The 144,179-nt window shown below is 38.4% G+C and overlaps 4 protein-coding genes across 7 annotated transcripts; 3 read left to right on the forward strand and 1 right to left on the reverse strand.

Annotated features, from left to right (window-relative positions):
* Positions 1–33,379: 33,379 nt before the first annotated feature.
* eef1aknmt.S (methyltransferase like 13 S homeolog) lies at positions 33,380–46,182 on the reverse strand. The gene is given in 8 exon segments (NM_001091249.1): positions 33,380–33,679; positions 35,472–35,603; positions 36,228–36,440; positions 37,198–37,356; positions 39,007–39,202; positions 40,093–40,292; positions 43,307–44,060; positions 45,989–46,182. Coding segments are annotated over 8 exon segments (2,082 nt in total). The 5' UTR covers positions 46,142–46,182; the 3' UTR covers positions 33,380–33,404.
* A 309-nt stretch (positions 46,183–46,491) lies between these two features.
* itpa.S (inosine triphosphatase S homeolog) lies at positions 46,492–57,929 on the forward strand. 2 transcript variants are annotated; one of them, NM_001096470.1, is given in 9 exon segments: positions 46,492–46,578; positions 52,403–52,460; positions 52,573–52,637; positions 53,950–54,023; positions 54,399–54,430; positions 56,039–56,154; positions 56,613–56,689; positions 56,798–56,917; positions 57,754–57,929. In NM_001096470.1, coding segments are annotated over 8 exon segments (588 nt in total). In that variant the 5' UTR covers positions 46,492–46,515; the 3' UTR covers positions 56,901–56,917; positions 57,754–57,929.
* Positions 57,930–71,768: 13,839 nt separating this feature from the next.
* On the forward strand, positions 71,769–90,860 carry LOC108715675 (vesicle-associated membrane protein 4). 3 transcript variants are annotated; one of them, XM_041561535.1, is made up of 8 exons: positions 71,769–71,835; positions 77,316–77,466; positions 78,173–78,219; positions 82,932–82,982; positions 86,771–86,871; positions 87,012–87,091; positions 87,227–87,278; positions 88,627–90,860. In XM_041561535.1, the coding sequence occupies exons 2-8, from the start codon at positions 77,401–77,403 to the stop codon at positions 88,653–88,655; spliced, it is 426 nt and encodes a 141-aa protein (XP_041417469.1). In that variant the 5' UTR covers positions 71,769–71,835; positions 77,316–77,400; the 3' UTR covers positions 88,656–90,860. The 3 variants fall into 3 exon arrangements, with proteins under 3 accessions (XP_041417469.1, XP_018116542.1, XP_018116541.1); XM_018261053.2 differs by lacking the exon at positions 71,769–71,835 and adding an exon at positions 74,015–74,170; XM_018261052.2 differs by lacking the exon at positions 71,769–71,835 and adding an exon at positions 75,661–75,797.
* Positions 90,861–111,650: 20,790 nt separating this feature from the next.
* On the forward strand, positions 111,651–121,110 carry myoc.S (myocilin, trabecular meshwork inducible glucocorticoid response S homeolog). The gene is made up of 3 exons (XM_018261054.2): positions 111,651–112,521; positions 117,410–117,538; positions 118,312–121,110. The coding sequence occupies exons 1-3, from the start codon at positions 111,792–111,794 to the stop codon at positions 119,097–119,099; spliced, it is 1,647 nt and encodes a 548-aa protein (XP_018116543.1). The 5' UTR covers positions 111,651–111,791; the 3' UTR covers positions 119,100–121,110.
* The last annotated feature ends 23,069 nt before the right edge of the window (positions 121,111–144,179 follow it).

A 144,179-nucleotide genomic window follows, 5' to 3' on the forward strand; every position in this document is an offset into this window, starting at 1 on the left:
CAGTGATCTATTTATTAATTTAACCAAGACTACCGCACTAATGGGATACAGAGGATCATAACACCTACTTTTTTTGGGTGAATCTGTTAATTCACTCTTTGTAACGCAACGTCTGGAACCTCTTTAGCTTCTCCTCACCACCTTCTAAGACATTGTAGCTCTACTTCTGCTCCATATGATTATTGGCAATTGGGCCACCAGGGTCTGCAAAGGGCCACCAAAACTAACCAAATGATTTTGAGCTGATCACTGTACCAAAACATTAGGGTCCGAAGGGATAAAAGATGTAGCAAAATGTATTTATTCTGAATACTAGAAACCTGAATGGGTACATAGGCTGCTGTAGCATGACCCATGGGATATCCAACTGGAAGCCTGCAGATCATATTAGATTTATATTATTATAAGGATCATATATATATATATATATATATATATATATATATATATATATATATATATATATATATATATATATATATATATATATATATATTTATATATATATATATATATATATATATATATATCCCAGCCTGTCCAAAGGATACATAGACTTTATTGGTTACAATGACTTCATTCCATAAAATGCCCTTTGCATTTTATCATATCAGATAAAGGTGCTGGAAAAACTAGTCAAGTAAAAGCAAGGGTTTGTAACAATGTAAAAAGGCCACTTTCCAATCACAATTAAATCATAAAAAGGATAGGGAATCAACAAAATACACTTTCATCCAATAATCTCTATTCAAATGTCAGATATGAATAGTTTCCATGTGTATTTTACTTGGCCAGGAGATGGGGCCTGGAATATTTATAGTGCATGCCAATTTGGCACATAGCAATGAAACTTCTATTCTTTCCCCTTCTTACTGGTAAGCAATAGCTCAGCTTAATAATACAGCTCTCATTACATGGCCACTGATGTAAATCAAAACACCTATCAACAGCCATAGGTATTTATAATAGGTCGCAATGAACTAAGGCCCACTGGCAAATCTCAGATAAAGCTAGCAGTTGCAGAGTTTAACCAGGTGCCAGGTTGAACAGGTTCCTACAGAAGCAATATACCTCGAGGCTATACTGGATAATATATATAGTGAAGTTTAATGCTTTAAAACAATATATACATATTGATCTAAGTTAAATAATAACATAATAAGAACAGATCAACTGGATATGTTGGGCACAAAAAAATCAAATATCTAATCTTTTTAGGGGCTGACAATCATAATGAGTAGTTTCATTTCTGTATAAACTCCTGGGGCCTGAAGGCATTCTGAGGGAAGTTTTAGACCACGATGCATTAGTAGTAAGATATGATGACACATATTTGAAAGTTAAATACAAAATCTATAACTATATCTGTTGCCCTGTCCTGATGTATGTTTACGAGTGCTCTGTGAACTTTTGGTAGAGTTCATTTCTGTCTAGCGAAACTTTGTTAGTACTCTTACGCTTAGGTCAATTTGAATAGGACGGGTACATATATGTCGTATAAATCTCTTTATAAGAGATATTGGTGCAAATGCTTGAAGTGGCCACTTATTATTAGAACTGTCCAAGGAAGCAAAATAAAGACAAAAGAGATCTTCTAATGCAGTAGACATGAGCCCACCCTAAAACCAATGTGACATGCCCCTCAAATTGGTTGAAACAAATTGTTAACACAAAAATCTTTTATAGTTAGGATTTTTGAAAAATGAAAAAACGTCAGCACATCACTGACATAAGATTGAGGAGGATGTAGCTTCATCTTATCAATTCACCAGGTATAAGGTGGCGAAGGAAACTCTGGCAAAAGAGGTAACGTTCTGTAAAATTCGCACTTCAGTGAATTTGCGGCATAACGTTCATTCGCCTGAGCAAAAATTCGCCAGGCGATAGAGCATGAAACTGCACTAGTGACAATCTCTTTCACTAGCGAATTGTCCTCTACCCCTGTTAGTAATTTGGCAATGTTCCTGCGGATGGGATTTCTGGTGAATTTTTGCTAGCGACGGTCACTTCGCCCTTTAGTAAATCTGCCCCTACATGTTTTTATATCATCTGCTAATTCTTGCATTACTGGTATGTATTTTGGCTCTGGAATAGGTTTTTTTCAAGAGTCTGGCTCTGAAGCAAAACTGCTTCTTAGCACAGAAAAGAACAACAACTTTATTGTTGCTTATCTGAAATGACTGTGTCTGGATATGGAGAAGTGCAGTACAACTGCTAATTTGTCAGTCATGAATTCTAGGAAATGTATGTGGGATTGTTCTGTATTTTAGACTAGGACCCTTTAACTGTTCTGGTGTAGTAAAAATCTGTAAATCAGTAAAAAAAAACAGACTAATATATTGGTTGGAACTACAGGGTGTTCATTTATGAGGGAGGGGACAGGGAACTGACCCAGCTTCTATTTAAGAGATTTCCCCATTTAATAAGATGCAGTCTAGGCTTTTGCACAAGAGTGGTGTGATACAGATTGAGTTACAGATTTACTGTGAACAGTCAATAGGTTGTGATGTATTGTATAGAATTGTTTGTCTACCATTTCATTAATATGCACTTTTTGAGTGACATAAATAGCATGAAAACTGTCATTGTCCTTCCACTCACTGCTGCTTATGTTTTGTGAGTGGAGATCTCAAAAGTGCATCATGGGATGCGTAGTTTATTCATACATTCCAACGTTTAATCTAGAATCCCAGAGTGTTGTGTTTTCAGAGACGAAATGGCCACATCAAGAGCTGACAGAATGGCAGGGACTTCTAACAGCAGGTTTCGAAATGAGCAGATGGGTACAATTACTGTATGTGCTGCACTTGATTCCTGCATAGTATTTTATGTCATATATATTTGTTTACAATTATAATGCAAAAGGGATTGCTTCTTTGAACTTTCTAAAGGAGTTTAAAGTGCAAAAATCTGCACAGTTTGTTGTTTTTTTAGGCAACATATTTTCCAGGAATTCCAGTTCATGGCTATAAGAACAAAAACACGGGGAACCTTGTAATGTCAGGTCTAAAGGGCAGGACTTCATTTAACAAGAGATTGCTGTACCACGTGCCTTATGTCCAAAATAGGTGCAACCAACAGGTTTGCAATGGCAGTAGTATACTAATACTATTGACATGTGTATCTGATTCTAAATAGCTAAACTCTGCACTGATGTTTGCACCTTGTGGTCGAAAATCAGCCCTTACAGCCCATTTTTTTACTATTTTGTCTTAATGAAAGTACAAGAACAAATGCAGCACCTACAGGCTCCCTCGCAAATAGACAAAAAAAAAAAAGATAAATAACCTCAGAATTAAGGCCTACCTCTGCATAGACTTAGAAGTGCATACTTCACCAGAATGTCTGTCAATCTCTCTTGCCATACAAAATAGTCGTCAGTAATACTGCATGCTACATTTGTAAGCGACAAAAAAGAAATATACAAAAGAGAGCATACAAAAAGCACTAATGGGTAATGTAATAAAAACAATAAAGTCTACCCAGATTTAGTACCCATAACCAATAAGATACTTGCTGTCAAATCCTTTAACTGTAAATGCTCTCTGCCAATTGTTGCTTTGGGATGCAAGACCAGTAGAAAATGTTGAACCTTTTATTATTTACCCTCTAAGTGGGCTGGCACAAAAAGAGGTGCTTAGAGAGGTAAGTCAGTTTAGCCTGAAAGTATTGCCAGAAAACACTAAATGACAAGGATAAATGGCCAAGAATGTGTGCTTTGCACTTGGTGTGTGAGGCAGAACTATTTCACTGAATGTGACTCATTATGACCTTTGGAGTTAAAATATTGTTTTGAGGAAATCCTGCTATTGGAGTGTATATTTTCCTTTTTAAAATAGCATTGCTGTTTCAGCACAAGTGCACATTATGGTAATTTATTAAGGACTAGGAACAAGCGAAGGAGTGGAAAGGGCAACATGGCATCCCTAAGGGCACAATGTGCCTAGTCCTTGCACTGTGTGATCTGTGCCCTGCACCTTGGATAAGGTAGAAATTCTGGTTGAAGATGCAGAGTGCTGTACTAACATGTACATTGGATCCCTGTACTTAACACCCCTAACGTGATGCTTCTGGCTTGCTCAGTCTGGGTGACGTGTACCTTAGAGGCGTACCAGAGTATAAGATTCCTGCCCCTTCTGTATGCAGAGACGGTAAGCACAAGCAACGCCACATATATAAAGATGCTAAAGTCTTTACTCTCTTTTCAGGGAGCACAAAGAGTTGCACCCATGGTGCTAGAAGGAAATTGTGTGGGGCAAAGTGTAAAAACATTGTGCTTTGAAATTGTTTTTTGTTCTTTGCACCTTACCCGCAGTTTGTATATGGGGCAGCAGGTCTATAATGTATATACTCATTCTATGTTTCCAAATCTGCTATGGAAACTTGTTGTAGGAAATAAATACAGTATATCTGATTTGCTGTCTGCATAGAGTCACACCTAAATAGTCTGGTGCAATACATAATTTAGTACCATTTCTCACAATGGAGGTTGTAATAAAATCTAAATTAATGAACTTACCGTAAAGGAAAAATGCCTAAAATGTGCTGCCAAATAATTTTATTTTCAGCATGTTAAAAAAAGTACACAAAACATTTGAATGCTATAATGTGTTTATCTTGCTTCTTTTGGGCTAAAGACATGATTATGGCACTCGAATCATCGAACTTTAAGCGCTGAAGACTGAAGCAAACGTATGAAGCGTCTTTGGGGTCCTCATTTAGAGGAAAATATTTGGCAATCAGCTAGCATAAATAGCTAGAGGCTTCTACAAGGGAGGAGGGAAAGCGGGTAGGAAATCCACATGTGGAACTAATCACTCACGTGGAGGCCATGACAAAGGCCATTTCTCCAGACTTATCATGGGGTCTTCAATTTCAGGAAGTGGAGGTAATTACAGTTCGGGTCTAGCAGAGCAGCCTACACATTGCTGGCACTTGGATGACTAAAGGGAAAGGATGATGTGAAAAAGAGATAAAACTGACAAAGCATTTAACACTTTTGTTGCAGGATCTTTTTTAGAGCTAACAAACCATTAGTCCCACTTAGGGATGTAGCGAACTGTTCGCCGGCGAACTTGTTCGCGCGAACTTCGACCGTTCGCATCCGCCGAATGTTCGCGAACGTCGCGCGACGTTCGCATTTTGCATTCGCGTTCGATTCGAATACAAATCGTTCGACCATTCGACCATTCGAATTCCTTCGACCGCTAAAAATCGAACGATTTCCATTCGTTCGAACGATTGTAAGCATTCGATCGAATGAAAAGCATTTGATCGAATGCTTCGATCGTTGGATTCGAATGAAAATCGTTCGATCGAACGATTAAAATCCTTCGATCATTCGAATCGAACTATTAAAATCCTTCGATCGTTCGAATCGAACGATTTTAGCGGGTGTTCGAAGTTCGCGAACTGTTCGCGAACGTTCGCATTTTTTGCCGGTGTTCGCGAACACCAAATTGGCAGTTCGCTACATCCCTACTGCACAGACCTGTATACAAAATCTGCAAGCGAATCATTCAGGCTGCATTTCCTGATACTTTGAAACAATGTGAAACGGAGATAGTCTTCACTTTCATTTGGTGCAGCTTGACTGTAACTTTGCTTTATTTATTTTTTAACACAGCTTTTCCATTCTGGGGCCCACTTCCTGCCTAGCTTAAGCAAAAAAAAAAAAGCCTGGCTCGAAGATGAAATGACTGCTTAACATTACACTAAAACATCTGGTACCATTTTATACACAGACCTATGTCTTTAGCACAAGCAACTCTAGCTGTCTCTCCTCTAGCACAGTGCATACCCAAACCTCCCAAGGGTGACATCATCCCATATATGGACTCTCAGGCCCAGCCCTCCCCCTTTTCCTGGTCCTAAATTCATTGCCAGATCCCCAGTCTGTTGCAAATGTGCCACGTCAAGACTGGGAATCAGAACATATTCTGCGGCTATGTGTTTCAGCTCTGGTAGAATTTGAGGGGCTTAAGAAATGCACAACCCCCCCCCCCAAAAAAAGACGGACTGTTGTTTCTTTTTTCCTCGCCTTTGAAAAAAAGGGGGAAATTTTACCAATGAAGATTGGGGCAAAAAAGGATTTTAACAAAATGAGTGGAAAAAACCCAACAATGTTTCGGAAAGAACCTGCTCCGTCGCCCCAGTGTTCAGACTACCTGTTCAGGACAATGCTGTTGTACAGTAGTCTGCACATTGGTTAGACTGGGCATGGGACAGCAACGACATGGATTAAAGGGGGGCTGAGGCTGCTGCTGCCTTGGAGGGGTCTTAGTATTTTTTCCTTTTTGATGTTTTGATATGAAGTGTTTCTTTTTACAGGTTTTATTCACTAGGAAAATAGAAAATGATAAGAATGGACAGACTGGACAGAAGAATTTTGCAGAGGACCAAGGGAAGGCATTCTGGTAAGGCCTAACTTTGGGAGAAAACCTGGCCTTAAAACTATTCCATATAGAGCATGCTCATTCATTCTGCAGCTTAACTATCATACCCTACATCTTTAACTGTATCCAAGTCCTAATAAAATATATTGTTAACCTAGTGAAAACTATTTATTGGCATATGCAGTATTAAAGTTTAATGATTAGGAAATAAGTGTAAATGATCTGGGCCTTTTTTTTTCACTTTTTTCCACTTAGTTTTTTTAGGAAATGGTTATCTTTTTGATGATATCTAAAATAATTGCAGTAATATTTTAATGGACGTATATTGGGTGTATCCTTTATAATTGAATTTTGTGCATATCATGAGAAACTCATGACAAAGTTTTTAATTTTAATATTGTGTGATATTCAAATTTATCCTCTGTTCATTTATCCCATTTACCAAAAGTGAGATACAGTTGTGCAGTTAATGTTCTCATGCAGAGTGACATTTTTTCAAAGAAAACTCTTAACGAGATTATTTGGGATTATAGTGAAACGTTCAGAGCTGCCATGTGAACGAATGAAAATGGTTAAAACTAATAACACCATGTGTGTCTGATTATTCTATGTTCCAGCCGGGGAGACTGCCATTTTGAAATTGTTTGCTCTCTGGCATTTTTTTCCGTAACAAAATGTTAAATGTATTTATTGCAGCAACCACAACCTATTTCTTGGAAAATTCAAATTACGTTTTTTTGCATTATATTTTATATGTCCTTGCTATATGTTTATTAAAAATATATGTGGAAACCAAAATTATAAAAAGTAATTAATGTTAAATGTGTTTAAAAACACAGGTTAGGTCATTATTAGCTATCTGTATGTGTCTATCAGATAATGTTACACAACTAATAGTTTGCTGCCAGGCCTCTCGGCACAATCGAGGTTAATAGAGCTGACCAATATGGTTTATTTAAATTTATTGCAATTTTTTTTAACCTAAGTAAAATGTAGTCATTTATACTGGCGTGAGTGGATAGACTGGACAAAATATAGAAGTATCTTACTGTTTTGAATAAGAACATTTCTGGTTCTCAGAATTACACTTGAATAGATGGCTGCTCTTATTAATCAAATTCTCTATTAATGATTAAAAATATTGCAAATAACTATCCCTTTAACATGGAAAATGCACTGTGTATATGGGGAACAGCTATATTCAAAGCACATATCCTTTAGTGATTATCACGAACGCTATAAATTCATAAAATTATATGTATTTCCTTTGATTCATTTTTATTTGCTAGAAAATGAATATTTTACTAATAAAACAATATACAAATATTCATTTTTCAAATGAATTTCAAATTTCAAAATGAATTTCAAATGAATTATCAACAAATAACTGTGGTTGTTATACAGAGAAGTCCTTTTGTGGCTTTCTAACTTTTTTCCCTATTTTTTTACATGTTTATTATCATATTATATGTTTCCATGCTGTGAACCATATAACATTAATCCCAGTGAATATCTGCAGAATAGCTGTAAAAAAAAAAAGAACGTCAAGATGAACAAAGATTTTAAATATGTATATTATTTTAAAACAAGCACCTACAAGTCATTAGTCAGAGATTTAAGAGAAATGTGTTCATATCTATTAAATCGAGCAAAAAAAGGCTATTTTTGTTAGGGTGCAATTAATTTAATACATGCATCAGCTTCTGTAACCTATATAGAATAGGACAAAAGAGTGCAGTCTCATCTTTAGAAAAAATACATTCTGTGATGTATTGAAAGACAGAAGATAGATGTGAAAGACATACACAATCACTTTTCATTTGATCAAATATTTAAAAATATTTATTTTAAACTAATGTTAAATTTCTGTAGAATGGCTTTTGAGGCATATACCCTATCCTTCTCCTTACATAAATAGTATAAAGGATAGAACAATAAACAGCTATTCTTTCTTTCAGGAAAGCACAATAATACACAACTATTTTAATGTATTTATTCCAGAAAAAAATGCTACATTTTCCTGATAAATTGCAGGAATCATGAGTATATTAATGCAGTCCTCCATCACCAAAAACTTCTCTGAGCATCAGGTGTGGATGTAGATTGTACCTATATAATTCCCTTAAAATGTTACAATAGTAATACAATGAATTGGAGTGTTGTGCTTGCATTGTAACCGATAACAGAAGAGTTAAACATTTGAGGAATAGCATAGGCTGTCAGCAGCCACGATGCCTCTTCTGTGTAGCTCAAGTTTTGCATTTATAAACCAAAGTCTAATCTTTGCCCTAACAACTGTAACGGGAAATCAGCCTTCAGGAGAAAGAAGACTTCCATATGTCTCCCTCCTGTTTCCCATCTGTTAAAAGGGTTAGAACACTTCCTGTCTGAGGCTGGCCATTATAAACATGTTTATATAAATAAAAGAGAATTTCAGGTAACTCTGCTGATATATGCCATCAGACCACACACACACAGGGTACCACTCCAGACACATTCATTAGTTTAAAAAGCTACTAAATCAGATATAGGGAGCAAGAAGGTAACAGTTCATAGGAAGTTACTGGAGAGAACAATGAAGTCTCTAAAATGTAATTATAATCCTAAACCACTACATTGTTGCAAGCTTTTAAATAAATGCAATCCATAAAAATGTATGAACCTGCTAAAGTTTAGTCGTTGTGATCTCAAAACAGTTTTTACATTTCCAGAAAAAAGCAATGAAATCAATCCACAAAATAACATCCTGCGACTGTCCAGACGATGTTAGACTGCAACTCCCAATAATCCCTGCCAACTTTTGGCTCATCAGTGGGAGGCTAAGAGTTAAAATTTAACATCTCGAATGCCAATGGTTACCAGCCTCTAAGAAATATAGTCAAGAATAATTGGTTTATTAAGTGTTAATTGTAGTCTGAGAACAGGCACAGGCAACCACCAGTTACTGGTCAGATCATCCGCATCACTTGCTCCTATCTGCCATCATAGTCTTTAGCTTTCTGTTTAACTGGAAAATCTGGTTATAAATAATTAGTAGAGAACCTTTGTATAGGGCAGTGGGTTAGAGTTTACAGTTTTCTACAATATTTTCTACATTCCTACATTTTCTACAAAACAACACTCTAAAATAATTTTTAACATTATTGCAAATGGGTTTTGTAAGGTTCCTCTTTCTTTTTAGAAAATGTTCAAATTTCAAACCAAAAGTATTTCGATTTTTTTCATTCAATATCAATATTATGTGTTCATATTTTACGTCCCTTTTAGGAAAACTGGTGTGGGGGGGTACATAGTGAAGTAGAAGCTGTAGGAAGCATTTTTGTTTTAAAAGAGTGGTCTGGTAATATTATAATACAGGTATGGGACCCATTATCCAGAAAGCTCAGGATTACAGAAAGCCTGTCTCCCATAGAATCCTTTTTATCCAAATAATCCAAATATTTAAAACTGATTTCCCTTTTCTCTCTAATAAAAAAACAGTAGCTTGTACATGATCCAAACTTAAATAAAATTTGGCTGGAAGCAAAACCAGCCAAATGGGTTTATCAATGTTTACATGATTTTCTGGTAGACTTAAGGTATGAAGATCCAAATTATGGAAAGATCCATTATCCAGAAAGCCCCAGGTCCCAAGCATTCTGGATAACAGGTCCCATACCTGTACTAGATATGTATAATACTGTGATGTTGCTATTTTATCCAACTACTTATTTCATTTTTAAGATGACCACAAAATAAAGCTCATAGTTTGCAGCTGTCTGCATAAAAATACCCATTTTTGGAAGATACCAGTTTACTTGGGAAATGGGAGAATGGCAAAAATGGATCAATGCAAGTCCTAATTTTCAGTTACTTACAGTTAAATACCTGAAAATTATACAGAGAAAATGTATGCAGTTTATTTTAAATAAGATATTTAGATATTAATTCCTTAATTTATGAATTTTACTTTTTATAATGTAAAAATGCAAACATGACAGGCTTGGTTAACCAATAGAACCAGCTTAAAACCAAGAAAGCAAAATCTAAAATATAGTCATCCTTATATGTAACACTCTGAAATGTTTATATGAGGAATATACAGAAAGAAAGTATTGTAAATGCTGTTTTCCTTAGCAGCTGAAACATTTAGCTTCTAGAGAATATTTATTAATTCATTTTGTTGTCCTAGGTCAGAGAAAATCTATTGCAAAACAGTTTGAAACCTATTTGTAACCCTTAAACTACAAGGGCTGAGTTATGAATTTATAGTACAGGTATGGGATCTGTTATCCAGAAACCCATTATCCAGAAAGCTCTGAATTACGGGATTGCCATCTCGGTCAAATAATTCAAATTTTTATTAATTAATGAATTTTTCTCTGTAGTAATACAACAGTACCTTGTACTTGATCCCAACTAAAATATAATTAATCCTTATTAGATGCACAACAATCCTATTGGGTTTAATTCATGTTTAAATGATTTTTCAGTAGCCTTAAGGTATGGCGATCCAAATTACAGAAACATCCCTTATGTGGAAAACCCCAGGTGCTGAGCATTCTGGATAACAGTTCCCATACTGTATAGAACCATTATATATATATTTATATATATATATATATAATCTGAAAGTGATAGGTATTTTTTATATAAATACAATATATATATATACTATATATATATATATATATATATATATATATATATATATATATATATATATTGTATTATTATTATATCACTTTCACATTGTAATGAAACATTCACTTTCGGATTGCAGTATAATAAGCACACAAAACAATGAGGATGAGTAGAAGAATAATGAAGTGTAGATTAGGTTTTTATGTACTATACAAGTTAATGTTGGTACACATAAATTCAGTCCTAATACAGCTTTTATGAATGTAAAACAGAGTTAAACATGTTGAATAAAAAATTATGCTTGTAACACATTTCTTTTAAATGCAACATGTGTAAAAGAAATTTTTTGTTGTTCCAATTGGAATGGATAATAACACAGGTATGGGATCCATAATCCAGAAACCAGTTACCAAGAAAGCTCTGAATTATGGGAAGGCCATCATCTATGGACTCCCTTTTAATCAAATAATTCAGATTTTTAATTTTTTTTCCTCTGTATTATTAAAACAGTACCTTGTATTTGATCCCAACTATAATTAACCCTTATTGGTGTAAAAAAAAATATTGGGTTTATTTCATGACATGATTTATTAGGAGATGTAAAGTATGGAAATTACAGAAAGGCCCCCTATCCAGAAAACCCCAGGTTTGGAGCATTCTAGATAACAGTTTTTATACATGTATTGATTAAAAAAACTTCATAAGGGATGTCCAACCTGCAATCTTCTAGCTGTTGTTGAACAACCCACAGCCTCAGTGCAAGAACGCTGGAAGTTCACCAATAGCTGGAAGTGCACAGATCCCATAACCCTGGTCGAAATCATTTGAGGTTGAAGCTAACCCTAGAAAATTCCAAAAACAAGGAAACTCTAGGAAGAAAATGACTACTGCTTCCTTCTGGCTGAGTTCAAGTTTACTTGTTTGTTTTAAGGGGCATTCATTCATATTTCCTATGCAAACTTAAATAGCTCTCTTGTAAGAATGCAATATTTGACTAATTAAAACATTTTCTTAAACCATTGTGGTTCTTTGTCCATTTGCACAACTAAACCAATATGTAATACAAATTTGAAGATGACTATTTACAGAAAAGCATTGTATGTGTCTTTACCTACTTAATGAAATGTAGATCTGTTGCTATGGGACTTTAATGAAGAATGGTTAACATATTTTATTTCCATATACAGGTATTGGACCTGTTATCCAGAATGCTCGGGCCCTGGGGCTTTCCGGATAATGTATCTTTCCGTAATTTGGATCTTTATAACTTAAGTCTACTAGAAAATCATGTAAACATTAATTAAACCCAATTGGCTGGTTTTGCTTCCAATAAAGATTAATTATATCTTAGTTTGGATCAAGTACAAGGTACTGTTTTATTATTACAGAGAAAAAGCAAAGTTGGATTATTTGATTATAATGGAGTCTTTGGGAGACTGCCTTTCCGTAATTCGGAGCTTTCTGAATAACGGGTTTCCGGATAACGGATCCCATACCTGTATTTTACAAGAATATGCAGTTTGCATATATGCAAGTACTCAAAATGGGATAGTATAGACTAGCAATCAAAAAAAAAATATGAAAAAAAAGATTTGATGATGATGATGTAATGTTGACTCTCTGTATTTTTTATGCAACCAATAGTTAATAAAGTACAATGTTTGGGTAAACGGTTCTGTAATGAATTTTATATGTATGTTTCCCTCCTTTGTATCTCACTGTTCTACCTATCCCAAAAAGGAATCATTCTGCAAAATGTGATGCAGATTCCTAGCTAACACCCTGTGCCGATGGATCCGTGGGATTGGCTGGAAGCAGTTGTCATGTGTCTGCCTGTCTACACTTGCTGTGCAGAACATCCTCTCACCTGTACAGCAGGCACAGACAGGCAGTCACATGACAACCCAGCCTGAATGACAACCAGCCAATGAAGGTGCAGCCCTGGAAACTATAGCAACCACATCATGAGTAGCAGTACAACTGCATCAGCTGCTTCTACTGCAAACAAGAGGTGGTTTCATTCTGTTCGTATAGTGTGTGTGCATTTTTATTAGCTGGAAATCATTTCACATATATCAAATTAAACTGAAATCCATAGGCCAAAAACAATGAACCCACATCCACAATAAAAAAACATTTTTGTATATTGTTGCTCTGATTTCTAAGATATTGCTATGCTGGAACTAATTCACACTGTGAAGGGTTAAGTTATACACTATAACAGACACATCCCTTGGGCCTTTCGCCTGATTCAGGTAAGACAAGATGGAGTTCTATCAATAACAGATAAACATGTATCCTCCGCACCCATTCACCAGCTAAATTGAGTGGGGATGCTGTTGTTTTGCAATAGGCTTAGGTTGTAAAGGCTGCCTTGTATTTAGAGGTTCCTAGGAGAATTTTAAGAGTCAAAATGCCCTGAAGCCATACAGATTATGTTAGCTCTTAATGCAATAGGCACTGACTTCAAGTACTATTTTGCTTATGAAGAGAAAACCCATTCTTTCCATAGGTTTCCATAGTACCCATTGCTTGCTATAGGTACTATATATAATCAACAAAACCTTTCAAACCCTTGCAAAAGAGGCTAAGAAGAATAAAAATGTGGTTGACGAACTCAATTAAAAAAAACACAAAAGGGTTCTATATCAAACCTAATAATCATTACAACAGAATAACAGTGTGTTTTCCTAATCTCTACACTCTACATCTAGAAACAAAAACATGTAGTATATAGCAAAAAGCAACTAATTTTCAACATCTGCCGGGATGTACTCCAGCAGTGTGACGGTTAACATATGAAAGCAATCCGAGAGCGGCAGAGGCCTCCCTAATTGGGCTCATTCCAGTGGTGAGGGTTATGAGTGACAGTTAAAGGATAACAGAGCCTTTCTTTTCATGGCTTGTTGGAGGCCCTGTGTTTGCAGAAAGGGTAACAACGCTATATACCAGATGGTCTCATTTTCAAATTCCAAATGAAAAATGCACAACATCTTGAAAATGTATTCCAGATAAATGCAGACATTTTATTAAAATAAAGTGAAGTGTGTTGAAAGTAGAGAAATAACCTTCTTGGGAAAAGTGTACATGAAACACACACACATTCATATTTATTATCTGTTTTTACATAGTGTTAATGTACGACACTCAGCCCTGTAACACAGGGGTAGAACATGGTGCAAGAAAGCCGTAGAGACTAGTACAAGTCTAGTAAACTTTCTTTTGGAATAGTTAATAAAATTGTGTAAGATATGTTTTATACAATGCCACATTTCAATACAGGTTTACTTTAGTTAAGCCAATATCATCCAATACATTTTAATGGACTTTGCAAAGTTCATTTAATTGTAAGATTAAATTCCAATGTAACGATAACAAACACATTCCTAAGGAAATCAGACATTTATATGAAATATATTAAAATAGGAAGCTGGGCATTAGTAGTAACACAAGTTATACTGAATATATTATATGTTACACTTTTTTTGGTTTAAAATACACCAAGAACACTAGGGACATCCTATTCTCAGATGGAGCCTGGGAGCAGAAATCTGGCTGCCCAATCTGTTTTGTTTTTATATATTTCATCATATTCGTTTTAATTAAATTTCATTAAAAAATTCTGTGAACTTAAAGCATATGAAAACCTTTAAAAAAAAAAGTAAAATTACTTCTGGTATTCTTATAAGCACCATTCACATTCATTCATTTTTTTAGTTTCAAAGCTGTTAAGGTATTCATAAACTGCCAATATAATAAATTTTGTAACAACAGCTCCATATGCTGATCAGTTCTTCCACTATCAACTAACATGTGCTGGTGTAAATACCCTATAGCCCTACACCACACAGAGATATGGATTTAATATGACCATCATATGGTAAACAAAGATTGGTTTTAAGTGGTTGCGATAATAAGGATAAGGGCATTATCTAGCAAGCCTCAGTCTAAAGAAGAGTCAACGCAATTTACACATTACATTCTGGGGCAGATTTATCAAGGGTAGAATGAATTCGAAGTGAATATTCAAAGTTAAAAACTTCGAATTTCAAAAATTTTTTGGTTACTTCGACCATTGAATATGCCAAAGTTCGACTTTGATTCGAAGTGAAAATACTTTGACTAATCGACCATTCGATAATCTAAGGACTGTCTCTTTAAAAAAACTTTGACTTCGACACTTCGCCACCTCCTGCCGAATAGCTATGTTAGGCTATGGGGACCTCCTAGAACATATAGCCAACATTTGGCTAAGTTTATAGAGGTCGAAGTATAATCGTATGATCGTACGATTAAATCGTTCGTTTCAAAGTACGATCGTAGGATGTGAAAAATCCTTCGAATTCTACTTTGAATAACGGAGTATGCAATTCGATGGTCGAATTTCGAGGTTTTTTCCACTTCGAAATTCGATAAATCTGCCCCTCTATGTTTGCCAAAGACCAATTCTGAAGTAGGAGACAAGTCCTAATTATTATTAACAATTATAAGTAATATTGCATTTTCCACCTAGTTCAGAAAACATGAGAACCTGTTCAAGAGGATGAACTCATACATAGCATGAAAGAGAAATTTTATCAGACATATAGAATAAGCAACACTACTGCAAAATAAGCATTTTGTATTGTATACAAACTTTTCTGGCAGTGAATCCCCCTACCCTGTTTGATTTCTGACAAGACATCAGGTCATGATCTTGTGAGTTTTTTGGAGACTATATGATGCCAAGTCTCTAGCCTACAGTGACAGATTGAAGGCACATGGATTTGTTGCAATGAAGCCTCACTTTACTCACCTCACTTTTTCCTTATCTTTCATTTCCCTATCTGGTTGTGATTTTTATTACTGATTTGACTACTAATCATCAAATTTGTGACTGATTATGCTTAAATTCATGAAAACAATGTAATAGCAGCATGTGATTTGAGGCCAGTTGCTAAAAATTCCTGATGTTCTCTTTGGGTCTGGGTCTATCAGTTTGCCCTATATATACCCTCCAACATGGACATTTAAAGAAACAGTAACACCAAAAAATGAAAGTGTTTTAAAAAATGAAAATATCATGTAGTGTTGGCCTGCACTGGTAAAACTGTTGTGTTTGTTTCAGAAACACTACTATAGTTCATATAAACAAGCTGCTGAGTAGTAATGGTGGAAATTGAAAAAAGGCTATAAGGCACAGTTTATATAGTGGATAACAGATACACCATTATGTTCTACAGAGATTATCTGCTGTGTAACCTGAGCCCTTTCTCCTTTGGATGGCTGCCCCCATTGCTACACAGCAGCTTATTTATATAAACAATAGAAGTGTTTCTGAAGCAAACACAGTAGTTTTACAAGTGCAGGGCAACACTGCATTATATTTGTATTACTTTAATACACTTTCATTTTTTGATGTTACTGGTCCTTTAAGCATCTATACTACACAGCTGCTGCACCTGTATTGCGCCTGTTTTTTTTTAACTACAACTAAACTCACAAACTCTAAAACCACAATTGTCATTGAATTTATCAAAAGATACAAAAACAAAAAAATTGCGCTTTAAAATACAAATACCTCGAAAACCTCTAAAAATTCAAGTTTTTGTACAATTCCTAGAGAAAAAAAATCTCAAAACTTTAAGACTTTGATTTTATTAAAAGCAGCATCAGGTCAGCACAGCTCCCGTTTCCTTCTATAGCACCTCAACAACTCGTTGATCTTATTCCGATCGTAGTACGATCGAACAATTTTAACGTATGATCGTACGATTTTCCTTCGAAACCCAAAAACTTAGAAATATGCTCTGGCAAGTCCCCATAGGCTAACACAGCACTTCGGCAGGTTTAAGTTGGCGAAGTATTGATATTTTTTAAAGAGACAGTACTTTGATTAACTAGGATCAGAACCTTGTCTCAATTATGTTTACTGTTTAGGGGTGATAAAGAGTGATTAGTGAAATTACCCTACCAACGTCTTTTGGATACAGCCAAAGCACTTTGCTGCATGTACAGATCATTAAAGGAAAACTATACCCCATAATTAAAAGTTAAGAAACGGATAGTTTATATAATATTAAGTGGAATATTAAAGAATTTTACCAAACTGGAATATATATTTAAGCAAATATTGCCTTTTTATATCTTATTCCTTGAGCCCCCTCTTTATGATATTCTCTGTGCTGCCTCACAGATCATCTGACCAGAAATACTGCAGCTCTAACTGTAATGGTGGCCATAGACGTAACAATTACGATCTTTCTTGGAAAAAATCTTTCCAAGAAAGATCGTTCGTTTCAATACACACGTGTAGAGCTGAATCGTCAGATATACAGGTAGATTACAGGTAAAAACAATAGAATTCTACCTGTACCTGACGATTCAGCACTAACAATGGGCGATGTTTGGGTGCCTTCAAAGGCACCCGATCAAAATTTTCCGTCCAGCCCGATTGACGAGCCGACCGATATCCAAGTCTTCTGCCGATATCGGTCGGATCTTTTTCCACCATACACACACCGAATATCGGACGAAAATTCATTTTGTACGATATTATCTGTGCGTCTATGGCCACCTTAACAGGGGGCTCATTTTGCCTAGAAGATGTATTAGAGCTCACTCTATTAAAAACACCAGAAATCCTGTCTCTCTACATCCAGGATTTGTGCAAAAGGCAGTTCTTTTGTTAGATTTTGTTTGTACTGGAATCAGTTATTTGAGTGAGCTCTAATTAGCCTGCTAGGAAAGGAAGCCTCTCCCTATAAGGCAGTGATCCCCAACCAGTAGCTCGTGAGCAACATGTTGCTCTCCAACCCCTTGGATGTTGCTCCCAGTGGCCTCAAAGCAGGAGCTTATTTTTGAATTCCAGGCTGGGGGGCAAGTTTTGGTTGTATAAAAACCAGGTGCACTGCCACACAGAGCCTCAATGTAGGTTGACAATTCACATAGAGGCTAAAAATGGCCAATCACAGCCCTTATTTGGCACCCAAGAACATTTTTCATGCTTGTGTTGCTCTCCAACTCCTTTTACTTCTGAATGTTGCTCATGGGTTCAAAAGGTTGGGGATCCCTGCTATAAGGTATATTGGACCTAACTGTCAATGAATATCTGATACCCAACTGCTGCATTAAGACAGAATGATGAGAAACAGATGATAAACTTGATCATTTCAGAAACGATGCAGAATATTTAATTGATTGTATTTAGAAAGTTTCCTATTTCATACATCACACAGCCTAAAAAACACAGTAGTAATAGTACATATAAACATATATTTATGGCATTAATTATATACTGCACATTTCTAAAGGTTTTATATACTTCAAAAGTTTTAAATGCAACCATAGCTACTCCATATTTCTCTATGTATACCAGCATGTACACTCCATGTACACAAACCTCTATAAAACAGGACTTTTGCCCACCAATTACATTTATCTTCCTTTCCAGGTACAAGGTTTTTTTTCTACAAAAAAATTTGTGGTTTTCCCCTTTAAAAGTCTGACCAGAAAAAAAATCCTTATTGTACATGATCTTCACATAAATGACTTTCAGATTTCCACATTACCCCTGCAACTGACTGCATAATTACTGTATTTGTTGCAAAGCCCTAATGTATAAGCTTAAAATAGCAATGCATATGCCCCATGGCAATACCCATGGCTTTAGACAGGAATATATAAACCATGCACTTGTTTAAATACACAAGTTATTGCTTATCCCTCTACAGTTCTGGAAGCCCCTGGCATGAAATGTCACTAAGCAGGAAGAAGGGAAACACATGCAACAGTAGCCAGAACAAACGATAATATTACAACTGTCAGCTGGGACCTATGACAGGATGAGTGAAGAATGACACTGTTCCTTCCTGAATGGTTCCAGAGCTGAACTAAACTGGCATAATCCCTACTTGGAAACATTTCATATGTGAATAAAGCTGCACACAAGTCAAAACATAGTTTATCTAAAACCAATAAATTTATCTATATGTTATTGGACTGTGTAAAGAAACAAATACATCCAGAGCAAACCAACACAGACTCCACTCAGATAGTCCCCTGTTCTGAAATGAACTCCAGACTCCACTATCCATTTACAATGTTCTTAAAGTAGATAACTAGGAGCATGGTCTGTGTACTCCAAACATGTCCAGATTAACTCAAAACTGGACTTGGAAGTGAATGGCAGGGCAATCAGCCAGTCACTGATTACCATGTCATAACCCCACCCCCAATGGCATAGACCCAGTCTGAAATGTCACCCGCTCCACCCCCTGCCTGTACTACCCCCACTGCAAAAGGTGGCAACCCAAGTTAGCAACCATAATGGCACTCAATTTGTGTCATTGCATGTGTGAATGGTGTCATTAATGGGGCACCAATGGTCGTACTGCTGGAAATGGTATTACAATCTGATTCATTAAATGCAAGTCAGTTGCATATAGGGAGGCAATGGGAGCCCTGGAAGAAACTGTTCCTCAGAGTTGGTGTTAAATCCAGTGCTGCCTTATACTTTGCGCCTTATTCATAAAAGCAGAAGCATTTTTGATGAAATGTATGTATGTATTGTTTTATTTGCATAGTGCTCCTTGAGAGCACTGTATAGCAGAACAATAAATTAGTAGAAGAAACAGGGGGGTCATTGCAATAATAAGTAGAAAAATACATGGAGCTTACAGTCTAAATGGGAGGGTAATAGACAGATACAAATCAGAGGGATATTACTAGATATTAAGTGCTGTAGGTTACAGTGGGTGGTTGGCTGCCATATAAGTGCCAGTTCCCAGTTCAGGTGTTATGCAAGTGCTCCAAGAGGTAGTCTTTGAGTTTAGTTCTGAAGACACTGAAGGATGATTTTCTCAGTAGAAATTCTGGAATGACGTTCCAAATATAAGGAGCAAGACAGAAGGGTTTGGTACCGGAAACAGCATCAGCAGTGGGGGTGGAACCAAGTGGTTACTCTGAGAGGAGCAAAAGATTAGGCCAGGAACATATAGAGGCATAAGAGATGAGACTTAGATAGATACGAAGGAATGAAGGGCTTTTAAGGCTATGAGGAGGAGTTTGTAAGTTATTCTTTGTTTTATGGGAAGCCATGATAAGGACTTTAGCAGAGGAGGGGCCTGTACCCTTTTGGATGAGAGGAGGAGAATTCTGGCATCAGTGTTTAATTAATACATTGTAGAGGGGAGAGATAGGAGTTAGGGAGGCCAGTTAGTAGATGGTTACAGTAATCTAGTCGGGATAGGATTAGAGCATGCATGAGCAGGGCCGCCATCAGGGGGGGACAGGGGGGACAAGTGTCCCGGGCATGAAGGGGGGCCCGGAAGTGCTGCAGTTTTGAAAAGAGCCAGGCCCCCCTTGAGAGCACCAAAGCCTGCAGCCATCCCGAACAGCCGAAATGCGCAAGTGCCGAGAACAGCCAAAGAACCCGAAGCCACGAAAACAGCCGAAGCCGAACTCCTGAAGCGGCAAAAAGACCCAAAGTCATGAAAACAGCCGAAATTGAAGTCCTTAAGCGGCAAAAAGACCCGAAGTCACGAAAACAGCCGAAATTGAAGTCCTGAAGTGTGTGAAAAGACCCAAAGTCATGAAAGGAGGCAAAGTCCTGAAGCCACGAGTTCAATTCTATTGAACACCAATGTGCGTTGTTTTTTTTTTAATCCCCTGGCCACCAATGTATTATTTTAATATTCTATAGGCCCCTGACACCAATGTTTTTTTAAAAAAAAAAATTTTTGGGGCCCCAATTATTTTTTTAACTTGTATGGGGGGCTGTGCCACCATTGTTGTTTTTTTTTTTAAAAAAAAAATTTGGGGGGCCCTGATTTTTTTAACTGGTAAGGGGGGCCCTGGTGCCAATGTTTTTTATAAAAAATATTTTTTGGGGCCCCAAATTTTTTTAACTTGTAAGGGGGGCCCTGGCGCCAATGTTTTTTTTAAAAAAAAACTTTGGGGCCCCAATTTTTTTTAACTTGTATGGGAGGCCCTGGCCCAATGTTTTTTCTTTTAACTTATAAGAGGGCCCTGACCATCGATAGCTTTTTATAACTTGTGTATAGGGAGTGTTACGTTTTTAGCGTTGATGTCTGTGTGGTCTTTGGGTGGGATGGAGTGGGGTGTGGGTGGGATCTGTGGTGGGGCTTGGGCGCTAGTATGGGCGGGGCCCAGGGGGGAAAATTTTGTTGTACGGGGCCCCATGATTTCTAATGGCGGCCCTGTGCATGAGCATCTTGGCTGTAGCAGGTGAAAGAAAGGGATAGATGTTGGCAATATTGCATAGGAAAAATTACAAGTTTTGACAGTGGTGTTAATATGGTCAGAGAGGAGTCAATAAGAGAGGAGTCAATAATTACCCCCAGACAGTGTGCTGAGTTGACAGGGTTAATGGGCGTGCCTTCAACAGAGATAGTAAATGGGGGAGTAGGACCAGACGGGTGGAAAGATGATTATTTCAGTTTTTGTTAGGTTGAGTTTGAGGTGGCGTTGGTTCATCCAGTTGGAGATTGCTAGGAGGCTAATGTGCAAGTAATAGAGAGCATATACAAACACAAAATGCCATTGTGATAATATATATCATCTTCTATTGAAAAAGGATGCATTGATGTATATATACTATATTATGTACATTATCACAAATAATTACAATTCTTATTATGCTCCATATTATCATATGAACATATCTATCTTTTGTTATGTAATAACACTGGGCACAGTATTCTATCTCCCATGAACACCTACCAGTCAGAGTTTGACTACCTTATTCTAATGTCTCTAGATAAGTTAAAGGGTGCTCAGAGATAATATATAGAAAATATGTATTTTAATCAATATAACAGAAAACTGGCATTAAGTATAATCATCAAAAACTTAGTGTACTATACAACGGCCAAACACAAACACCAACTATCTATCACCTATGGGTGTATGTAATAATATTTGATAAAGGGCAAATATTCATAATGGTAGAAATTAAGGCTACTACCTGAACAAATTTTCCAAATTTAATAAAGCCTTTGCAAACTGGGAAAATGTTTAGTAACTACTTCTGACAGTAGAAGAAAGATTGTGAATTTTATAGTTTGCATTATAGCTCAGTGTAAGTGTTACAAAAAAGTCCCACGTTCAAGGATGCCTTAAAAGCGTGTAATGCAGTCTAATGAAAAATATTACATTGCGGAATTTTAATTTTTATTCTTATTTACAATGACAAGGGTTTCTAAGATATTTACATTGTACATGTAAATAATAGATAAGAAATGATAATGTTTCAAAAATGGTCAGAAAACTGATAAAAGTAGGAAGAAAAGCAATTTGTGGAACAAAATATCAGCATTATTCCATCTGTGGATTATTAGGTAAAAAATAGGTTTTGTTGATTGCAATTCAGTGAGACAAATCATGTGTTTACCAAGTCTGAAGTCAAGAATCTGAGAAAATTAATTTTTATTTCAGCAAAAGGTGTGATCTCTGTTTGGTGTGAATATCAGCAACATTATATACACAGGATAAATGTATCTATACACAATAGCTATATGGGTTCATTAAATCTAAACATGCTGTTTTTAACCAAGGAATATTATTATGTACTGTTTTTAAACCTTCATATTCACAGATCTATCCTTTATTCGCTAATTCTGTAAAAGGTTTTGCAGAAGGATCACTTAATATATCTAAAAAAAAGTGTATTCTCTGTGTATTTCTCTTTGTTATGTGCTGATTCCGGCATATTACTTTATGTGTAGTGTGTAGTATTTGTACATAAATGTCCAAATTACACTGATCGGATTAATAAGGTCAAGATATTAATAATTAATAAGATATTAATAAGGTCAAAATACACAATACTCATTAATTAAGTGGGAGCCTAACAAATTTTAGGACAGTCTCCACCCCTGATTCACCTTTCTGTTCATTTTGCATTTTAATGTTTAAATTATGTTTAATGCCCTCAGTCATTGGTAGCATAATGTTTTTTTTTAAAGCTATTCTCAAAGTTAGACACTCCTTTCCCTTTCAACTAACTGGAATCACTCAGCACCTACAGTTTAACACAACTCTCAGCTAAGGACTCCAATAAACATTCAGCATCAACAGGGCCCTAGTAGTGTTTCAAACACCCTTTGCCCTTAAGGCACTAGGATCCTTGCTTATACACAATGTTATTGTAGTTTTCAGCTGGCAGACATGGTTGTCAGATGTTTTGTGTTATGCTCCCAGTGCAACAGAATTTAAAATAATTAGGAAGCATGGGTCCAGTTAAGTGTTTAATTTTTGGGGCAGGGCATTTTGTGAGTGACCGGCTTCATATGGCTGACACTGAAGTCAAGAGGGAGAGATTATAAGTGTTTTGCCACATGCCTGCAAAGCTGTTTAACACTGGGATTACAAAATGCCCAGAAACTCACATTGTGTCATTGTCATTAAAAACACTAGCTCAAAGGAGGAAGAAAAGCTGTAAAGTTGGGGACAGCATAGTACAAAGATAGAATTGCAAAAGAAGATCATACTAAAGAAAGGAAGTACATAGTAGAGAAAATGAAGATTTGTATGGGGGGAAGAAGATAAGAGGGAAATAAGAAGTGGATAGGAGAGAAATGGGGACAATCCATAAGAAATGCGGGATATGAGAAGCGTAGAGGAGGGAAAAGTGTAAGGAAGAAAGAGAAGAATAATGAAAAAAGTTGGCAAAGTGCAGAGAAAAAGAGCAGAAGAAATGTAGAAGAACAAAGAGAAGACAAGAAAAGAAGTATGGTTTAATGCACCATGCACTTAAGCTGTTATGGGGCTCATTAACACTAGGCAAATTTGTACTTGGGCAGTAACCCATGCCAACCAACAACATTGTTTCTGGAGCGCTTTACAGAAATTATACATCATTCAATCAGTCCCTGCCCCAGTGGAGCTTACAGTCTATGGTCCCTATCGCATTCACACACAGTGAGGGCAATTTTATTGGGAGCCAGTAAGTGTATGTTTTTTTGGAGTGTGGGAGGAAATCAGAGAACTCAGAGGAAAACCAGGCATGGGAAGGGTATACAATTCCTTGCAGTGCCCCATAAGGAATCAAACTCAGAATCCCAGTGCTGCAAAGCAAGAGTGCTACCATTGAGCCACCATGCTGCAGTGTTATTATGTTATAGCCTGCATAACAGTTCCCTGAATTATATGGCATATTTCCACAGTCTTCAATTGATGTGACGGGTACATGCATATTAACATGGATGCAGTGAAATGATGGCATGACACAACTTTGGAAATTGCCAGATTTTTTTATCCTACTTAAAATGTTGGCATGTCTGTGGGTCAGACTATAAGAATTGAAATTGGAAGAGAAGTAATATATCACGTGTCAAAATATACAACATTGAGCCCATGTAACTAGTAACAACACTGTAAATGTCCACAAGACATATACTGTAAGTAGTTATTTCTAGTGCTATATACTACAACCAGAATGGGAGTATCCATCTCACCGCACAAAAAAAACATAGTTAGGGGATGCTCGAGGAAGGTCTTCAGTTCTTGGGTCTTGGTACAAGTGCTAGGGAAAACAAAACATTGAAATAGTTATTTCACCCATACTGTATTCTATTCTGTGACTTACTAAAAATCACGACAGATGAGGCAGAGGAAACCTACTACTACTGGAAACTACTTTCCTGGATTTTTTTATAACATGCTGATGATAAAGACCATGAAAATCGGATACAGGAACATTATTCATTTGCAAACATTAATCTGTCAGGCTGTTTGCCTAAACATGTCTTCTAAACGATGTGTCTCATTTATAAGCATTTCTTTTAATAGGTTCTTATTGAAGTGTGAAAAGCTCTGTGTCTGGCACATTCAAAGCTAAAGGTACTTCATTGTAACTTCTGTAAACAAAAAGTACAAGCACCAGAATACTCATAATACATTAATAAATAAAATACACTGTGTTGGTGACACACCAAAAGGGCATAAATCTATATCTTTTAAATTAAAATGAAATGCTATTTTCAAAAAAAAAATTTTTTATTTCCCAGGAATAATGATTACAAGATGATATGCAAGCCTTCCTTCCCCCCCCCCCCAAATATTGTAGATAAGTATGTAATTTATTACCATTTGAAAAATTCAAGCTTTGTATTCTAATATTAAACATTATAATTCACGCTGCATTAGGACAGTATATCATAAGCTTCTGGGGTCATTACCAGTGGCATAACTATAGAAAAGCAGACCCCATGGGGGAGCCCAAGGGACATGGGGGTCCAAACTGCAGGGTCCATTTCCTTTACAGCCAATCTTATTCCGGAAAGATTTGTGCTCCTGCTACAAACTATCAGCAGTGGACGCACATGTGAGTGGCAGGGGAGAAGCAGGTAGGTAGGTATGTGTGCCAGGCACCATTTAAGGTTTTTTAAGGTGGGGGGGTGGCATGGTGTAGTTAACTGGTGATTACCAGTTGGTATGAGAAGTTAGAGTCACTCTACAGGAGGTATGGGGAGAGACTGGGTGCAATGTACAGCTAAGTATGGTGCCTTCATATATATGGGAGTTACATACCATTTAAGGATACTTCAGTGGTGGCTAGAACCCTATACTGCTCATGCTAAAACGCTGACCAACCTTATTAACACTGTGCATGCAGAACATGTTAACCACTCTAACACAATCTACATTGCTGGTAAATCCACTGGTAGGTATGTTCTTGGAAGGAAAAACAATTAGAATTGCAGTCCCCAACTGGAGTCATAAGTCTTATTTAACAAATCTTAAACAGACTCTGAATAAAAAACAATAATAATCATAATTAAAAAATAGCTATTACATGCCTTGCACACACAAATCAACAGTGTCAATGTGATACCAATGCATGGAGTATGTCTACAGGATTTGGTGATCCAGATACAAATATGCAACAAGTATTTATGTTTTGTAAAAGTATTTGTTCTGGTGTCAAATTATGCTGCAAACCAAATAGTGGGAACTTCAATAGCTAGTAGCTAGTAGCTGTGAGTGTCCCTGATTCTATATAGCACATTGAATCTGCATTCTGTGCAGCACGGCACCCATGCATATTAACCTTATATGGTAGAATGCATTTCCTTATACAGTGGCTTGTGTGCAGGCCAGTGGGATGCGGGGGGGGGGGGGGGTTAAACTGATATGGGTCTAACAATAATAATTATTATGCATCAGTATTTCAAAGCTCCAGAGTAAAAGTGGATTTCTGACGGGGCCCTAAATGTGTGTTTGTGCAGATGACGCTATATTATAATTCAATGACATACAGAAATGACAAAGATGGAGAATAAAGGAAGATACAGTACGTTAAGAGGACCGCTTTAGTGTATTTACTAGATTTAGTTGGAATTTCCAGTTTTATAAACAATGTCAAGAAATTGAATGATCTTTGCAATTGTATTTAAATTACAGAACACAAAGGGGCAGATTTGCTAAAGGGCAAAATGGCAAACACTGGCGACAATTTGCTAGCATTACCGCCTGCAGGGACATTGCCGGTCGCCGAGAGATAGGTGCTACTGCTCATTCGCATATATAACACAAAGACGTCCATTCAACTTTAAATTTCCTGTTGCATGCAAATTAACCTGAGTGCAAATTTGCATTAGGCAGAAATGAACGCTAGCTCATCTTTGCTTTGAATTGCTTGCATTGGCGAAGTAACGCCAGCCAAAAGTCGTTAGCGTTCGCTGCCCATGACTAAACTCTTCATGGGCACCGAACATGTACATTTTAGTAAATTTGTCTGAGCAAATTTTCGCCTTCCAAAATGTGGCGATGGGTGCCAAGCGGTCATTGGCGACTTTTCGCAGGTTAGTGAATCTGCCCCATGGTCTGACTTCATCATCTTTCATTAATGTCAAATAGGTGTCTGAAATTGTCATTCATATTTTCCATGAATTTCATTAAATGAAAACGAATATCAATTGTACCTGGTTTCCTATTGTAGTTTTCCTTTGAAGCAGGCTGCATCTTTGCTGAGCGCTAGAAAATGGCAACGAAGTCCAGTGATTCGTTTTTTATATCTACATTTGTGTATTTCTTTTAGTATGCACAGTAGAAATATTGCATCTATCATTCCATATGCAGACCAACTTCCAAATGTATATTTTTGCAACGTTTTTCAGATTTTTCAACACTGAACTCTTGTGTGCATGGGGGGGGGGGGTGTGATATAATGTTCATTGCTTTTATAAGATAAGATGAAATAGTCTCCTTAAGTATAATTTATATTTATATAAAAGTTGTGGAAAAAAATAACTCACTGTGAGGGTGCCAAAATGTTGGGTACCTATAATGAATTAAAGTGTTTTCCCTGCTCTGGTGCACCTTTCAAGAGAAAATTGCACCAGCCCATGGATCATTCTAAGGGCCAGCTGAATCACCATCTTACTTCTTATTCCCAGGGATCCTTTGTGTAGGCTTGGACTTGAGAATGCACAGCACACTTAAAGCAGGACATTTTACTATATTGCAAGTGCATAAGCCCAAGCCTACTGAAGGTATTCCAGGGAAGGATTTTGGGATCCTGTGCCCCTAGGCTGAGCTCAACACTTATGTATCCCTTGAACTTTAAAAGGGAATTCTTGAATAAGTATAGTAAGATTTCCATTCAAGCACACGCTGATGTGCCCATTGGTTTTAATGACTTTCAAACCAAAGAATTGCAGTTGATTCAGTAGAAAATGTGCTGCTAAATATTAGAGGTGGGTCCTACTTTGAATTCCCTCAATTTGCCAAGAGAATGGACCTCAAACAGCAATGTTTCTACTACTTGTGACCTATATCGCACACAAATCAGAATTACAAAGGACCGAATGCATTTTATACATTTTTCTATAGCGACATCTAGTGGTTGAAAACAGATAGTCATCTTTAAACTTCCATCAAAACCTGAACAGGAATTTAATAGATCCAAATAACTATTAGTATGATTTAAACTACAAAATCAGAAAGGAAAGTCAACAAGGGTAATTTACCACTACAGTGCAGTGTTCAATGTGCAATTATTGGTTGAAAAATCCCCCAGAATTCCAGTGTTATTGTGGCTGAGCACTGAGTTGTTATCACTGCAATTTTGCCTGATTCATCAAAACAAATGCAACTGTTAGGGTGCAATTTGCTGCTAACAACAAGTGGATTGTGTCACTTCTGGCAGATAGCATTATAATGCTATTAGCATGTCATTCTTTTAGCATAAGTCTTTTATTAATGCAACCAGCTATGGGAAACCTTGATTACTAGCATTCAGATTGGTGGTAGCTTCTGGTTCCCTAGGGTACATAGGAGAAATTGTACAGGATTCAGAACTGCAGAACAGACAGACACAATGCCACTCTGCAACTGCACAAAAGTGCAAGGACCAAGTTTGGGTGCAAGCAGCACTGGCATTCATTTTAGCGTGGCTGCACTTGCGGTTGCTATAATATTCCTTAATTCAACAGTGTCACTAGCCTTTTAAAGGGTCAGTAATAACAGGAAATAAAATTGTTCTAAAAGCATTTACATATAATAACTAATGTATAAATGGGGAGGACACAAAGGGCAAATTGCCCATAATGTACTTGGCCAGACCTTTATCCTAAAATTTACAAAAAATCAGTAACCAGCTTTTATAGATACATGTGATTTTATCTAGTGTGCCTTGTCATTAAGTTGGAATGCACATTACATCTAAATAGAAATGGTACTACAAATCTATGTGCAATTCTGGCGCTACTTCCACCTGGTTTTAAGGGGGATTTGTTTTTATCAGATGGCAAAAATGGTTTAAACCTGAACAGTTTGGTTTTCTAAGGCCTGAACAAGTTAAATGAAACTGGAACCAATACAGGGCATTGAGGGACTAAGGAGATACCTTCCAACATTTTGGAAATAAAAAGAGGGACAAAAAAGTTGCCACGCGTAGCATGGTGAATTTTTTGACCACGGCCCATTTTATGGCCACAACCCCTAATTACCATGTTCATTTTACAAAATTTGACAGGTTACGAAAGTTTGAATATATTTCTTTGGTTTTTTCAGTTATTACAGTTTTGCTAATGAAGGTGAATTGCCCTTTAAGCTGTGAGTCTTATATTGTTAAAATTACTTAATTGCTTATCTTGAAATTGTTACACAAGTATCTTCTGCTGTGGCTGTTCTGGGCTCTCTTCCAAAAGCCAATTAAATTAGAATCTTTGTTTCTTTTTCTGGCTGTTCAGTGCAGAGAAAAATGGACATTCCAGTACAAATGAGGGAATGCGGGTTGAGCTGTCAAAAGAGGGACTGTCCCTCTAAAAACAGGACAGTTGGGAGGTATGCTAAGGACCGTACTAAAAAGTAGAGAATGTACCATTAACAACCACCCTCTGTACCCGATCCTGTAGTTAGTTTCTTATCCATGTACAAACTTCCTCATTTAGCCCAACAGACCTTAGTTTATAAAGCAGTCGTTTGTGGGGCATTGTATCAAACACTTTGGCAAAATCCATATAGATCACATCTACTTCTCTATACGTCTTAAATCCATGCTGATTACTGCTTTATAATGCCATTCACCAGGATAAAATTTGGAATGTGATCCCTTAAAACGTCTTTAAATAAGGAGCCACACTCTCAACCTGCATCTTTTTACTATTAATATACTAAAAAAAAACTTTTTGGGGCTAGACTTTGCTCTTCATTTCCTTTCTTTGCCTTCCAGATTGCTGTTTTATAACATTAATATAGTGTTTATATTCATTAAATGCAGCTTCTTTCCCCACAGACTTGTAGTTTTTAAATGTCTTTTTCTTCTTTCCTATTAACTTCTTTACTTCTATATTAAACCACAAAGGGTGATTTTTAGTGTTTCTACATTTACTTCTTAAGGGAATAAATTGAGAACAGTAATGATTTAATATCATTAAATGAGATCACATTATGGTCAATATTAACCAGGGGTGCAATTACTTGCATATTTGCTATATGTCCTGGGTCATTAGAGATCACTAGATCTAGTATATCATGGTCTCTGGTTGGCTGTTCAACAACCTGTGTCATATAATTGAAAATGCAACAAGTTTATAAATGTGTTCCCATTAACTGTACTGGCAGTACTGTTGCTCCAGTCAATATCTGGGTAATTAAAACGCCCCATTATCATTACTTTCCCCAAACTAGCAACATTGTGGAGTCTATAGCATACTCCTACAATTAATTTGCTGGATACTTTAAATCAGTCTCCTCGTTTTCAAACATCCCCTCCTCCTTTTAAAACCAAAACATTCTGGTTAGTTTAAAACACTGAGAAAACTGGACAGAAATCCAGCCAGTTGCATCTGTGAGGCTTCATAACGCCACCGGCATCTTTGTACCCTCCTCTGATGTCATTATGCCCAACCCAACATCACTGTCCCACCCCTTATATGAGCACTTCTGTCATCTCTCTTGTTCCAGAAAATCAGAGGGGAGATACATTTTATTTAAAGGGGTGGTTTACCTTTGATGTAAATTTTAGAATGTTATAGAATGGCTACTTCTAAGAAATTTTTCAATTGGTCTTCATTATTTATTTTTTATCAGAATTATTTGCCTTTATCTTCTGACTCTTGCAAACTTTCAAATGGGGGTCACTGACCTCCATCTCAACACAAATGCTTTGTAAGGCTACAAATGTACTTTTTTTTTACTCATCTTTCTAGTCAGACCCTCCCCTTTTCATATTTCAGTCTCTTATTCAAATCAGTGCATGGTTGTGAGCAACCAGAGTGCTGAAATTGCAAACTGAAGAGCTGCTGAATAAAAAGCTACATAACTCGAAATCCACAAATAATAAAAAATGAAAACCAATTGCAAATTGTCTCAGCATATCACTCTCTACATCATACTAAAAGTTAACACAAAGGTGAACAACCGCTTTAAAAAAAAATTGAAAAATCTGATTTAAAGATTAAATGCTTGGCTATCGTTTATTCCATTTTCTGAATTTTCTCAAGTGGCAGAGGAGTCTGCTTTTCAAAAAGGAGTGTAGAGACATGAAAGTAAACTGCACAGCCTGCACTCAGCAGCAATGTATTCATGAGGGATGGGGAGAGGCACGTAGGAGCCCCCTTCAGGACCCTGCCCATTGTTTTTGACATTTTATTATGAATAAAGTATCCATGCTCTTGTTTTGTAAAAATACTGTAGCTGAGCACTTTTTGATAGTATTTATTAACTCTTGTATCATTAGGTCCACACATTTCAAAGCTGGCCGCTTTAGTTTAGCGATCCAATTCTGTAGTGAAGGAGAAAACGCACTGAAAGAAATAAAGGTTCAGAGCAAAAGCTTGTTTGAGAGTGAGAGTAGCAGAATGAATTGTATTTATCAATTATCAATACTGTCAGTTTACTCCTGTGGGTATATATATGTGTGTTTCATTCCCTGAACCCTTTTTAGAATGTAAGCTCTAGTGGGTATCTCATCTTCTGCATTAGAAAGACTTTGTGTTACCATTTGTTTAGTCTAATAAATATCCTGGTGCTATATCCATAGAGTGATTTTCGGACCGTGTGGAACACTTTGTTTGAATGTTGATTTTTGATGGTGTGGCATTTATGGCACTGACACATAAATTGGGGTGAAGAAAGTGCCTGGCTTTTAACCCTGCCAGGCTTCTCAGGGTGCCTATGCCTAAACAGCATGTCTGATGAGCATAACATGCAGCCCAAAGCAATTACATGGGCTCAGACTAGCAGTTTCCCTGGATAACTCTGGGCTCACCATGATACTGTTACTGAATGTCATACTCCTGCAACACCTGACCCAGTACTTACCTGCCCACCAAATTCTCTAACACCAAGCTCTTCCCTGCACTCTGGCAGCCCACCACAGCAATCTGTGGCAAACCCACCTGGTTATTCTGCACAAAGGCACCCTGTTACTGGTTTACTAGTTGTATTAGTTCTTTCATTTCTCTGTTGTTGACCAGTCAGTTGTTGACTGCCCTCACACTGCACAGAACTGGGCTAAGAACAGTGAATTCTGTCTGGTCCTGTACAGGCACTGTCTTTGGTGCTGGAGGGCTGACCTCTAAGTGCATCTCATTCTTTAACCATTCATGGTGCCCATTGTTTTCCTTTTTCTAAATCTTTTGGGCACAGAGTAGTAATGTAGTGCCTACACAGCTCTTTGTCAAGCTAATCACAGTTATCATTTCCTTTAAATACATTTGTATCCAATGCCATCTAGTGGTCACTATTACTAATCTCAATCTTTATAAAAAAAATGTATCCCTTGTCACAAAGCTTCTAGCTTACAACAATCTTTCTCATCTAAATAAAAATAGCAACATGAAAATAAAAATAAATATCAAACTAAAACTTCTTCACCTATATACACAGTATGTACTCAGATCAAAATTGAAGCCTAATGGAATCAAACGGTCTAGTTTCTTCATCCATTGTGCTCCTTTAAAAAAAAAGTCTCTTTAATCGATTTCCTCTGCTTCAATATTTTGGTAAGACAACCAGGAACGTACAGTGAGACAAGTGAAGAAATGTAGTGAGGAGAAAAATTTTATATGCTATCCTTTGCTTAACAGGCAGCCATGGTAAGGACTTTAGTGGGGTTGAAAAGGTTTCCTTAGGAGAGAGCAGGAGGATTCTAGTAGTGGAGTTTAAATTGATTGGAGGGGAGAAAGATGGGAGTCAGGAAGATCGGTTAGTAGAAGATTGCAATAGTCTAAGCGGGATAGGATAAGGGCATGGATTTGTGTTTTGGCTGTTGTTTCAGAAAGAAAGGGGTGTATCTTGGCTATATTGTGGAAGAAGCAATAGGTTTTGGCAGTAGTATTAATATGGTTAGAGAAGAAGATAGACTGGTCAAAGATGATCCCCATGCAGTGTGATGAGTTAACAGGGTTAATTGGCATGCCATCAATAGTAATAGTTAAAGGAAGAGATTGGCTATGTTTGGGTGGAAAGACCATGAGCAGTTTTTGGCCAAGTTGGTTCATCCAGGAAGATATATCTTTTAGGCAGTCTGTAATCTGGGTCTCAGCAGTTAGTGAAGGGGTGTCTAAATATATCTGGATGTCATTAGCATACAGGTGATATTTAAGGCCAATTGAAGATGTATGGTCTCCTAAAGAGAGAGTATACAAGAAGAACAGCAGAGGACAGTACAGAACCCAGAGGCACATCCACACTAAGATAAATGGGGAGAGAGGATTTGTTAGCAAAAGTAACAGAGAAGGAGTGGTCCAAAAGGTAGGAAGAAAACCAGGATGCAGCTTGATCACAGATCAGTAAAGATAATGTACAGTATAACACATATTTTGAACAGTAAGAATGTTTTAGCATCACTTGCTTAATTAACGTGTTGATGTGTGGTGTGTGTTATTTAGAAATAATTCATGAGACAGTTCAGGAAAATTCCAATATTTTATTTTAAACTATCTGCACGGACTTCAGCATCTCAGCCAAACTGTAAGTGCTGTCCCACTGAACCCCGGGCTTTCTAAGTTTTTTTTCCAAGTTCTTTGCAGATTCTTTTAGTTCTAAAGAGCTGAACTTCCTTTCTGAATTTGGACGGCAAAACAAGATCTCGTTGACTTCTTCATCAATCTTTTGGGCATAAATCAAAGGGAAAACTTCATGGAGAACATTCAGCACCTTCAACCTCAGATCTGTATCACGGCATACCAAGTTTAGAATAAATACACCTAAGAAAAACAGACATTGTTTCAATAACATGGGCTTCAGGAATAGTTATCAAAGCTCTACTGATAAAAGGTTTTTAGAATAAATGTATAATCCATTCAAGCAACCAAGATATTAAAGTGTAACCACTGCCCATATAAAAACATCCACTAAATTGTTATACTACTTTTCTTAACAAATAGGCATTTTTTCCTCATAACTTTCACATATAAATGGTTTCTTTGTGTGATTGCTCAACCTTTATCCAATGGTAAAAACCCAACCATTCTGTTTGTCAGAAGTGAATTTCAAATTGCAAAGTAGAATAGGTGAAATCAATCAGTGACATGGTTTGTCAGAATGAGGAACTTGCCAATAATTTGCTATGCATAAACAATGTATATATAGCTGGAGCAAAATAAGTAAAAACTATAGGTGAAACTAAATTTATATTTCTGATCTGTAAAATGTTTTATTTTGATTAAGTCAAAAGGTTGTTTTCCAGGCCTTGGGTTTATTAATTGCATCTAATAATTTCAACATCCTTTTAAAAATAAAAAGCAATATAAGGAAAACACAACCACATTTAAAAATCAGCAGAACTCCTATGATGAAAATATTATATGGTAAATCTAACATGAAAAGGTCAGTGAAGAGCCTTAGTTATTAGTAAATGTTAAAAGTATGGCTAAATGCTAAAAGTTGCAAAAGTATTTAGAAATATGGTGCAAATTGTGCTAAGCATCCCAAAGAGCATTAAGGGTGGTGGCACACGTGCAGATTCGGGGAGATTAGTCGCCCAGTGACAAATCTCCTCTTCTTCGGGCGACTTATCTCTCTGAAATGCCTTCCCGCCAGCAAGAATGTGAATCACTGGCAGGATGGAACACGGATTGCTTCGGTTTTCCCGAAGTCGCACAAATGCGATCCGAATACCATCACGCCAACGATTCACATTCTTGCTGGCGGGAAGGCATTTCGGGGAGATTGGTCGCCCGAATGAAGAGAAGATTTGTCGCTGGCCGACTAATCTCCCCCGAATCTTCACGTGTGCCACCAAGGACAAAGAAAGTCCATTACACCTACAAGAAAGCCCCTTAACCCTTTTAAAAAAAAGTGCAGACCCCTCCCCCTGCACAGATGCCCAATCGTTCTTCTTAACTTAATTGATGCTCCCTCCAGACTGTAAACCTAAACCAGTGCAGCATTTGGTGAGCTTTATGGATGCTCTTCATGTAGTTGAAGAAAAGACCTGTGTGGTAGGGTCACTTTTCAAAAAGGGGGTGGGGTGCCTTATGCTTTAAAGCAGTGCTCCCCAACCAGTAGCTCGTGCAACATGTTGCTCTCCAACCCCTTGGATGTTGCTCTCAAGGTCCTGAAAGCAGGGGCTATTTTTGAATTCCAAGCTCGAAAGCAAGCTTTAATTGCATGAAAACTATAAAAACGAAGTATAGTGCCAAGTACAGCCTCCTGTAGGCTGCCAGTCCACATAGGGGCTACCAAATAGCCAATCACAGCCCTTATTTGGCATCCCAAGGGACTTTTTCATGTTTGTGTTACTCCCTAACTCTTTTTACATTTTAATGTGGCTCACAGGTAAAAAAAAGGTTGGGGACTCGTGCTTTAAAGCAAAGTGAGGGGAAAGAATTAGATTCTCTGGGGTCAGTTGATCAAAGGTCAAGATGTAAAACATAATGTATTCATGTTTTCTCTCACAAATGTATATTTATTGCAACTCCTCAAAATAACTAGAGAATTCAACCAATTTTCTACTAATCCTATATTACTAAAATTGATGCTGCTTCCCCATCTTACCATTAGCATTTAGAATATTGTGGACATTCTGCAGGAACATTTTTTCCACAAAGGCAGGCGGAGGGCAGCTCATGCCAACGCTAGGGTCTTTGCTGTCCACGTCAAACATAATTACATCATAGCAAGCCTCACCTTAAAAGCAAGAGTGACACAGACAAAGTCATACCTACAGTGTAACTTTCTAGGCAAGAGTTAAGATTTGTTGTTAAAAAGATATCATGGTATGGTCTGGCAAGAAACGGACATGAAACATAGCAGTTTAGGGATGCCCTGAACCCTTCTTCAGGTTCAACAATCCTTGAATAGTCCGAATTCGCTAAATATCAAGCTAGAGCACACACATAAATTGAGGAATAGTTTCTATTATATAAGGCTTAGTTTGAGAGGCTCTTGAATCGGCTGATTTCGAATCTGGCTTAAAATGGTTCGAATTGCCGAATCTGGAATTGGTGCATCCATAATTTTATATATCTATATCTACAAACCAAATAGATAAAATAGACTCAACTTAGTTATTGAGAAAACATGCAGGGAACATAACAGCCATTAAAGTAAAAATATTTAAAAAGGAAAAAATGATTCCTTCTGTTTCCAACTTTTATTAATTCTCGTACAGTTATGACCCATATAAGCAACATAATGCACCTCACACATATCACCTCACATTGAATATAACTTTATTTTTCAAAATTTGTTATATAAACTTTAGATTTGTATCTTTACCTAAAAGCCTGTATTTGAATTATGCTTACTTACCATTGTCTGCCAAACTATTAATATGCACCAAACCATCTGCAAGATGAACCTTCATGCGCTCATCTTGACAGAAGTTGAACCAGTTGGAGGCCACATCAAGTACAGACGGATCTATTTCAACAACTTCAACTCTTGAGCCTGGGAAGTAGTCGTGTATAAAGAGGGACAAGCTGCCTCCACCCAGCCCAATCACCAGAACTGATGCCTGGCACTCTGGAAGACAGACAAGTATATCCTTTAATGAACATATCAAAGTCACATACACATTAATCCTATCAGTAAACAGCTGTCTCAACCACAGGTAGCCATCTTACAAAGCTCTAGTTCTGACAAACTATAAACTACGAGAATTAATAGCAGTGATTCACAAACTGGAAGGCCGACCTTCCTGAGTGGAGCACCTGCAAATCTTGTAAGAGACAATGGGCCTTCTTGGTCCCCACTCATTACAGTACCTGCTGTTGCTCCAACACATCTTTATCTAAAGTGCCAAAATATTGCATTGTCATTGTAAATTTCAAAAAAGTATTTTTTTAATGGACGAAGTTTGAATACAATTAGCATGTGAGTTCTGGGTTATAGGATGTGGACTCCTGAATAAGAGTATTCTCGAGCATAAGGTTGCAATACCTTTGAAAGTAAGGAGGATCATAGAATTATACATCTGGATGACAATAGAATACTTATTTCCTAAGAAATCTGAATGCTATTTAGTAGTTATTTTTTCCCACATAATACAAAATTGTAATACAAAATCATCACAAACAATATTCATGTCTGGATATTTATCATACTTCCACCACATCAAAAGGTCTGCATGAATGTATGAAGGGAAAAAAAGCAAACTGCTGCATGCGACTGAAGGGAAAAACTTTAAAAATAAGACTTAACATTTTTGATTGAACAAAAAGAACCTTTCCCTCCTCAGCTGTACTTAAACACCTTCTATTCAGTGCCACTGATCAAATACCTGGCAGTAGCCCTGGGTTAGGAAGAAGTGCCAGCCCAGAGATCATTGCTTTGTGATGCTCACAGCAGAGGTAGCTCTTGTCAATCCTAGTTATAGTGGGTTGCTCAAGATCCTTCACGGGTTTCTGCTGTTTCTTTTTGTCTTTTCTTTTCTTCTGCCCTGATTAAAATAGTGAAAAATATAAGGCGCAAGAAAAGGCATGTGGCAAAAAACTGTTTTGGTTTTTTTAAACATGTTCAAACAGCAACCACGGTCCTTTAGTAAAGGGCAGTTTCTCCTAACAAAAACCAAGTTAGGAAACACATGTGACAACTTTGAAGACCTGCATTATTACTACTATAGAAATACTGAACCTTTAGGCTGGTGAAAAATGTTCAGTTTATAAAATATGGCATTTCTAGACATATTCATTTTTAGGGTTTATCTCTCCTTTAAGACCCCTGTAGCTATGAACAAAGGCCAGTCCTAACATAATTAATACAAGACAGAACAACACAGATTACTGACTTACTCCTGGTAAATAGCAAAGTTGTTATGGCCATTTGCTTGGATTGAAATTCATTTGAAAGACAACTATAAAATCTAGCAGTGCTTTTGTTAAGCAGACCTTGCTATAGCTGATAGATTACTTCTTCCCACAAAGTAGATCATCACTACTCAGTAGATACATAATGCAGCCCCAATAAATGGTTGTTTCTGCTACTAAAACCAAACACTAAGGGGCAGATTTGCAACACTTGTTTTGTTTTCCAAAAAGTTATTTTATAGCACTAAAAATCATGGAGTACACAAAATACTTTAAACAAGGGGTCCCCAACCGCCAGGCCACGGACAGTCTTGAACTGGGCCGGCGAGCCTAGCGACCAATTAACGCGGTGTGCCGAATTGGACGCCGACACGACAGAATTGGACGCCCCCTGGTCCTTGCAAAAAAAATGGCTCTACACCGGTCCCTGGGCCAAAAAAGGTTGGAGACCGCTGCTTGAAACCTTACATTTTTTTTAAATTTATTAAACATAAAAAAAATTAAAAACAACAAAATCTAAAAGCTGTCGAGGTTACATAGTCAGTTGGATTTGTCTTTTTCCTATTGTAAAATCTCTCTAATTCAAGCTTTTAGAGGTATTTATGCTTTTTCCATTTGTATATGCATGAACAATTAGAGGATTTTGAGGTTTTTGCATTAGTATTCTGGTTGGTTCCAAATTTATATTTGTTTGTGCTTTTTATATTAGGGTGTTTTAATAAATTAAAAGGCATTCCTGGTTTTAGAGAAAATTAGTTTAACTGTGGTTTCTAAAACATCTAAAATGTTTAAAGTTAAGTGCCAAGTAGCCCATTAGTAGGCACAACTAATCAAAGCATTCCAAACAAGAAAGAGCTTTAATATAAAAAAAACCTCTCTTAAAGGTATACTGTCATGGGGAAAATAGTTTTTTCAAAACGCATCAGTAAATAGTGCTGCTCCAGCAGAATTCTGCACTAAAAATCCATATCTCTAAAGAGCCACAAATGTTTGGATTATCATAAGAATCTCAGCACAGACAATAATATATTCAAATTGCAAATAGGACCTCTGCCATTTATTTCTACATGACCTTGAAATGTTGAAGATGGAGTATTTTCGGATTCTGACTTGCATTATAATAAATCTTGAAAAATTCCAGTTTTTTTTTTCCCACTAAAGATTCGGATTTATAGTAAAAAAAAAATGTAAGTTTATACCATTCGGACTTTAATAAATAGTCCCCTAAATGTTTTTCCTGCACAAACCCTCCAATCATTAAAATAAACAGTATAAACTCTTACCAATGTGTGTGCTGATTGGTAGTAATCTGGCCTCAGACTGTACTACATTTTGATTACTGAGGAATATAAGACGTCGGTAACTGCTGTTTCCGTCTCCTCTAACATCCTCTACCACATATTCTCCACTAAATTCACTCTTGCCCCGGTGCTGTATTGTGCGTGATCCAATGTCCTCCCCAGCTGACAGAAAAGGGATCTACAAAGTGATGCTTTGGTTACTAAAAGAATCAGCAGTAAACAAATATTTAATTGGATGACAACAACAGCATTCATAGGTAAGGCACTCAATACATCTTTTCATAACTAAAGGGCCATTAAAACAATAAATGGGTTTGTATGCATGTAAATATAATATATTGTTATTTTGCACTGGTAAAATAATGAACGTATGCTTTAAAAGTTTAAAAAGTTCATAGAAATAAATACTACTACATGTATGAAGCCATGAACCTGATGGGTATTTGTTTTTGTTTCTCCTTTACTCCATTGTCTTCTCACCCTTTGTTAAAAGGATAGTTTGTTTAAATGAAGATAATGAACTAGGAGTATAAAGAAAATCCTCCCTTCCCACAGCTGTAACCTTCAGTTCCACGGCCCTGGCCCGTCACTTTATTTTTTTCCCAAAGTCGCCCCAAAGTTTCCTCGAGAGGCAACTTCATAAAAATGAAGAACACGTTTTCCCACCGGCAACTTATATTATTGCCAATGTGGAAAGCATTTTTGGGAGAATAGTTTATGTGGGCTAATCTTCCCATGTGCCATTACCCTTGTAAGAATTTGGGAAAAGGAGGAGCTCATTATTGGTAATTTCTTTAACTACCTTCTCCTGCTCACAAGATCCAAAAGAATTGGAGGTCATTGCCCTTTAGTATTAAGTATTTTGCTTTATGTACTTCAAAACATGAAACAGACAAGTTTGAGGAACTGCTTTATCCCTAATTTTTACAAGTAAATAAAAATAATCTTCTCACTGAAATGTCTGGATTTTCCATCCAGCTGAATAAAGAGAGAACCAAGAGTGCTTGTTCAGCTGCTTGCAGAAAATTAAGAGCAAACCTTATAATTGGTGGAGCTGATTTTTGTTACCTGCTGATTATCTGGCAGACCGGGAGGCGCTAGTTCGAGAACCTTTGCAGACAATTCTGACTGAATAGCTTTCATGTCTGTGTATTGCTGATCCCGGTGCAATGCCACAATTATCAGTCTGTTGAACCCAACGCTTCCAGCCAGCTGCTTGCGCCCCTGCTCTGATCCAAATAGCCACTCTGTTTCTCTTCCATGAGGGACTAGAAAATAGAGAATAAAAATAATAATACGTAATAATACATAATTATATTATAATAATAAATACATTCAAAGTATAGCAGACATTAAAATAACTGGATATAAACACTTTAATTAATTTCAAATCATTGTGAAGAGAGAACCAGGTAGAAAATGTGAGGAAATTCAATCACAAGCGAAAAACACATAAGATTTGTAACCACCATATCTTGGGACCTTAAAGGGAAACTAAAGTCTACAATGGAATAATGCTATAAATGCTGTATTTTGTACACTAAACAGAAACATGAACTTACTGCACCAGAAGCCTAATTAAACAAATGATTTATGCTTTCTTGTAAGTTTGTTAAACATCTTTGCAAGACCAAGACCACGCACATGCTCAGTGTGGCCTGGGCTGCTGCTTAGGGATCACCATAAATTATTTAAACAGCACAAGTCAAATAATATCCACCATAGAAGCCAATACAGCAAGACTGATTAATAATCAGTAGGGATGCACCGAATCCACTATTTTGGATTCAGCCGAACCCCCGAATGCTTCGCGAAAGATACGGCCGAATACCGAACAGAATCCGAATCCTAATTTGCATTGGAAAATTTGTGGTGGGAAGGGGAAAACATTTTTTACGTCCTTGTTTTGTCCTTGACAAAAAGTCACGCGATTTCCCTCCCCGCCCTAATTTACATTTTCAAATTAGAATTCAGTTTGGCTGGGGCATAAGGATACGGCCGAATCCGAATCCTGCTGAAAAAGACCTGGCCGAATCCTGAACCGGATCCTGAAGTCAGTGCAGTCCTTATAATCAGAATATGCAGATTGCAGTGGGTTCTGTGTTGTCATACAAACTTTCTCCAACTCTCCAGAACCAGTTACTGCAGCAAAATAATCTTTCAATGAGAATCCCAGTTTATCTGTTTAAATCTGGCTCCATGATCTTTGTCCCTGCAGCTCTAGTTAGAAACAGAGGATGTAAAGGCAAAAACAAAATCCCATTTTTACTTTATTAACTGAAAAAGAAACCTATCCCCAACAATAAATCTGTACTGTTTTTATAAGAAACCCGACTGTATGCATTGAAATTCTCCTTAATTTCCTTGCTCTGACTGCTGTGTATACAAATCTCTACACGGTCACAGGCTGCATACAGTCAGGTTTCTTATAAAAACGGTAGACATTTTTTAAAGGGGTTGTTCACCTTTGACCTAACTTTTAGTATGATGCAGAGATTGATATTCTTTGACAATTTCCTATTGGTTTTAATTCTTTATTACTTAAGGTTTTTAAGCTATTTAGCTTTTTATTTTAAGCAATCTGGTAGCTAAGGTCTAATTACCCTAACAACCATGCATTGATTTGAATAATAGACTGGAATATGAATAGGAGTGGGCCTTTCTAGAAAGATGAGAAATAAAAATTATCAATAACAATACATTTTTTGCCTTACAGAGCATTTGCTTTTTAGAAGGGGTCAGTGACGCCCATTTGAAAGCTGCAAAGAGTCAAAAGAAAAAGGCAAATAACTATAAAAAATTAATAATGAAAACCAATTGAAAAGTTGCTTAGAACTGGCCATTCTATAACATGCTTAGTTACATAGTTACCTACTAACATAGTTACCTTAAAGGTGAACCACCCCTTTAATGAAAGAATATTGGATACATTTTTTTTTTTTTTTCATTAGTAAAAATGCACCCTCCCAAGGTAACAAGTAAGCGATTTTAATCACTGGGGGGTGATTATACTTTTATTTCTCCTTTAACACCAAAATAATAATGAGTCATGAGCCATTTTTTCTATGTTGAGTTTGAACAAATTTTATACCATGAACAACTTTTTTTCTGCAGTTAAAAGTAATGTCAACCCATAATAAAATGTTTTGCCTAATAAGCAACATTCTAAGCAACTTTGCCATATACATTAGTATAGTAGTAGCAAGTAAGTAAAAAAAAAAACTTATTTTTAACAAATGGTAGGAGAAAATGTTGTTCTAAACTGTTTAAATGCCAGCAAACCATAAAGAGGCAGTTTAATAAATGCTCACAGATATTAACACTGTGGTCGCGCATAATGTACAGCTGCTCTCTCAAGCAGAGACAAACTGCTGAGACCATCAAAAGGCCTTGGATTTCTATATTGATCACATCTGTATATGGGCATCACATAATCCTACCACTGTCTGAAAGAGATGGAAGTGGACCAATAATCACATGCCTAATTACCTCTATGGGGCAAATGGAAACTGTATATGAATATATTGCTGGATGTGATTCTACAGTGGAATTTAAGTGACATGTAAATAAACATTCAGGTCACATCTAATGTTTCATGCTGCTAGAATTGGACAGCAGAAGAAATAATGATACTGTGTACAAACAGCAAAAGGGTCTTGGAAATACAATTCTTTACAGGCTGTTTTGCTCCCACCTCACTCGCTTTTAATCAAACACTTATTACAGAAGTTGGTAGGAGTGTGTGATGCATTTGCAGAATTACATTATACTATTGGCTTCTTTAAAACCTGTTTTTATTTCTATTTTTTTTCCCATCTGGCACAATTTCTTTCATAGGTTAATAAATCATAAAGAAAAACACAACAGTATGCAATAGATCTCCTAAACTAGAAAGCATGCCCTTCAGAAGTGATATATCTTTAAAGGAGAAGGAAATGCATCCTGCACTTGGGTTGCCAAATGTTAGGCACCCCCAAGTGATTGTATTGACTTACCTGAAAGCCCGGGACGGTGCTCCTATCACAAGAAAACTGCACCGGCCCAGGGTTATACCAGTAAGCACCACGGAGTGCTTCACTTCCATCTTCCGCTTTCTTTGCGCGGCTGCGCATGCACAGTAGAATGAAAAGCTGAACTTTAACTAAAAAGTCGGCTATTTCGTTCAACTGTGCATGCGTTTGAACATTTGGCACCCCCAAGTGCAGGATGCCTTTCCTTCTCCTTTAACTTAGCCAGTACCATTTATAGCTGAGAATATTGTTTTTACAAGTTCCATACTCACTGATAAAGATGGCAAAATGATTGGAATGAGATAGTCTGACTGCTGGACTATCCACAATATAAAAGGTATAACGGCTTTTCCTGGAATCCCCATCACACAAGTCTAATGAAACCTCCTGAGAACTTTGGTTTTGGTTCAGTCTATTTCGAATCAATGCATAACGTTGCCGCTCCTTCACAGCTTCCATGAATTCCTCAGGACTTCCCCAGCGAACAGGTTTTCCTCCCTCCTCGTCTGGCATCATTTCTAAAACTGTAGGGAAGCCAGAAATCTGCCGAACCTTGGTCATCACAAAAACAAACACTGGCATGGGGAACTGGCTGCCAGTTTCTGAAGTGCTGCCCTGCATGACTTGATGAACACGGACCATCCAGCCACCCTGTGAGAAGTGTCTAACGAGCTTCTCTAAGACATGGGCCTGGGCCAGAGAAACACATAAGAAACGTCCTCCACACGTCAGGACACGACCAATCTCGGACATCAGTTTATCTGCTGTTTCTAATGTCCCTTTATCTGTATCTGTCATGATGGCATCCAAAGTCCCCTTATCCAGCACTGCCTGAAAGCAAGAGTCGTCAAACGTTGTCTGTGTAGCATCCATTACCTGGAATGTCATGTTGGGTCGTCGATTGGAATTTCTCTCATTCATCTGACGAATAACTACCTCACTGACATCAATATTAGTCAGGTTTTGACATCCAGCATCGTACAGTCGCTCGCTGAGCTCGGAGTTGCCACAGCCCACTACAAATACCTGACAAAGAGAAGAGTTTGGCTGAATTATAAGAGCATTTTAATTGCTAAGAGCTGAACAGTAAAGAGAGTAATTGTGCTGAAATGCACATAAAAGCATTTAGAGGTATTTCTTTGAATTTACTTACATGCTTATGGCTATTATAATGCTTGTCTATTAGAGGATATTTCAGAGCATTTGTTACCCACATTCTGTTGTGGCAAATCACACTGTTTGACATTGCCCTAGAAGACTGTATGTATTATATTGAGATAAACAGACTTTCAGCAGAAAAGTTGCCCATCAAGTCTACTCAGATACAAATTTAAAATTAAAATTGATTTTCAGCAGAATAACAATGGGCTTCCCCATTCCCTAAGGAGGATAAATTAGTATTTTATTTGTTTTATTTGCGAATGAATTTGAATATAAATTTAGACATGTTGTGTATTTAATTCTTTACAGTCTGGCTTTCTGTTTCCTGTTTTAAATGTAGATTTAGGAACCAAGCAAGTGTTGTAAAGGTGTAACCCAAGGATATCCTGATCTCTGTTTGAAAAGATCAGTTCAGTGACATAACTAGTTAGGAGCAGACTTGGGTTGTCACTCTTTTTTGCTAAAAATACTTACCTTCCTAAATGTTTAACTATTTTCCCTGTTAAAGGGGTGGTTCACCTTTACGTTAACTTTTAGTTGTTATAGAATGGCTAATTCTAAGCAACTTTTCAATTAGTCTTTATTTATTTTTGTTTATAGTTTTTGCATTATTTCTCTTCCTCTGACTCTTTCCAGCTTGCTAATTGGGATCATTGGCCCCATCTAAAATCAAATGTTATATAAGTCTACAAATGTATTGCTAGTAGTAGGTATGGGATCTGTTATCCAGAAACCCGTTATCCAGAAAGCTACAAATTACGGAATGGCTGTCTCCCATAGACTCCTTTATAATGGAATAATCCAAATTTATAAACAAGAGTTCCTTTTTCTCTGTAATAATAAATCCATAGCTGGTACTTGGTCCAAACTAAGATATAATGAATACTTATTGGAAGCAAAACCAGTCTATTGGGTTTATTTAATGTTTACATTATTTCCTAGCAGACTTAAGGTATGAAGATCCAAATTACAGAAAGGTTGTTCAGAAAACCCCAGGTCCCGAGCTTTCTGGATAACAGGTCCCATACCTGTACTACTTTTTTTTTACAGACCTTCCAGGCCCTCTCATATTCCAGCCTCATTTTCAAATCAATACATGGTTGCTAGGGTAATTTGGACCCAATCAACCAAATTTGATAAAATTGCAAACTGGAGAGCTGCTGAATAAAAAGCTAAAGAACTCAGAAACCACAACTAATAAAACAATGAAAACCAATTGCAAATTGTCTCAGAATGTTGCACTCTACATAAAATTAAAGGAGACATATAAGATAAATAAAGGGGGGGTAGGGTTTTTCTTTTTTTAATTTAGGGTTGAATTCTCCTTTAAGGTTTAAGCAGAAATATTAAATAAACACTGAAAGGCTACTTTTTAAAGAACATTCCTTCTATATGTAAGAGTATAAAGCACTGTTTTTTTTACGCAAAATGTCTCCTTTAAAAGTGAACCACCACTAATAACATTGGCATCAATAATAAATGTTAGTGGTTAGGCCATGACTAAAAATACCAACCAGGTGGCAGTCAGATCCTGCAACTATCCTTGTCTAACACCAGCCTTGTCTAGCAATAAAAGTGCCCATGAAAATGCATGTGATGAGCCATTAGAAATGTGCTTCCTAAACTGTGGGGCCCTGGAAGTAGAAGGTCCCACCAGGCTGACAGCCATACAGTATGTGAGGGTGAAAGCCTTATAAGAATAGGTGAGTGAATAATGTTAGGGCTTTATCGGGTCATATTAAAAGCTAAAGAGATGAAGGCAAAGAGGCAGCAGCGTTGGGACACACACACACCTTGTCTCTGGGTTTGATGTATTTATGCAGCAGGCCGCACAGCTCAAGGTAGCCTCCATACCACTCAAAGGCCCGCTCACCCCGGCGCCGGAAAAACTGTTCCCAGTACTCAGGGGCCGCAAATTCCTTGGAACTTTTCGGAAGCAAATCCATTCTGTCACTAGTTAACTGAGCAGCATGTGCCCATGTCACTGTTACACTCGTGCAGCCGAATGCTTCCGGGGCAACGATACTTGCCAAGTTGGGATTTGTAGTTTATTAATTATTTTGATGTATTAACGTATTTGTTGGTCCGTAGGATTTCCCCGGTTTTACAAAGTTAGATCGCAAGTAATCCAGTATGCGAACAGTTTACCAATGTTTTATGAAATAGGCATTCTGGGAAATGTAGTTCCCGAGCTGTGCCAATGCCTGCTCGACAGTCTCCTACTCTACTCCCTGATTGGCCAGCGCAAGACAGCCTATGCTGACCCGGAAGTGGTATCTGGTCATGCTGGTTTCAAGCTTCATTCTACATAACGCTGACCATGGCAGCTGCAGCCGGCAGGAGTATAGTCTTTGTAACCGGGAACGCTAAAAAGCTGGAAGAGGTAGCGGCTGAGTTTCTTTAGCGATCAGTGGGGAAGCTATTGATTTTAATGGGGATTTTGCTGAATGTAAATATTCTCCGCCTGTGTCGCCTTCCCGTGTAGTAAAACATAGTGGTTGCGTTTGCGATACTATGAACATTAACTTACAGTCCTAATAGTTTAGTTCGCTTATAACGATGTTATGTTAGGGTGTGTTTGCTCTTAATTGGTAATGGTTACCAAAACGAATCTCTTCTCATAACATGGCTACTTATCTCTGGCAAAAAGAATGTTGCTATGACGAGTGCACTTTAATTAGCAGCTAAGAAGAGGAATAGAAATCAGAATAGAAGATGAACGGTAGAGGAACTTGATAGAACTCATAAAGCAGAGGCGTCACAATCATTCTGGTTGCAGTATAGCCTGAGCCAATCACAGACAAGTGAGGTACCCCTCCCACCTCCACCACACAATTTAGCCTTTAATGGGGAGGTTCACCTTTAAAGGACCAGTAACATCAAAACTTTTTTTAAAAAAAATTCGTTAGTATACATCGAAAAACACCCAGACAAATTAAACTTTAAGATTGCATATTAAGAAATAACTTACCGAAACTCCACTTCTGCTCCTGTTTAGAAAAGGCGACATGGCGACGATCCATACTGCACCCATCTCTCATATTCTACTGACAGCATGTGAAGCTGCTGCATCAGGGAGCTCTATATTGTACAGATCACCCCGGCTTTTAAGTGCACTGGAATCTGGCCTTACAGCGCAGCACAGTGGCCCCTACCCCACATCCCGTGGCCTGGGCCCAACAGAGTGTCAGAAGTGCGACTCCTAGATAAGCACGGAGAACCGAGCCAGCACTTAGATCCTTCAGCTGCTGCTATCAGAAGCAACCCTGCTGCAGGGACTGTATAGAGCACGCTGATGAGCCAGCAATCTCTGTACTCTGTAGCAGGGTAGTTACACAGAAGTCTGCTATAGATACAGCCACATTGCTCCGCCGATCCAAAAATCTTCTGCAACAGTCCATGATCATGGGATCTCTCCAAAGGGGCACAGTCTATCTCAGCCACAACTTCTCCAAAGCCACGTCCTCAGGCAGCCTCCCCAGCACTGCGATTCCTCGTAGCCTCCACAAAATGCACAGCCCAAGCATCCGTCTCTGTGAAGCTCTGCTTGCCGGTCAGGGATAGTAGGTTGAAGCCTTCCGTCTTCAATTATGACAGCCTGTTGGGGCCTGGCCACGGGATTTGTGGTAGGGGCCACTGTGCCGCGCTGTGAGGCCAGATTCCAGTTCACTTGAAGGCCGGGGGGATCTGTACAATATATCGCTCCCTGATGCAGCAGCTTCACATGCTGTCGGTAGAATATGAGAGATAGCCAGGGAGAAGAAATAGAGCGCTGCAGAATGGATCGTCGCCCTGTCGCCTTTTCTGAACAGGAGCGGAAGTGGTGTTTCGGTAAGTTATTTCTCAATAAAGGCTTTGCAATTTTAAAGTTATATTTGTCTTAGTGTTTTTTTTACAATGTATATTGTATTGTTTACATTTTTTTGATGTTACTGATCCTTTAAGTTAACTTTTAATATGTTCTAGAATGCCTAGTTCTAAGCAACTTTTCAATTAGCCTTCATTTTTAATTCATTATAGTTCTGGAAATTTTTACTTACGTTTGACTCTTTCTAGCTTTCAAATGGGGGTCAACAACACCATCTAAAAACAAATGCTGCTATTATTCTTGCTACTTTTTATTCAAGCCATCTCCTATTCATGTTCCAGTCTCTTATTCCAATCAATGCCTGGTGGCTATGGTAACTTGGAAATTGGTAATTAGGGTAGCAACCAGATTGCTGAAATTGCAAACTGGAGAGCTGCTGAATAAAAAAAAAACTAAACGCAAAACACTAATCATAATTAAAACAAAAAATGTCTCCGAATGTCGCAATCTACATCATGGTATAAGTTAATTTAAAGGCGAACAACCCCTTTAAGTGGCAGTGGGATTTTTTTGTCCAGCTACAAAGGCACCCAAGACTTATTTTCTTTTTGGAGGGATTTCCCAAGTTTCTGTAATGCTAACTGGTTCAGTACATTGCAAAATCCCTTTTTTCATCCCAACCCCTATTATCAGTCCTAGCCCTCATGTGTGGTACGCCTCTCTGTAAAGCAACTAACCACATTTAGGGCAGAGACACACTGTCAGATTCGGGGAGATTAGTCGCCCGGCGACAAATCTCCTCTCCTTCAGGGTGACTAATCTCCACGAACTGCCTTCCTGCCACACTCAGAGCGTTTCGTTTTCCAAAGTCACCTCACAAGGAAACGTCGGGCGACTTCGGAAAATGAAGCGCTCTGAGTGCCATCCCGCTGACAATTTACATTCTAGCCTGCGGGAAGGCAGTTCGGTGGGATTAGTCGCCGAATCTGACAGTGTCTCTGCCCTTAGGGCTCAACTACAGGAAATATTTTGTAGGGTGGTGTTGGATTGACAAAATGCATCCTACAAGTTAGACGTTGTTGCATGGGTCAAAAATGAATGGGACAAATAGAAAAATCTATAGTGTAAACTACAAAGAAGTGTGTCCATTTGACACTACATGCCTGTCAGAAAGCAATGCTGCATGCGGTGTTTGCACCCAACAAGATAAAATTTTAAGATGATTTCTTTTCTCTCATTGAAATACATCTACTTCTGTTGGATTTAGATGCATGAACAAAACACACAGTCTGACTTTATCTGATCTGACTTAAATTACAGCAGTGGGGATCAAATTTGAAGCGTCCCTTTAAATTTAGTGCTATTGCATGACGATGAGACAAGACCAATAAAGTTTGACCCATAAAATCTAATCACAATCTCCCATAGTATAGCCCTTAAATGAAATGCTTTAGAAAAATATGCTCATTTAAATATATTAATATAATATGCAAGAGCCCTGAATGTCTTCTAAATTATATCCTTGCTGATGTCATCTGTTATAATCCACGCTTAGTGACATCATTTCTGTCACGACTCCCTGAACCTTGTGTATTATAATACAAGTATCCCCTGTTAAAAATGAGTATTTTAGAAGTCACCTCAAAATTCTATGACCTGTAGAAAAAAACCTCATGCTGTTATATGATCATGGAGCTATAATAGCCTGAATTTTTTTATTCACTACATGTTTTCTTTCAGTGTCGTATAACCAGGTGTTTATGGCAGTAAAATATTAGGTTTGACCATGATTCAATAACTTTTCTAAAGGTAGATAGAGTGGTAATGTCTGGGTATTCTGGTTTAAAAATGTCAGTGGTCCAGCCTGGCTTATGAAGGGGGGGGGGGTGTGTGTGTGAATTATAGCGGTCCTGTTCTCTCTCTGCTTGATACATGCATACTTTTACTGTATTTTACTTTTTTTCAGCTTATTTCAAGAGTCACTGCATAAATTTTTTTTTTAAAAAAAGCGCATGGTGCCTTAAAAATTGTCATAACCCACTAGTGATGTAACAAGCGGAGGCTGGGCCCCCGCAAAAAATGGGGTAAGGGCATTTTCAAGCTATAGAGGAATCATACCCCGTGATCTGGGCCCCTCTTTTCCCTGTATCACAGGGTCTGTTTCCTCTATAGTTACACCACTGTAACCACCCTTTATCTATTTACATACGGGTCTCAAGCTTTCCAAAGCTGATACAGATAACATCTGCTCCACAGTGTAGAGGACTCGTATGAGCCTAGTGATTTCATGTACATTGTCATGTGTGAGCATAGCCTTATAAACCACAAAAAGCAATCACAGTTTTTCTTTTCAATACTGAAGAGTTCATACAATAAATTATTTAAGCAGTATCCCCCCAGGCCAGTTTAGTACAGATGTTGGCCTCCGCCAGGGCTTATTTTGTTTCCTGTTCCTGCATCTCTCCAGCTCTCAGATCATCATTCTGTATATCACATGGTGTGCCAAGGCCTAATATATTCTCAGTAGTTTCATAACTATAGGAAGCCTTGGTATGTGAACTCAAAGTAAGTGAGCGCAGCTGCAAGTAATCTCCGGAAAAAATGCAACCACTGGAGATTTACAATGCTTTGTTTTTCACTGCTTTTCTGTCATATTTGCTTCTTATTTTACATTTTATTTTACATGTATATATAAATATCTGATCCCACATAGGATCTATAAAAAACAGATGCCTAGAAAGTTGTCTCATTGGCACCAATAAATCACTTTTACAGTTAGTGAACCACACTTTTTATTTTCTAAAAAGCATATATCACCCTCAAAAATGCTACCGCCACTGGAGCTGTGGACTGACACACACTGCTCTCCATGTGGGGCAAACACTACTGACCACCATGTGACCGGGCAGGCTGAGCAACTGTCAGCTGTGCAACATTCAACTCATTTTACAGGAAACACAGACTTTGTTTATGTTGCCATTATTGCCCAAAGGACCATCATTTCTTAGAATGTCCTGCTTGAACACTCTCCCTTCTGTTCACAATGAGAGACCATGGCAAGCCAAGACTTGTGATCCTTGTTGTGACAGTTTAGCGTCACTGCAGGTTACTTCCCAGTTGATGCAAATCAAATATTGCTTGCTAATGTTGGAGATCCTGAACATTATGATAGGCGCAGACTTTGGTTGCCAAGGGGTGGTTCATCTTAAAGTTAACGTTTAATATGTTCTAGAATGACCAATGGTAAGCAACTTTTCAATTCGTCTTCATTATTTATTTTTCAAAGTTTTTCAATTATTTGACTTCTTCTGACTCTTTCCAGTTTGCTCAGTAAGGCGACAAATGTATTGTTATTGCTACTTTGTATTACGCATCTTCATAATTTAGGCCCTCTCCTATTCATATTCCAGTCTCCTATTCAAACCAGTGCATGGTTGATAGGGTAAATTGGACCCTATCAACCAGATTGCTGAAATTGTAAACTGGAGAGCTACTGAATATAAGCTAAATAACTAAAAAAACACAAATAATAAAAAACAATTGCAAATTGTCTCAGAAAATCACTCTACATCATACTAAAAGTTAACTCAAAGGTGAACAACCCCTGTAAATTCTGTATGGAGAAATATTTTATTTTGAAACCCACAGTTTAGTCTTTGTTCAGTTTTTGAAACCACAACTAAACTCACATTCTCTAAAACCACGAATGGCATAGAATGTATTAAAAGATCAGAATATAAAAAGTAAGAACATGCAAAAGTGCTGAACAATGTGCCAAAGAATACGAATACCTCAAAAATAGTTTTTTCACAATTATTAGCAGAAAAGGGTTTGATTATTAACTAATTAGATTTAATCACTTAATTAAAAAGCGGTCCAATAAGATCAGCATGGCTCCCATTGACTTTTATAGCACCTCAACGACTTTTAGTTGAGTTTTTGTATTGGATATCTTAGTGGTTTTCACACTTAATAAATCTCGAATTTTTAGAGCTTTTCAGAAATATAGAAAAACTAAACAATTTTCAAAATTCGTCGGAAGATTAGAAATTCATTAGTAAATCAGCCCCTCTCTGTTTTGTAGAGTCAAAGTCCAATCGTGGGGGAGCTTCCAGTGAGTGCTGGTGATGTTTTTTACTTGAGACACATGAACCTGTTCAGTTTCTATTGGTCCTTGCTTGGGTCTCTTTGGACATGCTGCTAGTAAGAATGAGACTTTGTTTTCGCAAATAAAAGTAAATTACTTTACCATATAGTAGAAAAAGCAATTTTTGTTGGACAATCTCATAAAAGCATACTTAGATTCAGAACAAGAACAAAAAACGTAAGCAACTGCCTATCATTATTTAACATGCTACAAATTTCACTTTTTTTCTGCATTTCTGCATTTCTTACACAGGTTGTTCAGATTCTTGGAGACAAATTTCCATGCAAATTAGTAGCCAAGAAAATTGACCGTAAGTCCGTTTTTGTAATACATTGTGATAATTACACCATTAAAGCTTGGAATTTAAGCACAGATGTTATTGCTATGCAACTGCTAAATATTTTTTTATTAACCCTATCTAGTGCCAGAGTATCAAGGAGAACCAGATGAGATTTCCATTCAGAAATGTAGAGAGGCAGCAAAACAGGTAAACCTTTTTTTCCATTTTACTTTATTGGTGTGCTCACATCACATTCCTCATGGATTATCTCACTATGTCATCCTTATATATTTTATGGGTTACTGCTCTACCCTGTCCAATACATTATTCCTAATGGCACCCAACCATACAAGATTTATGAGGAGGGGTACAAATATAATTGTCCTATTTTCCCAGCTACACTATCTTGTCCCAAGGCAGAACTAAAACATAAAAAACACATACCCCTTCCATCATTGTTTTTAATTTTTAGTTATATAACATAATCCTCTAGCAATAAAATTAATAGAGCCTAGCAGGGGTTTCTTTGTATATCATTTGCCTTAATATTGTTATTATTCATGAATGTTGAATGCCATAAAATGCAAACATCTTCATTTATATGCTACATTCTATAATCAAATACTTATTGGATGTATTATAAAGGAGCTGGGGTCTTTTCTTAACACACAATTGGGCATTTGTTATGTTTTGGTATTTTACTTGAGTACAAAACTTTAGAATATAGTAATTTGTGGGTGGGTGCTGGTGCTGCATAGGCAGGCTGTGTGTGCTTTATTATGCTTATAAAGAACAAGAAACAGGTGACCCATAAAGTGAGCAGGATATATAGGGGATGTTTGGGCGCTGCCTGAGTTTAGGAATAATGTATAATAGAAAGCAGACGGCAACTACAGTACCAGCAACCTATAAACAAAAATGGTAATGTAAATACAAGTTACAATGTTTGTACAAGTATAGGATCCGTTATCCGGTAACACGTTATCCAGAAAGTTCTGAATTACCGAAAGGCCTATAGACTCTATTTTATCCAAATAATCCAAATTTTTAAAAATGATTTCCTTTTTCTCTGTAGCAATAAAACAGTAACTTGCACTTGATCCTAACTAAGATATAAATAATCCTTATTGGAAGCAAAACCATCTTATTGGGGTTATTTCATGTTTACATGATTTTCTATTATGAAAGATCCAAATTAAACAAGATCTGTTATTTCAGAAAGTCCCAGGTCCCGAGCATTTTGGATAACAGGTCCCATACCTGTACCATCAATAGCGATGGTGAATCTAACACGTTTGGCTTATCTGAAAATTCGTGAAACTATGAAAATTCGGAAAAATGGGCACCAAATTTTTTTTGACGCAAGACAAATATTTTTTTCACCCATTATAGTCTATAAGCAGCATTTTTGACCCAAAACTTGGCGAACGTCAACCATGTTGTTATATGTCCTTTATCTCATTAACATTTCAAATTCAGGTTTCGTGATTTCTGTATATTTGTATTTTTTTATGTATAGATTCAAGGCCCAGTTATTGTAGAGGATACTTGCTTGTGTTTTAATGCATTGGGAGGTCTTCCTGGACCCTATATGTAAGTACTCAACACTTATATTGTTTAAAATCAAAGTTAAGAAAAATGGTCTTCTCTTAGGCTAGTGTCAGAGAATCTGCTCCTCCATTCCTTGATGTGCCTGCACTTGGATACATTACCTAGGCCTGTGTGTAGGCAGACATAGAGGATTTTGGCTCTGAAATGCAAACTTTCCCGTTGTGGCACCAACATCAGCAGCGTCTGCCTGCACCAGGGCCAAGGCAATGCATTTAAATAGAAGAATTTTCAGAAACAGGGGAGAAGCGGATTTTCTGCCTGCTGTTTTCTACATGCAGAGAGTCGCAAGACCTGGCCTTATAGTCAAATAGATTTATACAGCTTAATAATAGTGTCATGTCTTCTGTTTTCTTGCAGAAAATGGTTTCTTGAGAAGATCAAGCCAGAAGGTAAAAAAGAAACAGTGAGGCAATTGACCTAAGGGAATATTTACCTAAGGCAGAGGTCTTCAGACATTGGGTCAGACCTGCCTTTTCAGTCAGTCATTTGGTTAGATTATTGCCCTATAATTACTGGGATGTCTCACATATTAAATAAGTATTCAGCATCAAAGCTTACTCTATTCTATTAGGCACTGCACTTGGCCTCCTTAAAGTGGTGGTTTGTTTTTAAGTTAACTTTTATTATGTTATGTAATGGCCAATTATAAGCAACTTTTCAACTGGCCCTCATTTTTTCTTTTTCTTTTTTTATAGTTTTTACATTATTTGTCTTCTTCTGCCTCTTTCCAGACTTCAAAGGTGGGGGAGGGGGGGTCAATAACCTCACCTAAAAACAACTGCTCTGTAAGGCTACTCATTTATTGTTATTGCTGTTTTTTATTAATTGCCTTTCTAGTCAGGCCTCTCATTTAAATTAGTGCATAGTTGCTAGGATAAATTTGGCCCTAGCAACCAGATTGCTGACTGGAGGTCTGCTGAATAAAAAATTAAATGACTAAAAAAACACCATAAAAAATCATATATTGTCTCAGAATATCACTATCATACTAAAAGTTAATTGAAAGGCAAAACAACCCCTTTAAGCCCTGCAGATTGCAGAAGCGTTTACACGATGTATGCCAAAGGCAAAGGTAAATAACATTGTGGGATATGCTTACTAACTTTGTGGTGGTTTTCCACTTAACTGCTAACTGTTTTTTCTCTACTAATCCTTAATTTCCTTTTGTAGCCATGTACCTTTTACAAAAATGTTTAGCTTTTACAGACAAACAGCTGGTAACCATACTGCATCACTCTAGGGATAGTCAGATTTCATAATGAAATCTCTTTACAGTCATGGAAGGGTTCACAAGCAAGGATCTCATGACTATCACCTGTATTGATGATTCCCAGCTGGGACTATTTGGACAATGTCAGGCAGGGAAAGTGTAATGGCCACAAGTCATCACATGTGCCCACTGCTCTTAGCTTACATTGTAGGCATTTGCAGATATAAGTTCTATATTGCTTGTCTAGTTGCCTATAACAACTAATTCTCTGTTCGTTTTAAAAGGTCTACCAGTACATGATCCAAAAACATTTTTCAAAGTTACATTGATTTGCTTAAAAATAGACTCTCTGTGAGATGCCCTTCTTGTAACTTAAGTTTCTGAATTACAGGTTTCTAGAATAGGGGAACCCATAATACTAGCAGAGACCTGAGTGGATGCTTTTGGCAACTGCATTTGTGCTATTTTCATCAATCATTCTTAGTTTGTATCCTTAATACCAGGGCAATCACTTAAATAAAGCTTCGGTTTTATCATCATAGATGTTATATTTATTATCCTCATCAAATTCCACAATTTGATTACATGTTGATTAAAAAAGAAAATTGGAAATATATTTTATTAGAAGTTAGTTTGAATTTCCTGGACCTGTTAAACGCCAGGTTTTATAATGGTTGGTAGTTGGTATAATTGTTTTGATTTTTCTGGTTTATCATTTAATTTTACTTGTGCATGAGATTATTCTATAAATCTGGCTTTTTATAGTGCTGATAATCTATATTCACAGGGCTGCACCGAATGTTAGAAGGATTTGAGGACAAGTCAGCCATTGCCCTATGCACGTTTGCTTATTGCAATGGAAATCCTGATGATACAGTTCTTCTATTTAGAGGCAAAACCTTGGTTTGTATTAAGTGTGCAAAGTATTCTGTGTACATACTGACCATAAAAAGAGTAAAAAAAAAATGGCAACACCTCTTGGTTGCTCTAGAGATAGAACATGCCCAATATCAAGAAAAAGGAATTTGTTTAAATATTTGGTTTTAATTATGTGGCAGTATGTAGTAGCCAGCTGTAATATAACTTTTTTGATGCCTCATAACATATACATCCATTATGACCCTTTTCACAATGCGTGTTTGAATAACATTAATGCTGGTACGTATGTTGTTTTCCTTAAACATTTACCAGTCAAATGAAGAAACTTTTGCTGTCCGGACTTTATACTTGTCTAATGACACTAAAGAATTGGCATTAGATTGTACAATTAATTTACTGATACAAATCTTGTAGCTGCCCGTCTGTATCTGGCATATGCAAAGATGATTAATATCTTGTCGCCTAATTATTTTATTCTTTAGGGACAAATTGTACTTCCCAGAGGCCCAAGGGACTTTGGATGGGATCCTTGTTTCCAGCCGGATGGGTTTCAACAAACGTAAGCATTTATATGCAGGTTATTATGACGTATCAGATCCTCATAGCCGCAATTGGAACTGTTTACTGAAATCAGAAGGCAGATTATTTGATGTCACTCTCATTACAGTTATGCTGAGCTCCCTAAAGAAGTGAAGAATACAATCTCCCACCGGTATCGTGCTTTAAAAGAAATGTCGGACTACTTCATCCAGAATGGCACGAAGGTTTGATGTTTCAACATCTAAAGGTACATTACCAAGTGCATTTTTCTTTCCCCTTAGGGCAGAGACACATGATCAGATTCGGTGAGGTTAGTCCCCCAGCGACAAATCTCCTCTACTTTGGGGCGCCTAATATCCCCGAACTGCCTCCCACTGGCTAGAATATAAATCACTGGCGGGATGGTAATCGGTGCACTTCGTTTTCCGAAGTCGCCCAAAGTTGCCTCACAAGAAAACTTCGGGCGACTTCGGAAAACGGAGCAATCCGAGTGCCATCCTGCCGGCGATTTAGATTCTAGCTGGCGGGAGGCAGTTCGGGGATATTAGTGGCCCCCCGAAAAAGAGGCGATTTATCTCCCCGAATATGAGCCTGTGTCTCTGCCATTAAACAACCAGAATATTTTTCATGATGGGTAAATGCTGCATTAATTCTTTCTGCTGATTTTATTATTATACGTGGCCTGAGCAGTACAAGGAACTTGAAGTTTTACAGAGATTTGCTGTGAAAATGCATTTCCAATACAGACTTCAGTATTAATGGTTAGACACATGGGGCAATATTTATGAAATGGTGAAATTTCCAACCATAAATACGCACAATTGAATTGAAAAATAGGGGAATTTTGCTTCCATGGCAATATTTTAACCAAAAGCTAGTTGTTTTGTTTTTGTTCTTCCTAGAGCCCCAGGTACATTTTCGAACAGTAGAGTATCTAGAGCGGAGACATTCTGCTTCCTAAGCCACTGCATCAGCCATAACAATTTACTATATTATAAAAAGTATCATCTTAAAATGTAACCCAATATATGATTTATTGTATATGATTTTTTTTTTAATGCTGATTTTTTTTTTTTTTTACAGGTTTTCTGTGAAGCATCCCTGTGTTTCTAAAAATGTTACACAAAAACTTGGATGTCTGTGGTACTCCTTCCCCAAAGAAAGGCTACATTTGAGAGTTTTCATGAAGTACATCACTACCTGTAAATGTTATGATGCTTATGTATAAACTTAATAAATTTTAATACTTTTACATAAAATTTTCACTGTTAAAAATTTTATTTTATTTTTGGGCTCTGGCTCAGACCATAGACATGTCTGGGAATGTCACCCATTTTGGGAAAAAAAAAAAAAAAAGAAACACTGTACTTATTTGCACTGTGGCTTGGTATTTTGGTAAATATACTGTAGCCCTTAATATGGAGTTACTGCAGTAAGCCAGTGAATTCAAAGGGGAATAGTAGAAGAAGTCCATGTACAAGGTACCTTACAATGCCCTAGATTTGCCATATATATATATATATATATATATATATATATATATATATATATATATATATATATTGCTGTCAGTGTACACTCTTCTCATTAGGATACTGTATCAATTTATTTGGCTTAATGACATTGTGTCAGTCTTGGAGGAAGGATAGCTAGAAGGTTGGAAGAGATTTTATACTAGACATGGGGAGGTCAGAGCAGTGAAACTTACTGCGGAAGATAAGGACCTTGCTCCAGTAGGGGAAAGTGGGAGGTCAATGAGGTTATCTCATATAATATGGAAGGCTGAAAGTCATGTACAAGCTAGCAGTAGTATTAAATGTATAGTTGTGTTCAGAATAATAGCAGTAACTGATCAATGACAGTTTTTGGTAGAAAGTATGTTTCTACATGGCAAATAATTTACCTATAGGTGTAGCAGAGTAATCGAAAACCAACAGTTATGCCATGCATGCTGCTGATTCTGTGTAATTAAATCATTAATTCAAAATAATAGCTTGTTCCAAATAATAGCAGTGTGGCGTTCAATTAGTGAGGTCATTCATTCTGTGAAAAAACATGTGTCAATTACGGCCCTTATTTAAAGGAGAAGGAAAGCTACGGAGGCATTTTATTGCCAATAGATTAGCTGCAATAGTGCAAGCTAGAATGCTATATTTGTTCTGTAGAATGTTTTACCATACCTGAGTAAAAAGCTCTAGAAACTCTCTGTTTGGTTAGGATAGGAGCTGCAGTATTAACATGGTGTGACATCACTTCCTGCCTGAGTCTCTCCCTGCTCTGGGCTCAGATTACAGCAGAGAAGGGAGGGGGTGGGGGAAGAGGAGCAAACTGAGCATGCTCTTGCCCAGGGCAATGAGGTTTAAGCTGAAAACAGGAAGTCAGATACAGAAGCCCATGAGTACACAATAGAAGGATAGAAATGCTGTGTTTCTTTTGACAGGGGACTCAGAGCAGCACTACTTTGGGGGTTTACTGGTATATTTAGATGGACCTTTCTGATAAGGCTTACTTAGTTTTAACCTTTCCTTCTCCTTTAAAGGGATCCTGTCATCAGAAAACATGTTTTTTTCAAAACGCATCAGTTAATAGTGGTGCTCCAGCAGAATTCTGCACTGAAATCTATTTCTCAAAAGAGCAGCCAGATTTTTTTTATATTCAATTTTGAAATCTGACATGGAGCTAGACATTTTGTCAATTTCCCAGCTGCCCCCAGTCATTTGACTTGTGCCTGCACTTTAGGAGAAAAAAGCTTTCTGGCAGGCTGCTGTTTTTCCTTCTCAATGTAACTGAATGTGTCTCGGTGGGACATGGGTTTTTACTCTTGAGAGTTGTTCTTAGATCTACCAGACAGCTGTTATCTTGTGTTAGGGAGCTGTTATCTGGTTACCTTCCCATTGTTCTTTTGTTTGGCTGCTGGGGGGAAAAAGGGAGGGCGGTGATATCACTCCAACTTGCAGTACAGCAGTAAAGAGTGATTGAAGTTTATCAGAGCACAAGTCACATGACTTGGGGCAGCTGGGAAATGGACAATATGTCTAGCCCCATATCAGATTTCAAAATTTAAGATAAAAAAATCTGTTTGCTCTTTTGAGAAATGGGTTTCAGTGCAGAATTCTGCTGGAGCAGCACTATTAACTGATTAATTTTGAAAAAAACATTTTTTCCCATGACGGTATCCCTTTAAGAAAGGAAGGCAGCAAAGATATTGCATGCTGGTTATAGTGCATTTCTTTCTGAAAGTCTGAAGCTAAGCTATCGTTAAGAAGCCCCCGCAAAGTCCCATTGTTGGAAAAAAAAAAGAAGTGCAGAAGAGGTTACAATTTGCCAAAGAACACAGTGGGGCTCATTTATAAACTTCGCCCAGGGCAGAATGATTTGCACTGTGAATTTATTTGCCCTGCACATGGTTATATTTATATACCTGTCTCATTTGTGAGCCATTTGCGAAAATGTATGCGCAATTAGAATTAGCAAAAAAAAACATTAGATGGGCACAGCAGTGCAAATTTTTAGCGTTCAGGAAATAAATGGGAGTTTCAACAAGACAATGACCCCAAACACACCAGTAAATGAGCAACATCTTGGTTCCAGACCAACAAGATTGATTTTATGGAGTGACCAGCCCAATCCCCAGACCTAAATCTAATAGAAAACTTGTGGGGTGACATCAAAAATGCTGTTTCTGAGGCAAAACCAAGAAATGCAGCAGAATTGTGGAATGTAACAGGTGCCAGAAGTTGGTGGACTCCATGTAACACAGATGTGCAGCAGTTCTCATGATACAATTAAATATTAGTTCAGTGATTCAAAGGAAAGCAAAATCTTGAAACATTTTTCAGGTTATACATTGAATTTTTGAGTTTGTAAAGAAGAATGCAGAACACTGCTATTTTTTGAACAGCCTAATATTCCCTTTTCTTCACTTTCTGTAAAGGAATATCACAAATTTGATGCATTTTTCATGTTCTGATTCAGAATAGAATGTGCAGTGTTCCCCTTGCTTTTGCTTGTATGGAAATAAAATATTTTATAAGGATTTTGAGCTTTATTCAATTTTTTTTTTTTTTTAAACACTGCTATTATCCTGAACACAACTGCATGTTCACTAATGCAGGTAGCTTGGCTGGTAAAATAGGCAAGCTTGAGATAATGTCACTGGATGCTATACAGTGTTTTGAGGGAAGAGTATAAATAGAAAATTAATGGCGCATCTCCATGTTAGGAATAATTTCTAACCAATTATTAAATAAATAGTTGGAATTTAGTGATGAAGGGATGAACTTTTCATAGACCAAAAGGCAACAGGAACGTTTATTGTAGGAGTATGCTACAGACCACATAATGAAGCAAATATTAAGGCTGAAAGTTTGACAAGTCTAAAGAAAGCCAAGATATTGACTGTCATTGCATCCAATAGGAGCAGATTTTGAAATCTGCCAAGAACCAACTTTTATGGCTTAGCCAAAACTAAAGGGAAGCATTTAAAAACTACATGTTAAGAGTCAACAGGCAGGTGTCCATAGTTCCCCATTATAGAATACAATACTTTATAATAATTATTGTATACAGGTATGGGATCCGTTATCCGGTAACCAGTTATCCGGAATTACAGAAAGGCCGTCTCACATACACTCCATTTTATCCACATTTTTTTAATGGTTTCTTTCACTGTGATAATAAAACAGTACCCTGTATTTAATCCCAACTAAGATATAATTAATCCTTATTGAATGATTAAATGATTTTTGTAGTAGACTCAAGTAGATTCAAATTTGAATTTTCAAATAGTTTTTTGGTCAAAACTCACAATTTCGAGTTTAAAACCACCAACTCTTATTCTAATTCGAATGTGAGATTTAACACACCTCGACCCTGGAAACCACCTGCCGAGTTCATGTAGAATTCAATGGCAGAGGTTTGTAGAACCATTTGAAGATGTTAATAGCCTTCCTGACATTCAAGCTTTTTTTTGTTAGGAAAACTCTCCTATTCAATCGAATTTTATAAGTTAGAGTTTTTTCATAACCTCCCCTTTGAGTTGTGAGTACATTCGAGTTAAATAAATTCACGTAACTCTAAAATTCAACCTTTGATAAATAACCCCTTAAAGGAGACGTAAACCCTTGCTACTAAAATCCCCTACCCTACACCGAGCCTAGGTGGTACCTTTGCTAAATGCCCGTAACTCTTTACTCACCCCTCTGTGCAGATTCTGTCCAACAGAGTTTACGGGCGCCTTCTTCTTTTCGGTAATCTTCGGGAAGTGCCGTATCGGCACATGCGCAGTTGGAGCAATTTTCTGTTTCACAACTTCACATGTGCTGAAAGTCATGAAAATTGCTTCAGGGAAGGAAGATGACCCGAAGATTATGAATCGGCTGAAGATGGCGCCTGTGAAACCCGCTTGACAGAATCTACACCGAGGGCTAATTAAAGAGTTAGGGGCATTTATCAAAGGTACCACCTAGCCTGGGGGGGAGCAGGGAGGGGGGTCTATGTAGGGTAGGGGGTAGGGGATTTAAGTAGCAAGGGTTTGTTTCTCCTTTAAAATATGGATAGATCACTCCAGGTCCCAAGCATTCTGGATAACTGCTCCCATACCTGTACAAATTATGAAATGGCATTCTCGTCGGTTGAATTCAGCCAAACGGACTGCCCACTATATATATTATTTCTATAATGTTCCATTTGCTTTATAAATATTTAGAGTGTATTTTGAATTACTTCGAAGCTGAATATGAAAGATACTGGTTACTCAATCTAATAAAAGTGAACACGAAAATGTGATGAATGTGTTATGCAATAAGTAGTAGCAGAATAACAGTATGTCTTAAAAACATGGTCTTTCTGTAAATGTGTGAGTCATTTTCCAGGCAGAACAACAAGACCTTGGCAGCAATTGATTTCCTATGACTTTCTCCAATCTGTAGTCCAGTAACAATAAAATGCCAACATCTGCTGCAACAGAAACTTTAGTGCCACTGTTTTAAAAATATATCATGTATCACTAAATAACACCGCATGTTACTCAAAATGGGCAAAGCTCAGGCCTTTTACTCCTTTTTTGGGAGTTGTTGCAAAACAAAATGTTTAAGCAAGCAAACACAGGAGCTGCTAGACACGATATTTAGGTATACAGTGCCAAGTACAATGGCAGTGGATCTCAAAAATAGTACCTATTTTGAATAGTATGGTGTTCTCAAGTTTTGGCAATACAATTAAGAGAATTTAAACAAGGAGACAGGTGAAAGAGATATTTAAGTTTCAGAAATACATGGGAAAACCTGGCTTAAAGGAACGGTAACCCGAAAAAATGAAAGTGTCCTAAAGTAATGAAAATATAATGTACTGTTGTGCTGCACTGGTAAAACTGGTGTGTTTGCTTCAGAAACACAACTATAGTTTACATAAACAAGGAGACAAGGCATAGGATACACAGCAGAAAACATATAAGCTCTGTAGTATACAATGGGATTCTTCAGAACGTATCTGTTATCTACTATGTATACTGTGTTTAAATGGCTGCCCCCATGACTACACAGCAGCTTGTTTATAGAAACCATAGTTTTTTTTCTGAAGCAAAATCCGGTTTTGCCCATGCAGTGCACCAGTACATTATGTTGTCTTTTCTTTAAAACACTTTAATGTTTTGGTGTTTTTTTAAATAAAGAAAAGAAGGAAATGTGAAAGGAATAGAAAGGTGCTAGATGGAGATAATGTTAATTTATAAATGTATAATGTTACGTGGGGAATGTTGGCCACCAATGTCAGTCAGAGGCAGTAAGAACACCCCTGTCCATATATCCCTGACTCTAAGCATCCGGCAGAGCACTTTTCATTTAATTACATTAAGACTGACAGATGGACAGTAGCATGTTGCCCACCATGGACTGCTATTGTGCCCTTTGAGCCTTTTGCTTGAGATCTAAGTAATTAGAATCTGGAAAAATTGAAAATATAAAGAGGAATAGAGTAGAGTAAGTTATAATGGAGGAATGGAAAAAGAGGACACAGAACAAATGAATAGCTAGGATGGACAGAATGTGACATACAAGAAGTTGGATGAGGTGGAGGAAAATCTAGAGGACTTGCTGAGCAAGGGGGCCCTAATTAAATTCCAGCACACGTAGGCCAAGGAACCCCCTATCCCCCCAGGATGTGTCCCTACCATTCAATTAAAACACAGAGACATATTTTGGCAAAATTCTGTGAAGGTCACAGGCTTTATTTAATAGTTTAAACTTCAAGGACTAGGTGCACCCTGACCCCAGATGCTGCTCTTTTTCTCCAAACGTGGGCTCATTGCCCAAAAAATTGTATTCTCAAAAAACGTCGGCTCACTGCCCAAAGATTTGTCAACCATGGAGCAGGGATCATGGGGCTGAGCGCCCTCTGTGACTGCTTTTTAGCTCAACCCCCGGCTCCCTCATTGTGCATAAATGGAGCTAACCCGGTCTCTTGCATGCCTCAGACAAGACTAAAAGTCTGATGCACATTCGCGACTCAATAAAGGTAGGCCTGCACCATAACCAACTCGTACTCCTAGAACCGCACTGATGCACACTGGCTCAATACCACCTTGAACTTCCTTGAGCTGGAGCTGAACCAGGCAAGTACTGTTGACCACCACACATAATGGCAAAAACTCTAACGCTTTTCAGCCAATTAGTGCTACAAGAAAAATTCCTTCCTGACCCCATCCAGGCGATTGGTCGTAAAACACCCTGGAGCACCATTCTGCCGTCTCTTACACTCGTGCACGAGGGCAGTATTGCGGGCGGGTGATACAACCGCGTGGCCGGGCCTTTGGACCACGCAGCATAGTGGCCCCAGAAACTGGCCCTGGCTGTGAGCCATTTTGGGGAGTAGCTAGCAGGATTGAGGTGTGGTAACAGGGCTCATATCATGTTACAGTTCCATGGACAGTTGTACTCCTTGGTGTCTCCATCACCCAATACCACCCTCATTTTGTATTTTACTAACTTAAAGAGTGATTACTAGCAGTTGTTGGGATAAATCTCCTAAAACGCCTATGGGTAGATGGCAGCTGGTCTGTACAAGTTATACACGTAAACACAAAAGATGTATTTTGTACAAATAAACAACCTTGGTGGCATGGTAAGGGCTGCTGTTCACTCATCCCACAGGTTATAATTCTACTGATTAACATGTTATATATATTGATATCAATATTATATCAATTCATTAACTTGTCAATTATATATCTGGCAAACAGTTTTGATATTGGTAAATATGTTTTCTAAATATTGTCGTTCACATACCGGAGACCACTTGAGGTAAAAATAGATAAAATGTATTTGACATAAGCTCCGTGGATTCTGAACTCACAAAGAGTCAGAACCTAAACAAAGAAATCATAGAGTTTTTATAAACTTGGGAACCTATCACATAAGAGCTTACTGGCATAAAAGGACATAAAAGTTACCATTGTGACAGCACAGCGATATCGCTTCACAGCACAGAAAAACAAAGAACTGCTCAAATGACAACCGATGAGATGGTTCTTCCTCAAGGTCAAGGTGATATGACCAAGCTTACTGGAGAACAGAATCCATCCAAATCAGGGAGGGCTCCCAGTGCACTCTGCATACGCAGAATTTTATTCTTTCTCAATATAAACGTCAATTGGTTAGTCTTTCCAGTAGTATTTCTGGATTCAAAAACAACATTGTCTTTGGGTGTTAAATTACACACCTGTTTATGTATTAGTCAGAACTGACGGGACATTTTATATAGCCACATAAACTGCTGTGCAAAATAACCCAACTTTCTGAACTCAAAACTATTTGCCTTTTTGTAAAGGGATTTGATAATTCCTCTTGCCAGTTCAGTTAAAATTTTTATGAACATAGAGAAAAAAACTACTTTTTATTTGGTAAATACTGAATTCTATTAAATCTGGAGACACGCAATGTTTCGTTCTTAGTAAATGAACAGTTAGAGACTTTAGAACACAGATATCTATCCTGTAGCCCTGCATCTGCTACTCACTATTTCCAATACTTTGCAATTGCAGCCAGCCACCAGGTAATTTTTGGGTAAACTTCATTTAGTGAAAAATGCCCAGTATAGTGCATAAACTGGCTTGGTTATTTTAATTGTCTATATTGTTAAGTAGGGGATATGGCCAGGCACAATGCAAGTACCACAATGTACTAGTGCACTCAGAAGTGGTGGAACATGAGTCTGACATTCTTCCCCATCCCAAACTGCAGCACTGCAGACATCTACTACTGCCCTGATTGCATTGAGTTCAGAGTGCTCAGCTTGATGCTCTTGCACTAGGAGCATATGTAGTTGAAGCCAATCTGGACATATCCATTTGGTGCATTCCTATCAGGAGCTATCTGGTTTAGAGCTGAGGACCTGGAGTTTGCTGACTACTGTTCCCCACGAGAGGTATCGTGTGTGCTGTCTTGAACCTTGTGATAATCTATCACTCCCTCTGATGTCTCTCAGCTGCAAATGCATTAGGTGCATCTACAGGCAATGGCCTAATTAAGGGGCGATTTAATCCTAATTCTCCCTCTACTCAGGCCTCCTGAGAGCCTGTATTCAGAGTTCCAGTGAATCTTTTCCTACCCCATCCTGATATAACTCTGATTTCCTGGTTTGACCCTGTGCCTGTTATTCTGACTTTGTTTGCCTTACACCTGCACATGCCTGTTATGTGGACTTGCCTCAGCACTTTTTTTCAGCATTAAATCATACTGTAAACCGCACTTAGAACTCATACATATTAAAACTTTAAACCTGCAGGACGGAACGCAACTTAATGTAAAGGGTCCTGTACTTACACAGGCGCATGTAAGCACCGAAAGCAGGTTAAACGCAGCATGTTGCATTACACCTGCATTCGTCGCTTACTTGCCCCATGTGAGTAAGGCTTCTTCAGAAGAATTGATTGTGTTTCTTTTTGCACCCTCCCGTGCAGCTGAACTGACTGCAGGGAAATGCACAAAGAAACGTTCATATGTAGTCGCCAGCAACGGCTTCGCAGTCATTGCAACATTTCGCCAGGCGAAAATTCGCTCAGACAACGATAATTTACTAAAATGCGTAGTTGCTTCCAGGGCGCTGAACGCTGGTGAATTTTCGCTAGTGCTATGTCAGTAATCAAATCGAAGATGCACTAGCGTTCAATTATGCCTAATGCAACTTCGTTAGAGGTCTTCGCTCAGGCTAATTTGCATACGGCGGGAAATTATAATGTTGAATGGATGTATATGTTGCAGCAAATACATTACATTACACAAGTCCAGAGAACCGTCATAAAGAAAATTGAATTGTTATAATACCCTACACATGAGCCCACTATATAGTTAATGTTCCATATGTTAGATAATGTATGGGGGAACCCAGTTACCCAAAATTTTTAAAGGACTTTTGCAGGCTATCACTCTGAAAAAAAGAAAAGACGTCAGTGTTTTTTGGGACTAAAAATATGATGTTAGTAACAGAAGAATGAGAAAAATCTATGTACTTTAATGCACTTTACATGATCTGCATCTTAGTGAATTTGGGGAGTAACGTCCATTTGCCAGAGCGAAAATTCGCCTGCTGATTGAGTGCGAATGACCGCTAGCGTCTGTCTCTTTCGCTAGTGAAGTCTCGCCCGCCCCTGTTAGAAAATCACAAAGTGCCTGAAAGTGGTAACGCTGGCGAATCATCGCCAGCATTAGTCACTTCACCCTTTAGTCTCCTACTTTGTTAAGTCAATTTTTTTTAGAACTTATTCAGCACGTAGGCTCCTGTCATCTGATTTAGCAGTTAAGCCTGACAATCCCTAATGTTCATCAAGGAATCTGTGGATAATGCTGAAAAAAGAAGTACACACCTATGCTAAATTTAACCCACCAACACCTCCTTGTCTAAGGTCTAACGTTTCTACCCCTCCCGCTCAGATACATAGGACATATTTTGTGACCACCACTCCATACCAAAAAAGAGATATTAACTTTTAAATGCTCATTTTGCCTGCAAAACATCCCTATTCATTATATACCCCAGCCAGGGGGTGAAAAGATTCTTGCTTGAAATGTACCTTTGTTCACCAGCCAGAACCTAATAAATAGGGCTTTAAAATCCTAAAAGAAGAACAGTCAACCAAGACTCTCTTTATATGAAACACTATAAACAGATATACAGTAGGTTAGTAACAACCCCATTTACAATACTAGGTGCCTCTTTTCTTCCATTACCCAACAGGTTTTATACATGTGACTATACAGAAGAATAATTTATTATGGGTGAGTAACCTACACTTCCAGGTTTCTTACCATCACTTCTGGAGGCAGTTGAAGCTAGGAAACTCAATTCACTGGGGAGAATGGTTTGTTCATTTTCAGCTATTCCCAATTCAAGTTTACAAATAATATCATGATTTATTTTAATGGCAGCACAGACCTCTTGGGACGTTTAAGAGCAAAGCTTTCTGTCTTTTTGCTTTTAGCAAAGATATGATTAAAAGCATCTAATGTTTTTTTGTATAGCTGTTTAATGAATTTGTGATTTATAATAATAATATATATATATATATATATATATATATATATATATATATATATATATATATATATATATATATGACATAAATGGGTTATAATAAAATATAATGTAAAAAAATCTCATAACCTCAGTAACTCTGGCCCATGCCAGATAAAAAGCCTACCGACTACATTGCAACTTATTCTTGGCCTGGAGAATGTTGTGTTGGTTAACCAGACTGATTACTTTCACAGAGAATGTGTAAGCCCAATGGAATGGAGATTGGATAGTCTTTGCATTGGGATTTGCGAGGTATTTGCAAGGCAGGGCTGAGGTACCGTAATGCACCTCTCTGCTTCCAAACAGAACATTGGCTCCTGCAGATATTAAAGGGGATCTGTCACCCTAAGAAAAAATTCCAAATTATTTTCTATCATTTTAGTTGAGCAAAAGTAAACTTTACTTACACTATATTTATTATTTAAATTTTTTTCCTTCTGTTTTAGAATTATACAATCGACAAGCAGGCAGCAGCCATTTTGTGGACACTGTTATTAAAACAAATTGTATATCACCCCAAAATCTTGTGTATGCACCAGAATGGGTAACCTAACGACCATGCTCCGTGCCCTACACAATTATAGAGCCTGGGGAGGGAAGTGGAAATGTGAGGAGGGCACTGACATGTAGGAATTGCTAAATGGAAAGTGAAAGTAATTGACAGCTCAGATATTTAAACACATTGATCACAGGTATGGATGTTTTAATAAAAAAAAATAATTTGTGTTCCATGTTTCATTTGCAAAGGAATTTCATTATGCAGCTTTTTGTTTGTAAGTGACTGGTCCACTTTAAGAAAGTACTAGTACAAACTAAACACATACCACAAGCATATTTATAATCACTGAAGACACAGAGGTCCCTTTGCAAAGATTTAGAAACTACAAAAAGTATATTCTGTATACAATTAGAATGTGAAATTAGAAATGTGGCAAATTAAAAGGGCAATACAAATAGTTCAGAAGACAGCAATGTAGAAATCTTTTTTATTTATTTGATAATTTTTCACTTGTATTTATTTTTATGCTTGAAGCTAGGGGCTCTGGTACCAGTGAAAGCTGTTTGTGGCAACAGTTTTGGAAAGGCAGCTTTCAAACAGAAGAAGCAGACGTTTATTCTTTTTCAGGTATGTCAGTTAACTGGGGAGAATGTATTATTTCCTTTACTAGTCCAGTAGCCAGAACCAGGAATGCACAGCATAACAGACTTGGAACAGAAATGACACATGCTACATTGTTTCAAGAGTCAGAACCAACAAACAGAACGCGATAAACAAATACAATTACATTTACAAATAACTTTAAAATTATTAAAAAATGTTAATTAAGCTGTACTTGTAAGCAGCATCAGACTGGTCCAAAGGATACTGTGAAAAAACCCGGTGGGCTCCACTGACCCAGGCCAACTCCTCCTTCCAGGAAGTTAAAGGAAGCTGGCACGAAAATTTGTGCCAATGGTGGTAGGTGCCAGTGTCTGGTTTAACATTTTCAGGAGCTCGTGGCTGGGGTGGGGGACCCTCAGGGGTGCCAGTCCCAGTGGGCTCTGACACCCCAGTCTGACACTGCTAGAAAGTTGTCTAAAGTTACATTTTCCTTTTATTACCTATACAAAACAGTTTTTATACTTTTTCTAATTGCTCACAATGGTACAGTTTGCAAAGTTAACTTTAACTAGTTTGAATCTAATTTAATTAGATTACATAATAGTCACGTAAGTATCAATAGGGTGGTAATGCAGGAAGAATGAGCTCATAGTATTTTCATATTTTATGTGGCGTTTTTGTCTGATAAAGTCTTGTTCCCAATAGTTTAACATCTTGGTATACCTGGGCTCCTGGTATTGTTGTTTTGGGCGAGATTCCATACACCCGCTCCATAACAAAAGAAGGCGTTACTTCTGTATGTGTCTGTCAGAAGAATTCTTGTTTTATGTAAAAAAAATAATAGATTACCATATTAGATATGATCAATCAATCTTTGGATCGATATTTAGGCCTTTACAGCCCAGCCCAATTACAATTAACTCATGCATAAAAGTCTCCCATTAATGAGGGATGGAAGGTGAGTGTCCGATACTAGTTTAGCTGCAAAGGTGGGCAACTGTATAATCTGCACAAAAAAACATGGGCTAATGCTGGCTTGTATTGTGCATATTTTTCAGTGGAGGTTGCTGTAACATTACCAATGAGACCACTGTTTATTATAGTTAGAAGGAACTCCCACACAGAGCTTAAAGGCACATACTGTGTCAATAATTAAATATTTACCAGTGTGAAGGCAGAGCTTTGTTTGGCTACCAACCTTTGGCTGTGATAAGGACCTTTAGGACATACTGCTTCCTATTTTATAATATCCCCTTTTCTGCTTCCCTCTGAATCCAGTAAGAATAACATCTAAAAAGAAAAAAGACAAGACACTAATTTAGGGGCTGATTCACTAAATTCGAGTGAAGGATTCGAAGTAAAAAAACTTCGAATTTCGAAGTATTTTTTGGGCTACTTCGACCATCGAATGGGCTACTTCGACCTTCGACTACGGCTTCGAATCGAAGGATTCGAACTAAAAATCGTTCGACTATTCGACCATTAGATAGTCGAAGTACTGTCTCTTTAAAAAAAACTTCGACCCCCTAGTTCGGCAGCTAAAAGCTACCGAAGTCAATGTTAGCCTATGGGGAAGGTCCCCATAGGCTTTCCTAAGTTTTTTTGATCGAAGGATATTCCTTCGATCGTTGGGTTAAAATCCTTCGAATCGTTCGATTCAAAGGATTTAATTGTTCGATCGGTGGAATAATCCTTCGATCGTACGATCGCAGAATTTGCGCTAAATCCTTCGACTTCGATATTCGACGTTGAAGGATTTCAATTCCTAGTCGAATATCGAGGGTTAATTAACCCTCGATATTCGACCCTTAATGAATCAGCCCCTAACAGTGTACTGTATTACTTGTGACACTCCGTTGCCTTTTGGTCATGGAAAAAGTTTTGTTTGTTCTGCATGGTTGGCATGATGCTAACACCATATCAAATAACACATTTGTTTCATGGTTTTTAAGTCTGCCTCCTTTTTGAGGCACTTAAAGGGAAAAACTGTACATATAAAATCTGAATGGAATGGACGACCCTTCCAATCAGAAGAAAATGTAGCTCTTTCACAGATATTACTATTATTTATGAAATGACATAATATTCTGAAGCACTGTACAACAGAAGGGTTACATGCAAGATTATAAGACCAGCAAGATCTGGTTGTTTGGCAAGGTCACCATACAAGCTGATCTTTGTCCAATTTGGCCAACCAAATCAGACTAATATGATTGCTGATTATTTTATCATACTGTTGGTCTAAGGAAAACAGTTAGGCAAGGACCACATCAATAGGATTTTTAAAAATCAATTTTGACCAAATATTGGTCTGGCAGGCAGTACTGAGTATAAAGGAATTCACCGGCACACATGACATGCAGTTGTGCAACGTTTCGGGTCAAAGGGGCATTAATAAATGCAGTTGTGCAACGTGTGTCTCGGTGAATTCCTTTATACTCCGCATGTGAGGTGGCCGATTCCTCTATCACCGAGCACCAAGAGAAGAACTTAGGGTATGTAAGGTGTGCAGTTATCTCTAACCCTGTTTGGAACAGGCAGTTCTGAGTACTCAATACGTAGTCTTCAGGTTCTAAATTGGCAGCTTTTATTGGCTTGGGTATGCAAGATCTGTGGGTAGAAGGCTGCATTTTTTATTTTTGACTGAAATAGGCACTGAACATTAGAAGGAAACATGCAACAACTTAGATGCAATACTTGTTTATTAAAAAAGCCTTATCTGAGAAATTTGAAGCTGTGTGGGGATCCTGGCCATTGAGCTAGAGTAGACCATGGTTGGTTGCTGGAAATACATGGGTAATATCAAATAGACATGTCATGGTAGGATACTAAGTACGTAGATTTTTCATCCTTGTTGGTTTAAGATGTCCTTTTTCTTTCTTCTTTTTTCTTTGTCTTATCTATCTTTATATAATGAAATTAAGGTATTTAGGGAAATTAAGGGCCAGGCGCAAAACATCACATTGCATACAGAATTATCTATCATATATACAACACAACTGTATCCAATAATCAATGTACAACGTATAAATGCTGATATGTACAATTGTATGACATGTAATCTTATACAATAAAGGTTATGATGTTAAAAAAAAAAAAACATGTAACAACTGCCAAATACAAGCAATAAAAGTACCCTGCTTGTTACAGACTGAGGGACTGATTTAGTAAGCTTCAAGGAAGCGGATTGGCTAAATTGTCTACACACAATTGTGATTTTTATCATTTATCATGATTGAGTTAAAACATTACCCTCTAAATCCTGGCGATTTTTTTATTTTTTGAAAAAAACTTTACAAACAGGAATTCGAATTTGGGAGAGCCAAAGTAAAATACACCCAGAACAGGTGTACAGGTTAGAAAATTTCTGACGGCTGCCGATTATTTCTCTGCATGTATTGCCGATCTGACGATATCAGTGGCAGACTGTCACCAGATTGTGTAGTACATAACTTTCGTACGATTGCTGTCATGGTCTGAATATAATCTCATACCTCCCAACTGTCCCATTTTCAGCAGTCAACAATCCTGCTTTTGACAGCTCAACCCGCAGTCTGCGTGTACTGAAAAGTCCGACTTTCTCTGTACTGAACAGCCAGAAAAAGAAACAAAGTTTCTAACTTAATTGTCTTTTGGCAGAGATCCCAGAGCAGCTAACAGGTGCAACTTAGATACTTTGTAACAATTCTGAGATAAGCAAATAAGTAATTGTAATAATTTAGATAAGGAGGTCCCTTGGGAAAAGTTAGACTCACAGCTTAAAGGGCAATTTATCTTCATTTACAAAACTGTAGTAACTAAAAAATATTCAAACTGACAAATTCTGTAAAATTAACATGGTAATTAGGGGATGTGGCAACAAAAACGGGCGTGGTAAAATAAAACGGTGTTCTAAATGTTTTTGTCCCTCTTTTCGTTTTCAAAATGTTGAGAGGTATGTTGTTTGATTTGTTCTTTTACTACTTAATTTGATCTTAATGGTTAGTGGCAGATCGGGAGATGGCACAGAGCGATTGTTTATGTGATATTGAAGGTATATCTGCATGTCTAGGGGCAGCTTTATTAAGCTGGCCATAGACGTAAAGATCTGATTGTACGAATCAAGGATTTGTACGATTTTCGGATCATGTTTGGAGAGTCCCGACATTTTTCGTCCGGCGGAGATCGGTTGTTTGGTCGATCGGACAGGTTAAAAGATTTGTGTCGGCTGCCGATAATTTCTCTGCATGTATTGCTGATCATATGATTTTCAGTGGGAGACTGTCACGTCGGACATAACTTTCGTACAATTGCTGTCAGGGGCAGAACATTGGCTGATTTGTTCTTTTTCTACTTTATTTGATCTGAATGGTTAGTGGCAGGTCTGGAGATGGGAAAGTCTGATCGTTTGAGGATTCGAACGATCAGATCTTTGCATGTATGGCCAGCTTCAGATGCAGAATCTCCCTTTAGAAAACACTCCCAGGATACAGCACTAAACCCATTCCTGTCCAAGAGAACCATCTCCTTAAAATGGTCAGCTATTAGTCAGCTGAAAAGCAGCTCTCTTCTGCAGAGTAGGTAGACTTGTTGCTGGGCGTATACATTAGACATACACAGATATATTAAAAAAAAAAACAAGCAGCCAGTACTACAGTATCACGCTGGCAGATTGGCTTCGTGTTGTACCAGTGCGCCTGCGCATTGTGAGAACGCAGAAGATAGGAAGGTTAAAGGGAACAGGATAGTGTATCGAGTGTCGAGCGATGGATGGACTACAATCAGCTGGAGCGCCATGTTAGCCAGTGATTAAGCTAAGAACCGAGCATCGCGGGAGGCACATCCACACAGGTATAGCTCCGCAGTGTCTCTAGGCAGGAGGGATGTCCTGGGTTATGAGACGTCCGAATGCTTTTTAGCAGCTAGTTTGTCTTGTTACAGTCACTGCCAGTGAGCAAGATGGCTCGGTCTTTATTGTCTTGTCTTCCTCTTTAGAAATCCCAGGGCTGCTGTTACTGTACTAAACACACATTTCATCTGTTATAGGCACTTATTGCTTCACTCTTGTCACGTTATTTCCTGTGAGTCTGTGTATATACATATTTATATGGAGAGATAGTGTGTAGCACCTGTTATGTCCTTATGCCTTTATGTGGACATGGAGCTGCTCCTTGACTTATAATATCCTTATATTTTACAACATGGAGTACATAGAAATCGTCACATAGAAAGCACTCGCTTGTCTTGCAGCCAGCTTTCATGCTTTAGGTCATCCTGTAAAGTGAAAGTGATAAGCGCTTAGATCCACCCAAGGACCATCATCAGGCCTGTATGGATCAAACCACCTAGCATACCTCCCAACATTTTGGTAATAAAGAGAGGGATAAAAAGTTGCCGCGCATAGTGCGGCGATATTTTTTTTTGACCATGCCTATTTTGTGGCCACACCCCCAAATTACCATGTTTATTTTACAAAATTCCCCAGGTTATGAAAGTTTGAACACTTTTGTGGGGTTTTTTTTCAGTTTTTACAGTTTTGGTAATTAAGGTGATTTGCCCTTTAAAGGGATACTGTCATGGGAAAAAAAAATTTTTTTCAAAATTAATCCGTTAATAGTGCAGCTCCAGCAGAATTCTGTACTGAAATCCATTTCTCAAAAGAGCTTACAGATTTTTTTTATATTCAATTTTGAAATCTGACATGGGGCTAGACATATTGTCGATTTCCCAGCTGCCCCAAGTCATGTGACTTGTGCTCTGATAAACTTCAATCACTCTTTACTGCTGTACTGCCAGTTAGAGTGATATCACCCCCTCCCTTTTTCCCCCCAGCAGCCAAACAAAAGAACAATAGGAAGGTAACCAGATAACAGCTCCCTAACACAAGATAACAGCTGCCTGGTAGATCTAAGAACAACAGTCAATAGTAAAAACCCATGTCTCACTGAGACACATTGTTACATTTAAAGGAAAAACAGCAGCCTGCCAGAAAGCATTTCTCTCCTAAAGTGCAGGCACAAGTCACATGACTGGGGGCAGCTGGGAAATTGACAAAATGTCTAGCCCAATGTCAGATTTCAAAATTGAATATACAAAAATCTGTTTGCTCTTTTGAGAAATGGATTTCTGTGCAGAATTCTGCTGGAGTAGCACTATTAACTGATGCGTTTTGGAAAAAAACACGTTTTCTGATGGCAGGATCCCTTTAAGCTGCGAGTCTAACTTATTTCCTTATCTTGAAATTGTTACAAAAGAATCTTATAAGCAGCTGTGGCTGTTCTGGGCTCTGCTAAAAGCCAATTAAGTTAGAAATGTTGTTTCTTTTCCTGGCTGTTCAGTGCAGAGAAAAACTGGACTTTCCAGTACATATGAGGGACTGCAGGTTGAGCTGTCAAAAGAGGGACTGTCCCTCTAAAAACGGGACACTTGGGAGGTATGACCTAGATGTTTTAACTACACTGGATGACTTGGATATCATGTGAGTAAATGCTTTCATGTTTAGTGACTAGATTTTATATGGCTAGCGGCCAGATGGTTGCCTCTGAAATGTTAAGTGAGCGCCTGTAGGGGGATCTGTGAGAAGTTCCATGCTGTGGTCTTCCCCCCCCCCTTGTATATGCACAATCTAGGTGGAGTTTGGGTGGGTTAGTCCTGACAGGAAATTGAATATATGTGAGTGGCACTTTGGTTTGCCTTTTTCTTCATATGCCAAATGGAATGCTGTTCGCTATCTCAGAGACCTATTAAAGGGTATTTTATTATATTCTTTAATATCCCTTATACTTTATTATTGTCTAATTTTAATTTAAAGCCTAATTTGATTGAGAGAGGAAAAAAGTGGTTCTTATATGTTACATTTATGGACCAACTGAGCAGCTGGGTTTCTTCTCACTTTTTCTGACATTCCTTGAAAGCATGGAAAATTATCTGTCTCTGTTAGCCAATAAAATGATTATAGAAATGGCAGTATTTCCCTTCCAAATGTGTGAGACAGTTATTCTGAATAGGTTCATATATCATGTGTGTAGTGTGTTAAGCAATCCTGCTCCATTCACCTCTGCACCACTGTGACCATTGTGTTTCATTATCCTATACTTAACTAATTGCAAATGCTACAAGAACAACATGGATATATGTGCAGGGGAATATATAGCCCCAACTGTAAATTTCAAAAATAAAAAAAAAATGCGTTTGTCCGTACACCTTGTTTTTGTTTAATTGCTCAATAAACAAAATATTAATGTACTCCAAAAAATGTAATAAATAATGCCATTATGTTATCATTTTAGGGATGCACCGAATCCAGGATTCGGTTAGGGATTCGGCCTTTTTCAGCAGGATTCGGCCGAATCCTTCTGTCCGGCCGAATCCTAATTTGCATATGTACATTAGGGGTGGGGAGGGAAATCGTGTGACTTTTTGTCAAAAATGTTTTCCCTTTCATTCAGTTTGGTATTTGGCCGAATCTTTCGCAAAGGATTCGGGGGTTCGGCCGAATCCAAAATAGTGGATTTGGTGAATCCCGAATTACCATAACTTGTACACTAGGATGCACCATATCCATAATATTTGGATTTTCAAACACTGAACCAAACCCTAATTTTTCCATATTCAAATTGTCCAGAGGTTTAAAGTCACATAACTTTAAGGGTATGGATTTGGTTTGGCTGAATCCTGAAAGTGCTGGGATTCAGCTAAATCTCGAACTAAATGCAGGATTCAGTGCATCCCATGTGTCTGACAGTCGCTAGAGCCAGTGCTTGTCAGGTAACAGCTGTCTGAGTCTGGGGACATTTTCAGGAAATCATTGGAACAAACACCTGTCAAATATTTTTGGTGGAAGGCTACGTGAAGGGTTTGGGGTGCTTTGGAGCTGTGTTTTTGGGCTACTTAAAAACATAGTGTTCAAAACACTTGAAACAGCCCACTGAATATAAAGGTCTGAGATTTTTACTTGCATTTACTTTACTTTTGTTTTTCTCTTTTTACATCAAAGGCTGACAGCTATACATTGTACACGAAGACATTGCACTCACTTATCATTATCAGCAAACCCATATTTACATCAAAAGAAACCCAGTATGCCTCCAAAGTTCAAGAGGCACCTCAATGACGAGGAAGTTACAGGTTCAATTAAATGTGAAAGGGTAAGTCTATTTTTTTTAGATTGATCATTGTCTATTATATAAAATGCTTAGCCTGTTTTCCAGTTGGGTGTCACTTTAATTAAAAACGGTATATTCTGAATTGAATTGGTCAGGGCTACCAAGAGATGACGTTTCTGCTGGCAGAAAGAAAAGAATGCAAAGTTCAATCAGTGTTTAGCCTGGTAATGGGCAGGTTGAGGAGCCATAGAACATCTCATGATGGCCTTTCTAAAGCAGGTGCTTATTCCAGGCTTGGAGGCAAATTTTGGTTGTATAAAAACCAGGTGCACTGCCAACAGAACCTCATTGTAGGTTGACAACCCACATAGGGGCTACCAAATGGCCAATCACAGCACTTATTTGGCACCCCAAGAACATTTTTCTGTGTGTTGCTCCCCCAACTCCTTTTATTTCTGAATGTTGCTCAGGGGTTCAAAAGGTTGGGGATCCCTGAGCTAAAGGATGACCACCAGCTTTGTCAAGTGCAAATCATAAAGCCATTCTTGCATGGGAAGGTCAGAATTCCCTTTTATGTGTGAAACATAACATGTTTCCAATTTGTTGTTTTTATTAGATTGAAACTAAACATTTTTAAATACATTGCCAGCATTGTTCAAGACTTAGTCATGGTGCAGCATAATAATTGCAAGCATAAAGAGCATATATTTAAACCTAGCAACTTACTTTAAACCTTTTTATTGTTCAGAGGAATCTGTTGGAAGAAGACTCGGATGAGGAAGAAGATTTCTTCCTGTAAGTTTTTTAAGTCTTTTTAAAAAAAATCTAAAATATATTGCAACACAAATTATACTAAAGAGTGATTTGTATAGAATTTTCACATACACGGCATGACAGTAGTGCTTTGGGGCAATTTTCACACATAAAGAAAACTTTACTTATTGGGTTCTATAGGTAAGGCATGATGTAGACACATATTTATTTGTGACCTGCGAGTTGATTGTTACTATGTGAATTTGAAGTATGGTTTTTCCATTTATGAAAATGAATATAATTCTTTATCACCCATTTTTATTACTGCCATCATATGTGGCATTGGGTTTATGGCATTAGTAACGAATAATAGATTAGTAATGCAGACAAGTTCAAGTTCCTTATGTGTGCCATTATTACATTAATTCCCTATATCTAAACTGGGACGCGATGCAGTGATTTGAGACAGTACTAAATATTTGTGTTGTGTGTTTTTCAATAGAAAAAAAACACAACTACCACAGTCTTTTGGTGTACCGCATAAGAAAGGGCATTCAGGACAGTATAAAAGTCTAGTAAAAACAGGGGGGGGAATACGTAATATTGCTGCAAGAGTAGCTAAAAACAAAAAACATTTAAAGGGTAACCAAAGGTGCGAGCTAATAGAGCCCGCACTCTGGTTTGTTTTTTTTATTTTTTTAATTGCCACCCACACCGGTAGGGAGCTCCCTGCATGAGCAGCCATGTTGGGGCATATGCAAGTCGCGTCTCGCTCATTATGCACATGTGTGTGATGGCAGAAGCGCATTTGTGCATGTGCTCTGACTGACATGGCCACATGCACCGGGAAATCCCTCCCGGTGCGAGTGTCCTAGAGCTGGCTGGGGGCTATTAAAACAAAAACGAAAAAATACCGTTACCACCCAACTGTAGTCTATTAGCCCATACCTTTGGTTGGGAATGGATTGCTTCTCATAGAAAGGTGTATCAGTGGCATCATTTTAACATCAGGATAATGACTACCATGAGCTAACATCATTAACAGGATTCCTAGCACTCAATCACCCCATACCCAAAATCACATATAATAATACTCAACATACTTGGCAGTTTTACGAAAACCTGTTTGTTCAATTGACCCTGCCTATATAACCATTATAGAACATACATCCTGGAAAAAAAATCAAATATGGCTATCTAACATGGGGGGGGGGGGAAAGGCATGGTGGTAAACAACTAAACAAATGAAAGTTCACGCATGGCCAGTCATGTCCACTTGTAAGTCTCAGAAGGTATTTCATTTGTTTACAGTGTGTAGACAACCAGAAGTCTGTCTTAAACAGACAGAAGTCCATAAAGAGCCTTTGTTGCTTAAAAATATTTTCAGAGTTGTTAATTTCCATGCAACTGAATGTTTTGTCAAACTAAATTCTTTGCGTTTCTTAACACATGTTTTTTTCAAAACGCATCAGTTAATAGAGCAACTCCAGCAGAATTCTGCACTGAAATACATTTCTCAAAAGAGCAAACAGATTTTTTTTATATTCAATTTTTAAATCTGACATGGGGCTAAAAAATTTTCAATTTCCCAGCTGCCCCATGTCATGTGACTTGTGCCTGCACTTTAGGAGAGAAATGCTTTCTGGCAGGCTGCTGTTTTTCCTTCTCAATGTAACTGAATGTGTCTCAGTGGGACATGGCTTTTTACTATTGAGTGTTGTTCTTAGATCTACCAGGCAGCTATTATCTTGTGTTAGGGAGCTGCTCTCTGGTTACCTTCCCATTGTTCTTTTGTTTGTCTGCTGGGGGGAAAAGGGAGGGGGGTGATATCACTCCAACTTGCAGTACAGCAGTAAAAGAGTGATTGAAGTTTATCAGAGCACAAGTGACATGACTGGGGGCAGCTGGGAAATTGACAATATGTCTAGCCCCATGTCAGATTTCAAAATTGAATATAAAAAAATCTGTTTGCTCTTTGAGAAATGGATTTCAGTGCAGAATTCTGCTGGAGCAGCACTATTAACTGATTCATTTTGAAAAAATGTTTTTTTCCCATGACAGTCTCCCTTTAAATATGGAAATGATAGCATTCTTTAAATCACTGCTATAATGCATATTCCATAAAAATTAACATTTCAAATTTGAATATAGGAGTTGATTATCGGACCTGCTGGCGTGAGTGTCAATAACATCTGTATGTTTTTAGATTATAAAAACTCGGGAACCACTAATGCTATGGGGTCTAATGTCTTAGCTTCAAACCTTAAATTGAACCAAACTATTTCAAAACATATATAGTTTTTATCGTTCGCATAATTAAATATAGTGTTTTTCTCATGTTGCTATGTGAGCCTAAATTAAAAAGAGCTGATATATTAGATAATGTTTGTGCTAGCTTCTCACATATGAAGTAGATCTGAACTCCAGCCAGGACACAGTTTAAAATATCCTAAAATAAAAAGTACTGATGGTATTAATAGATTAAGAAAGAACTTTTGTTGATAATAACAAAACCTGTGCCTCAGGTTTTTCTTTCTCTTTATTTTTCTTCTTCATAACGTTACATAATATCCCCATAGCAGCTTTAAAGTCTGCATTGAATAGTCTGCTTTTAGACAAAAGTATTAACAGGGCTCTATCATAATCTAATCCTCTTCTATAAAATGCAATTTTGTATCAAATATACGTTGTATTACTCCTCTTTCTATTTAGGCCCTCTCCTATTCACAGGGTTGGACTGTCCCGGGCCCCTGCCCACCTACTCCGACGCGCCTCTAGCACGCACACTTGGAGGCGCTCATGTGCGTATGTCACCACGTGATATTGCTGACGGCGCATGCGCTCTGCCTAAAAAAAAAATTTCCGTTTTTTTGTAGAGTGCCGTCTTCCGGAGAAGGGGTCTGGCCCGGCGGGGGCCCACCGGGTTTTTTTCTGGTGTCTCGCCGGGCCAGTCCAACAATGCCTATTCATATTCCAGTCTCTTATTCAAATCAATAAGTTGGACCCTAACAACCAGATATCTGAAATTGCACACTGGAGAGCTGCTGGATAAAAAGCAAACTCAAAAAACACGTCATGAAAACCAATTGCAAATTGTCTCAGATTATAACTCTTTACATACTAAAAAAATCATTTAAAGGTCGAACAAACCCCTTAAAGTTAGGCTAGGCAGGGGTGTGAGTCAAAGGGTCTCAAAGTGACATTACCACCTTGATACCACCTTGATATTTCTTTTTGGAAGTGCCATTATATAGTACTGCCATAAGACAATGTTTATTTTTCTGTAAAGCCTCTTAAGGTGACTCATTCAGTTTAATATTTGGATGTGAAGAGTGTTTTCTTTCCTGGCATTGCAATGCAAAATACTGGGGTCCTGCCCAGGGAATTTGTAAACGGGTGTGAAGCTTGCTGCATTAGGTGATGAAAGCAAAATGATTTTAACCCTGTTAGGTTAGGGTACTGAATCACCTACTGTTGTGCTAACTCATGTAGCTCTCTTTGGCTAGGAGTTTGCTACATCAAAACTGGTTTTGGGTGCAAGATGCATTAAGACCCTGTGGTGTCATTGCTGATGTTGCTAGAGGACTCACACCCATTGGCTGCAGTTTCACAGAACAAGTCAAGCAGTCATACCCAAACAATGCAGTTAAAACTACTGGAAGAATGATAAAGGTAAAATGGTCACATTAGCTGCAGAATACTGGAATTTTTGTAGTTTGGTGTGCAGTGCTCTGAAGAACAGAGTATATGGTTTTTTGCCATTATTGCACATAGAATCTATTTGTAAAACCCTTAAGCTGGCCATAGATGTAAAGATTTTTAAAAGATCCGATTGTCAGGGTGAGACCACGATTATCTCAAAATGATCGTACTATCGTACGAATTGTCCATCAACTAAAAAGACCATTTAAGGCGATATTGCCAGGAAAACAAAGGGTGCCTGCTTGTCCCTGCACACATAGATTGCACTGGGACCGATAAAGATTTTTTAACCTGGCCGACCAATTTTCTAACAGATGTCGGCCAAAAAATCATAAGATGTACGATCGTTCAAATCCCACTAACCGCACGATAATTTCGAAGGATTGGTCGGACTTCGATGAAATTGGTCATTCGGCAAGAAAAATCTTTGTGTCTACGGGGACCTTAACTTACAGCCGATTGATATGTCCATATTAAAAAAGACATGCAGTATACATTCATTTTCAACCAGAAGCTCAAAAAATGAAGTACAGGTATGGGATCCATTATCTGGAAACCCATTATCCAGAAAGCTCAGAAATATGGAAAGTCCGTCTCCCATAGACTTAATTTTATCCAAATAATCCAAGTTTTTAAAAATGATTACCTTTTTCTCTGTAATAATAAAACTGTAGCTTGAACTAGACCCAAACTAAGATATAATTAATCCTTTTTGGAAGCAAAACAGTTTATTTAATATTTATATGATTTTCTAGTAGACTTAAGGTATGAAGATCCAAATTACAGAAAGATCCATTATCTGTAAACCCCCATACCTGTATTAGTAATGTTTGTATTGTGTCATATTATGTAACCAGCACTGTTGTTAGTTTAGAGGTGTAAACCCACTTGAAGCAACATAAGGTATACAATCAGTTCACACTAATAATAGCTGTCATTTATTCATAATTTCTCCCATGTAGTTATGGTGTGTCTGCATTGCTTTTTCATGGCCGTGATCTTTTGCAGTGACATGATATGCAACTGACTGACTTTTTTTTTTTTGTTGCCAGGAGGGGACCTTCTGCACCTAAGTTTGGACCAAGGAATGACAAGATCAGACAGTAAGTCTGAGAGACAGCTGAAGTGTGAACTATCCCTGCTTGCTTCCTGCAGAGATAAATATATCATAGGTTTATGAAATATCACAGGGTACAAATAGGTTTTACTCATGATATTTATACACCAACACATGTACCTGTATAATAAATAAAGCTGCTTTACATGGCTATAGATATTGTGGCAGGTTCCCTGTAGTATTAATAAATTACTTATTAGGGTAGGTAAGGTGTGGGGTTTATGTTGTAGCTTTTTGCTGAGCATGTAAAAGAGCATACGGAGTTGCTGAGAGGACTAGCTACCTAAATATAAACATTGGTTTGGATAAGTAAAAGTGTCTAAGATCCCGTGGCGACATAGGAGTGACACATAGATCAAGCATCTGTGATATAAATGCATATTGGAGTAAAAAATGTGCATGCAGTGCACAAACTGTAAATTTTCAATTACAGTATATGGCTACCATTGTTTTCCAAGTACCAAGGTTTAGATCTGTGGTACTGAACCTGGAATCAACAATGTGCAATGTAAGAAACTAGACTGTGTTTTTGAACAGATATATTTAATGTTAGATTTTTTTGAATATGTGTTCCTTTAAGAAGAGATGCCAGGTCAGGTTGCCATGTGTTGTCTTGTGCAGCTTCTGGGTGTCCCCATCTCACAGCAAGGGTATTCAACATGGTCTCTGATATTTGCAGGCGTGATGTGCAGGCTGGCCCAAAGCCTGCAGGATCCATTTGTTTACCCTTGGGTTTGGGGCCGACACTTGCATAAAATGTTTGGGCCGAGCTCTTCCTGCTGCCCTTGTCCACAACCTAACTGTGTCCGCTTCCTCATCAGGCGGCATCAATTGATAGACCCACGCTTGCCCTGCCCCACCCCCTCCATGATGTGAGAGATGGGGATGGGTCAGGTGCTGGTATATTAATAGACGCAGACCCACTGGCAGGTCGAGTACAAATTGTGAAGGAGCGAGTGAGTTTATATAGTGAATAAAGTACCCCCTCTTGTAAAATATAAGGATATTATAAGTTACCGAGGAGTTTCATGACCATATAAAAACACGAGGCCGAAGGCCGAGTGTTTTTATACAGGTCATGGAACTCCGAGGTAACTTATAATATCCTCATATTTTACAACTGGGGGTACTTTATTAATTATAATACACAAATTTTAGTGAGTCATGTGACAGAAATTACATCACTACTCACCGTTTATAACTGATGACATCACTGCTCACCGTTTATAAGGATATAATTTACAAGATATTCACAGCTTTTGTGTATTATATGCTCATATTTCCTCTGCTTTTCTCCTTCTGGTGAACTGTAAAGGCCCCAATACACGGGCCGATAAAAGCTGCCGATAGACCAAGTCGGCAGCTTATCGGCCCGTATGTAGGGCCCCCGACAGGCTTTCCCAATTGATATCTAGCCAAAAGTCAGCCAGATGCCGATCGAGCAGGTTAGAAAATCCCTTCCGATCGCAGCCGAATCTTTTCGTTGATGCAGTACCGCAATCCGACCGCCCGTTTGGCCTCCGTTCTGATCCGATCGTTGGGCCCACTATCAGATCAGCCCAATATCACCCGCTTTAATGTGGGCATATCAGGGAGAGATCTGCTTGTTTAGCGACATTGTCATACGAGCGCATCTCTACTTCTATGGCCACCTTAAGTCCAGCATTCATCTCTGTACCTTCTCTTGCTTTTCTTTATAGTGCTATGTATATCTAATAGTAATTTTTTGACTGGAAAGCACCAGTGTTTGTACATTCAGATATTTCCCACTGAAGCCATTAGCTGCCTCAGCAGGAAGTTGTGGGCATTTTTCAGCCAGTTGAAAAGTCATGTGTACCATTAACTCAAAGTCACGTGTGCCCTTAACTCCCCCTCAAGAAGAGCTCCACATCATATACTGAGAATACCCTAATCTTACCCATTTTTCAAACTTTCTGCATATTCAGGTGCAAGTTTCCTATGCCATGTAATGAACTGTTTACAGGGAGTGCTCTAAGTAGACTTGCCAGCTGTAACCCAGCCCTACTGATGTTCAGTGCAACATTAAATTATACAATTTATTTATGAAGGAAAGCAATAAGTTATTTTTTAAAAGTTGCAATTGAAAATAGATCCGTGATTGAAGACTATTGCCAATGTGTATTTTCCTATTTGATGCATTTTTGCTTTATTCCTCTCATTTGGAAGCTGGAATTCAAATAAATTCTATCTAGGGCTGAGTCAGAGGGATGTTTTTCTAATTCTTGAGCTAAGGTTCTTTTTTTCCAAAACAGCCTTTGTATGCTTAACACCTTCACATCCGTAATACTGCTTTACTGTCCTAAAGTACTGCTACCATGTATTCTGCACCTAAGCCATATCCTGCTAATGAAATAAAACATATATGTCCATCAGCTCCTGGGCAAGCAGAAAAACAAGTGCATTTACCTAATGGAATATGTAACTGGCTAACAATTGCTTTTTTTTCCTCTGCATCCGTTAGCTTTGTCACTGTAGGAAACAATCTTATATCATCAAATGCATGTAGTGGCTTCCAATCTTCATGTGTGAAGAGCTGATGGCTTCTTTGCGTAAGATGGTGTGAATGACAGTTTTTAGATTCTTTGTTCATCTTGTTTCCTATGCAGGAATGTCACCTTTTGCTCCCGGGCCACTAAATAATGGTTCCATCTCAAAACTGGTGGAGACCAAATAGGTGAAATGCAAATGGGGTTCCAAGTTCCAAACATGCTCGAAACTGATCCACTTTCTCTAAATAGATTAAAGCAGGAGTGTGGGGTCTTCTTTTAGTGATGTTGTCCCATTATGATCTACATCCATTAGCATCCAGTTCCATGGAAAATATTATTTAAATATTAATTTCTGTGAAAATGTATATTGTTATATTTAAACATGTATTTCTTTTGTAACTCTATCATAAAAAAACTCTGAATGAAAAGCATGAAATAGGAGGGTGATTTAGACAAGCTGTTTGCTGACAGTTTTTGAGATCTACTGATCACCAGCTAAAGATCTACTGGTAGAACCCGATCTACCTTTTGGGCACTCCTGGATTAAAGTGAACATATTGGGATTAGGGTTACCACCTTTTTACAAAATTTTCACCGGCCAGTGGTGGGGGCGGGAACAAAGGGGGTGGGTTGTGACATCAAATGGGGCATATCATGATGTCAAAGGGGGTGGAGCCAGGCACGATGGGAAGATGGCAGCGAAAAGAGTAAGTTTTGATCAGATTGGGGGCGGGCCAAGGGCCTTTTTTATGGGTATTGCAAGTTTAACGGCAGCTACATTGCCGGTATATTTGTAATACCAGCCCAGACCTTGGCAGGTGTTTTACCGGCTAGGCCGGTAAAATACCGGCCCGGTGGCAACCCTATTTGGGGTACTGGATGGTCTGAAATACAGTAAGAATGTAAAAGAACTGAATAAATTAATCAAGCTACTTTTCGTCAAGGTAAATGAACGATGACGGCTTTATTAATTGCAAAAATACCATCAGTATTTACCTTCTTCTGTGAGCAGAAATTGACCCAGAATTGTGACCCGTCTGTATAGGGCTTTCTGAAATGGATTCAAACACAAACTGGCTTGATTTATAAGGTGGCATACTAGATGGCATGGCAGCAGCAAAGTAGCAATATTAATAAAGGAAACTTATTGTGGGAGAATTTTAAAACAAAAAAAATCAAGGCTTTCGTTCTTTTAGCTACATGAAAGTAAAATGACCTTTCTAGACAAACGGTTGTATTACAACAATTGTGTTTATATTTGCAGTGTACAGAACCAGGTGGATGAAGTCATTGATGTTATGCAAGAAAACATCACAAGGGTGATCGAACGGGGAGAAAGGTTGGATGAGCTGCAGGACAAGTCAGGTAATGGCATTAGGTGGTGAGATAAGAAGTTGCACAATATCTGATCTATTTATTCTCTAATTTATATTATGTAATTATTAGAAATGCCGACTAACTTATGCATTTTTCTAAAGCATTATCCTATTTCTGTTCTACCACAGAAAGCTTATCAGATAATGCCACAGCCTTCAGCAGCAGAGCAAGACATCTTAGGAAAAAGATGTGGTGGAGGGAATTTAAGGTAAGTAATGCAACAAACTGTAATACATAAACAAGGAATGGCTTGCAGTTTGATTATTTATTGTTTTAGAGCGTTTTCCTGTATATTAAGCAGGTTGACCATTCATCTAACAATCTTGTTTATTGTGCTTTTCAGATGAAAGCAATTATAGCACTGGCTTTTCTCATCATCCTACTAGTGATTATTGGTAGGTACATTGATCATAAATCTGTTAAAATGCAGAAAGTCTACTAATACTGTATTTCAAAAGCAATTACAATTTGTATTTTTGTTTTTGTTCTCAATGAACACGAGTACTTGTATTTTTTTGTACAGGACATGGGGCATAAGAGCCACTTAGCAATAAAAGGATAGTTAGCAATGCCACCATGGCAGCAACTTAGTCCTCGCCTCCTGTGTTCCTTTTGTTGGACAGGCAACTGCAAAGCAACAATAATTAAAGTGAAGGGAGCAGAACTATACCGTAAAACAATATTTATTAGCTATGCAACACAATACATGTTCTAAACCAGAATGCCCTTTGTCTAGAGTCACTTAGCCCTTCAGTCTTTGGTATAATCAGCTGTTTACATTCATATTTGGTGGGAGGGTTATCATATCATGAGAACTGTAAACCCCCCGAAAACACATTACTTGGGCACAAACAAAAATGGGTTATTTTTTAGGTTCAATGTTTTGTTGGTGAATTATAAGTAACCGTCATGTACTTTGCTTTGGGCATGTCCCCTTTTAGAACTGTGAACAATCTTGATATGATATACTAATTCCATGTTCTGCAGCCTACTCGGAAGCTCCATAAACATTTAGACACACGCTGCTATTTCGGGAGATTAGTCGCCTAGCGACAAATCGCTTCTTCTTCAGGGCGACTTATCCTTCCCACCCGCTAGAATTAAAATCGACGGTGGGTTGGCACTCGGAAAGCTTCGTTTTGCGAAGTCGCCCGAAGATGCCTCACAAGGAAACTTTGGGCGACTTTCGGAAAGCATTCAGAGTGCCATCCCGACGGCGATTTAGATTCTAGCCTGCGGGAAGGCTTTTTGGGGAGATAAGTCGCCCTGAAGAAGAAGCGATTTGACGATAGGCGACTAATCTCTCTAAATAGCAGCGTGTGTCTCTGCCCTTAGACATGCCACAGGTTTGTGTAATTAACAGATACTCTTATCTGCCATCCACATTCACTGCCGATAAGATTGCATACACAAAAATAAAGTGTGTTATCCTTCTACAGCTAAAAGGCATCAGCATTTGTATAACATATTATTTTACTTCTGCACTTTTTAATTCTATATGTTTTTGGCAGTAAGTTTCTTTGCCTTCCTCTGGATCAACTAGCAGTTATATAAAGACAGAAAAAGTTGAACTTGACGGATGTTTAACCTAACCTACTATGTTACTTGAATAAAACAAACATAATAAAATACTTTTTCTGCTGAAAATACTTTGTATACAACTGTATAGTAAATTACTCTACAAATTTGAAAATATAATCATATTAAAAAATTGGTAATGTTCTTTGTTTTCTTTCCATGCAGTTCCCATTATCCTAAAGTACCGCTCCTAACTTTCTCGTCACTGTCAAGAGCTCCTGGAGGTTTTGCAGCAAACTGTACAGAACTGTCTTATTTTTGTTCTCTTGTTTTAACCCCTCTTCTCCCTCAGGATCATGCATTTTATTGATTTATGCTGCTGTTCCTCTGCAATCAGAAAGAACAAGTCTACATTCCTCGTGGAAGGTAGCTGTGTAAATCAACAGGATGGACTGGAGTACCATACATTCCCAAGATAGAAATATCTTCAACTTTATTATTTATGGACAATTCATTATTTTATGAAATGACTATCCAGAAGGGAGAGGTAGAACTGGTTCCATTCAAACATGGATTTCATTAATGGAATAATTCTTCCCTCCCCTGGGTTTGGTCAGCCTCAAACCAAATCAGTGCATTTTATACCTAGACAGAATTTACTTATGTTTTGTTGCTGTACCAAAGCCCATGGCAATGTTGAAGTCAGAGCATAGAACCACACCCTTTGTGCCAGAGCTTGCCCTCATGCCTGCATTATTCTACCCTCCCAAGAAAGTATATATTGTCTCTCATCTAAAAATGTTAAACATTTTACTACCAGCTGTCTATGCCTTTGACCTTCTCTGCTGGTAAAAAGCAAGGTTTAATTACAAAGGCTTTCTTACATGCCCTATCCAGATGCTTGGCGTTTATAGGTGTGCCTAATCTAAAACTGGAAGTACAAGTATTACACCATTTTGAGAGAGCTTCCACATTGTGGAAAATATTTGGAAACTGCACACGAAACAAAGCTAAAAGTCTGTCTTTAGACACATGTTTTATTGAATGTTACCATTTCATTCCATAACAAGCTGAACTTTAAAAAAGATTGTTTTTTGCAATAGGTAAATCATTGTGGAGGGATATCCCCTGAAAGAACATCATTGTGAGGCAAATATGGATAGATAAGTGACCCCCTTATAGTTTACTTTTGAAAGGCTCAGCAGAGTGTTCTGGTGAAAAAGAAGAATCCCAATTTCTGCAGTGTCACTGTCTTTTGGCTTTACTTTTTACTCATAGAAAGAAGTATAGCTATATGTCTATGTATGTCTGAAACTGAATAGCAGGCAATAGCATTCATAGTTATGCAGACAAAGGCCCAGAGTTACCAATACTCATTGTTTATATACACCATCCTTTATTTTTTCATTATTTCAGTTAAACCACAGCCACTTGATTGAACATCATTAATTGGTATTCTGTTTTATAAACTTATGAGGCATTCTTGATAAAGGTTTATGGTTAAGGAATCTGTACAGAAGAAAGATTTAAGTGCCAAGCTATGCAGCAAAGCAAATGATTACTGTACCCCCTTCCCAATAATTTATGCCTTAAGTAGAAGTAGAATTATGTCAGTGATAAGGTTCTTAAAAGTCACTCCTTCCACCCTTTTATTTCCAAAAAGTTTATTTATATATATGAGTTGAGATGTTAATTCTGTGTAATTTATTTATATAATTTAAACATGATTATACCATACAGGTGTGATGTTTTATTCATTTGCTTTTTTTTAGTTTCTTCAGTTAAAGAAATGAATTGACTTGAGCCTTTTCCAGAGTTTTTTTTTTTAATGAAATGTGTTTTGCATCAGTTTACAAAGTTACTTTATTTTACTCATATATCATATACTGTATTATCCACTTTTAAAATCCTTTTGATAATGATATTAATTTGAGTAGGTCACAGTATTTTAGGTTATTTGTTGCTAGGAAAAAAAAAATATCCAAGCCAAATGAATTTATCAGTAGTTACCTTCAAACATTCATGAAGCTTTAGCAAAAACAAATTATGTACGTTCTTAGATTTTTGTCTTATAAACTTTATTTGGAAAACGAATGGTGACAAAAATCAGTTCTCTCCAATAAGGTAGTCATAAGTCACCCAAAAACTACAGGAAAAAAAAATAAAAAAAATTTTTTTTTCAAGATTTATTAAACCCCCATGTTGTTCAGTCAGGATAAAAAATTACTCCAAACTACTGCCGAGTTTATGTAGAAGTCAATGGCAGATGTCCCGTTGACATTTTGAAGATATCCTGATCTGCACTAGGTTTCGTTCAATAATCCGAAGATTTTGTGTTTTGTTCCAAATCTATAAAAGTCTCTGTTTTCGGCGACAAAGCTGAAAAAAATGTACAGTTCGGATTATATCAAGTCTTTTCCCGCACAAGACATATTCATTAAAATTTATTGAAAAATGGGTGTGGGAGTCTGTGTGGATTCAGTTGGAGTGATTTTCAGAAAATAGTGAGAAAAGTTCAGATTTTGATAAACGGCCCCTTAATTTACTTGACTGTACCTTTCTGATTCATATATGATACCAGGGTTAGTGGTGCTAGCCTTTAGAACAATGGTTCCCAAATTACATGACAAGCTCCACGGTGGGAGTAGGCTGGAGAGGCTCATTGTGCAGTTAGAAAAGATTAAGATAACTTGCTTGCTCTTTCTCCTAGATACTCATGGAAGCCCAATATGAAAATAAAAGTTAATTTTGCTGGTTTTGGTTAAAGTTAGGGTCGCCAGTTGCATTTGTTGTAAATATCCTTGGACAACTGAACTATTGGAATTGGAATTACAGTTGTGTTCAGAATAATAGTTGTACAAAATCACTAACCTCTGGTAATCTTTGCTTCAGGGCTATAATATATATATATATATGTGCTTGAGAAGCCTCTAGATAAGAAGTACTCATGCAACTAAGACGTAAAAAATCACATTATGTTGAAGTAACATACATTAGTACCCCAAAAGTAGCTAAGTGTGTTTCATAGCTTGTTCCAAATAATAGCAGTGTGGAGTTCAGTTAGTGAGGATATTTGTGTTGTGTATGCTGGTTATAGTGCATTTCTCTCTCAAAATCTGAGTAAAATGGGTTGTTCCAGACATTGTTCAGAATGATTAAAAAGTTGATTGGAGAGGGAAAAATATAAAAAAAAGTGCAGAAAATGTTAAGATGCTCAATTAAAATGATCTCAAATGCTTTAAAATGGCAACCAAATCCTGAAATAAGTGGACGCAAATGGAAAAATACCATTCAAATGGATAGAAGAATAGCCAAAATGGCAAAGCCAACGATCAGCTCTAAGAAGATCAAAGAAGGTCTAAAATTACCTGTGAGTACTGTTACAATTCAAAGATGCCTATCTGAAGCCAAGCTATTGGCAAGAAGCCCCTGCAAAGTCCCATTGTTGAAAAAAAAGATGTGCGGAAGAGGTTACAAAAGAACACATTGACTCGCCTAAAGTCCACATCCAATGAAAGCACGATTGTTCTTTTTGAGTCTAGGCGACCCCCAAACACTGAATTCAAGTCACAGTACAGTGTGAAGACAGTGAAACATGGTGGCACAAGTATCATGATATGGGAATGTTTCTTATACTATGGTGGTGTTCCTATTTATCACATACCAGGGATCATGGATCAGTTTCAATACCTGAAGAGGTCATGTTGCCTTATGCCAAAGAGGAAATGCCCTTGAAATGGGAGTTTCAAGAAGACAAAGACCCCAAACACGCCAGTAAATGGGAATCATCTTGGTTCCAGACCAACAAGATTGACGTAATGGAGTGGCCAGCCTTAATCAAGTAGAAAACTTGTGGGGTGACATCAAAAATGCTGTCTATGAGGCAAAACCAAGAAATGCAGAAGAATTGTGGAATGTAACAGGTGCCAGAAGCTGGTTGACTCCATGCAACACAGATGTGCAGCAGTTCTCAGAAACAGTGGTTATAAACTAAATGTTAGTTCAGTGATTCAAAGGAATGCAAAATCTTGAAATATTTTTCAGTTTATACCAGGGGTGTACAAAACATCGAGATCCATCAGTAGACCTTTAGCTAGTGATCAGTAGATCTCAAAGACACTGCTAACAAACAGCTTGTCTCAATCACCCTCCTCTCATAATTCAATGTTTAAGTAGTATTTTCTAAGGAACAGAATGCTAACAATGCTTGGGGATTGTAGATCAACATCACTAAAAGTAGACCTCGCATTAGTAAAGTATGGGCACTCCTAGTTTATACAGTGAATGTTTGCGTTTTTTACATTTGGAAGAGGGGATAGTTGTGAAACCTGGGGAAACTGCCACATGGAAAGACTGATAATGGAAACAACAACAATATAGAGTCCTTGTAGACATAAATGCAAAAGAGTTCCTGTTGAGAATATTAATATTTATATTTATTCCACAACACTACTGCCCTTGCCATAAATAGCCATTTTCACTGAAGTGGAAATTCTTTTCCTCAAGTCTAAAGCATTGGCTTCTTCTTTCATTGTTCCTCTATCTGCATATAATGTTTTCTAATGTACTAATGTAAAAGAGTAAACCTGTTACCTTGAAGGGCCTTTTCTCCAGAGAAAACAACCCTAACACAAGCTTATTTTTTTTCATTACTGAATAGTCTTTCCAGCAGGGAAAACATGTTTTTTTCCAACACCCATCTGATCTGATCCAGCAGAATAATGCACTGAAATCCATTTTTTCAAAAGAGCAAACCATTTTTTTATTTATTTAATTTTGAAATCTGACATGAGACTAGACATATTGTCAGTTTCCCAGGTGCACCCAGTCATGTGACTTGTGCTCTGATCACCTTCAGTCACTCTTTACTGCTGCACTACAAGTTGGAGTGATATCAACCCCCTCCTTTTCCTCCCCAGTAGCCTAACCATGGAAAAATAACCAGATAACAGCACCCTGACAAAAGATTACTTTTCCTTGGCAGATATGAGAATAGCACCCAATAGTAAAAATCCAAGACCTACGGTGACGACTCCAGTTACATTGAGTAGGAGTAGCAATGGACCGTCTGAAAGCAGTTCCATCATGATGTGCTGACTCTTTCTGAAAGCACAGGATCAGGCAAAATGACCCAAGATGGCTGCCTACATATCAATAATGCCTGTGCATACCCGCTCTAGTGTGGCCTCTGCATTTGCCACCTAGAAAGATTTAATATTGTAGATATTGTAGAGCGGGCATTTAACCTCACTGTGGTCTAATGTTATTTCACTTATGAAAGTGGCCTGTTTTGTCTATTTCGTTACTGAGCAAGCATTCTTATCATTCCTTGCACCCATAAGGATAAGAACATCTTTATCTTCTAAAAGAAGATCTTACTTTATCACGAGGTGTCTTTTTTTCAGGACAGTGCTCTAGTCATCTATGTGCATGAAATCGCACAGCTAATAAAATATTCTTACAGATGAGACATTTCAGTTGGCTTTTTTGGAAAGAACAAGTTACCCTTTATGGCAGAGCCTACAGCTCAGTAAAAGTCTTATCTGGGCTTTCATAATAGTTGAACTGTTTTGTTGAATGTATTAACTGGCAAGAGTAGCAAAGCTGGGTCTGTTGTTCTTCCTTCTGCCCAATGCATGGAATGTATTTGATGTCTACCAAAAAGGACAGTACTGTGTCTAGGCATATGTTGTCTATCACAAGCAAGAGCTAGATGTTTCAGTAACCCTCAGTCTTCAGGATTTTTGTTCAATGTTTATTAAGTATAGGATAATTCATATGACTGACTAGAACTTAGTGGTAGATCATTTTCTATTAGTTTTGTACCATGCGCAAAAAGCAGTGGCATTGTGTTGCATTGTTTCACTTGGAAAATGCCTAATAGGCACATGTAGGTAAGCAAAACTTGTTCTGTATGTCCCCAGTAGTATGCAGGATGTATAGCAGGAAGTATTCCATCTTTTTTGATGAAATTGTGTATATATCTGATGCCCAGAACTATACTTATAGCATTAAGTAGAAAAGTAAAGAGGCAACCTTGCTTCCTTTACTAGGAATGCAACCCACAGGGCTGGCAGGACCATAAGTATTTCAACTTCCTATAAGTTGTAGATGGAGTTCTTCCCACCGTAATCTTGTTAACTGAAGCTATTTATAGCTTGTTGTCCTACAGGATAGTGAAGCCCTTTGATCCGTGCCCACCTCGAATAACAGATGTATTAACTAGTGATTGGTTACAGCCGTAACTGTAAATGCTACATGACCAAATAGTAGTCTGTGTAAATGATTGTTGCAGCCTGCACCAACAATGATTAAATAGGAGTATGAATACATAAATAAAATGATTACCCATAAACTGTTAAAAGAGCTTTTAATCTGTATCCTCCATTGGCGACCAAGGCTAGGATGGGAATATGCATGCCTTCCTGCATTTGGATGACACAGCCCAACATACACTGGAAAAGAGAGGAGAGACTAGGGCCTGTTATGTTTAAACAACAATAAACATTTTTTTTGTTGTTGGGTCCCCCCTTTTCACAAAATATTTGTGCCCTAGGCAGGTGCCTCTGCCACCTACCCCTATTTCTGGCCTTTGCACAGATGCATCCTTTAATATGTTTGCATATACATTGGATACATGTATAATTATGAGTCAGATGAGATATTTATTGGTTATTATATATTACCCTCTAACTAGCTAGCTCATTTTTGCACAAACATAATGACGCCACAGGATTGAGTATCTGTGTGCCCTCAGTATAGTGTTTTTATAATACGGAACACAAAGTCACCGCAGTGAATGTGTAGGACTGGCTCGGTTTGAATCAGGTGGGTTCAGAAAGCTTTGGCCTTATGGAGAAGGCAGCTTGCGTGTGCTTGTCTTTGGCATGAGAATAAAGCGCTTGCAAAAATCCAGAATCGTAAATTTGAATGGCTGTGCATGTGTAAAGTAGCAGCTTTAGAAATACATATAACTCTGGCCAAGTATATGTTAACTGAGTGTCAGGTGAGGTTTTACAGATCTCACTGTGTATTTTTTAACTGGAGATTATAGGTGAATATCATTGTGGGAAGGGGCAAGTTGCAGATGAGCAGCCAATGATGTCATAGGCCTGGTATTCAGTCAGTCAGGCAGTGTATGGATGTGCTTCCAGATGTCATGCCCTTCCTACAGTACATATACTGTACATATACTAGTTTATAAACTAACCATTCATTTCCTTCTCCCTGTTACCTGCCAGCTTGAATATCAGCCCTGGCCATGAAGCAAGTACAGAAAGTCAGAGGAATATAACAGGCTGGCAACATAGGTTTTATTTGGCAGTTGTAAGAGTCGCATTTCACGGCGGGCACCTCAGCATAGAAAAAGTCTGGGTTTGTGGTCAACAGTAGGGATGGGCAAATTTGACCCGTTTTTTTCACCAAAAATTTGCCACCGGCGAAATGTTGACGACGCCCATTAAAGTCTATGGGCGTCAAAAAAATGTTGTCACGCGCTGCTATACAAGTCTATGGGCGTCATTTCCACGGCGAAACAAGGCGAAAAAATTCGCTCATCCCTAGTCAGCAGTGAGGCTGAAAAATCCAAAGCATTCTGAAGACTAATGAAATTGAAACGATATGAACAACATTGGTGGCTCCTTTTCAGAGATGGTACAGTGCACCCGATACATAACTTGCATTTCCTTGGTTGCATTCAGCTGTAGATTTCCAGAACATGGAATCAAGATATAGTTATGGCCTTAATGCAAAAATGTATTTCCTTATATTCATTAAATTTTCATTTTCTTATAGCACTGCCATTTTTCGAACACAATCTTGCCTTCCTCACTATACCATACCTTACATTCCTTGACAATTAACCAGCCACCCAGTTCCTGTATATAAAACATCTGAATCATTACAGCCGTTGTGTTCCATTGTGCTCAGCTCAGTTTGCCATCTACAGTGAGAAGCTATCAATAGTATAAGCCTATTTCCAATAAAATGATAACTTCAGTTTGAGCAGAAATGTTGTAGCTGGGCTGCTATTCAACAACTTTGTCTCCTAATCGCTTCACCAGTGCACATTCTATACTTGTGTTGGAAAAATAACAGTGAACCAGTAATATTTCCACTTTATATTTCACATTTTTCAGGTCCCAGAAGGAGAAGCTAAAATACTTTTCAGATGAACTTGTCAGCAAATATCTGTTGCTGTTCCTCTGTACAACGGTAGCATCATTACTTCTAAATTAATTTATATTGGCTCAGAACAATATGACTGTTTCATTATCCACTGAGTAACAACTTGCTATCTGTACGGCTGGATTAAACCAGTTGGTGAACCAGATGGATATATCTATATTTTCATTAACGCACATAGTCCTATGTAATGGCAGCATACCCCACCTACAGTGAAGAGTTATTGATAGTATGAGCATATTTCTATTAAATTGACAGCTGCAATTTCAATAATTTCAATACATTTTGCAACTTGGCTGTCAACAACTTTGTCTCATAATAGCTTTACCAATACACATTCTAATAATTGTGTTCCGTAACAGGTAGTATAATGGTATTATAAATCACCACTATGACATGGTATTGGCCATAAAATACATGTTGAGGCACACAGTTGGCATTCCAATTCATCTTATCCGAATGGTATCTTAATGCTTCCCACTCTAAGACAGAAATGTCTCTCCAACCATTACTAGTTCTTTTAACTATTGCTGTTAAAAACTGCACTATCACCCATCTTCCCTGGTGCCTCATGTGCAATTCATAACTAAATCATGTCATTTTCATCTAAGGATATTTCCAAAAATGTGATCATTTATCATACAAGACACAAAATCCTGATTCACTCTTTCTCATATTGACTACTGTAATTCTCTGTTAATTAACCATCTCCTCCAAAAAACCTGTCAACTCTCCAGTCCACAATGAACACTGCTGCCAGACTTATACACCTCAGCAACCGCTCCTCCTCTGCCATGCCCCTCTGCAAATCCCTGCACTGGCTTCCATTACCTTTCAGAATAAATATAAACATAATGCCCAGACACTGAAGTCAGGACCAGCAAACAGCTCTGAACTTATCTCCAAGTACTCACCAAACCACTTTTTAGTGACCCAGGATTGCTGCATGCAAAGGTTTTATAAGCGGCAATTCCAATGTATTGTATGTGTAGGGGCAGGCATTTTATAAACTGTTCTAATGAAGCACTAAGCAGTAATGGCAGGTAAGTATTCAAAGGAAGAAGTAGACATTTAGAAAAAGCTTGGGGCATTACAAACGTGGTTCAAGATAACTTTTATAAGTTATAGAATGGCCAATTAATAGCAACTTTTCAATTGGTCTTTTTTATTTATAGTTTCTAAATATTGCCTTCTTCTGACTCTTTCCAGCTTTCAAATGGGAAGGCCAAAAACTGTTGCTCTGTGAGGCTACAATTTTATGGCTATTGGTATTGTTTGTTACTTATCTTTAATTGTCAGGCTGTCAACTATTTAAATTGGAGTTGTGCATTCAAACCCCAGATGATACAAAATGAAGACCGGTTGTGAATTGTTTCTGAATTTCACTCTCTGCTTATACTAAAAGTTTTAAGGCAAACAACCCCTTTAATTAGCAAGTAAGATGCTTTAGCTAAAGGAGGTTTGAAACTCAGGCTGCCATAGTGTTATCATGTGTATATATATATAAACAGCTTTCTGCTTTATGTTATTTATTTCTGCATGTTTGTATGTATAAGCACAGTGACAAAAAACTCTGCTGATAAATAGGGTGTTTTCTTGTTCGTGAGAAACATCTGTAAGCATAATTTACTGGGGAAAAAAACAGAATAAGAGCAATGTGGTTTTTCTGCTTCCATTATTTAAAACATGATCTATAAACCAAAGAGTATGTGCCTAAATAATCATTTCCTAGGGATTTCCATTGGTGGCCTTTGTCATTGAGACCTGTGGAATGGTTTGGACATATTTGTTGTGGGGCTTGCTTATTTCTGTGAGAGCATCAGATGTCTGGGTGGGCCACTATGTCACTTGAAGTTATTTGTCAGGAACTGCAGGAATGTAAAACATTTGAGCAAGACAGGCTGGAAGTTTATCTAGGTGCGCTAGTGTTTTCTTTGGCTTCCTGCTGCCAATGGACCAAGAGACAACTCTTAACCTCATTTATTATGTGTCAACAAACAGGGTCGCCATCAGGGAGGCACAGGGGGTACTGTTTGGGTCACCGACATTAACTACACAAGTGCGCTTATCCAACCACTCCATGGGAGGGATCTCTCAGTGGGTGAAGGGGTTGGCAATGGGAGTGGAATCCTCTGGGTGATTGTTCTGGCACCTATATTCTATCACAAGGACATATTAAATATGCTAAATGATGATTCTGGCTAGTAGTTGATTATTAGTATACTACATAGCCGCAACAGCTTATAACTTACAGAACCCACTGATTTTGCCTTGGTCGATCAGCCTTCCTGCTACTTACCGATATTTTAATGTCACACACTGGACATCAATTTTAATCTTAAGTCTTATAAAAAGTGGTGTCAATGTTATTTTTTAAAGCTGGCCACAGACGCAAAGATTCGATCGTATGAATCAACGTATGATCGGACTTTCCCATCTCCCGACCTGCCACTAACCATAAAGATCAAAGTCTTACCATTCAGAAGTAGTAAGAACAGATGAGCCGATGTTCTGCCCCTGACAGCAATCATACGAAACTTTATGTCCGACAAAAGCTGATATTATCAGCAGCCGACAGAAATTTTCTAAACTGTCCGATCGACCAAACGACCGCTCTCCGCCGGACGAAAAATGACAGGACTCTCCACACACAGTCCGAATATCGTACGATCGGATCTTTGCGTCTATGGCCAGCTTTACATATAGGAGGACCCTGGTCACCAATTATTTTTTTTAACTTGTAGGGGGGGGGGGGCCCTGACGCCACAGTTTTTTTTTTTTACTTATAAGGGGACCATCATCATTAATGGCTTTTAATAACTTGTGTGGGGGGGGGTTTACTGTTTTTAGCACTGATGTCTGTGTGCTTTTTTAACTGTGGGATGGGCAGGATCTGGGTTGGGGCTGGGGTGGACGGGGCCAAGGAGTCCCTGAAAATGTTGTTGTATGGGGCCCTGTAATTTCTAATGGTGGCCCTGGTCAACAAGGTTTGAAGCCTGCGAGTCAGTTCAACATTCTGTAACATTTACTGTAGATATACTGATGGATTTCTTCAAACTGCAATATCATGTAGCTAGAATGATACTGGGGGCTCAGGCCACAGTTTAGGAGTAGGGTGCTCCAGGCAGAAAGTTTAATTTTTTTAAAAAATGTATTGAGACTGAGAGTCCATGGCAAATCATCTCTCTGCCCTGAATTCAAACTTAGGGGGGACAATCAAGTTATTTTATGCTACAAAACTAAGATTCATTAACTCCCCAGCATATTAAAGGGGCGGTTCTCCTTTAAGTTATCTGTCAGTGTGTTTTAGAATGGCAATTTCTAAGCAACCTTTCATTTGGTATTTATTTATTTTTTTTCAGTTTTTTTGTAATTATTTGCCTTTTTCTTCTAACCCTTTCCAGGTTTCCAATGGGGGTCACTGAACCCATCTAAAAAACAAATGGTCAGTGAAGCTACAAATATATTATTATTGCTATCCATGTATCCATTTATATATTGCTGACATTAACATCATACTTTCAAGTCATTATACATTTTTCACTAAAAAGAAGAAAGAAACGGAAGGTGTGCTGGAGATACCTCAGTTATACGGAGATATGACTTTAAATGCGCTGACTCGATCGTGTTCAGTTCCACCACTTCTAAGTCGGCTGGGCGGCACTTGTGCGGGTCTGTGTCGGGTCGCGGCCAGATGTCCTTGTGTTGGGAGGGATGTAATCTCCTCCCGCCGGCGCTGATCCGATATGTCCCGCAAATTCAAATGTCGGCGTTCTCCTCCACCACGCGGTCTTCAATCTTCATAGGAGTGCTTTTAGCGATGCCGTCTACTTCTCCACAGGATAGTTTAAGCTAAAGGGGATTTATTTAAATAGAAATTCTACGGCACTATTTTTTGCCTTTCAAGTTTTTATTAAATCCAATAATAGGTCATATAAAACACAGTAACAAGGCCCAACGCGTTTCGTATATGATTATACTTCCTCAGGGGCTGATTTCCCATGTTGCCTCACAGGGGTATTTTTATCCCTTCCGTGGGCAGTTCCCTTAATTAAAAATGCAAATTACATTTATTAAATCATGCCATATAAAATATAAATATTTAATAAAACAGATTAGTAAAAATATTTTTAATCTTTTAAAAAACATTTTATATCAATATCGATATTTAAGCCTTTGGGAGTTAAAGTTTTTAATTTATGGATCCAGAAGGTTTCTTCCTGAGATATTGTTTTAGTCATATCACTCCCTCGCCAATGGTTCTTTTTAAGCTTTATTCCCATAAAAGTGAGCTGTGTGGGATCTGAATTATGATGTGTTTTAAAATGTGCAGGGACACTGTGGGTAATTATTCCTTTTTGTATGTTACTGACATGTTCACGTATCCTGGTTTTCAAACTTCTAGTGGTTCTACCCACATATTGTAACATACACGGACACTGTAACAGATATATTACATTTTTAGTGTTGCAAGTAATTATATCTTTTATGTCAAAAATTTCTTTTGTTACATTTGACTTAAAATTAAATGAATTTCTTGTATTATTCATTTTTCACTGCCCATGTAGAGCTTACAATCTAAGGTCCCTATCACATTCACACACACATTAGAGTTTTATCAGAAGCCATTTAACCTGCCTATATGTGAGTGGAATGTGGGAGGAAACCAGAGTAACCCCACACAGACACGGGGAGAACCAGGGGTAGGCAGAAGAGGCACCTGCCTAGGGCGCAACAATAAGGAGGCGCTGAACAGGTTCCTACTGAAGAGTCCTCTACCTACCCTAAGTCCGGGTTCATGTGCTCCCTGGTTCCTGGGTTGGTATATAGGCTCACATGGATTCCATACAACATTCTTCTTATAAAAAGCATGAGACATTCTACTCTTCCTTTAATCAAGTGACTAGGTGACACAAAAGGAATAATTACACATAATTACAGTGCATTGTTATGATACATTTATTTGTGCCATGTTGTGTAAGTTGGGATAGTCTTACAAGACACAAAACCTTGTTTGCCTCGTTTGCACTGTCCAGATAATTAAATCTGTGGGTTGGTGGGACTTACAAGAGATGCATGCAGCAGCATGAACCCAAACAGATCATTTTAGAGGCTATGAATTGAACAGTAACATTTATTATCAATCCTGTAGCTACTGCATAAACATTTTATTTTTGTTCAGTTTAATGGTTAATTTGCTCTGAAATAGTACTTCTCTTTAAACTGCCTGCTGCTATTACTTTTAACTTCTGGGAGTATGGGGCCTGGATAAGTAAAAATCCATCTGAAATGCATTTTTTCCTGATAATTTCCCATTATAGCTTTAAAAACACTCAAATATCTATCCTTTGGAACAATTGTAATCAGGAATTAAGAAAATAATCTGAAGCTCAAAATGTAATGGAAAGCAGACATTCGAAATACAAAGGCAAACAAAATATTCAATTTTGTTTTCTTTTAAAACCATAAAGCATGTCATCTCCTTGATTACTAATAGCTGTAAATGTTCAGCCTCCCTAATATAATCCCATGCTCTGCTTCCAATCCTGATACTCAACTGGAGACCCAAGTTTACATGGAGTGTGGCAGGTTGACTCAGAACCAGTCTCCAGCAGAGAAAAACAACTGCAGTCCACTGGAAAAAAAAACACTTTTATGTGGATTCCGTAATACTCAGAAGAATAAGCCAGTAGGGTTCTCATATACAGAGGAATGTCCACATGGTGATTGCAATGCACAATAGGTACGGATATGGGACCTGTTATCAATAATGCTTGAGACTTGGGGTTTTCTGGATAACGGATCTTTCCATAATTTGGATCATACCTTAAGTCTACTACAAAATCATTTAAATATTAAGGGGGTTATTTATAAAAAAAATTTATCTCAATATTTTCTGCTACAAACTCTGATCAAATCAAATCAAAAAACTATTAGTATATTACTATTACATTAACCCGTAAATTTGCTTTGCGGGGAAAAAATCAGATTTTCAAGATTTTCACATATTTTCACCCGAAAACACCAATTTTGCACATAACCCAGCGCACATCAAAAAATCATTGGGACTTTTCCCATTGACTTATATACAACCTCGACAGGTCTGAGATGCCGGATTATCAGATTCTGGCTTTTCCATCCTCAGGGTTTAATAAATTCCTAATTCCTGAGAGTTGCTTTGAGGATCCCATGCTGTTACTCTTCAGAGGAGAGTCAAACAGAAACACAACTTACAATTGGCCACCTTAAATACCTTTTCTCATAGTTGGACACACCTGCCTATGAAATTCAAGGCTTAACAAGCTAATTTAACCAGTTTGGTGTTGCCAGTAATCAGTATTGAGCAGTTACATGCATTCAAATTAGCTGACAGTTTCAGTTTATATGAGTAATTATAAAAAAAAGGTCACAGTGGGTTTAGACTGGCTCCAATGAGCTTGACCGATATCTGTGTAACGCTGATATTGGTCAGTTCATTAATATATATATCGATAATCCTATCATTTGGGATGTTATCCTGAATGAACTGAATAAAATAAAGTTGCCATTTCTGACCCATGAGCTGAAAGCTTGGATAATGTATGGCAACCGGAAGCCTTCAAATTAATAAATAAATAATCTGTGGGTTAGACTTGTATTGGCTTGTAAAGGCATGTTACGTCTGTGCAACTGTAATCTCAAAATAGGACATTTCAGTATTTTATTGCTCTAATTGACGGTCATGAAACAGAGCATCAACAACAGGTGGATAGAGCTGCAAAAACCTTGCAAAAAAGGCCTTTTATATTTGGTGCCAAAGGAGCTTAAAATTGTAGGCACACTTAGCACATGGTTTTTAGGGGGTTATTTATTAAAGTCTGTTTTTTTCTGATTGTACTTTTAAAGTGGAAAAAAAAAAAAATTTCCTGGGAAAAAAAACCTAACATTTTTAGTGATTTATTAAATCCCGATGGTGTTAAAAGTCCGACTAAAAAAGTACTCCAATGCAGACCTGCCAAGTTCATGTAGAAGTCAATGGCAGATGTCCCGAAATTATCCTGATTTGCAATGGGTTTCCAAAAAAGTTGAAGTATTTGGGCATCAAATCTAAAAGTTGCGGTATTTAGGCGTCAAATCCAGAAAAGTCCCAGTATTCAGGTGTAAAATCAAAAAAGTCGCAGTATTCTGGTTTTTTCCCACACAAGAAATTTTCGATAAATTGGGGGGGGGTGGATTTGATCTGAGTAGTTTTCAGAAAATTGAGAGAACTTTTTGGATTTTGATAAATAACCCCCCTACAGATAATTTTGAACACTTCACCCAGCAGTAGTTAGTGTTCTAACTTTGGAAAGTGTCTTCTCTTTTATGGAAGGGTTGCCTTCCCTAGCATTGCTAGTTACAATTCATTGTCCAGTGGGAAATTTATTACTCCTTCCCAAAATGTGAAAATCAGAAATAGGAACAAAAATATCTGCCACGATATGTGCTGCAACATTTTGTTTCCACGGCCATTTTATGGCCACACCCCCTAAATACCAAGTCCATGTACTGAAAGCTTGAATGCATTTCTGGGGGTTTTGAAGCCATATTTTATGTGTTATAACAGTTTTGCTAATGAAGGTAAAAGTCCCCTTTAAGCTGTGAGTCTAAGTTCCCCCAAGAGACTTGCTTACCTTATTAGTTACAATTGAATCTCAGTGCAGGTGCGGAGTGTTCTGGGCTCTCTTCAAAAAGCTTCAGAAACTTTGTATCTTTTTCTGGCATTGGTGCAGGAGATCAAAGAAAAACTTGGGACATTTCAGTAAGAATCCTGGATTGCAGGCTGAGCTTTTAAAAACGGGAATGTCCCATGACAAACGGGACAGTTGGGAGGTATGCAGGTGGGAAAGAGTGGTTGTGATAAAATGGGAAAGAGTGGTCTAATGGCAAGCCCAAATGTGTTTGGCATCACAAAGGGGCAGATTTACAAAATTCGAGTGAAGAATTCGAATGTAAAAAAATTCGAATTTCGAAGTATTTTTTGGGTACTTCGACCATCGAATTGGTTAAATTCGATCGAATTCGATCGAATTCGAACGATTCGAACGATTCGAAGTAAAAATCGTTCGACTATTCGACCATTCGATAATCGAAGTACTGTCTCTTTAAAAAATACTTCGACCACCTACATCGGTAGATAAAACCTACCGAAGTCAATGTTAGCCTATGGGGAAGGTCCCCATAGGCTTGCCTGTGATTTTTTGATCGAAGGATTTTCCTTCGATCGTTGGATTAAAATCCTTCGAATCGTTCGATTCGAAGGATTTAATCGTTCGATCGAACGATTAAATCCTTCGATCGATCGATCGCAGGATTTGCGCAAAATCGTTCGACTTCGATATTCGAAGTCGAACGATTTTAGTTCCCAGTCGAATATCGAGGGTTAATTAACCCTCGATATTCGACCCATAGTAAATCTGCCCCAAAATGTTGCTAGCTTAGCAGGGTGACCCACGATACAATTGCCTCCTCTGGCTTTAAAAAACATGAAGTCTGCCCTAGGGAATATTCTAAGAAGAATGGGCAGAGAGCAAATGGCATAATTATATAATCAATAACAGAACAATAAGCAGTAAGATTACACATTGGTTATGGCTTTAACTAGATGATCATGTATATTTTTACCTCTCTGATAAGCCATGAGTGGGGTTTGTTGGAATTGAGGTATATGAGAGAGACAGTTCTGCAATAAATGCCAATGTTTGTTTATTGTCTTTGACACTTGTCTACTAGCAGTTGTGTATTTACTCACAGACACCATTCTATCGCCTTCCTTTTTCACTTTGTTTTTAGAATCTAAAAGGCCAGTTCTATCCACATTCTTGATTTTCACCAGTCCTTCTTCAAGTGCCTTATCTGGGTAACCCCTTTGTGCAAAACGTTCAGTCATTTCCCTTAATCTAATATCACACAGGGAATCATTGCTCACAATTCGTTTAAAGCACAAGTAAAGTCTAAAATAGAATAAGGCTAGAAATGCTGTATTTTGTATACTAAACATAAGCATGAACTTACTGCACCACAAAGCCTAATCAAACAAATGATTTATGCTTTCAAAGTTGGCCACAGGGGGCTGTCATCTTGTAACTTTGAAAATACAAAGAAGGAAGGCAGTCCTTTAAGTTTAATTATTACCTCGTGGAGAATCGGAGGCGTGAATTACTGTTAATAACTATTCAAAAAATGAGAAAAGATAGTAAAAGCCCCCGCACTCTCGAACAAGTTAAATTAAATATCTAAATTATATTGTGAACCAATTAATAAATATAAAGTGCTTGTGCTAATAAAGAGAACTTAAAACCTTCTAATAGATTTAAATGAATATTTAGCAGTTAACAAAACAACAAGTTCAGAGAAGCATAGAGTTGCTTTTTCTGTATATTAAAAATAGCCAGTGCCAACCTGTTGATTATATACTGAGTCTATAAACAATAGATTCAAAGTTACAATAAGTTATAAGGTGCAAATGCTCAAGTATTTGCAGTCACTGACTGCGTGTGGTTCGAAATAAATATTTTATGCAAGTGCTAGTGCATTATAAAATCACAAGGTAATTCATTAGCAAAATTAGTTTAAGAAAAAGGAACCAGGACCGTCATTCTGTCCCATAGTTCCATAGCTCTCTGCTGGAAAGCATCCCAAGTCGAGCAGCTCCTCCGTAGCCTAATGAACTGTCCAACTGGTATGCTCTCCAGCAGAGGCTCAGGGTGACAGCTCCGTCGCTGCAACAGGGCATTTCTGCTAATGCTTTTCCTGTATATATCTGTGTGTATCTCATCATTCTGGGAGGAGAATTGGATGTCATAAAAATTCAATTGTGGAAGGGTTAGATTTGTGTGTGAAAAAGATGTTCATCCCATTGTCATTACAATAATCAACAAACTGTTGCAGTTGTATTTCAGTACCCTCCCATATCAATATGAGATTGTCAATATAGCGATAATATCTCTTGATATTATTTAGATATATTGTATCTTCTTTAAAGATATACAGCTTTTCTAACCATCCCATAAAAAGGTTAGCATATGAGGGCGCAAATCAGGCCCCCATAGCTGTCCCACACTTCTGTAAGTAATATTCATTTCCAAACATGAAATAATTATGGCTCAGCAAGTAGTCAATAGCTTGTATAATAAATTGGTTTTGTTCCGGTGCATACATATCTATTTCTCTCAGCCAGTAGTGTACTGCTTGCAGGCCATCACCATGTCTTATGGAGGAATACAACGCTGTCACATCCATAGTCACCCATAAGTAGTCCTGTCTCCATTCCATATCACTGATCTTATTGATAATGATAAAACTTGTTAACTGCTAAATATTCATTTAAATCTATTAGAAGGTTTTAATTAACCAAGCAAGTTCTCTTTATTAGCACAAGCGCTTACATTTATTAATTGATTGGTTCACAATATAATTTCGATATTTAATTTAACTTGTTCGAGAGTGCAGGGGGCTTTTACTATCTTTTTTCATTTTTTGAATAAATCTTGTAACTTTGTTAAATATCTTTGCATGCCCCTGCACATGCTCAGTGTGGTCTGGGCTGCTTAGGGATCGTCCTAAACAAAGCTGCTTGAGTTCTGCATGGCTGGTAAGTAAGACGAGTGCTCCCCCTGCTGTTCATAAGTATGATTGTTTCCCTGCTCAGAAGTTAGGGACCATCTGACAATTCCTATCCACAGCAGTAAATGAAGGGAGAATTTCATAAAAATTTTATAAAAACTGTACACATTTTTTAATTAAAGTATATCGGAGATAGGTTTCTTTTTCATTAAAGAAAGTAAAAATGGGATTTTATTTTTTTGCCTTTCCTTGTCCTTTAACTCTTGTATATTGTGTTGTAGGTAAAGATTTCTTTTATGGAAGTGTAATAAGTTATTCTTATTGGTTTCTTTTCTGTACAGGTCTGACACCAACCTCCTGCCGATTTTGGTTAACTTTACAATCGAACCGATTTTTCTTCGACCAAAAAAACATTAGAAAGCCTATGTAGGTTTTAGGTGGCAAACTAGGGGGTCAAAGTTTTTCTTTAAATACTTCGACTATCGACTGGTCGAATAGTTGAACGATTTTTAGTTCGAATCGGTCGATTCGAAGTCGTAGTCGAAGGGCGAAGTAGCCAATTCGATGGTCGAAGTAGCCAAAAAAAACATTCAAAATTCGAAGTTTTTTTTATTCTATTCCTTCACTCGAGCTAAGTAAATGGGCCCCTTAGTCTGCACACTTAGCAATTCCTTTCCAGTTGGCTCACTTGTACTTTAGCAGAACAGCAATAGATTTACAAGGCCAGATAAAACCATGGGAACAGAAATAAAATACAATTATTAATAAAATAATGAATACAAATAACAAATACATAGTTGGTGTGGCCTTTACATGCAGATTCACTGATTCATTAAAGAAGGGTGTTGTGGGGACTGAGGAGATCACGGACTTAGCTTTTACAATATTCTAGGGTTCAGAAAACTAACAGTATTTATGGATGTTCTAGCAGTGAAACTGAGCAAGATATTGAGAAATGTATGCTTCAGCCTAGAGTGCACACTGCTGGTTATATGTAATGGCAGGAATGTTGTATGTGATTTCCATAAATTTTGTTTACCTCTCTACATAATGAAATAACTGACATTTGCCCAGGCCTTTAAACATCATAATAAGGTGCCTGTTTAGAAGTACCCCCAGTTACCCTAATTCACTAAAGTGCAAAGTTTCGTCCCGGACATCGAACACTGGCGACTGCAAATGGTTTAAGTTACCGGTTTTGATAACACATGTCCAGGGAACCTTAATAATGACAAGAGAGTTATTATAATGCCCTACAGATGAGCCCATTGTAACATTAATGTTCCATATGTTATGAAAAAAATTAAGTTAGGACTTTTGAAGCCATTTCTGCTTAAAAAAAGGAAAAGAAGCCAGCATTTTTTGAACTTTGATGCATTTTCAGCACGCAGGATATGATGTAAGTGACAGAAGATTGAGGAAGATCTAGCTGATTTATAGCACATCGCCTGGTCTGAGGTGGCGAAGGCAACTCTAGCAAGGGGAAAACGTTCAGTAAAATCCACATTTTAGTGAATTTGCAGTGTAACATCCGTTCGTCAGAGCAAAAAGTCGCCTCGCAATAGAGTGCGAATGACCGCTAGCAACAGTCTGTTAGTTAGAGAATTGGCACCTGTGCCTGTTAGTAAATTGGCAATGTCCCTGTGGCTGCTCACGCTAGTTAATTGTCGCTAGCGTTAGCCACTTCACTCCTTAGTAAATCTGCCCCATCGTTGGCTATTTGAGCTCGACAAACTTCAGTGTTCCAGAAGGGGCAAGTTAGGACTACGCTATGTTAAAATATGGGTTGTGGACCTTCCTTGCGTGGTTTGGCCAAAAACTTGCACAATACTTGGTTTAAGTGGGTTTGAGCCAAGACAGCACAGGGTTATTAGGGAAGCAGGTTACAGTTCAAACATGGTCCCTCCCATTTGGTGAATGATCCCACCCATCTATAACATCAGAGGTGAGTCCTTCTTGGTGCAAGTCATGAATGGAATAAGACTTTGTGCCAAGTTGAGAGGCAACGAGTTTGATTTGGTCATGGGTCAACAATTCCCAACCTGCTCATAACTAGCACAATGTGCTCAAAGTCATTCATCTAGAGGGCAGTTATAGGAATGATGGGAAGGCTGGTTTCAGCAATGTCTGAAAACTCAGAAGCTATTCCATTCAGAAGCATTGCTAGGATCACAGCATCATCCTTATAGCACTCCCTGAGAGTGCAATTAAAGGGCTTGTTCACCTTTGAGTTCATTTTTAGTATTGTATAGAGAGCGATCATCTAAGATAATTTGCAATTGGTTTTATTTTTATTTGTGGCTTTTGAATGATTTAGCCATTTATTCAGCAACTCTTTCGTTTTCAATTTCAGCAATCTGGTAATTAGGGTCCAAATGACCCTAGGAACGATACACTAATTTGAATAAATCTTTCCAGCTATGTGGACTGCCTGTACCTTAGCTCCAGACTCCCTGCTTTGAAGTATCAGTGACGGGGGTGGGGGGGTTGAAGCCAAGTCGGAAAATAGCCATTGCTGTGCATATTAGTAAAGCTGCCCATAGATGTAAAGATTTTTAAAAGATCCAATCATTATCGTGAGACCACGAATATTTCAAAACGATCGTTTAAATGTACGATGTGCCCATCAACTAAAAAGACCATTTCAGATGATATTGCCAGCAACACTGAAGAGTAGCTGCCTGCTTGTCCCTGCAAACATAGATTGCACTGGGGCCGATAAAGATTTTTTAACCTGCCCAATCAATCTTCTGATAGGTGTTGGATGAAAAATCGTAAGCTGTATGATCGTTCGAATCCCACTAACCGCATGATAATTTCGAAGGATTGGTCGGACTTCGCTAAAATCGGTAGTTCGCCAAGAAAAATCTTTGCGTCTATGGGGACCTTAAGCGTGTGCAGCCAGTCCCACATCCCAAAAGACTGGCCATTGGCCCAATTGGCAAATACCTGGTGGGCAGCTCCATTTATGGGCTGAGAAGTGAAGTGGCCAAATGGGAGCTGAAGCCGAATGGGATTCGAAACCCAAGGGGGACAGAAGCCGTATTGGAGCCAAAGCGGAAGCCACTGAAAAGAGCTGAAGGCAAGTTTCCATTGAACATCAAATAAAATCCCTGACCACAGTGGGTTTTAAAAAAAAAAACAAAAAACTTTTATAGAGGGAAAGCCCTGACCACCATGGGTGTCCACGGAAAATTTTCCAGGGAGAGGGCAAGTAAGCTAATATCCCAAAGGGTAACATCCCACTGAAGATGAACCTATTCATGACAATGCAGAAGATAACATAGTTAAGGCTTCTTTTGGGGTGGGAAGTATTAAAAAAATTTGTGCTGTGGGGAATTACACTTCCAAACAAATTTCTTGGAATTTGCTGGAGGTCAGGGTGGGGCAACTGCCTCCTCTTGCCCCCTTCTGCGGACACCCATGCTGACCACTGATGTTTTTTCCTTATTTTAGGGAAGAGACATAGGAGAAGATACGGGGAGATTAAAGCTGGCCATAGATGTTGAGATTTTTAAAAGATCAGATCCTGATCGTGAGACCACGATCTTCTCAGAACGATCGTACGAATTTACCATCAACTAAAAAGACCAATTTGGCAGGAAAACAAAGGGGAGCTGCCTGCCTGGCCCTGCAAACATAGAGAGATTGCACTGGGACCGACAAAGATTTTTTAACCTGGCCGATCAATTTCCTGACAGATGTCGGCCGAAAAATCGTAAGATGTACCATCGTTCGAATACCACTAACCGCACGATAATTTCGAAGGATTGGTCGGGCTTCCCTAAAATCGGTCGTTCGGCAAGAAGAATCGTCGCGTCTATGGGGAGCTTAAGTCGAGGATTCTTAAGATTTTCGGACCATGTGTGCAGGTTAAAAGATTTCTGTCGGCTGCAGGTAATATCTCTGCATGTATTGCCAATCGTACGATTTTCAGAGGGAGACTAGCTAGCTTTGGTCGGACATAACTTTTTTACGTTGCTGTCAGGGGCAGAACATCGGCTGATCTATTTGTTTCTACTTTATTTGATCGGAATGGTTAGTGGCAGGTCGGGAGATGGGGAAGTCCGATCGTACAATGATTGGTACAATCAGATCTTTGTGTCTGTGGCCAGCTGGTGGGGAGGAGATTAGTTGCCCGAAGAAGAGGCGATTTGTCACCAAGCGACTGATCTCCCCCAATCTTCTCGTCTGTCTCTGCCCTTAACTTTTGAGGGGGGATCGCCTGTCCACCAATGTTTTATTTATTTATTATTTATTTTCTATTGGGGGGCCTGACCACCAACATTGTTTTGTGTGGGTCACTGGCAGCTGCTTTTCACTCCCAGTCTGGCCCTGGTGACAGTTATCCAATATATAAACTAGAGAGAGACAAGATCTCTTATCCGCAAGTGCGTAACTTCCGCCAGGTTGTGGGCGCAATTTTGCGCAAGGCTGTGGAAGCGGGTGGTTCCCAGAGAGAAGAGGTGACAGATCTCTAGCGGGAATGTGCAATCCGAGCTGCCCCGGTGTCAGTGTTTCCAGCAATTCAGGGGCTGCAGCCTGGAAGGTTCGTGCCTTGTTGTTCCCCAGCAGCACAGCCCGGTCCCGCCCCCTTAGCCCCCTCCAAAGTGTCTATTTAAATGACAGTTGAAGTGAACAGTCCTATACGGGGAGCCAGACTCAGCACCAGTCACTTCTTACCTTGCGCCTTCCCTTTGCGCTGCTCTTCATTAACATTGTCAGCACTGCCCTCTCTCTATATTATGGGGTCTCTCGCCCTACACATCGTTGTGACACTGTGGGTGGCCCAAGGCATCAGTGGTCAGTTTAGTAGAAGCAGCGATCTGAATGGGCAATGCACTTACTCCTTCACTGTGCCCAGCGCTACAGAGGCGAGTTGCACGGAGCCGGGACAAGCCAAGTCTGTTATCCAGGAGCTGCAGCTGGAGCTCTCAGTCCGACACAAGGACATGGAGACTCTGAACACCAGGCTTGGCTTGCTGGAGAAGATAGTCAATCGCTTCCTAGGGGGAGAGGGGCCACTGAAGCCAAGTACAGGGCCACAAGCTGGGGCAGATCTTCAGGTGGAGGTGCAGAAACTGAGGATGGAAAAAGATGAATGGGAAGGGCAGAGAGCCAGTCTGGAGATGGCTTATGCTGATTTACTCAAAGAGAAGGATTCTTTGCAAGAGGAAAAGCTGCAGCTAAACCAGAGACTGGAGACAGTTCTTCAGGGGCAGTGCCCTCAGGTTTCAGACCCCTCTAGGACACAGGTTCCAGACCCCTCTAGGACACAGGTTCCCGACCCTTCTAGGACTCGGGTTCCAGACACATTTAAGGCAAAGGACCAGCAAGCGCCTTCAAGGCAAGGTGAGTGCAATATGACATTCTGGCACTTGTACAGCATCTGCAATGTAAATCGGGGGTCTCCAACTTGCCCCCTATAGCTGTTGTTGGATTGCAATTCCCAATTGTTGACCTACATTGGGGGTTTTGAAAATCGCTCACAATAATATTATCAGACAAGCCCTTTAAATCTGGCCAAAGCAAGTTCCCTGTAAATTGGGTGCCTAACCAAAGTCCTCTTTGGCCCTAACCTAAAATTGTCCTGGTTTGCAGGTCAAGCAAAATACAGTGGTAAACTGGCATATTATTTATTAGCTTCTGCTAAACACCTCAATCTTTTTATGTACCTGCTCAATTGTGTATTGGGAAGGTACAGTAACTCAGTGTCCCCAGCACATGTAATAATATATAATGTAGCCAGAGATGTGTGTGTGTGACATAAGAATTGGCACTAACACTGCTGCCAGTGTAAAAGAGTTTGGGCTATTTGTACAGTACCATGTATTGTACATTATTAAGAACTCATAGAGCCACTACAGAGTGTGACTGAAACTCTTTTGAGACTTTTTTGCTTACCTGCCCTGCCTTAATGTGCAGACTTGAGCACATCAGCTTGTATGAGTAAATATATTTATCTAGTATAAAGCCAGAAGGGCAAGGGGACTCTTAGGCATATCTGGCAGTTGCTTTGTGCTTTAGCCAGCCTTGGGTATTAAGTCTCTCAGTTGTCCCAGAAATGGACTGCACTCCGGAAATACCTGTGACACCAGAATTCCTTCTCAGTATAGCCATAGACAATGCACAGCAACACAACATTCTCACGAGTCAATAAGAAAATCCTCTGCCCCCAATGCTGACAGTTTTTATCTCTGGAAGATAATGTAACTTGCAATGAGAAACTGGGTTAGATAAAATGGGTGCCTGGGGGTCAAGTGTTTCAACTAAAGGCATTTTTATTCTACAACATTTGTGATGATTCTACATATAGGAATACAAACACAGGTGGCCACAGTATAAATCTTTGTACATCTATCAGGTGAAGAACCCGGCAAGATGTGCTTGTGTGTGTCTGCTAGGCTCACCAACAGTCCCCATAAATAAGGGGTCATGTAGAAATACTGTGCACATAGCTAACAGTGAGTGCAGAATACACCAGGTAAGTACAGTTTGTATAAGCAGTTCTACAATGGCATGGGTATTCGTGTGGAATGGATTTGGCACATACAGTAGGTTAAAATTAGACAACAAGGTGTTGATGGAATGGAGATATCAGGCCATTGCCAGGAATCAGTAAGCAGCAGACATGTTTGCAACAGATTAATAAATAGACTGAGAGGCTAAAGGTGTCCGGGTGTGTGCATGCAAGGCAGCACATTTTTACAGAAAAGAAACGGTTTCATAAATTGGGAACTGTCTTTGAAGCTTACACAGATGAGTAGAACAATAAGCCTCTTATATAAGAAACAGCTGCACAAAAGCTTTGGGTGAATCCTTACAGTACACAGGTGTCTCTATGGCAGATATATAATCCTATATCCAGTCCCAATGCTCAGCGCCTCGCCCGTTACTCTTTACTGAGTCCTTCCAATTAAAAGTACAAAGGAGAGTGTACATGTAATAAAGCCAAATACCTCAACTAAGTTTGGAAAGAGGAGGGGAACCCCCGAGAGAATGCAGGACAAAAATGATTTGAATGAGGCAAGCTCATCCTACTGACCTCCAGCTGTTGTTAAACTGTAACTCCCACATTATTTGTTAGCGGTATGCAGCAAGTTGTAGATCAATAGTACCTGATGGGACAGAGGATGAGCATAACTAACATGAGAAGTAACATTTAAACACAATATAATATTTTGTAATCTGTACATGTAACATTTTTTTGCCCAGGGGCCTCTCTAAAACAGCGTCCAAATGGAAGTGACTGGTTAGGGTTGTGGTCTTTAGGGGCGCTAATAGGGGCAGATACTCTGGGGGCCCCTTGCATAGTGGGGGAGTAGGTAGGAAGAGTGAGCAATAGCAGCTATAGGAGAGCACACTGGGCAACAAGGTAACAGCAACACTTTATATTTGGTTACAACCCTCAGTTCTTACTGACAGCTGAAGGCTCTTCAGGGTTGTATGTCAACAGCTGCAGAAGGACCATATCCTGGGCAGTGCTAAATCATAATAGTGCTACTACAAGTAAATATCTATCCAGGACATCCATTTATATGCAAAATGTTTCACTTGGAGTAACTCTCATGTATCAACCACTTTTAAAATTGGTAATTTGTTTTCAAGTTATGTTTGGCTGCTTGAATTCCTGTCCCAGGCTCTCTTTTGGTGTTGGTTTTAATGGCAAATACCCTTGGTTGGCAGTTGCTGCCAGAGAAACAGGCACAGGAAGTCAAATGGGCAGAGATGGTGACTGCCAATTATTGATTGAACTTTGATATGGTACGAGGGAACTGGCCCATATTTGAGAATGTATGGTTTGGGAGGGAAGTATTGATTGATAAAGCTCTTTAGATTGCCTTTAAAGGAAAACTAAAGCCTAACTAAAGAAGCAGGCCGGAAATGTTGCACATTATGTTTTGGACTTCTGTGCCAGCCCAAGGCAACCATAGCCCTTTAGCAGTAAAGATCTGTGTCTCTGAAGATACCAAAGATACTCCAGTTCACTGCACATGCTCTGTGCCGCTGTCACTTACTGAGCTTAGGGACCAACTCACAATATACAGTATATACATTATATAAATGTCACAACATAAAGCAGATATAAGTATATAAAATATGGCATTTCCAGTCAAGTACATTTTTAGGGCTTAGGTCTCCTTTAAGCCTTAGTTCTATCAACCAGATAAATACCAAGCATGAAAACTGCAGAAAAATACATTATTTGGAAACCACAAAAAAGAAGCCTAATTGCAAATTGCCTTAGAATAGCAGTGTTACCTCTACTAAAATGTACTTTTAAGGTGGATTTCTTAATCCCATCGCACTCCTATTATGAGCTACAGTGCATGATTTAGTGTACTTGTTTGGAGGGGCACAAGGGTGGAACCGCAACTAGCATATAGTATTGTCAGTGTAATTATTACCCTTGACCATGAATGCAGGGATAGTGTCCCCTTTAAAAATAATATGTGAAGAGAAGAATTGCAATGAGTAGTGCAGTTTTTAGAAACAGAGTAGCATGGGCAGCTTATTGTTGTTCATGTTCATGATATGTGTAGTCAGGGCACACATGATGCAGAAGTATGATACAGGGGTGTGTTTGGAAGGGGAGACTGCTTGACCCTGTGGGGGAACCTTGTCCCTGTCCTTATGTTACTGATGGCAAATTCATTAGGTAGCCAAGGCCGGTAACTGGACACAGCCCTGAGCTCCTGGGATCTGGTGTCAGGGAGATATTTATGGCTTGTTAGTGCTATTGAAAATATTCATTCCACAGCATCTTCAGGCAGCAAAATTCCATTTGTTTTTCAGAATACATGGGAATCATTACTGCTGTATATACATGTATCCCTCTAATGCTTGTACCTGTCGTTACCTGCTGACTTTATTGTCAAAAGTAGCAATGGTTTTGAGTAGATAAAGTGATGATTAAGTGATGTGCACCAAAGAACAAAAATAAGACCAGCTGCTGTCTGTTTTTTAGTCTTCTTTTGCATTTTGAAACCAGAATGGTGTTGCACAGCTTTATTTGCTTTAAGTGGGAAGGGACCTGAGGGCAACAGCACCAGTATGTTTTTTTGGATACCTTGGACCAAGGGTTTCTTGTACCTCTAGTCCTTGGGGACAAGCAGCAAAATAGTAATGGCAATTCAAATGCCTGTTTGCCTTTGTATGTATTAAGATACATTCTGGTAATCAGGGTGGGGCTGGCCATCTTTCCCTAAGAGAATTTACTAGTGTTATTTTTATGCAACTCAGCCCACTGCTTAGATTATGGGAGTGGTAGTTAGTCAGTGCCATTAACCTCTCAGGCTTTAGGTTAGGGGTTGGTTATGGGTCTATAACATAGTAGCTATTTCTCCTAACTTGTAGAGTGTGGTCATTGAGTTTTGGCACCCAATGCAATGATGTCCATCTGGTTTTCACCTTCACACACCTTTGAGTTAGTTAGTGGTAGACACAGAGCAGAAGGCATGGGAAGGGTGAAGAGAAACCAAAAGCTGAACTAATAATAAGCCGACTGGATAAGGAGTGTTGCTGTACTGACGACTGGAACCGCAGCAAATACAGTGTAATTAAGGGACAGGACTAAGTGGTGGCACATCTGTGTGACACCAGGGGAGCTGTTTACAAGGCCATAAATGCATAGCTAGACATATTATAAAGGTAGGCAGCATTTTTACTGGCATTTAATTGGATTTGAACCATAGAACAGCAATAAGCATATTGCATGCCCCACCCCCATTTCCCCAAACGATTACACCCTGGATTGGTGCTTCTGTTGTCTACTCCAAGTTCTGGCCCTACCCACTTACAAGAAACAGGATACCAGAAAGCATCTCTCCAGCTCTGCACCCCCTTATCCACTCATTCTTAATATTACCCTACTATATACAGTGATGCGTTTACCACTTTTCTTGAGAGCATAACATCATATCCAAAGCCAGTGTGGGGACCAGTAGCCATATCCCATTCATGCCATGTATAATGAAATATATTTACAACAGTATGACCATGGTAGCATTGCTAGTACTAAAAGTCAGGACCCAAGGAAGCAGATGGAGGTCACAGCGTTTCTTTCAACAAACCAATTTGATATGGTGTATTAGCTACATGTACTGCTGCCTTCATACCTCTGTGTTACGTCCATCATCATCCCTAGTACACAGGGTGTATCCTCAAAGTGTCAGACTAATTGAGCCATTGCTTCACATTACTTATTTCTCTGACTGTCCCTTTTTTCTTTTCTTTTAAGTGTCCAGATGGGGTGCTGATCCAGTGGGATACCAGGAACTAAAATCAGAGTTGACAGCACTTCCAGCATCTCAGATGATCCCAGAAACCCATCTGGCGAACCACAGTTCAGAAACGACAAGAGCCGAGGGTAAGATTTAATCCGTTCATCGTTTCTCTCTAAATTTGGCCACTAAGTTCCTAGTGTCATGGTAACCGCAAGTGTTTATGTACAAAAACAGCCTCTCCCAAAAAGCAATTGCATTGAATTTTCCATTTACAAATTGGTCTTCACATTTGAGCCTAAATCTCCTGTGACAAGTACATTAAATGTGCCGTGCAGCAGCCCCTCATGCGAAATCTTATGTGAAATTAATGTAACATGTGTATGACATCATAGAAAATAAATCTGAATCCACATGCACAGCCACAAGAGAGATGAACCCTAAAATGATGGTCCCCACGGAGAAGGTGAAGTAAAGTTTATAGTTGCTTGAGAAATCCAAAAGGAAATACAAGCTTTAGCTTTATATTAACATTTGTGTTGCATGCATCTGCATCCTACCACAGTAGGACAGTAACAAACATCATTTAGTTGTCGTAAGTCGCAAGTGCATTGTTCCACTGTATTCCATAACCTGACAATATGTTAAGAGGGATTTCACATGGGTCACAGGTGGGAGTACCAGAAGACTTTATTTCAGGGGGGACCCATCTTCTAATTCAGGAAACAGATCCAAATCCTGCCAAGTAGAAACCTCTCCCCATTACTCCACAAAGGAGAACTACAGTAGTTGGTAGAGGTTAGAATTGCCTCTTACTGGTCAACATGTTCTTCTTGGGAGATACCCCTGAAATGCTAGAAACCCATGTCTTTATGATGCTTTATGATGGCTATATAGAATTTTTTCATATTTGTTTCAGGAACTTGCGGTGAGTTGACCTGGATTGGGGAACCAACAACTTATCGGAAAGCTGATAATATTGCTGGAAAGTACGGAGTATGGATGAGAGATCCAAAGCCATTGGCTCCATATACGATGGACACTGTCTGGAGGGTCAACACCGTAGGGGCAGATATACGTCAGGTTTTTGAATATGAAAATATTGATCAGTTAATCAAAGGCTACCCAGGCAAGGTTTATGTTCTTCCTCGTTCAATGGAAAGCAATGGAGCTGTTATTTACAAGGGTTCTCTGTACTATCCCCGCCGGAAATCTAGAATACTTGTAAAGTATGATTTTAAGACAGAGTCTGTTGCTGTGCAGAAGGAGCTCCCTAATGCAGGGTATCATGGCCAGTACCCTTACTCTTGGGGTGGCTATACTGACATTGACCTCGCTGTTGACGAGGTTGGTCTGTGGGCAATCTATAGCACAGAAAAGGCTAAAGGGTCCATAGTTTTATCTCTACTAGACTCTGAATCTCTTGAGGTCAAACAGAGCTGGGAGAGCCAAATTCGCAAGCAATCAGTGGCTAATGCTTTTATGATCTGTGGCACCCTGTACACTGTTGGAAGCTATTCCTCTTCTAGTACCACAGTCAACTTTGCTTTTGATACCAGCACAGGGGCTCAACGCCCAGTCGGCATACCATTTAAGAATCAGTATGGCTATGCCAGCATGATTGATTATAACCCAACAGAAAAGAAAATATATGGTTGGGACAACTTCAACATGGTGTCCTATGATGTGAGGTTGTCCAAAATGTGAGTTCAGATGGTCACATGGAAAGAAAATATTCTGTGAAAAGACATGACAAATAGGACTTCTCAATAACTTGGGTACATACAGTGGGATGGGTACGGTTAGCTTAACTTTGAAGCCACAAATTCAAGAGGAACAACCGCGAATGCAGCTTCCTACTATTCTCTGTGCTTTGGCCACTGTACGTGCAGCAACTCCATCTTATAGGGATTAAGAGAAATAACAAATGCTTAATATAGATGCATGTTGCATAAATTTCTGATCTGCTTATGAGGCAACGCATAATTGCGTCAGCACAATTGGACCTGCCTGACTCAAGCTTTACACTTTGGCAGTAGAGACAAGCCTAGGGAAAGTATAATTCCACCCATGTACAAATATCAGTATGTTGAGTTTGTATCATCATATACATGAATTAGTGTTACTGAGCAAGGAAATTGTTACCATAAAAAGCCAAACCCATACAAACATCTACATTAATCTGGCTAATAACAGCACTGTCCATTCATGCCAGAACCAAATGCAGTTATAGAATGGAACAGGGCAGGCAGTGAGCAGGAAAGCGATGGTGTAAATATTGAAGTCAGTTCATGTGTAAAGGCATCAGACATTAAAATACAAGAAACAGAATGTATCCCACATTCTTTGTTGCAGTATTCAGGGTTTTTACATATATGCAGTATTATTTTCTGTCTCTGGCATGTCATTTGCAATTAGTTGTATAAAACAGAAATACTCTGATGCATTTGTGACTATTCCCCAGCCGGCAGATCTTTGCTCTTTGCTGCAGCAGCTTATTGTGTTTAGTTATATGACCGTCTCCAGCATTATTGCAGCATATAGTTTTTAAACTGCTAGATAAGTAGGTCATTATATACAGTATATAGATTTTCCGTCCTCAGGTTTATATTTGTGCCTCTTCAATAGTAAGGAATCATAATATCTGTACTCCGTAGCGGTTTTTGGATCCGGTATGACTGCTTTATTGTTCTGCCCCATCTACCGTAAAGGATCATATAAAAAAAAAAAGTAGGGTCATCCAGCTAGAAGGGCTGATTCCATTCATTTTATTGGAATCAGTTTAATATCACTGCAACCCAGCCACTTGAATTTATTTGTGATCTTGATTTTTTAAGTGGTCTGGAAACCTTAATCTACATGTTTAGTAGACCAGAAGCCTATGGCCTGTTCTCTCCATCAAGGCACATATAAATAAGTGTTTTTTCCCCTCTTAGAATAATACTTATGTAAAAAAGTTAGGAGGATGTGGATCTAGAGGTGCCTCTTGAGATTTGTGAGGCCCAGGTTACTCTCTTTATCACTCCCAACAACTAATATCTCCAGTTATTACCAATTTCTTAACCCAATCCCTTGACCATTGCATCTGGGATTGTAAAATGCCGCCATTATACTGGGCCCTGTTATGGCTGAGCCACCTGGTGGGATTTTAAATAACAATTGGGGCTCATTTCTGAACAGTGGGCACATATCCCATGACAACCAATCAAATGCTCGCTCTCAGCACTTATTAGCTGGCTTACTGCCCAGGTACAAATCTGCTAACTGTTCATAATCACCCCAATGTGTTCCAAATAAAGAAGTATACAAGTGTCATCATGCAGGAATTTTATATTATGTTTTAGTAGTGTTTGTAAAAGGCAAACATTACATCCCAAAATCAAAAAACAAATGATAACTGCTCTGACTCAAATAGCACGGTCCGGAATTACATTCCCCGAGTGCGGAAGTCCCTTGGCATCTCATGCCGCATCAAATAGAGAAAACTGAAATTGAGCTCCGCAGCACTGGATGATTGTTTAAATACATGTATCTTTATTTATCCACATTAAATGACACGCATCATACTTCGCCCAGTGTGTTTCCACCCTTAATCATAGGCTTAAAAAAACAGTATCTAGAGTGTCCATATATAGGTACATTTTACAGCGCCCTCTGTTGGTAACTATTAATTATTCTAGGGATGCACCGATTCCAGGATTCAGTTCGGGATTCAGCCAGGATTCTGCCTTTTTCAGCAGGATTTGGATTTGCCTGAATTCTTGTGTGTGTCCGAACTGAATCCAAATCCTAATTTGTATATGTAAATTAAGTGTGGGAAAGGAAATCACGTGATTTTTCAAAACATGGAAGTAAAACATACTTTTTCCTTTTCCGCCTCTAATTTGCATATGCAAATTAGGATTCAGATTCGGTTCGGTATTCGGCTGAATCTTTCATGAAGGAGTCCCAAATAGTGGATTCGGTGCATCCCTAAAATATTCTCACCTAATAACGGGCATTCATAGTACATTAATATCTCATTAGTATACAAAAGAACCAAACAATAAAAACGAGGTAAACAGTACCACGTTTACTACATTACATCTAGTGATGGGCGAATTTCTCCTGTTTTGCTTCACCAAAAAACTCGCCAACTTCCTGCGTAAAAATGAGAGAAACGTGAAAATTGACGCCCGCGTAAATTGTGATACTCAATGGACATCCGAATAGTGTTGACATGCAGGTCTTTTCCGACGCGCGTCCAAAATTCTTTTACACTGGCGAATTTTCGCGGGAGTTTCGCAAATTTATTCGCTGGTGGCAAAACATGAAAATTTGACGCAAATTCGCAGCAGGCGATTTATTTGCTCATGACTAATTAAATCCCAACGAATTCTCCTTTTTCAGTGCAAATTACCTTCCCCTTTTGTTCAATTCCATAGGGGCAACGTAGTGTACATATAGCAGCTGTCACCATTCTCAGTGATTCAAACAATGCAATAAATGTAGATCGACCAACCCCCTGTAGGAAAATGGTAGCTGCAACAGCGTTTATACTAGTTCCACCCACCAACATTGCCTCCAAGTATGAGACAGTAACAAGCTGGAAGAGTAAGGGATCTGTATATATAATGTCTGTCATTATTTTGAGTATTAGGTGTGGAATACAAGAAAAGTCAAGGATAAATATTTTTTTTAAAGTAAAATGCATACTTTGAGAATGTTTAGAGGGAATCTAGGATAAAGTCTGTGCATTGTGTTAGAGAACGTTTCAAAACACAATATTGACAGTATAAAGGAAAATATACAGAGTCCATATGTTTGCACTAGCCATCAACTCTTTCTGTTCAATATACTGTAGATTCTCAGCCCATCTCCAAGTGATTATAACAGCTTCAGCTAACCTGGCCTGAATCACTAATTGCTAAGCAATGATCATGGATGGAGACTGGAAGAATATTTACATGTTTACCTCTAAGCCTACTGGTATATTTAGGAAAATATACAGACTTACAGAATGTTATTGATGATAAAGGTTAAAATAATCGGATCTGTAACATTTTATATTTCATGACTCAGTTAATGTTTCTAATGTTTATCTTTAAAGACAATAAAAGTTTTTTTGTAACCAGTCTATGGAACTGTGAGAGCTTTATTTTGAGTGGCCTACAAGGTTTTTGAGCAATTTCTTCCTTTTTTTTTCACTTTTAGCCGATACTAAAACAGAGACATCTGTCCTTTTAGGGCAAGAACCAAGTTTGGACTATGTGGCCAGTCTATTCAGAGCGCTATGTATAGCCAATGCGATCAACGCGTGGTTCTGTAATTAATATATTGCCCAAGAAAACACATGAGGCTGCAATCATTGAGTCCTATACATATCCTCATATCCAGTTTCCACTTTCTCTATGCAAAATTAGTTTGATGAAATTTACATCATGTCAGAATTATGACTGAACCTCTTATGACTGTAACGTGCACAGATAGAAACCTTTCCTGCTTCAATGGCAGTTTCTGCCAAGAATATTTTATAACTTTTTTTTTTCTCATTCAGCTAATAAAAACTTGCTGTAGAATATGATGGACTGTACCAGGACAGAACAGGGGGTAATTATTAAAAAAGACGAAGTAGAAGCTCACTGGATATAAACATTTACAATGAAAAGATGTCCTTGAGGTTTGACTAGTATAGGGCTTTACACAAGGGTATTATTTATGGCACACAGCATTATATCATATCATTTATACCCATGACATACATTGAACACAAAAAAAAATCCGCCAGTGCTCGGTCTAACCCACATTGTGGCATTAACCAGCTGCTAAAAGCACCCTTGTGCCAGCGCTAAGTCTTGCCCACAATCTGATGTTGACCGACTGCTATAAACAATAAAAAGCCAATATTTGTATTCAAACAGAAAATTTGCTAGGACACAGTTTGCCTTAAAAATAATTATTACAAAAAATGAGGTGTTAGTACAACACTTTGGCCAAAATATGTAAGCTCACGTGCCAAGTCAAGGCCCCTCATCGTAGGTGAGTAGTGCTGGGCGAATTTGTCCCGTTTCGCTCAAAGAGCATTTCGCTCAAAGAATTCTCAAAACGAGAATTATGATGCCCGCTTCAATTCTGGCACTCGTGTCAATTTTGGCGCTGGTATTAAAGTCAATGGGCGTCCGAATACTGTTGACGCAACGGTTTTGATAAAAGAGACTTTTCCACCGCGCATCCAGGATTTTTTGACGCCGGTGAATTTACGCAGCAGTTTTGTGAATTTACTTGCCAGTGGCGAAACATGTAAATTCGGCGCAAATTTGCTTCTGGTGAATTTATTTGCCCATCACTATACGCGAGTCCTACTCTATCCAATAACATTCTAAGTTTTTAGTGCATTTCAAATATTTGGCTACAATTTGTCAACGAAACACAGAAAGGAATTGCTCAGTCTAACCCACACTGTGGCATTGACCAGCTGCTAGAAGCACCTTTATGCCAGCGCTCAGTCTAAACCACATTCTAGAGTTGACCAGCTGCTACAAATGACAATATTTGTACAAAAAGAAAAAAATTGCCAGCGCATGGTTTGCCTTTAAAAATAATTATAACAAATAATGGTGTTAGTACCTTACTTTGGCCAAAATATGTAAGCTCACGTGCCACGTCAAGGTCCCTCATTGTATGTGAGTCCTACACTATTTGTTAGCATTATAAGTATGTAGTGCATTTAAAATCAAGTCCCCCAGCAAACAATGTGACTGAGTAGTAAGACTAACAGTGCACTTATCCTTAACTCAGAGGCTCTAGTGAGAAAGCAGGGAGCTTTTACGCCCCACCCGTTAATATACAGTACATCTGTAAATCATTCCCTGTTTTAAAGGCTGAATGGCCTCTATAGACAATATTTGGCTACAATTTGTACACAAAAGACAGAAGTAAATTGCCAGTCTAACCCAGGCTGTGGCATTGCCCAGCTGCTAGATGCACCCTTGTGCCAGCACTTGGTCTAACCCACATTCTGGAGTTAACCAGCTGCTTACATTGCCATACATTGTTCAGTTTTGGCATGAGTATTTAATTCTCTGGACAGAGGCAAGGTTTCTGCTGACAAGAGACAGGCTATCTTTACATGAACTAAAATCTTCCTAGCAAGGGACCAGGCTCCTAAACTAGAGGAGAGGCTAGGATCTACTAGGGTGTATCATATGATGAAAGAGCTCAATTAAGCCCACATTTATACACTTTTCAGAGGTACCTGGATATATCCACGCTCCTTTCAATTTACTATCTGGAATGGATTGTCTAAGTTGAAGCAAAGACAAAGGTGCACACTGTAGCTAGATCAAGGACAATGCCATAGAGCAGGGGTCCCCAACCTTTTTTATCCGTGAGCAACATTCAGATGTAAAAAGAGTTGGGGAGCACCTGGGTGGTGCCAAATAAGGGCTGTGATTGGCTATTGATGGCCCCATGTGGAATGGCAGCCTACAGGAGACTCTGGCAGTACATCTGGTTTTTATGCAACCAAAACTTGCCTCCAAGCCTGGAATTTAAAAATACGCACATGCTTTGAGGCCACTGAGAGCAACATCCAAGGGGTTAGGGAGCAACATGTGACTCACGAGCTACTGGTTGGGGATCACTGCCATAGAGTAAGCAGTGTGCAAGAAAATGAGAGATTGGGAAAAACATGTACAACGATTTTGTATATTTGAGTTTTTGGTTCAGGAACTGAACTTTAATATGAATTCAAGTATTAAGTAACATGTCAGTAACACCAAAGACAGGAAATCACACAAAAACAGGCTGATACATCATGATACTTGATGACCCCAACAAGCTGCACATTAATATCAGCTTAGAGCAGTGATCCCCAACCAGTGGCTCATGAGCAACATGTTCCTCTCCAACTCCTTGTTTGTTGCTCCCAGGAACTTTAAGGCAGGGGCTTCGTTTTGAATTTCTGACTTGAAGGTAAGGTTTAAATGCATAAAAACCAGGTGTACTGCTAAAGAGCCTCCTGTCCACAAGGAAAATCTTTCATTCGTAGGAAGAAACACCAGCACTATAAGCTCAGGGATAGACACCAAAGAAAACAGAAAAGTAGTATATAGTGAAGTGTATTTGCGAATAAATTTACACCTCTTTGTGCATTTACTATGGGGTGTGTTTACTTTCTTCCACCGGGGGGTTTAGTTGCCCTTTAACTGTGGTATTTTAGCAATATACGTGGCCACCTCCTGTGTGTAAGTAGTGAATACTTATAAACGTTTATTTGTACCACTAGCATAAAAGTGTAGTTGCTCCTCCAATACAAGACATCATTCGGTTTCTAAGAAGGATATGCTTTTGGGTCCACTTTCTCTGTTATCCTTACATTTCTTATCTCGCTCCTCCCTTTCTCTTCATTTCCTGTGCTGGTATCTGCACAGCCAGCTGTCCACAAGGGACTATCAATAACCAATATCAGCCCTTACTTGCCACCCCCAGGAACTTGTTGCATGTTTATGTTGCTCTCTGACTTTTTTTTTTCTTTTACATTTCAGTGTGGTTCACGGTAAAAAAACGGTTGGGGATCCCTGGCTTAAAGTGATGCTAAAAGGTTCAAAATGAATAAAGCTTTTTGTTAATCAAAACATGCTGACCTGTAAATATAACTCAAAACAACTATTAACATTTTCATGGGCTTGATATTATAATAGTAGCACAGGAGTGCATAAACGGTGCCACTAGACTTACACCTTAGCTGTCTGTTATGCCCTATAAATAAACCCTGCTCCTGTATCACACCTGTATGTCTATTCTGAAATCAACAAAAGGGCTCAAGCAAATGTGCTGCCTGACTCTACTATATTCATATTTGTGCCAACAGACTTTACCCACAACTCTGCTTCTATGTTTTGTTGGTGCTCTCCTAATTTAATTGTCTACAATCCATTGCCCCAGATGTAAGCAAAACTCACTGCCCCAAGTGCATAGTTGTAACTATATTGTGCAGAACATGGGGCCAGGTAACCCCCCCCCGCACCTCGGAGCAAATCTTGGGTTGCAGATAGCGCCTGTTTTGTGGGATGTGGGGACAAGGCATATTTGCTTATCTAAATATTCTTCAATCCATAGCATGAAGGTCCAGCAGAACAGGAGGCCCGCCATGCTTTTCTATACATTTTTGGAAGTTAATGGCTCATACAGGATTGTCTACCTGTAACCATGTTTTAAGCCAAGGGAGCCCATAACCAAAGAATCTTAAAGGTGGGCTTCACAGAAATTTGACAACCACTTCCTTGGGGAAAGAGACTGTGGGAATAAAAGCACCATTCTTGTCACAAAGGAGTTGAAGCCAGTAATGACTTTTATGGCAAAACCAATAAGTCCATAGGTTAATTTATGTGTAATAAAGTGGAATGACACAGGGAATAAGAACATAACACATGAAGAAAAGGAGCTGCAAAAAGACATGAAAAGCCAAGAAACCTGCTGAAATCTGTCAGTATTTAGAAAGCAATCCTGTCCCCTATCAGTGCAAATATCAGCTGGTTTAGACCTAATTGATGGCCTCTAAAAAGGTTTCTCATTACCAAGGTATCACACGAGAAGCATCTCATAATGGATAGAGCTCTCTCAAGACCTTCACAACCTTATTGTTGCAGAAATATATTTACTGAGAAAAATGCTGACATGTTTCAACACTGATTTTCCCCGCAGTACATGTGAAAAAGTTTGAGAACCCCTCTCATCCTGCATAATAATTTACTCCACTTTCAACAAGAAAGATGTTCATTTGCCTGGAACATCAGAGTACTGGGGTGTTTTCTGAACACAGATTTTTAGTGAAGCAGAATTCAGCTGTATGTAATTAAATCAGAAAAACTGGCTGTGCAAAAATGTGGATACCCTTGTAATTTTGCTATTTTGAATGCATGTAACTGCTCAATACTGATTACTGGCAACACCAAATTGGTTGATTAGCTCGCTAAGCCTTAAATTTCATAGACAGGTGTCTCCAATCATAAAAAAAGGTATTTAAGGTGGCCAATTGCAAGTTGTGCTTCTGTTTGAAGAGTGACAGCATGGGATCCTCAAACCAACTCTCAAAAAATCTGAAAACAAAGATTGTTCAGTATCATGGTTTAGGGGAAGGCTACAAAAAGCTATTTCGGAGGTTTAAATGGTCAGTTTCAACTATAAGGAATGTAATCAGGAAATGGAAGGCCACAAGCACAGTTGCTGTTACACCCAGGTTTATCTACCTGGAAACCTCTAAACGGTTTTGTCCTAAATGAAATGGGACACATTGGACATATACACTTTATAGCACCATATATATTGAAATTGTATTTTGTAGGGGATAATTTTGCTTTTGATGTTTTAATCATTATAATTTTCATATGATCAGCTCTCTGATTGGCCTGTGTTTAACTTTCCTCCAATATCACCAATCAGAACATAGATGGTTCTCCATTGAAAGAAGGCAGAGTACCACACAGGAAAGTGATCAAAAGTAAAGTTCATATGGAGGGGTATAAATCAAAAGCAAAAACGGCTATATCATCAATCTTATAAAGACATTTACTTACTAAAAACGACAGTGGAATTTTGGCCAGTCAAATATCCAGAACAACAATCAGGTTAACACATTTTAAACAGCAACATATTTTGGCCATGGATGTGAAGATCTATTGATCATTATGAGGCACGATTTCATATAGCAAATGTATAGGTTATTAACATGAATGCATGGTACTGCTTTCTTCTGTGCGCCAAAGCAGCAACTGCTGACATTGCAATATATCTCTATATATATATGCATAGAATATATATATATATATATATATATATATGTACTAAGTCCTGCAAAATCTCTCACACAACAGGAATCAAAAAAGTAGGTCTTAAGGTTAAAAAAAAGCATAAAGTATACCAATGGGAAATCTTGAATACTCCTGTTTTATGTTATAATAAGCAGATTACATGCAGTAAAAGCATTAAGAGTCCCTCTGTACCACCGATCTGTGGATCACAGGGAGTCATGCATGACACGCAGCAATTCTATTTAGAGAATACTTTATTCGTTTCTGTAATCAAACCCGAATAATGTAAATAAAGAGCTTACATATTTAATACAATGCATTTTATATTTTCCCTGGTCAGACTGTGGGCAAAAAAATCTAAAGATTGGCTGTGATTTTCAGTACAGAAAGGTTAGTGTGGAACTCATTCTAATGGAACCCAATCTTTAATCTCAGACAGACATCACAGCTAAAAAGAACAAAGGTATATATATATATATATTAAAAAAAATACAACTATAATGCAGCGTCTTGTGTAACTGCACATTCTCTGTACAGCAACTCATGTCATCATGTGCTCCTGCATGAACACTAAGTATAGATTTTGTCACTGCTGAGTTGGTTTGGGCATGCCAGAATCCAGCAGGGAGAGTTCAAGGATGTGGGATATAGATTTAGTTGAATTGATGTAGTTCGCTCCTATGAGCAGTGCTGCTGTTCTTTTTTAAGAGAGCAAAGACATTGGTTCTATGTCAAACTGCCCCATTATCATAAGTCTTATAATAAATGCAACACTGCGGCATTTACTTCTTTCCTTTATGATGTACAGACCCGTTCTGTGTTTAGAACAATAAGGAGGATTCTTTTTTTTTCCCATTTAAGTTTATTTTTAAAAAAGTCACCTTTTTTTACTTGATTTTACTTTCAGCAGAAACAGAAAATAAAACAAACCCCAAAAAACAAACAAAAATATTATCTGTGGTCTCAAAGAGGTCAGATTTCAAAGGTACAGTATACAGAGTGATATCATTCTGGAACATTTAAGACAGCAGCAACATTGGCATGGTTTCAATTCATCTAGCTTAGTGATGTTGGGATCTTTATTTCAGCAGCTAGGCCATTTTTTGTGACACTCTTACACAGCGGGACCATCAGGAGAATCCATTGTGTCTTTGTAATAGATACAGAGGAAGCATGAGAATATTAGACTGGTCTGTGTATGTAGCTGGACCGCTTAATGCCTTTGATTTCAGCCTGTACAGCTAGCATAGCAATAAGGCTTTGGGGAAAAAAAAGACTATTTTTTGTTTAGGGAGTCGAAGGCTACCACAGGATTCAAGGATGTAACGTCCATTGATATGGGACAAACACATTCCTATGAACCCCAAAATAGGGAGAGCGAATAATGTGGTGAGAGGAAGCCAACAGTGTATCCCTAAACAAGACCATAAAGCGTGTCTGGGCATACATTTAAAGTGTTGCACTCAAGCTCACTCTGGTTCAGTGCTGTAATGTAATAGTAATAGTATTCCTTACTAACTGTACATTAATGTAAGCATTCAAGTGGTAACCTGACCTTTTACAGGGGGATGCAGTAAGCCAGCATTTTAGCTCTTCACTCTCTTAACGGCAACTGAAACTCTGAGCAAAACATGAACCATCTCATCAAAAAAGCTAGCACTTCTTAGAAAGGGCAGTACAATTAGACACTGCCCCATTCACAAACCAGCTAACTAAATGTCTATTTCCACTGCTATCTTCAACTGCTGTTTTTTTTTTTAAAAGTAAACAAAAGTAATTTTTTGATACGCCTCAACATAATGTTCCCAACAAAAGCCACACAGAATTCAACACTATGACTTGGTCTCCTCTGTCTTGATGGCTTGAGGTTTAATTGGTCCAGTTCTAATGGGTTTTGTGGAGGTCACCACTGCAGCTGCAGCCAATGTGGCTGCAGGTGTTGTATTTTCCTCTGCTTTTTCCTGTGCAACCACTGAGGGGTCCGACATGGTGTCTGAAGATTTAGTAGGGCCTGGGATGGTCATTGGAGGTATTGGACCAACGGGTTTACTCTGCTGATGCTGCTGTTGCTCAAAGAAGCGGTGAGTTGATTGTAGAACCTCTGCTCTCTGTTTTGCCTTAAGAAAAAGCAGAGACAAAGACAAAACAGAAGTGTTCCGTGAATTAAAACGTGTATTAATTAAAATACGATTTCCTACATTATATTCCATTGCTCAAAACATAAAACAATGCAGATATTAGATTCAGTTGCAGATACTGCTCAAAGGAGCATCTAGCATTTACTGGTTATACAGATATGGGATCTGGTATCCGGAAACTCGTTATCCAGAAAGCTCCGAATTACGAAAAGGCCATCTCCCATAGACTCCATTTTATCCAAATAATCCAATAATAATTATTTCCTTTTTCTTTGTAATAATAAAACAGTACCTTGTACTTGATCCCAACTAAGATATAATTAAACCTTATTGGAAGCAAAACCAGCCTATTGAGTTTGTTTAATGTTTAAATGATTTTCTAGTAGACTTAAGGTATGAAGATCCAAATTATGGAAAGATCCATTATCTAGAAAACCCCAGGTCCCGAACATTCTGGATAACAGGTCCCATACCTGTATAGTATATATGGACAATTTGAAAAAGTAAAAAGCATAACAGGCTAAAATACTTTTTATGGGGAACAGTAAACTTTACATGTGCATATGCACAGGCAGCTACTAAACGATCTGAGTTTACAAAAGCTCAGCTATTAAACCACACTGACCTTCAGATCCTGCTCGGCCTTCATAGCAGCATGTGCTGTTGTAACACGCACCCCTGAAGGTGGGACAGGAGGGGCCCGTGACACGTGATGAAGGCGAGGATGATTCATCAGGCCTGTGGGCATTTGTGGTGGCATCTGATTTGGCAGACCCATGGGTGGGCGCTGAACTTGAGGTTGAAAGGTATTTGGATGAGGAGCTCGAACCAATGGTGGGACGATATTGGGCTGAGAAAGGATCTGAGAAAAAACGAAATTACATGAGCTCAAAAAAAAATAAATAAATAAATAAAAAAAAAACAGACTTGGATAACACGTGTCAACTGAATTTATGAAACAACAACAAAAACCTTACCCTAAGCAGACATTACTATAAATACTATTGAAAACAGACACATTCTTTAAACATTTGTGTGCCAGGGAATAAGGATCTAACATGTTACCTAGGCATCACTGCTATAACCAAAGTTTAGGCAACCATCTTTAAATAATGAAAAATTAAGAACTATGGTGTCCTGTTTAACTGGTGTAATGCAACTACTAGGAGAGATTCAGCAGTAGCACAAAATGTTACCTGTGGTGGGAACTGTGTGGGAAAGGGGGGCTGACCCATCCGGACATTGGCTGCTGCTGCAGAAGTAAACTGGTGCTTTTGGTAAACCAGACTATTTATTTTACTAGACTGACTGCTTGGACTGGTAGAACTGGCCCTAAATAGGAAAAAACAACAAATGCAGATACAGTTAGATAATTTTAACTATAAAAGAAATACAAAAACCATTTGCTTTGCAGAAATATTTTTATAATATACACAAAGCACGACATTCCTTTTGTACTAATTATATCTATACGGCATTTGTACGAGCAATTTGTTTCTCTATATGAACTAGTGCTGTGTGGGTCGACATCCAACCCTAACCCGCCCCTTCCCAACCCAGGAAGTCTCATTTGTTTATAGACCAGCACCTGACACATCCCCATTTCTGATTTCACAAGGGGGGGGGGGGGAACATAGCAAGCACGCTCATAAACAGAAGTAGCCAAAGGCAGAAGCATGACACAGTAAGGTTGTGGCGTGGAGGGAAGAGCTTGGCCTGAGCCTCCCCGGGAGCCACAAATCTTGTGCGGATTTCAGCCCGAACCCATGTGTTTTGGGCTGGCCCACACGTCACTAATGTGCACCAAACACCCGATAGTAACAAAACTAATAGCTGCCTCCTCTGTTGCCCCAAGTTAAAATACCTCTTGCTTTTGCTATTCTTAAGCAGGGGTCTACCTTACCGAAAGGGATTGGAAGTAGGAGTGGTGCTTCGTCCTCCCACAGGTGGTGTACCAGGCTTTACATGATCAAAGCCACTACCATAGGGTTTTAGGTCCATATCAGACATCTAGAATAGAAATGCAGTTGATAAGAATAGTGTTATTTCAAGTTTACTTGAGATCGCAAGGTAATACCCTAAAATATCAGGTACCAAATAATTTGAATACATTAAGACAAATTTTAGCATTTGTGAATTAACAACCTTTCCAGGGGCAGCAATCATGCCATGTTGACTGCCTGCAGGGATAAGGCCTCGGTAGGCCTGGCTCAATTGGCCTGTCCTAGAAAGGCTCTGGTGCTGAGCTTGTGGTGCTGGTGGAAGGGTCTGAGATAAAGCAATGAGAGGCTGCCCAGGTGTGGAGCCAAAATTTGGCAGCGACAGCTGTGATCCCTGTAAAGGTACCGTCATCTGCAAAGGAATTAAAAAGAGAAGATTAAAAGACTGTTTATTTTAATCGAGTTGAGAATGATGTGGGTCTAACATTCCAAGGAGTTTTCAAATTTGAGGAAGATGGGTCATCAAATTTCCACCAAACCAGATGCATTCCCCAAACACAAGACAGTGCTGTACAGTTATCCAGAAAGCTCCAAATTACGGAATGGCTGTCTCCCATAGACTCCATTTTATCCAAATAATCCAAATTTTTTAAAAAGGATTTCCTTTTTCTCTGTAATTATAAAACCGTAGCTTGTACTTGATACCAGCTAAGATATAATTAATCCTTATTGGAAGCAAAAGCAGGTTTATTTAATTTCTAGTAGACCTAAGGCATGAAGACCCGAATTACGGAAAGATCCATTATCCGGAAAACCCCAGGTCTCGAGCATTCTGGATAACAGGTCCCATACCTGTAGTACAATTCTGAGAATTTACAACCCATTTTGAGATGTCATATTGATTAATAGACCAATTTAGGTACTTATTATAATAAAGGTGCAACTATGCTTCGAGTTGTACTGTAGCAGCTTTTAATTTAAAAGAACAAGAAAAACAAAAACAATGCCAATTAGAGCAGCCTTGCCATAATTGTAACGAGGATCAAAACATTTGAAACCCTCACAATATAATTTGGTAAAAATTAAAGTAATTAAAGTTCATACAAGCACTGCGTATCTTGACAGCGCTATATAAATAAATGATGATGATGATTTTGCTTGACTAATGTGATAAAATAGGATTTTTAATATTTTTTTGGGTGACCATGTAAAAGCAACACCTACAAAATTAGGGTTCTTTCATTTATCCTGTCTCCTTTAAAGGCAGCTGTTAAAATTGATACAATAGTTGATAATATTCCACAGATACTGCTGAGAAATGTATCAAATAAATGATGCATAATTGTAACATGACAGAGTCTGCACCTGGATCACTGAGCTGCCAGACTGAAACACCAGAGACAGAAAGCTAAGACTTTAAAATTAGATTTTGAAAAACTGTAAAAAATACAAAAATGGAAAGCAATTGAAAAAAGTCTTTATTTCTGGAGAACAATCTGAAAACAAATTAACTGAAAAAGTGTTTGGAAGGTGCACAACCCCTTTAAGGCAGCTCCTTAAAAAGGCAAGCAAATACCGGACTACATATTAATAATTTTTGGGTGTATGTCAGCTCTATGACAAAGCCCTTTCTTATATTATGGGTTCCCTCAGAGAAGCCCATTTCCTTTAGGGCTCTTACTGACAAGCGTTTTTAGCTGCGCTCCGGTTTCATGCATTCAGCCGCAGGAGTAGACGCACTGAATTCTTTTCAATCGGGCTGTACTCACACAAATGCATGTAAGCAACGAACGCAGGTTGGGACGGAGCATGTTGTACTTTTCCTGCGTTCGGCGCCTACATGCTCCGTGTAAATACAGCCCCACTGAAAATGATTCAATGCGTCTACTCCTGCGCTCCCCTGCGTCTGAACGCATGAAACCGGAACGCAGGGGAGCACAGCTAAAAATGCTCATCTGTAAGAGCCCTTATTCTAGGTTTAGCACAGGACAGGTCTGCATTAGCATCAAATACTCTGCTATACGCCATTGCATTTCAAATGAACTGCTCTTCTGTGACTTAGAAGGGGGTGGTGCAGCTGGGCCAGAATGCAAGTTGGAGTATTGCAAAGGGTGGCTGTATATACAAACAAAGGAGAACAGAACCTCAAAGAATTTGGCTAGAAATACAACACCTTGTGCTTTGGTCTTTTGCATCAGCCCAAATCCAACACAGCCTTCAGCAGTGAAGATGTGTGCCTTTAAAGATGCCCCAGCTGCTCCCCATAATAAATAAGACCAACTGAATAGGAGTCTGTTGCTCACCTGCTGAAGTGCAGTGGGTGACTGGGCTGTGCTGTAGAAGTTTGTCTGACTGGGCTGCTGCACTTGTCCAGAATACATGTTTGAAGGCTGGCCCAAACCCTGACGTGTCTGAAAAACAAAAAGCACTGCATTAAACAAAATCCTCCTGCATTATTTAAGCTGATAATCAAAGTAATGTCACCCTCATGCTTCATGTTAGCGTTAAGTAGGGAAGGTTGCTCTTGGCCCAAATGTTCCCATTTGAGATGAATCATTACAAAAATTGCAGTTTAGTGGCCGGCACATGCAGTGCAGTCTTGGGAAAGAGAGATTTTTGTACTCACCATTAAATCTTTTTCTCTTGTCCTATATTGGGGACACAGACACAGTGGGGATGAAGATCCTGCAGCTGGAGGATGGACACTAACATGTTAAACTTGACTCCTCCTCCTGCTCTGGGCTTCATCCCCTGCCTCCTCCTACCAAATTCAGTTTCTACCGAAGAAGGAGCAATATAACCCAATGCAGAAGAGGAGTACCTCAACCACCTTAAACATCTTGAAAAAACTTTTAACAACTTTTGTCTTCTCCTTCTGAGGACACTAAACAAAACTGGATATAGTAGGATGAAGCCCAGAGCAGGAGGAGGAGTCAAGTTTAACATGTTAGTGTCCATCCTCCAGCTGCAGGATCTTCATCCCCACCGTGCATTTGTCCCCTAATTAGGCAAGAGAAATATGCACACGCCCCTAGTTTGCTTGAAAACCAGCTAATATGGTGGCCTAAGCCTATATTTTTCTAGAAATGTCCAGCACCGCTTATTCTACAAAGTACACTTCCTATGCACTACATTTGCAAATATTATACAATATCAGTAGCGACTGTATTACAGGTTGTTCAACTTATGTTTTGTTGACAACACAGTGATCAGCGTTGCAAAATATGTTGGCGCTCTATAAATACATGTTAATAATTTCCAGTCTAACTTTGCTATCACTATGTGTGGGGTTGTAAAAGGGAAAAATAAATGCTTTTTCTAAAGAGCTTATTCATTTGAGCTGATGTAAACAAGGTGCATAAACACTATCTATCTAAATTTTCAGAAATAAACCTAATCCTCAAACTGAAAGTAAGCCATATTAGTCTGTCTAGAACCAATCACTTCACAGCAGTAAAATGTAAGGGAGGGGATGATATGGTCAGAGATAGATTATCACGATTTTGTGATTTTTTTTGTTCAATGAACAGGGCTTCTGTTGAACAGACTTCTAAAACGTCCAAATTTTAGCACATACCTATATAATTCTTCAGACTGTTAGAAAATTCATTATAATAGTTTATAAACCGCTTCATAGCTTTGAAATGGAAAAAAAAATGCAAGAGAGTGCAATTTTACATTGACTTTTTTTCAAGGTTTTAATAGCCTTTAAAGACTTACCTGTAGAATGTGTGTATCAATTAACTGAGATCCACCCAAACCAGACTGGCCTAGCTGGTGCTCATACAAGATAGGGATTGGTTGTGTACTAGTGCTCTGCTGATAGGCCAGGCTGGACTGTGCCTTTGCTAGGTCTTGGTGCTGCACAGCAGAGAAATTATGTAAGGCAGCTCCAGACAGGACAACAGGAGAGGGTTGTGACATGTTATTCTGCAGAAAAGCTTGCTGTGACCTTACAAAACAGATACAAATTAATTAGCAAATGATGAGGAAAAAACCAAACAATTGCTCAAATGCCAGACATTTTTAACTTTCTTTTTTTCCAACATACATACACAATGCATCATGCACAAAACAGCACCCAAAGGAGAAAAGCATTAGGCCAAATAGCTCATATAATAATCTCTCTAATGCTTTATTTACCAGTAGGTCTTTCCAGCTGACACAAGGTCACCCATTCCGATTAGAAGAAAAGAGGTTCCGCCTAAATATTCTGAAGTGGGGTTTTTTACAGTGAGAGCTGTGAAGATGTGGAATTGTCTCCCTGAATCAGTTGTACAGGCTGATACATTAGATAGCTTTAAGAAGGGGTTGGATGGCTTTTTAGCAAGTGAGGGAATACAGGGTTATGGAAGATAGCTCACAGTACAAGTTGATCCAGGGACTAATCCGATTGCCATTTTGAAGTCAGGAAGGAATTTTTCCCCCTCTGAGGCAAATTGGAGAGGCTTCAGATGGTTTTTTTTTTACCTTCCTCTGGATCAACTGGCAGTTAGGCAGGTTAAAAAAAAGTTAAAAAATTTAACTTGATGGACGTGTGTCTTTTTTTAAACCTAACTTACTATGTAAGCCATTCCCTGGTTGCCAAAGAAAACTGGAACTTAGCTACCAGATACCAACTAAAACTAATTAATTAAAGAAACTTTAAAAACTGAAAATAATATGCACATTTTTGCAGAATACTACATCATACAAAGTGAAGATACTAGAGCTTGATAATAAGCAGTAAACATAAATCAACTGAAAAGTTTTTCTTTTTCTGCTGCTGCTGTTCTCTGTTACGTGATCAAAATAAATGTGCCATAGCTTTAAGTATTACTTCCAGTCTGTCTAGGACAGCGTTGAGCATATTTTTCCATGTAGTGGTCTGATTATAAATCATACTAAAACTTTAAGTGCCAGACTGTTTCATACAAGAAGTATAAAAAGCCATTGAGCTGATTGGGGGCCCAGAGATAAACCTTTAAATGGAATATCAAATGCTCAGGCCTTGAGTTGGACAGACCTAGCCTAGGATTGGAATGAAAAGCTTTGCATCACTATTTTGCTAAAGAATGTGCAGAATTTTTAGAAAACACTTTACTTACCTGTAAGATTGCAAAGATGGGCTAAACAACTCCTGTGCTTGAGACACCGCTGGACCAGGTGCTAAACCAAGCTGGGCTTGATGCTGGCTTTGTAGAGGGGCAAATATTGGTATTGGAATCTTGAAAATGTTTAACAATAAAGAAAAAAAAAATTGAAAAGTAAAGGAGGTCAATTAAACACAGTTTTCCCCTTTAATTACACATTTTTCCCCTTTAATTTATTGTTCTTACGAAAATATTTGAGAGATGAATGATTAATTACTTTCATTGTTTTTCTAACTTCTAAGATGGAACTTAGTGCTTTCTGCTACAAACCTTTTATATCACCTCCAAAACCCTCAAATCACCTCCAAAACTCTTGGGAAAAGCTTCCAGTTGCTGTTGCTCTTTTTCTTTAACAATCAGATATTACGACTACATTGCTAAAAACAGGTGCGATCATTTGTTTTACTGTGCATTTACAACTCACCTGGGAGAGTCCTGGTTGAAATCCCTGCTGTTGGGTAAGAGTTGGTGGACCCAGTCTAGCATGCTGAGTGTTAAATAGGTGACTTGTATCCATATAAAATGCAGGAATTTGTGCAGCTGGTCCTGTGTCAAAATATAAAAACGTTGTAAAGCAGGCTGTATAGAAAAGAGGTGTTTGAAGATCCCACAACTAGAGTACCCTGCTAGTCTAGTTTTATCATGAAGTAGGATATGCTTCCAAAAATGTCACATTTAGGTTAGAGGCATCATCACAATGACAGAATGAGAGTTATTTATAGCATTAGACACACAACAAAATGAATTCGCACTGTAGGGAAGCTAAATACATTACTTGGCCAGCTTATCCAACCACGTTTGCCCTCCTATTCATCTATTACTCAACAGGACTTTATTAACCCCCAGATACACAACAGCCCCTCAACTGCCCTCGATCTGCCCCCTATACATCTCCATCCACACACAGTGTATTACCTATATTAGCACTGCTATTTGGAATCCTGAGCGTAAGAAACAGAGCAGCTAGTTCTATAGTTCTATTGGAAGACACCGTAACAAAAATTCTACTACTAAAGTGATTTTCTGTCCAAAAAATGTTTTCTATAAATTGTCAAAAGTCCAATGTGACTGCTAGACTCTAGTGTACACAACCTCAGCAACAGTAAGGTCCTTTGTTAAAAAGAGAGTATTGTGAAATTATGCAGCAATTGCTGCTCTGCTGTTGACAGTGTTAAAAGTATCATACTGATGCAAGAAGCATCATATCTGTTCAAAGAGCAATTACACAGTCCCCAGCTCTCATCAAGCAAAGTCTTACAATAAGGGAAACAGCAGCAAACCCCAAGCTAATCTCTTTCTTGTAAAAAAAAAGTTTGTTTTTAAGACTAACCATCTCGGTAAGAACATTTTGGAATTATGTATCTTTTGAGTATATCACTTACCAGCTGCAGACTGGGAAACATACACTTGAGGACTCTGTTGCTGAGCCATGAGTGAAGGCATACAGCTCAGCTGAGAGAAGTGGTTAGCAGAGGACATGTTGCTGTTGCTCTGCAGTTGCTGTGGCTTAACCTTGCAGATGTTTGGTGGGTCAGGTGTTGTTGTAGTTTTTGTGCTAAGGGAGGAAGTTGTGTATGTTCCAGTTCCTAGAAAGTGAGGGAAAGTTATAGATTTAGGGAAAAACTGGTATATGAGAGACATGGTTGAGCCATCAGGAACTCTGAAAATGTACAACACACGTATGGAGGATGTGTTCAGTGGAGTTGAATTCTTTATTTATTATGCCATTTGTACACAAACATGGTAACAGATGAAATGAGATAAATCTTTCTGAAGGTCCACAGATGTGTCTGAAGTTTTAAGATGTCTGGGCTAGATGACTTTCTGGAATAAACAATAATATTACTACAACTTCTGGGTGGCTTCACCCACTTTTGTGATTCCCCCTTAATACACACAATGAATTAAGCTCCTGCATTATACAAGATGAAGACATATCATATATAGAATAAAATGCTATTTTTAGAGCACCTGATAAAGAGGTTGTTGGTGTTACAGAGGCCACAGGTATAGGAGGCATAGATGCACTTGAGAATGAGTTGTATGGTACATTGGTTTGAACTGAAGGTCCAGGATTCCCACTGCTAGAAGAAACACCGCTATTTGCACTGTTTGATGGCCCCACTGCAGATGTACTTGTGATGGGAGGTGCTGCAGAAGTTATTGGGGACCCTTTCTCTGCAACATTTGGAGAGTTCTCCCAAGCTTTGCGAGCAGATTCCATCTAAAGAACACAATCATCCAACTAGGTTAAAAGCATCCAGAACGAACAAAGCATCAAAATTACTGGCAAAAGACTACTGCAAACATATAAAATAAATCATTATAAATATAGGTATTGAGGTACAACTACAATTACACAACAATATTGCAATGTGTGTGTAAAGAATTACCAAGGATTACATGAATAGTATGTTCTGAAAACAAAATCAGCCGTTTGCATAGCTAAGTTCATGCACACAGCTAACACCAAAAGGGGATAAATATAGACAGAAAAAAGCCAAAGTTAAAGGAAAAGCAACAATATTAATTAAAGCGCACTTGATACGGTTGTACACAAAGGTTTGAAGGTGAACGAAATGATAAAAATGAAGATGGCTAAAAATGCCATATTTTATATACTGAACTTATTGCACATGCCTAAAGTTTCAGCTTCTGAAGAGTAGCAATGATCCAGTAAACCTAATGTGCCACAGGGGGTAACCATCTTGGAAAGTGTCTGCAACACTCATATGCTCAGTGGGCTCTGATCATGGGGTCGTCACTAATTATCCAGCAGAAAATGAGATTGGCCTGTAATATAAACTGATGCTACAAGGCTGATGATTAAATTCTGATGCTATTTGCACTGGTTTCTGCTGCCATGTAGTAATTGTCTGTACTAATTACTAATCAGCCTTAGATTGTGACATTTCTATTCTATGTGTACTGTATATTTTGAGTTGGACCCTAAGCTCAGTAAGTGACAGCAGCACAGAGCATGTGCAGTGATTCAGCAGAAAAGAAAATGGGGAGCTACTGGGGCATCTTTGGAGGCACAGGTCTTCTCTCTTCTCTAAATGGCCGTGGTTGCCTTGGGCTGGTACAGAAGCCCAAAACATAATGTACAACATTTCTAGCCTACTTCTTTAGTTACACTATTGTTCTCCTTTAAAGGACAAGGAAAGTCTAAAATAGAATAAGGCCAGAAATGCTGTATTTTGTATACTAAACATAAGCACGAACTTACTGCACCACAAAGCCTAATCAAACAAATGATTTATGCTTTCAAATTTTTCAAGTAGTCCCTTAGCATTAGTAACTCTGACAGGCTGAGAAGAGAAAACAGTCAGGTTTAGAAACTACAAGTAATAATTACTTACAAAAGCAGAACAATCAGCAAAAAAACGATCATCATGACCTATAGGTAACGTTTAATATTTTGAAAATACATTTTTAAGAACATTTTTACTAAAGATTCCTCCCTGAAAAGACAAGTTGTACCAACCTTGAGTGTGAGATCCACAGTAGCAGGAGACACAGGTGTCAAACCAGAACTCTGTTGAAGGGTCTCCCTCCGGGATATGGGAAGAGTATGCGGCAGAGGTACCTAAGAAGCAGCAGAATTAACCAGAAATGAAAAAAACTTAGGAACCAAAACCAAGATTAAAGGTTTTCAGTTTAACAGGAATGTATCTAAAAACACTTGTTCAAATGAATGGTCCGTAATGTGCGTAAGGGTAAGGTCACACTGGGCGTTTCGGGGAGATTTAATCGCCTCACGACTAATCGCCTCGTCTTTGCGGCGACCATTCTCCTCGAATGCCTTACCTCTGTCTTGTGCCGGCTAAAATGAAATGTCAACTGCGGCATGGCACACGCTTCGCTTGGTATTACGAAGTCGCCGAAGTTTCCTTGCGAGGCAACTTTGAAATACCAAGCGATGCATGTGCCATGCCGCATGCGATTTTTCATTTTAGCAAACGCAAGACAGAGGTAAAGCATTCGGGGAGATTGGTCGCCGCAAAAACGAGGCGATTAGTCGCCCAGTGTGACCTTACCCTAAGAAAGCTTGTGGGGGGTGGCGATTACTGTGTAAACATACAAATCTGGAGGAGAGCACTAAGAGTGCAAAAAGGTTTTAGGAGGTGCTGTCTTCTAACCTATACAGTACTCTATCCAAGCAGACTTTTTATCAAAGTAAGATGTGCCTGTGTAAGCCTGCATGCTTCATTGCATGAACTTTACAGCACACATGTGCTGTTTGCAGATGTAAATATCACAGATTATGTGTCAGAGGAAAAATGGCCACTGGGTGAAAGCTAAAATAAGCCCAATTTATATACATGGTAGGTGAATAGTGTGTTTACATGTCCTTCAAAAAAATATTACTCTGTTGTAAAATATGAAGAAGTCAGCTTGGAGTTCCATGAACTGTATAAAAAGTACATTAGTTTCTATATGAGAGAGCAGAGTTGCAAACTTACATTGGGCACCAACGCTGGTTCCATTTTTGTGCTGCTGGGTGCAGAATTGCTTGGAAGAGCAGTAGAAGGGCTAGTATAATCTGTTACAGATTCCTTGAGGAGAAAAATGAAAACAATGAAGTAGTTACTTTGCAAAGCAACTTATAGTACATGTTTTTTAAAGGCAGAGACCCAATTTGTCTGTCCCCCAGAACTTTCACTACCTGTTATATCAGTGCAATCCTCTCCTTCCAGATGGTCAGTCCACTATCCAACCTTGTTATAATTGCACACGGGAGTGCAGAAATTGTTACTTAAAAGGGGTTGTTCACCTTCCAAAACACAATATTCTGTGTTCTACATGGAATACAGCCAGCAGTGTAACACAAAAAAGGGTAGGACTACTAATACAGAGTTTTTAAATGACTTAACCCATTTATATTAGCTGTATTACATTTTTTACTAATATCGCCTCCTATAAACCAGTGCAACTAGCATCAGAATTTAATAATCAGCCTTGTATCATCAGATTATATTACAGGCCAACCTCATTTTCTGCTTGATAATCTACAATGACCCCTAACCTTAGTTTCTCAACAGCTGCTTAGAGCCCACTCAGCATGAGTGTCGCAGACTACGGATGTAATGCAATAACTTTACAAAAAGTACCGGTATGTGATCCTCATCTGTAAACCAGTTCAGAAAGCTCAGAATTAAAGGACATCTCCAAAATAGCACAAAGTTATAATTTTTAAAAATTAATTTTCTTTTTTACTGTAATAATAAAACCGTACCAAGTAATTGAGCCTAACTGAGCTGTATGAATCCATATTGGTGGTAATCCTATTGGGGTTATTTAATCTTTAAATATTTTTTATCTTAAATTATGGAGAACCAAATTACATAAAGATTCCCTGTAGGGAAAACCATAGGTCTTAAGCATCCTGGATATTAGATCCTATACCTGTCGTACAACATTTTGCTATGCATACTGCTGGCTATCACACTGCCTACAGTGATACAGTGGAACTTCAATTATACATTCCCTGATTTTAAGTTTTCCCTCATTTTACATTGTTGTTTTGTGGTCCCACCTATATATTATGCATAATACATTTCCCTGGTTTTAAATTTTCCTGGAAATTACACCATTTTTTTTCTGGTCCCCTGAAAAACATAAAATGGGGATTCTACTGTAGTCATAAAGTGTCTATTTGCAGGAGTATTTTTTTCTTGCTCCTGAATTTAAAGGAGAACTACAACCCTACCAAAAGTACCCCTAAACTTTCAGGCATTGCACCCCCTCTCCCTCCCCATGATGTGCATTAGTTTAAAAAAAAAAAAACCTTTTAAAAAAATCTGACCCTTAAATGCAGAGAAGCGCAGCAGAGCTCCCGGTCACCATCTTCCGGCTCTTCGTATTGTCTTCGGGTCTTAACGATGATTTGCGCATGCACAGTTGAAGCAGATTCCTGACAATGCCCAACTGCACATGCTCCTGCAGGCTTTGTGCTGGCGAAGAGACCCAAAGACAATACGAAGAGCTGGCAACCGGGAGCTCCTCTGCTTTTCTCTGCATTTATGGGTCAGATTTGTTTTTTAAGGTTTTTTTTCTTTTTAACTAATGCATATTGCTGGGAGGGAGAGGGGCCAATGCCTGAAAGTTTAGGGGGGCTTTTGGTGTGGGGAGTTTAGATCTGCTTTAACTTTAGCCCAGGATTGTATCACAAGTCTAATTTAATAGTCATAAGGTAAAGCCTAAATGGGTGTTTGTTAATGTAACAAATAATATATTTAAAATTACATTTGAAATAAAATACAGCACATTTATATCAAGTCCATTCACTAAGTCCATTCAATTGTATAAATGATAGTAAAGGCAAAAAGCAAACGGAGAGCAGAGGGATTCAAATGTGGCCCTTCCCTGGTCAATCTCCAGTAGTTCGATTACACCCTAATAAAAAGGTACCAACAACATATAGTTAAAACAAAATATGTACCTTAGAAGTTGTTCCAAATTCAGGTGCTGATACAGACAACATGCTGCTTATAGCTGCAGGCACTTCTGTAACAGTCTTGTTTTCCTTTGATGGTACAGGCTCAGTTGTCCGCACAGCTGTTAATGGCTTTTCCGGTGTTTCTGGCTCCACCTGTTGCTGAACTTCCTTAACTTTTCGGTTTTTCAACGAGCGCTCTTTACCTATAGGTCCTGGCTTATATTCTTTACTGACAACCACACCAAGTTCTGGAATCTGCACAACAGATGAGGGGAAAAAGTACAAAATAAGTACATATTTATTAACTAGCAATATTGAAGTAGTCTTTACTAATATACTACTAGG

The sequence above is a fragment of the Xenopus laevis genome, chromosome 4S (assembly GCF_017654675.1).
Source record: "Xenopus laevis strain J_2021 chromosome 4S, Xenopus_laevis_v10.1, whole genome shotgun sequence".
Lineage (NCBI taxonomy): Eukaryota > Metazoa > Chordata > Amphibia > Anura > Pipidae > Xenopus > Xenopus laevis.

Bases quoted from the DNA above. Each gene is read 5' to 3' on its own strand.
- itpa.S (XM_018259769.2), top strand. The intron at 52,461-52,572 runs GTAAGTCCGTTT...AACCCTATCTAG, and splicing joins AGTAGCCAAGAAAATTGACC to TGCCAGAGTATCAAGGAGAA. The intron at 54,431-56,038 runs GTAAAAAAGAAA...CTATATTCACAG, and splicing joins TGAGAAGATCAAGCCAGAAG to GGCTGCACCGAATGTTAGAA.
- LOC108715675 (XM_018261052.2), top strand. From the start codon at position 75,688: ATGAGGGACTGCAGGTTGAGCTGTCAAAAGAGGGACTGTCCCTCTAAA. The intron at 82,983-86,770 runs GTAAGTCTGAGA...TTATATTTGCAG, and splicing joins AGGAATGACAAGATCAGACA to TGTACAGAACCAGGTGGATG. The intron at 86,872-87,011 runs GTAATGGCATTA...GTTCTACCACAG, and splicing joins TGAGCTGCAGGACAAGTCAG to AAAGCTTATCAGATAATGCC.
- myoc.S (XM_018261054.2), top strand. From the start codon at position 111,792: ATGACAGTTGAAGTGAACAGTCCTATACGGGGAGCCAGACTCAGCACC. The intron at 112,522-117,409 runs GTGAGTGCAATA...TTTTCTTTTAAG, and splicing joins GCAAGCGCCTTCAAGGCAAG to TGTCCAGATGGGGTGCTGAT. The intron at 117,539-118,311 runs GTAAGATTTAAT...TATTTGTTTCAG, and splicing joins AGAAACGACAAGAGCCGAGG to GAACTTGCGGTGAGTTGACC.